Source organism: Muntiacus reevesi, chromosome 2 (assembly GCF_963930625.1).
Source record: "Muntiacus reevesi chromosome 2, mMunRee1.1, whole genome shotgun sequence".
Taxonomy (NCBI): domain Eukaryota; kingdom Metazoa; phylum Chordata; class Mammalia; order Artiodactyla; family Cervidae; genus Muntiacus; species Muntiacus reevesi.
In genome coordinates this window covers 266,883,952-266,996,729 of record NC_089250.1, presented here as the reverse complement: position 1 = coordinate 266,996,729, position 112,778 = coordinate 266,883,952, and the positions used below count along the sequence as shown (strand labels likewise).

General features: G+C 48.9%; 6 protein-coding genes and 1 non-coding gene across 20 annotated transcripts; 3 read left to right on the top strand and 4 right to left on the bottom strand.

Moving 5' to 3' along the window:
* Nucleotides 1–2,163: 2,163 nt before the first annotated feature.
* LOC136158854 (zinc finger protein 16-like) lies at nt 2,164–10,728 on the bottom strand. Of its 4 annotated transcripts, none has more exons than XM_065920688.1 (4): nt 10,630–10,728; nt 6,692–6,903; nt 5,202–5,600; nt 2,164–4,206 (listed from the first exon to the last, which is right to left on the bottom strand). In XM_065920688.1, the coding sequence occupies exons 2-4, from the start codon at nt 6,797–6,799 to the stop codon at nt 3,505–3,507; spliced, it is 1,209 nt and encodes a 402-aa protein (XP_065776760.1). In that variant the 5' UTR covers nt 6,800–6,903; nt 10,630–10,728; the 3' UTR covers nt 2,164–3,504. The 4 variants fall into 4 exon arrangements, with proteins under 4 accessions (XP_065776760.1, XP_065776762.1, XP_065776759.1 ...); XM_065920690.1 differs by lacking the exon at nt 10,630–10,728 and adding an exon at nt 10,603–10,613; XM_065920687.1 differs by lacking the exon at nt 10,630–10,728 and adding an exon at nt 8,092–8,154.
* A 3,407-nt stretch (nt 10,729–14,135) lies between these two features.
* TRNAE-UUC (transfer RNA glutamic acid (anticodon UUC)) lies at nt 14,136–14,209 on the bottom strand. The gene has a single exon. It is a non-coding gene; the product is annotated as a tRNA-Glu (tRNA).
* Nucleotides 14,210–14,691: 482 nt separating this feature from the next.
* On the bottom strand, nt 14,692–37,729 carry ZSWIM9 (zinc finger SWIM-type containing 9). 3 transcript variants are annotated; one of them, XM_065926411.1, is made up of 4 exons: nt 37,600–37,729; nt 36,201–36,476; nt 28,080–28,392; nt 14,692–17,644 (listed from the first exon to the last, which is right to left on the bottom strand). In XM_065926411.1, the coding sequence occupies exons 2-4, from the start codon at nt 36,464–36,466 to the stop codon at nt 15,458–15,460; spliced, it is 2,766 nt and encodes a 921-aa protein (XP_065782483.1). In that variant the 5' UTR covers nt 36,467–36,476; nt 37,600–37,729; the 3' UTR covers nt 14,692–15,457. The 3 variants fall into 3 exon arrangements, with proteins under 3 accessions (XP_065782483.1, XP_065782484.1, XP_065782485.1); XM_065926412.1 differs by having other exon boundaries at nt 37,596–37,637; XM_065926413.1 differs by lacking the exon at nt 37,600–37,729 and adding an exon at nt 37,017–37,066.
* A 194-nt stretch (nt 37,730–37,923) lies between these two features.
* Nucleotides 37,924–64,416, top strand: LIG1 (DNA ligase 1). Of its 4 annotated transcripts, none has more exons than XM_065926417.1 (28): nt 37,924–38,043; nt 40,819–40,886; nt 41,946–42,035; nt 43,259–43,397; nt 44,729–44,855; nt 45,851–45,946; nt 47,406–47,513; nt 47,944–48,057; nt 48,275–48,350; nt 50,822–50,902; nt 51,203–51,259; nt 52,011–52,183; nt 52,830–52,996; nt 53,360–53,436; nt 54,165–54,256; nt 54,446–54,545; nt 55,156–55,241; nt 55,910–56,025; nt 57,009–57,104; nt 59,285–59,395; nt 59,914–59,985; nt 60,376–60,520; nt 60,682–60,764; nt 61,487–61,639; nt 61,749–61,802; nt 62,344–62,487; nt 63,950–64,042; nt 64,183–64,416. In XM_065926417.1, exons 2-28 carry the CDS (start codon nt 40,870–40,872, stop codon nt 64,264–64,266), a joined length of 2,751 nt encoding a protein of 916 aa, XP_065782489.1. In that variant the 5' UTR covers nt 37,924–38,043; nt 40,819–40,869; the 3' UTR covers nt 64,267–64,416. The 4 variants fall into 4 exon arrangements, with proteins under 4 accessions (XP_065782489.1, XP_065782486.1, XP_065782487.1 ...); XM_065926414.1 differs by having other exon boundaries at nt 47,941–48,057; XM_065926415.1 differs by having other exon boundaries at nt 37,933–38,122; nt 47,941–48,057.
* A 3,545-nt stretch (nt 64,417–67,961) lies between these two features.
* On the top strand, nt 67,962–75,685 carry CABP5 (calcium binding protein 5). The gene is made up of 6 exons (XM_065920686.1): nt 67,962–68,024; nt 69,738–69,768; nt 70,335–70,478; nt 71,345–71,454; nt 73,368–73,515; nt 75,660–75,685. Exons 1-6 carry the CDS (start codon nt 67,962–67,964, stop codon nt 75,683–75,685), a joined length of 522 nt encoding a protein of 173 aa, XP_065776758.1.
* A 4,419-nt stretch (nt 75,686–80,104) lies between these two features.
* On the bottom strand, nt 80,105–102,564 carry ELSPBP1 (epididymal sperm binding protein 1). 5 transcript variants are annotated; one of them, XM_065920682.1, is made up of 8 exons: nt 102,418–102,564; nt 92,350–92,530; nt 91,855–91,944; nt 87,273–87,410; nt 84,938–85,084; nt 83,740–83,898; nt 82,423–82,587; nt 80,105–80,492 (listed from the first exon to the last, which is right to left on the bottom strand). In XM_065920682.1, exons 2-7 carry the CDS (start codon nt 92,417–92,419, stop codon nt 82,430–82,432), a joined length of 762 nt encoding a protein of 253 aa, XP_065776754.1. In that variant the 5' UTR covers nt 92,420–92,530; nt 102,418–102,564; the 3' UTR covers nt 80,105–80,492; nt 82,423–82,429. The 5 variants fall into 5 exon arrangements, with proteins under 5 accessions (XP_065776754.1, XP_065776753.1, XP_065776756.1 ...); XM_065920681.1 differs by having other exon boundaries at nt 92,350–92,443; XM_065920684.1 differs by lacking the exon at nt 91,855–91,944.
* A 772-nt stretch (nt 102,565–103,336) lies between these two features.
* Nucleotides 103,337–111,753, top strand: BSPH1 (binder of sperm protein homolog 1). Of its 2 annotated transcripts, none has more exons than XM_065920680.1 (5): nt 103,337–103,414; nt 108,685–108,751; nt 109,754–109,783; nt 110,687–110,818; nt 111,200–111,753. In XM_065920680.1, exons 2-5 carry the CDS (start codon nt 108,700–108,702, stop codon nt 111,340–111,342), a joined length of 357 nt encoding a protein of 118 aa, XP_065776752.1. In that variant the 5' UTR covers nt 103,337–103,414; nt 108,685–108,699; the 3' UTR covers nt 111,343–111,753. The 2 variants fall into 2 exon arrangements, with proteins under 2 accessions (XP_065776752.1, XP_065776751.1); XM_065920679.1 differs by lacking the exon at nt 103,337–103,414 and adding an exon at nt 103,457–103,651 and having other exon boundaries at nt 108,731–108,751.
* Nucleotides 111,754–112,778: the final 1,025 nt, after the last annotated feature.

Genomic DNA, 112,778 nt, shown 5'->3' with positions numbered 1-112,778 from the left:
TTGGGTTCACGGGGAACTCATTGCTTTTCATCTTTTGTGTGTTTATCTTCTTAGATAAAAATCACCTGAAAAAACCCATAGATTTGATCTGTCTACATCTGACCTCGGTCAATGCTTTGACCATCTTGTTCAAGTTGATACCAGACATTGTGTCATCCTTCGGAGTAAAACATTTTCTGGATGATGTTGGTTGTAAGGCAACTTTGTACATACATAGAGTTACCCGGGGTCTTTCCATATGTACCACGGCTCTCCTGAGTGGGTACCAAGCCATTACTATCAGTCCTGTTCATTCTAGGTGGGTATGGCTTAGATCTAAACTCTCTATGTGCATTTACTCCTCTTTCCTTTTCTTCTGGATCACCAACATGCTCATCTATATCTACATCATTGAAACTGTAGAAGCCGATCACAATTTCACAATTGTTGGTTTGAAGTATTCTACGCTACACTGCCAAACGAATCAGTTGAGACAGAATCACTCGGCTGCATTTGGAAGTGTTGTAATAATTCGAGATCTCCTCTTTGTGATCCTTGTGATGTGGTCCAGCCTCTACACCGTGAATCTCCTCTACAAACACCGCCAAAGGGCCCAGCACATTCACAGCCCCAGGCTCTCTCCCCAGTCATCTCCTGAAATCAAAGCCACCCACACTATTCTTTTGCTGGTAAGTTGTTTTGTTTTCTTCCATTGCTCAAACAACTTCATTGTCTTTTATTTGTTCCATAAACCTGAGAAAAATTCAAGACTGAAGAGAATTACTGGGATATTTTCATCCTGCTACCCAACCATCTGCCCTTTCGTGCTGCTGAAAAACAGTAAGATTACTTCCAAATTGACTTCTTCCCTTTTGAAGCTGAGAATCATCTTTTCTTGAAAGATATTCAATAGATGGTCTCATACCCACAACTTTCTGTGACAACCAAAGAGTCTCCATAATTTATAGAAGGGAAAAAAAAAAATGCTGTGTGGCTCTTGAATTCTGAAATGGAGCTGAGTATGAACTGAGACAAGTTCTCCATTAAAAAATACATACAGATTGGAAGTCTTATAGTGAAAAAGAGCACATCAATATGAAATTAATAATTTCCATACTACTTGTTTACAATATTTTGAGTTAAAATACATTATACAATGTGATTATAAAACTAATTTTATCTGCTTGATTTTGCTCTATTAAAAATGTGGCTGCTACCTCGCTCAATCAACTCTGGGAATACAGTAAGTCCCCTACATACGAACCTGCAGGTTGTGAACTCTCAAAGATGTGAACGTGCGCTGGCAATCACGTCCAATCACATAAGTTAGTTCACATAGCTGGAGTACATTGTCTTCTGCACGCATCCTCTATAAGTGGTTGTGTTTTGCGTCCTTTACTGGACAGTACTATGTAGAGTGCTACGGCACCGTACCTTTATTTCAAGCCAGATCTACAAGAGGATGACTTCTTTGAACTCCCTGGTGTGCAACGAGGAGCTTACTAATGAAACTGATGAAGACCTGATGGAATCAGAAGCCCAGAGAAAGGACGTCGAGAGACAAGAGGAAGAAGAACTAACAGAAGAACCGAAGAGATTCACGATGCAGGAAAGGGCAAGGGGATTTTCTTCATTCCAGGAGGCACTGTTCGCGTTTTGAAGCACAGGACCTGACCGTAGAATGGTGCAGGGAGGTTGCTGCAGCCATTCAGAATGCAATCCAGTACTACCGAGTTGTCTACAAGGAGGAAAAAAAAAAGAGCTACGAACCAGACATCACCGGATCATTTTTTCAAGGGAGTAGATAAAATTGAATCCAGCAAGGAACCAGAATCTGTGCCATCAACGTCAGGAGTGGGTGAATTTGTGGCTTGCCCTCTGTCTCCTGTTGCTGATGATGCTTCTGCCATCCCCCGCCACGTCTCCCTCGTCTAGTCAGTAACTCTTCTCTCCTGTTCACTCGGTGCCAGCCCCTGTATGCCAGCTACTATACTGCACTACTGTACTTTTCAAGGTTCTCTAACATTAAAAATAGTTTCTTTATTTTTAGTGTCTGTTTTTTTATGTATTATTTGTGTGAAAAGTATTACAGATCTATTATGGCACAGTACTATATAGCCAATTGCATTGTCGACTTAAAAAAAAAAACAGTCACAGCCTAAAAGTTGACAGTTATGTTTTATTCGGTGGGAATTTTTAGGACTTCAAGCCTGGGAGGCAGCATCTCAAATGACCCTGAGAGAACTGCTCTGAGGAGGCAAGGGAAAGAGCCAGGTCATCTAGAGGTTTTGCAACAAAGGGCAGGTAGTCAGAACATCAAATGATTATTGTTAATTAAGGAAAACCAGATATTCCAAATGAAGGAATTCAGCGCTTTTTTATGTATGGGAAGACACAAGATGACCACATGACCCCATTACCACGTTAATGTTTTAGTTATGAGGAATGCCGAAACAGCCAAAGGGTCACCTAACAGGCTACACCCGGAAGCAGCTGTGATTTGATCAAAGCTATTACCATGTACATTTACACCACATAATACCAGTGTGTTGGGTTTGAATGTGTGTACTTTCTGCCCTGGAATGAGATTTATAAACTTTCCTCTTGGCTTTTAAAGGGAAAAAAAAAAGGTTTTGTTAAAGGTCCTCTGCAAAGTCCTTCTCAAGAATAGTAAGCGGCTCACATGGGCGTGTGCAGCAATTCTTCAAATGTCACAGCCACTGCCGGGCACCCCTCATGCCTTCAAGCCTTAGACTTGCACTGTGCAGGATGGCAGCAACTAGATAACAGTGGCTGTTTAAAGGAAAATTGATTCAAATTCAGTGAGCTTAAATAGTCACTTACGTTTTGACAAACTCTGAATAAGATCTGTACCTGAGTTAACAGGATCTTATGGGAATCGATTTCCTGGTTATTGACAGTATGCTGGGGCTTCCCAGGTGGCTCAGTGGTAAAAAACAAAAAACACGCCTGCCAATGCAGGAGACGCGGGTTCAATCTCTGGGTCGGGAAGATCCCCTGGAGAAGGAAATGGAAACCCACCCCAGAATTCTTGCCTGGGACACCCTATGGACAGAGGAGCCTGCCTGGTGGGCTACAGTCCATGGGGTCGCAAAGAATCGGACAGGACTGAGCACGCACGCGGGCACACGGTGCCAGGAAGACTATCTAAGATGGTATCCATGGTGGGGAGCTGGGTGAAGGGCACATGGGAAAGCTCTGTGCTAATTTTTGCAACTTCTTGTGAGTGTTAAAGGACGGCAAACTAAAAAGTTACACCCCTCAAAAAAAAAAAAAAAAAAAAAATCACGTCCACAGGGGCACTAACCAAGTTTCAAACGCTCAAAGGAACCACAGGTGCCTGGTCGCTAAGACACTGGACGGCCTAGATGCAGAGTGTTTCTGCAGAGATGCTATTGGACCGCACTGTCTGAAACCGGGCGTCCATTGGACCCGGTTCCCTCCCGTTCCAGCTCTGGGGACACGGAGCTCTCATTGGCCTCCTCGCGGCCCCACACCCCACCCTCACCCATCCGGATGCACGCTCTGATGCTGCAGCAAGTTGCTGGGATGCGCGAAGCCCTTGCCACAGAGACTACACTTGTAGGGCGTGTCTCCCGTGTGCAGCCTCTCGTGGACCGCGAGGTAGTTCAAGTCCTTGAAGTGCTTGGGGCAGAAGCGACAGGTGTGGGGGCGCATGGGGCTATGCACCCGGCGATGCTGCAGAAGCAGCGAGGGCCTGGAGAAGGCTTTGCCGCAGGCATCGCAGGGATAGGGCCGCTCGCCCGTGTGCGTGCGCTGGTGGATGGCCAGGTAGGACGATTGCTTGAAAGCCTTGCCGCACGTGGCGCACCGGTAGGGCCGCTCCCCCGAATGCACGCGACGGTGAGAGGCCAGCGCATTGGACTGCTTGAAGGCCTTGGCGCACAGCGGGCACACGAAGGGCCGATCGCCCGTGTGCACGCGCTCGTGCACCCGCAGGCTGTGACTGTGGGTGAAGCGCTTGCCGCACACCCCGCACGCGTGCGGCTTGTCCACGCAGTGCTGCCGCCGGTGGAGAAGCAGGGCCGGCCCGGCCGAGAAGGCCTTGCCACAGTCCGGGCAGGGGAAGGGCCGCGAGGGGGCGTGCAGCGGCTCGTGGCGGTGCAGCTCGTAGGGGGTCTTGAAGCGCTTTGGGCAGGACTGGCAGGGGAAGGGACGCTCGCCCGTGTGGATGCGACGGTGCTCCTGCGGACAGGGACAGCATAGGGGGTGAGGACACTCATCTCTGCACGACACGCCTCTCCAGACAGATTCACCCCTAGTCCTCGCAGGTCTCCAGGAAAGAGACCAGGTCAAAGTATACATTTGTTGTGGTTTAGTCGCTGAGTCACGCTCAACTCTTTTGCGACCCCATGGACTGTAGCCTGCACGCTCCTCTGTCCATGGGATTTCCCAGGCAAGAATACTGGAGTGGGCTGCCATTCCCTTCTCCAGGGGCTCTTCCCAACCGAACCGAACTCGCACCTCCTGTTTGGCAGGTGAATTCTTTACCACTGAGCCATCAGGGAAGCCCATGAAAGTACACTTACCAATTGTTTAAGCATTTTTAAAATTACAAATCAAGCTATCAAATAAAATAAGTTCTTCCTTCTCCCTTAACAAATAGACCTTCACCATAATCTAGAAGCCTAGGTTCAAATTCACAATTTTTGGAATCCTCAGAATTGCACACTAGAACTTGGTGGCCCAGGTCACCTGGCACCTTGCTGCCAGCTGGTCGGGGCTTTCCAGGCCTCAGGGGATATTGCACCCACAGTTGGACAGCCTTGCCCAGATGCCCAAGCCTCCCTGCCTCCCTTCCAGGCTAGAGGGTTATGCCTGCTAGAAGGAGCAAAGTGCACCCTTTGGGATGGTAGATCTGGAGAGAGTCCTGGAAGCAGTCTTAGGGCTTTTTGGACAAAGAATTCCAGGGTCCCTGGACCCAATGGACGTTAAGTTTGAGCAAACTCCGGAAGATAGTGAAGGACGGGGAAGCCTGGCGTGCTGCAGTCCATGGAGTCGCAGTCAGCGACAGAGCAGCTGAACATCCGGTCCAACGCCCTGCCCCGCCCCTTTCCCGCAGACCACGCCCCTCCTACAGGCCCCGCCCACATCTGACCCAGCCCCGGCTCCGCCCTACTCCTTTTCTGCAGGCCCCGCCTCTCTTGGCTCCATCCCAGGCCCCGCCCCACGGACCGCACCTGTAGGTTGCTGGCTCGCTTGAAGCGCTTGCCGCAGGCGTCGCAGCCGTGCGGCCGCTCGTCACTATGCACCAGCCGGTGACTCTTGCAGTCCGAGTGGCGTTTGAAGGCGGCCGTGCACAGGCCACAGCGGAAGGGCCGCGCGGCCGTGTGCACCACCTCGTGGCTCAGCAGCTCCCACGCGCGCTTGAAGGCCTTCCCGCAGGCGGCGCAGCTGAACCGCCAGGGCCGCGCCAGACCCTCCCGGCCCTCAGAGCTGGCGCGGAGCAAGCCTGGCCCCCGCTTCTCGGAGCGCTCCTCCGCCGAACCGCCGGGCACCAGGCGCGCGGTCGAGTACGCCCCATGCTCGTCGATGAGCTGCACCAGGGTCCCCGCCTCCGCCTCGGCTCCTCCGGGTGCCTGGAAGAGGTGGAGAGAGGGCACAGTCCTCAAGTCATCTGCCGCCGCCCTCCCCCCCCGCCCCGCCCCACTCCACCGCTGACCAGGCGTGACCGTGGCTTGGAACTGCAGCTGTCTCATCTGCAAAATGGGCAGATAACGGGACCTCCCTGTTGGAGCGGCTACGATGCGGATCAAGTGGATTAAGATTGAAATCCTGTCCCCTCACTCCACGCCTGCCCCATCTGATACCTTCATCTGAGGAAAAGGCAGCGTCTTTCCTTCCAAGTGCTCGGGGCAAAAACCTGACACCTCTTTCTCACACACCTTCATCTAATCCCTTATTAAGCCTGTTGGCGCCAACTTGAAAATACATCCAGAATCGGACCACATCTCAACACCTCCACAGACAGCACCCTCTTATGATCATCTCTTGCCCGTGCGGCGTGCTCAGTCGTGTCCGACTCTTTGTGACCCTATGGGCCGTAGCCCGCCAGGCTTCTCTGTCCATGGGATTCTCTTGGCAAGAATACTGGAGTGGGTTGCTGTGCCCTCCTCCAGGGGATCTTCCCGACCCAGGGATCGAACTCGCGCCTCTTATGTCTTCTGCACTCGCAGGCGGGTTCTTTACAGCTGGTGCCACCTGGGAAGCCCCTGCAACTGTCTGCTCTCCTGGGTTCCCTACCTCAGACCCCGATCCCCAGGTCTGTTCCCCACGCGGCCGCCAGAGGGCGCCTGTTAACACCTACGTGAGCTCACGTCGGTTCTCCGCTCAGTGCCCTCCCCCGGCTCCCCTCTAACTAAGAGAAGAGCCCGAGTCCTCACCAAGACCCAGGAGGCCCTGCATGACCCGCCTGCGTTCCCCCTTTGACGTCATCTCTCGTCGTCTCCCGTAGGCTCACTAGGCTCTGGCCACACCCAAAGCCTCCTCAAGGGAGTTGGTGCCTGGAACCCTCTTCCCCTCCCTCACCTTGATCGGGTCTTTTGGTCAAAGGTCACTTTCCTTCTCATCAAGCCAGGAGGTGATAGACCTGGAGATCAAACTCACAGCTGCTTGAACCTCTATGCAGACTGAGACCCAGCTCCTGGGGTGGTGGGGGGTGGGGTCTCACCTCTTCTGGGTCCTCAGCATCCTCAGGGTGTGTCCTCAAGGGAGACGGATCGAACCCCAGACGGTCTGGGGGTTCTCCGGGATCCACTTCTCCATCTCCCGGCTTCATGAGATGGAGTCTGTCCTTGATCAGCTCTTGGGCTCTGGATGCTGAAGTGAGGGTGAGGCAGGGCTGCTACAGGTCAACTCCTTGTGGTGAGGAGGCAAAGGAGACTGTGGAAGAAAGAAGGGAAGTGGCAGGGAGGGTTTTCCATGCCGCTGGTGTTGAAAGAGAGAACTCCTCCGAGTTCTCATCTGCCCTAGGAGGGTGGGGTGGGTGGGGGAGGTGGGGGGGTTGGGGTGGGGGAGCAGGGAAGGCCATCTCTCTCCAAGACCCTCCTCGGAACAATGGCAGACATTCCCATGGCCTCCGCCACCAACTATACACTATACTCTCCCTCGCTATAGCCCTGAAACCGGTTCATGTGTGTCTTCGCCCAGCCTCTTCTCGGGCCTCCCTGACTCCAGTCTGTCCTCTCCAGTCCATCTCACACACGGCCCCAGGCTGGTCTTTCTACACCTAGAGTTGATCTTGCCCCTCTGCGGCTCACAACCCGCCCGTGGCTCCCCAGTACCGCGGGACAGCGTCAGGCCCCTCAGCCTGGCCGTCCAGGCCCCGCTGATATGTCCCCTGCATCCTCTCCAGCATCACTCTCGTTATGTTTGCCCGCGGACCTTACATTCCAACAGGCAGACCCTCCTGCAAGTAGGTCCTTAACTGTTCCGTCAGTGGGGCGTTTGCACCTGTTGTTCACCCACATCTCAGAGCCTCTGTTCTCTGTCAGAATCCAGCTCCTGCCTAAGGCACAATTCAAACCGGTTACCTGCTCATCCATTCACCCTGACCCTCCCCATTCAAACGCGCAGAGGTCATTCCCAAACATTGCCCAAATGTCTCCAAACAATGGTCTCTCCCAACCATTCACCCCCCCCCCTCAGTCGGACACACAATGAACTCGCCCACCCCCACCTTCGCACCCAATGAACTCGCCCACCCAGAGGCCCCGCCTGCTTTTTTTGACAAAGGTCTTCCAGGCCCCGCCCCCTTGACACTGTCTCCTGAAGGCCTCCCCGCTCCTCCTCTGTATGGACCCCCTTTCCCCCCTCCCCTCATTTTTTCTTGACCTCCGAGACAAGGGTCTCGTCTGCTGAGTGGTCCCTGTCTACTACCGCCACCCCTCTGCTGGAAACTTGGTATGTCCTGGAGTGGTGGAAGAGAACCGGAATCGGGCGAGACCATTACCCGAGCGGGGCGGGGTGCGAAGTATAAAGGGAGGCCCTTCAACTAGGACTGAGCGGACCTCTGGCTCCCCCAGTGCCTTTCAGACTCGACCCGTATCTTCCCAAACTTCGTCGCCTCACCTCTCGGTTCAGGTATATTGCGGATTCACAGGAGTCTGCATGCACAATAGGAATGGAGGCCGCGGCCCATCACCCACCCGAATGCGCATGCGTACTGCATTTCTGGTACAGTGGCTGGTTTTTAGCAGATTGACGAGGGGTTTTCTCTGTCCCTCTGTAACTTCACTAATCTCCACTTAGCGTCAAACCACTGCTTCAATCTCTCAAAAAGAGACGGAGAAGGCTGATATATAGTAGTAACCAATTACTGATGTGCTTAACATGTGCCGAATATAAGCACAGTATTCTCAATTTTCAAAACAGCCTTGGTGCATTACTATTATCCCCATTTTCCACATGAAGAAACTGAGGCTCAGATAGAAGTAGCCTCAACAAATGCGTGACAGCCATTCCGTTCAGACATTCTTTGCTAAAATGAGAGCCAGTGGAAGTGCAGGGGTGGAGATTGAGCGGGGAACTACCCTCTGCTGTGTGTCCTTAGGAAAGTCGCTGAACCTCTCTGATTTAATTTTTTCCCCACCTGGAAAACTGTCACGATACCCACTTCCTTGAGTGTTTGGGATGATCCTGTAGGTAAACCACCTGGCATAATGTAGTAGAGGGCTAATTAAATACCGGCCTGGGCGCAGGCATAGGATTTTGATGAGGGAAGAAGGCCAATTATGAAGAGAGTTCTGTACTATCTACACAAAGAGTTACTGCTACCGTTTACTACAAAGAACACAGGCCTACAGTCTCCAATGGCCTTCTTCAGCAGACTGGGTTTCAAACCATATTTTTCGAACCCTAGGGTTCTTCCCAGGTTCATGAGACTAAACTTGGGGGTGGGGCAAGGGGGCAGGACCCTGTGTATACCAACTCCTGCTTTAACTTCAATAATAATTTTGATGATGACAGGCAGTCTTCCAAACATATTGCATGTATTATTCCTTAGTTATTCTTCAAACTTATGAGATGGATACTACTATTATTTCCATTTTACAGATGAGGAGACTGAGGCACTGGGCATTTAATAATCCTGCAAATAGCAATGAGTTCCACTGAACATCCCAAGTCCTCCTCTTCCAGCCCCACATTTATGTGTCTTTTTGTTTGTTTGCTTTGTTCATACATTTTCTTTTAAAAGTTTTTTATTTTTACTTTTTAATTGGAGCACACATTCATTTTCTAATGTAACACTTATGTCCCAATTCCTTTTTTATCACTTGAATTCCTGGTATTAGTTCCTCTTCTATGTCCCCTGACTCTACTATGATTCTAACACTCCTAATCTCCCCTGTAACACCACAGCTCTCAAATTCTGAATCGCCTCCATTCGTTTAATCAACAAAATTTATGACGTGTCCCCTCTGTGCCAGGCACTCTTCTGGGCACTGGAGTTTTTCATGGTAAACAGCACAAGACCTCCCCCTAGTGGGGAAGATGAGCAATGAAAAGATAAATGATGAACAATATACTTTTTTAGATTCTGATGAAGTTTCTGAAAGAAATAAGACAGGAGATGGGATAGTTGCTCCTGGTGGGAAGAGGGTAGTGGCTACTTTAAATAGGGCTGTCCAGGGCATCCTCTCCTGGGAGGCCTGAAAGGCAAAGAGTTGGATGAGCAATCCAGGTAGAGGAACTGGAAGGGGCAAACAATGAATTAAGCTGGTCCTGTTTTTGGAAAGGGATGGAGCCCGCTGTAGGTGAAGCAGCATGGCAAGCGATCAGAGATACGTCTGGAAGTTAGGAGTCAGGAAACTCCAGTTCCCTTTAGCATCCCAATTCAGCGCTGTATCAGCACTGGCCAACAGAACTTTCTCTGATAATGGAAATGTTCTATATCATCAGTGTCCAATACAGTATTTGCAATGGAGTGACTGTGACTGAAGAACTGAATTTTTAATTATATTTCACTGTAAGTTAGCCACATGCGGCTACCTGCTACGGTATTGGACAACATAGCGGTACGGTGTGAGCTGCTCAGTCATGTCGAACTCTGTGATCCCATGGACTGTCGCCTGCCAGGTTCCTCTGTCCATGGAATTCTCCAGGCAAGAATACTGGAGTGGGTAGCCATTCTCTTCTCCAGGGGATCTTCCCGACCCGGGAAGGGGATCCAACCCGGGTCTCCTACACTGCAGGCAGATTCTTCACCGTTTGAGCCACCAGTGAAGCCCATACAACTTCTGATTACACCTCAACATCAAACTCTTCCTGTAACTCCCCCACTAACTCCAAACATTCCAATGCTTCCTACAAAGCCTCCACTCGTCTCTGTAAGAATCCTGTAACAACCGCACAAACAACCCTCTTCTTGTTCCTGTTCTTTTTACACATGAATTTGCTAAAACACCCCCACTGCCCTAGGATCTCATAACGCCCCCCAATTTCACACCCGATTCCCCCATCACACTCTCCTGGGCACAGTGTGTACAGAGCACCTGCGTAAGATGCTCCTCCGAGCATCGCAGTTCCTCGGGCTGTTATTCTATTTTCTCCCATGACAACCCTTAAATCCCTTCATCTCACCCCCATCCTCGTCTGCCCCAGGGTTACCATGGCAACGCCCGTCTCTGATCTCTCTCTGCGCGCAGTCCCCCGCAGCAATCCTCTGCGCACCTAGCCAGGCTCATCACTATGGAAACCGGAGCAGTTTCCTCCACCCACCTCACGGTGAGTTGTTCTGAGACCCAGACCCTTTAGACCCGAGAGAGCCAAAAGAAACTGGGGGGCCCCACAATGCTCAGCGAGCAAAGGGCCCCCGCCCCCTCCCCCACCCCCTCCATTCTTCTGCTCCCATCCTACCCAGCGCCCTGCGCCCAGCACCACTCTAGTGAACCTCCGGGCTGCAGATTCTACTGCGCAGGCGCCATGCTTAGCTGCAGGCGCTCAGCTTGCCGGGAGTTGTAGTTTTCTGGCTGCTACAGCGGAGATACCGGTGGCCAATGGGTGAGCCGGATAAAAACAGTTATTGAAGCTGAGACTCGTCTGGCAGGCTCCAATGTCACCATAGCAACAATGAGGCATGATGAAGCACTAGCCCTACAAGCCAGTCTGCCATTTTTATTCTTTCATCTTTCTTGTTCAGTGCTCACTTTGCACTGGACACTGTTCTAAGCACTGGAGATACAGTGGGAAACAAAATAAGAGTTTATACTTTGACGGGGAAAGATGGACTATTAATAACAATGAACACATTCTTAGAGCAAATCGCTAGAGCAAACGGTGTATTAATAGGTAACTGAGATGCTTTGGGAGAAGAGGGAATGCAGATCATGTGAGAACATCCGCACACACCCTAGTTCATCTATCTCACAAAGCCCTGTGACAGAGGGTGTGTCCCCAATCTGTAACAAACAGAGTAAGCTACAGAAACAGAGCCTAAGCAACGAAGGGCACATGGCAAGGAGTGGAGCTGGGATTGAACCAAAGTGCTGACCTGGTAGGGATGTGTGGTGTGATTGCAGGCAGTGATAGTGCTTGTGAAAAATAAAGCAGAGAAAGGGGATGGGATGGCTCTTTAAATGGACAGTTTAGGGATGGCTTTTAGAAGAAAGTGTCATTTGAGCAGAGGCTTGAAGGCATTGTGCTGGGCATGTAGACGATGTAGAGGTCCAAGGGTCACTGAACTTTAGAGTTTTCTCTTGCCTTCCCCAAGGGCAAACTATTACAGGCGATGTTCCCTCTGCTGAGAATGCACTTCCCCATTCTTACCCTGTCAAATGCATCCTTCAAGATCGTTCTCTGTAGAAACTTCTGCTCTGTCCTGTTTTGCTGACCATAAACCTCTTCTTCCTCTGCACGCACATCTGATCCCTTTGTCACAAGAAAGCTGCCAGGGGTGATTTTATTTCTGTACATCCAACCAAGCCAGGGGTGTATGTGTCTTTCACTCAGTCGTGTCCGATTCTTTGCGACCCCATGGACTGTAGCCTGCCAGGCTGCTCCGTCCATGGAATTCTCCAGGCAAGAATACTGGAGTGGGATTGCCATTCCCTTCTCCGAGGGGATTTTCCCAACCCAGGGATCGAACCTGGATCTTCTGCATTGAAGGCGTATTCTTTAGTGTCTGAACCACCAGGGGGGAGCCCCATCAAGCCATGCCCTTGTGTAAAAAAAACTTTTTTGTAAGATTTTACCCCATCTCTTTTTAAAAAATTGATTTATTTTGCTGCATCAGGTCTTAGTTGCTGCACAAGGGATCTTCCTTGTGTCACGTGGGCTCTTTCACTGCAGGGCACCCACTCTTTAGTTGTGGCATCTGGGCTTCTGTAGCTGTGGTATGTGGGCTTAGCTGCTTCTCAGCATGTGGGATCTTAGTTCCCCCAACAGGGATGGAACCCATATCCCTGCATTGCAAAGCAGATTCTTAGTAACTGGACCGCCAGGGAGCCCCACTCCCCTCACCCCACATGAAAAACTGAATGGCTTCCCACTGCTCCCACGATACTCATCTCCTCCTGTTCCTCCTGATGTCATTATCTCTCCCTTTCTCATACCCTGACCCCCTTCTACTAGCCCTTCTTCAATTTACAGTATGGCCGAGATCTTTCCCTCCTAGGACTCTCCCTAACCCACATCCAAGAATCTAAGTATAAAACAGTTAAGTGGGGAGGTTTGGGACATTGACGTGCACTGGACTGCAGTGGGGTTTGCCTGCTCAGAATTCCTCCTGCTTCCTTTCTTGAACAACTCTCCCTCTCTGGAACTTCCCTGGTGGTTCAGTGGCTAAGACTCCATGCTCCCAATGCAGGGGACCTGGGCTCAATCCCTGGTCAGAGAACTAGATCCCACATGCTGCAATGAAGACCCAGTGCAGCCAAATACATAATAAATATTTAAAAAAACACCCAAACTCCTCACTCTCTGTGATCCTGTACATTGTCTGGCCTGTCTTCCTTTTATAGGAATAGGCAGATGTGCAGGCTGACTGATCAGAGCAGTGATTCTCTGAGCATGGTCTTTAAACCAGATGCATCAGCATCATGAGACATGCAAATTCTCAGGCCTACCACAGATCTACTCAATCAGAAATTCAGGGTGATGTCTATGTCTTAACAAGGTCTCTGGGTGATCAATTTCCTGAGGCTTGCTCAAGTTTGAGCAACACATAAACAAGAGACAATGAAAGACAGAAAAAAAAAAATCTGCTTATTGTTAAATAGCTTTGAAGTGTCATGGTTGTTACACAGCATTAATGTAACCATAGATAACTGATACCAATACACTTAGTACATCCAATCAGTTTCTTCTTTGAGACTTGATACAGGGATGCTGATGGAAAGATCTGTGGGGATCAAAATCTAAGGATATGAGATTAGGGCTCCAAGTCACTATCTTTCTCAGTCAAGGGAGATAGCCTTCTTTTAAAAGAAACCATACACAAAAGGCAGAAGCACAAGGGACAAACCTGACATTATTTGAGCTCCTGGATTCAGCTGCACTTGAAGCCTCTGATTTCCCAGTGATGTGAATGGCTGGACCACCTTTTATATCAGGCTCCTTTGTTGCTACTCAAAGTGTGCTCCACAGTCCAGCAGCAACTGCATCATTGGAGAAACTTATACAATCTTGGGGGCTTCCCTGGTGGCTCAGCAGTAAAGATTCTGCCTGCCAATGCAGGAGATGCCAGTTCCTTCCCTGGGTTGGGGAGATCCCCTGGAGAAGGAAATGGCAACCCACTCCAGTATTCTTCCCTGGGAAATCCTACGGACAGAGGAGCCTGGCCGGCTACAGTCCATAGGATGTTGAAAGAGTCAGACATGACTTAGCGACTAAACGACAACAATAATAAAATATTGGCCCCATTTCAGACTGACTGGTGATTCATTCATTCATAAATTTTGAAGAGTGCTGAGCTATTTCTGCTTGGATTTTTATCACCTGCAGGAGAATTCAGTCCCCCACACCACCTACAATAACAGAAACCCCAACTCCAACTGCCATTAAGTATTACCTTATCTTTATCTTACTTAGGAAGCTCCCCAGTAGGCAGACTCCAGATACAGGTGTTTTCTTTCTTTCTTTCTTTCCTTTTGGCCATGCAGTTTACAGGATTTTAGATCCCTGACCAGGGATTGAACCTGGGCCCTCAGTAGTGAAAGTGCAGAGTCCTAACCACTGGACTACCAGGGGATTCTCCAGATTTTCTTCCTCTCTTAGCTCTGTCGTCCTCAATGACATCCTTCATTCTCACATTTTATTAGGAGGCTTGCAAGCAGCTCTAGGCCTAACTATTGCATTCTGGGGCTTCTCCTTAGGATTGAGAGAACTTTTAGAAGTCTCCTGCCCTAAGCAGACCCACTGGCCTGGATCAGGCCACATGCCCCATCTTAAACCAATCACTGGCAATGGCTGAGATTGGCATGGACTAGTCATTGGAGCAAAGCATCCACAGATGGCAAGCTGTCCCCACGGCCTACTGGTCCAGGCAAGGGAGGATGGGGCCTGAGCTGCCATGGAGATGGATTCATTTTGGGTCCCCACATTCCGTCAAGCCCCTGTAGGACCCATTGATAGAAAAAAAAAAAAAAAAAAAATCGAGGAATGCTGAACCTTTTCAACTGTGTCTGGGCCTGGGCCTCCCACCCACCCCCAACAAGTCAAGAACTCAGCACGAAAACCAAAATAGTACTGTTTTATTCCAATTCCAATCTTGAAGCGCGAGAGTTCAGACGGTTCCCCTGCCCCGCTGGAGAGCCCCCAGCCCATCCCATCAGACCCCCAGGGCCCCCCTCTTATTCTGTCTCTTCCTGGAATGACCAACCAGTAGGGGAAGGCGATCCAAGACTCCAGGCCTCAGAGAAATCCCCAAATCAACCCCCTCTCGTTTCTTTTTTCCCCTTCCTTTCTTTTGCCGGCTCCTTTCCCCTTCCCTCTGCTTCATCCGCATCTCCTCCGCCCCTCCCCCACCCTCCTCCTGCTTGTCTCCATTTCTTCCTCCTTTCTGCCTCTTTCCTTGTCCTCGCTCCTCCGTGTCTGTGTCTCCTTTGTCCTGCCTCCCCTCCCCTCTCCTTCATTCCCCTTTGCTTTTCTCCCTCCTCCTGCCAGACTCTTCCCACATCCTGGTGTCCTCCCCTCCCCCAGCTCTATCCCCTTCCTTCTCCTGTCCCGACCTGACCCTGTCTACACTCACCCCGACTTTCCTCTCCGAAGGAGAATCCCTTGGCCACCACCATCTGCCACGGGGGGACCTCAGAGACCACACTGTCGGCTCCCCCTCGGATCCAGAGAGGCCAGCTGCCAAGATGGGGTCCCTGGGTACCCCAGGAGGTGGCTGGGGACAGAACGGGGTGGCCCTCTTGGCCGCAGCCCTGTTATCTTTGGGATCGAAGCGTGCCCTCCCGCCCCCACCGTGGAGGGTCACGGGCAGGGGCCGGCGGGCTCAGGGCTCGGGGGCCCTCCCCCAACAATCCCTGAGCAGGTCCATGTGGAATAAGGCTGCCCCGGTGAGGAGGCGCGCAGCGAACACGTGGCGGCAGGGCAGGCGGCGCGCGGCGTGGATGGAGCAGGTGCAGCGCGTCAGCGCTCCGTCCAGGAAGAAGTCCGAGGTGCCGTCCTGCAGGGCAAAGCCAGCCCCGGTCCAGTGGAAACCGCGGGTCCCGTGCTGCCGGGCAAAGGCCAGCTCTTCGGCCACCAGCTCCGCCAGTTCTGGCCCGCAGGCTGCTCGGAACTTGGCCAGCGGCTCCCAGTCCACCTCCTCGTCCCCTGAGGGGCAGCACGGCCTCTTTGGTTCCCTTGGGCCTTCTCCTCCACTTCCTTCCTGCAAGCTCTCCCCATGGGCCAGGTACCTCCTCCTTCTCGCTGCCCGCTCTGGGTCACCCTCCGACATGGTCCCCCCTGGGGTGCTGCACGTGACTCCATCCCCCAGTCCTAAACAGCCCCCTCCTGGGTCCCCACACTCCCTGCCCTGCCCCCCTCTGCTCTTGGGGCTCCCAGCCTGGGTACCCCCTCCCTCTCCATTCTCCAGGCCCACCACCCTTGGGTCCCCCAGCTGGATCAGAACTACATCCTCCAGGCCCCTTCTTCTTTTGACACCCAACCTCGCTCCTCCCTCTTCTCTAGTCTCTGGCCCTCTCTGCCTCCCATCTCCCCACTGGGGCCCCCTGGGGTCTCCATTCTCGGGGACCAGTTCCAGGGCCTTCTCCACAGGGACCCCCCTCCAGTTTCTGACCTCCAGCCCCCTCTCCTTCTCGGCTTCCAAATGCAGCCCCTTCCAGTCCCTGGTTTTCAGGCCACTTACCCGCTCATCGTGCAACTTGGGCCCCCTCCAGGAGCTCCCATCATGACTCCTGGCCCTCTCGCAGTCAAACTGGGTCCCCCTCCCGTCTGCGGTCTCCAGCACCCTAACCCTTCGATCCTCCAGCTGCGCCAGCCTCCAGGTATATCCTTCCAGTCCCCTCAACCTCTGGTCCTCCACCTGGGCCCCCCTCCAGATATAACCTTCCAGTCCCCAATCTTTCTCACCCTCCAACGGGCCCCCCCTCCAGTCTCTGATCTCGGGCGCTCTCAAGCGCTCCTTCTCCAACTGGGACCCTCTCCAGACACTCCCCTCTAGCGCTCTCACCTGGTTTTCCAACTGGACCCCTCTCCAGTCTCGGATTTGCAACCCTCTCCCCTTCTCACTTTCCACCTGAGCCCCTCCCCGGTCTCTGGTCTCCAGCCCTCGGGCCCACTCCTTCTCCACCTGGGCTTCTCTCCAAAAACTTCCCTCCTTCCGCGCCCCTCCCCAGTCTCCTGTTTCTAGGCCCTTCAACCTCTGGTTCTCCACCTGGGCTCCCCTCCCTGGCTCCCCCTCCAGCCATGGGCCCCCGTCATCGGAGACGTCGGGCGCCGCCTCCCCAGCGGCGTCGGCCCACTGCATGGCCACTAGATCGCGCAGGCACTGCGCCACGCTGCGCGAGGGGCTCAAGCGGCGCAGCAAACGCCGGCGGTGGCCACGCACCAGGGCGCACGCGTCCAGGTCGCGGGCCGCTTCGAAGGCGCGGAAGCGCACCCACATGTCCCGGCGTGGCGCCCAGTTGCGCTCAAAGTAATCGACGAAGGCGGCCGGGCCGTGGGCGCGCAGCTCGGCCAGGGCCTCGGCGTAGGCGGCAGGGGACGACGCGCCCGCCAGGCGACACAGGCGGGGCCACAGGCCCGGGTCCTCGCGGCCGGCGCCGCCCAGCTCCTGCGCCTTGCTGAAGAGCGTCTCCAGGCCCTGCGCCCTGCAGATCTGGACGCGCGCGCCGGGCAGCAGCTGGCGCACGGCGGGCAGCTGCGCCGCCACCTCGGGCCCGGCAGTCAGGCAGCGCACGCGGCCCTTGACGTCGGGCGCGCTCTGCAGCAGCGAGGCCAGCGCGAAGCGCAGCAGGCTCGGAGTGCCCGGGCGCGCCACGCAGCAGGCGGCCTGACGCGCTCGGCCCGCGCCATCCACGCACAGCACCGCCAGCAGATCCAGCGCGCCCTGCAGCCCCGGCAACCGGTCCACCAGAAGCATGCGTGGGAAGCGCCGCAGCAGCGCCCGGGTGCGTGACGTCAGGAAGAATACGGTCTCCACCACCGCCTGGTCCTCCACGAACACCAGCTTCACCTGCGGGCGGGAGCGGAGAGGCAGGGAGAGCTGTAAAGAGGCGCAGGGATCGTCGCCCTGGCCACCGTTTCCCCCTCGGAGGGAACTGGGACTCTATTCATTAATTCATTGTTGCTGTTCTTGTTCAGTGGCCAAGTCGTGTCCCATTCTTTGCGACCCCATGGACTGTAGCACTCCAGGCTTCCCTGTCCTTCACTATTTCCCGGAGTTTGCTCAAATTCATGTCCATTGAGCTTGTGATATTATCCAACCATTCATTCATTAGTGCCTGCATTTATCCATTTGACCAGCAGGAGGCAGTGCAAGGGAATGATTTAAAACCCAGACTCCAGATTGTCCGGGGCCTTCCCAGGTGGAGCCGTGGTAAAGAATCCGCCTGCCAGTGCAAGAAACGCAAGAGATGGGGGTTCATTCCCTGGATGGGGAAGAGGCCCTGGAGTAGGAAATGACAAGCCACTCCAGCATTCTTGCCTGGAAAATTCCATGGACAGAGGAGCCTGGCGGGCTACAGTCCATGGGGTCACACAGAACAGGACACAATTGAGACACTGAATTCGCAGGCCAGATTGCCTGGATTTGCGATGCTGGCATTACCATCTAAGAGCTGTGTGGTTTTTGCCCACTAGACAGCATCTCTGAACCTTAGTTCCCCCTACTAGAAAGTGGGTAGTCATTCCTTCCTACACTCAAAGGCAGTCTAGGGTAGTGGTTCTCAAAGTGTTAAGTCCTAGACCAGCAGCATCAGCATCACCTATTGGTTCCTTGACAGAAATGCATATTCTCAGGCCCTCTGCAGCCCTGCTGAGTCAGAAGTTCAGGGGGAGGGGCCCAGCAATCTGCCTTGACAAGCTCTCCCAGGGTTCCCCAGGGCTTCCCTGGTGGTTCAGTGGTATAAGAATCTGCCTGCAAGGCAGGACACATGGGTTGGATCCCTGGGTTGAGAAGATCCCCTGGAGGAGGGCATGGCAACCCACTCCAGTATTCTTGCCTAGAGAATTCCGTGGACAGAGGAGCTTGGTGGGCTACAGTCCATGGGGTCACAAAGAGTCGGACAGGAAGAAGCGACTGAGCACGCATGCACCTGGGGTTCCCAGCCATGCTCAAGTCTGAGAGCCACTGGTCTAGAACTCAAGGGCATAGACTGTGGAGCCAGTTTGCCTGGCTTTGAGTCCCTGCACCACCACTTTCTAACCTTGTCACTTAGGCTCTCTGTGCCTCAGCTTCCTCCTTAACCTCCTTGTTTCCCAATTCCCCCTTCTGGGAAATGAAGAGTCATTCCTTCATGCATGGATAGTCAGGTTTAGCATAGCATCTGGAGCTAGATGGCCTGAGCTGAGACCCTAGAGCCCCCACTTCCTGGCTGTGTGTTGCTTCTGACCACTTCCCTGACTGCTATCAGTTGCAAATGATGATGATGAGAGTATGCTTGGGCAGATGAAATGAATGGAAGTATTTAGAACATTGCAGGGCACAAACGGGTTCCCCTGGTGGCTCAGTGGTAAAGAATCCTCCTGCCAATGCAGGAGACCTGGGTTCAATCCCTGAGTCAGGAAGATCCACTGGAGAAGGAAATGGCAACTCATTCCAGTATTCTTTCCTGGGAAATCCCATGGATAGAGGAGACCAGCCAGTAGTCCATGGGGTCAAAAAGTGTCGGAAAGTGTCGGACATGACTTAGCGACTGAGCATGCACGCATGCAGCACTGACAAATAACATCACTATTATTCAACAATACTCACTCAATAACCAGTAAGTGCTCTTGAAGTGTTTGTTATTATCACAACTATCATCCATGCTTAACGACCAGGTGCTCACAAAGGTCTTCTCTGACGACCCCATGTAAGCAAACACCTTCTCTCTCTAGCCACTTATAGCCATGGCACTTACCCCCCTGAAGCGTGTTACATTTTTATTTGCTGTTTCTCTTATTGCCTGTTTGTCCTCCCTAGGATGTCAGCCTCAAAAGGATACGGCTTCATTTCACTTTTGCAGTCCTTGGTGCTTTGAATGGCACCTGGCCTGAGCCACAGCTCAATACACCCCTAGTGAGTGAGGGAATGAACGCATGAGTGTGTAGAGATTGCCACTGGCCACATCTCTGGAATGGAAGTTCAGGGAATGCTGGTTTTGAATCCTAGTTTCGAATCCACGTCCACTTTATAGCTTAGTCCCCAGCACTCTAGACTGACTCAGCTCCTCTGTTTCTTCACCCTCCAGATGCAATTCATCCCCTGGGGACTTCCCTAGGGGCCCAGTGGCTAAGACTCCTCACTCCCAATGCAGGGGCCACGGGTCCAATCCCTGGTCAGGGAACTAGATTCCACATCCTGCAACTAAGAGTTCATATGATGCAACTAAAAATTCTTCTGCATGCTGCAACTAAGACCTGAAGCAGGCAAATAAATATATTTTAAAAAATTCGACCCATCCCCAAATTCTAGCAGCAGCCTTCAAAATGAGTCCAGAATCTGACCCCTTTTCCCCATTCCTGTGGCCACTGGTCAGAGCCATCACCATCTCTCACCTGGATTGTTGTAGCCATTTCCACCTGGGCTCCCTGTCTCTCCCAGTCTCCCACAGAGCTGCCAGGGGGCATTTTCAAGATCAGATCACCCCCTCCCATGATTGAAAACCTTTCCCAGAAATTCCGATCACACCTGGTCTTTAAGCATGTATGATAGTCAAATCCAGAGTTCAGCCCACAGCTCTCTGGCTGAATGATTGGGTCCTTGGACCTCATCTCCTGTCCCTCTCATCTGCCTTGGCCTCAGCCATTCTGGCCTCATTATTTTTGCATGAAAGTCACTTAATGGGGTAGGCAGATTAGTGGCAATGAGCTTAGGTCCCTTCTACCAAGCAGGCAGCTAGGCTGTTTCGGCCAGGCCCTGCAGAGCTGACCCATAGCTGAAGAACCAGGATTGGAATATAGTTTAAGCACAGATCTCTCCACAAACTATTCTGCCATAATCTGACCTCATCCCTCAAAATGGGTTAAAAAGCAATGCACAGTTCTCCACATTCAAAGGAAAAGAAAAAAACAAACACCAAAACAATAACAACAACAAAAATTTCAAGTAAAAAAAAGCCTAGTGGAGTCCAAAAAGAACACAGAAATTGTCTTCTCCACCCTAAAATTATACATTCAGCATCTTAAGGAGCAGAGGCATTCGATACATTTTATGGAAAAGCCTAGTCAGCTTACCACTGAACCAGTTACAGCACCACAATCACTTTTTCAACCACCATTAATTTTTATATCTACAATTACTTTATGATTTAATTTATCTTAGCAGATGTTTCCATCTAGGACAGCTCTGTTCAATACAGTAGCAATTTACATTTAAATGAAGATTTAAAAAGATGTAAAAATTCACTTGCTCAGTCACACCGGTCATATTTCACTGCTTAACGGCCATGTGAGGTTAATGTCTACTCTGTGGGTCAGGGCAGACAGGACATTTCCATCAACACAGAAAATCCTATTTGATGGAGCTGGTGTAGAAACCAATGTAAAGATAAAAGTCGTCGGATGCTAACTAGACTTACTGAGGCGATCATTTCACAATATATACAAATATCAAAACCCTTATGGGGACTTCCCTGGTGGTCCAGGGGTTAAGAACCCACCTTGCAGTGCAGGGGATGTGGGTTCGATCCCTGATTGGGGAACTAAGATCCCACATGTCGTGGAGCAAATAAGCCCCAGCGCCACAACTTCTGAGCCCAACACACCCTGGAGTCTGGGCACCACAGCTAGAGAATCATTGTTCCCAACGGAAGATCTTGCATGCCACAGCTAAGACCAGACACAGCCAAGTAAATAAATAAAAATAAGCAAAGATTAAAAAAATCCCTTATGTTGTACACCTGAAACTAACAGAATGTTATATGTCAAATTACGTCTCAAAAAAAGGAAAAGAAAGGATAAACAACAAGGTCCTACTGTATAGCACGGGCTTCCTGGATGGCTCAGATGGTCAAGAATCCTCCTGTAATGCAGGAGACCTGGGTTGGATCCCTGGGTTGGGAAGATCCCCTGGAGGAGGGCATGGCAACCCACTCCAGTATTCTTGTCTGGAGAATCCCCATGGACAGAGGAGCCTGGTGGGCTACAGTCCATGGGGTTGTAAAGAGTCAGACACGACTGAGTGACTAAGCATAGCACCGTATAGCAACAGGAAACTATATTCAATATCCTGTGACAAACCAGAATGGAAAATAATGGAAAAAAGAATGTACATGCGTGTACAACTGAATCACACTGCCAATCAACTATACTTCGATTACAAAACAGAAATGAAAAGAGAATATTACTAGATACAATGGGTTAAAAGAAACCCAGAACAACCTTACATGTTTCCCTTGTATTAAGTAAGTTCTTATCTTTTTCTCCTTGGGAAAAAGAATAAGAGAATAGCAAATGGTGCAAAGGGCTTCCCATGTGGCGCTCGTGGTAAAGAACTGCATGCCAATGCCAGAGATGTAAGAAACATCAGTTTGATCACCGGGTTGAGAAGATGCCCCGGAGGAGTCCACGGCAACCCACTTCAGTGTTCTTGCCTGGAGAATCCCATGGACAGTGAAGCCTGGTGGGCCACAGTCCATGGGGTGGCAAAGAGTCGGATGCAACTGAAGAGAGGCGATTTAGCACACGTGCAAAATGCCGGGAAGAACTAACCCCACAGTTCTGAGAAATTAACTTTTTCAACCGCCACAACAATCCTGAAGAACAGGACCCATTATTCCCATCCTGTTTTTCACATGGGGAAACTGAGGCACAGAGTGGTTCAGTTGCTTGTCTGGGGTCACACAGGTAGTAAGCAGCAGAGCTGGGATTTGAACTCAGGCACTTTGGGCCTGGGTCCGTGCTTCTGACCATTAGACCCTTCGCAAAAGTGATCGGCCCTGCCTCCTAGGCTTCCAGGGTGAGGTGCACAGTGGATGGTAGGGCACGAGCGGGGGTGGAGTGGCCGGTGGAGGAGCAGCTGGGAGGGTGAGAATGAGCGTGGGTACTGTCTCAGACACACAGATCGGTGGCCCTGGGATGCAGCATCCATAGACCAGATTCCTCATCAGAGTGTGATGTGAATATCGGAAACTGTGCCACCTAACACTCCCCACCCACACATCTTCCTATATTCAGGCACACAGCCTCCTTTTTCACATGTATAGAATAGCAGAACACCATGAGGACAGTGTCCAGACTGTCTCCCCCAAAATGAAAGAATACAAATAATAGCTAAATAGCCAAATCATATAGAGTTTCCAACTTTCTGGGCTCTGTTCCTTACACACACACACACACACACACAACTACAAAAACAACAACCCTAAACCCTATGAAAGTGTTAGTCGCTCACTCATGTCCGACTCTTTGCGACCCCATGGGCTGTAGCCCGCCAGGCTCCTCTGTCCAAGGAATTCTCCAGGCAAGAACACTGGAGTGGGCAGCCATTCCCTTCTCCAGGGGAATCTTCCTGACCCAGGGATTGAACCCAGCTCTCCCACATTGCAGGCAGATTCTTTATGGTCTGAGCCACCAGACTCTAAACCAAGCCCCCAAACCCTATGAAATAGTATCTTTGATTATCTCCATTCTACAGATGAACAAACCAAGGCCCAAAGAGGTTATGTATTAATAAGTTATGTTCACAACTTACTGGATGTTCCCCAGCCAGGAAATGGTACAGTTAGAATGTATATCACGTTTTTAGTGTACGTCCACATAAATAAAAGCAAATTTCTAGCTGTTACTATATCACCCCCAAATGACTATCCTGATGTAAAAAACAGGACACAGAGAAGATTCGCTTTGGGAGCCAACAAGAGGCAGAAAGGCTGAGACTGAGCTGTGAGAGATCAGGGTAACCTCAGACCAGGGGGTGCATGAGCCCCAGACTCAGATAGGGCTCTGGGACACCCTCAGTGAAACGGCTCTATGTGCTTGTCTTTTTTTACCCGCCAGCCAGCCAAGTGGTTGGAGTTTTCTCAGGGGGATTTGAGCGGCCCCAGAGGAAGAACAAAAGATGCTAGCCTCTGGCAGGTCCCAGCATACAGAGCAAGATGCAGGAAAGTGGGTGTGATGTGCTGCCTTGCTGGGGGAGGGGGTGAGGGGAAAGAAGATTAAAAATAAACACATGCAAATGTTATCTGTGCAGAGAGCTGTGCCGTTCCGTTCTGTGCAGAAGGCACTAGCCACATGGGGCTACTGAAATTTCTGTTCACGTAATTCAATGAAGAATTCAAGGGACTTCCCTGGCAGCCCAGAGGTTAAAACTCCACACTTTCACTCCAGTGGGGCATGGGTTGGTTCCTTGGTGGGGGAACTAAGGTCCTGTAAGTCACAACTTAAAAATCTGGCACAGCACAGCCAAATAAAATAAAAGACTTCAGTTCCTCAGTCAGACTGGCCATATTTCCATATTTCAAGCACTCAATAGCCACATAAGCTAGCCTACTGGACAACAAGACACAAATCATTTGTAGCATCACAGAAAGTTCTGCTGGACAGCACTGGGCTATAAAGCAGAAAGACACAAATGATGGATAAGCCACTGAATACTCCAGCAGCCTCTGAAGAGCCCTGAGGGACAGGATATGAGAAGGGGACTTGTCACTACATACCCTTCGTACCTTTTGAATTTAGGACCATGTGAACGTCTTACATATTCAAAACACCAGTATTTAAATTTTTATTTTAAAAGGAAGAGCCCTTTCACTAGTCCGTGTCTTGGTTTTCTAGAACTTCTTCATTTCTTTCAAAAGTATTAAGGCAAGTCGACATATAATCCTACAATCCCACTCCTGGGCATATATCCAAAGAAAACTATTAATTTGAAGACATACATGCACCCTCATGATCACAGCAGCATTATTCACAAGAGCCAAGACATGGAAGCAACCTAAATGTCCATGGACAGAAGATCAATGGATAAAGAAGATGTGGTGGGTGTGTATATTTACATATATATGTGTGTGTGTATATATATATATATATATTTACATATATATATAAAATGGGTTTCCTAGGTGGCATTAGTGGTAAAGAACCTGCCTGCCAATGTAAGTAGACATAATATACCCAGGTTCAATCCCTGGGTTGGGAAGATCCCCTGGAGGATGGCACAGCAACCCATTCCAGTATTCTTGCCTAGAGAATTCCATGGACAGAGGAGCCTGATGGGCTACAGTCCATAGGGTGGGAAAGAGTCAGAGATGACAAAGTGACTTAGCGTACACACACACACACACACACACACACACGTGCGTGCACAATGGAATATTACTCAGCTATGAAAAAGAAGGAGGTAATGCCATTTGTAGCATCACAGATGGACCTAGAGATTATCATCCTAAGTGAAGTAAGCCAGACAGAGAAAGACAAACATCATATGATAATGCTTATATGTGGAATCTGAAAAAAGCATACAAACGAACTTATTCACAAAACAGACATAAACTCAAAGACTTAGAAACAGAAAGGCTTATAGTTACCAAAGGGGAAAGGCAGGGGGAGGGATAAACTAAGAGTTTGGATGAACATACACACACCGTGCTGTACTCTGCTTAGTCGCTCGGTCGTGTCCGACTCTGTGCGACACCATGGACGGTAGCCCGCCAGGCTCCTCTGTCCATGGGATTCTCCAGGTAAGAATACTGGAGTGGGTTGCCATGCTGTCCTCCAGAAACATACACATTACTATATATAAAAGAGATAAGCACCAAAGTTGAGTATAGCACAGGGAACTAAACTCAACATTTTGTAATAACCTATAAGGAAAAAGAATAGCTATATGTATATGCATAACAGAATCACTTTGCTGCACACCTGAAACTAACACAACACTGTCAATCAACTACACTTCAATTGAAAAAATTAAGGCAGGGCAAGTCACAGACCCGGGACCAATCTCAGTTTAGGCTGGATTTCATGACAGCCTCCAAACTGGGAGCTAAAAGGATGACCCTCTGACTCTGAACTCTTTCCAATATGAATATGCTGCTTCTTGCAGGCGTGACCCTACACAGGGTGTTTCCAGGCAAGAGCTGGAACTGACAAGGAAGGGCGGGAACCTCAGTTCCAAACTGAGGGATATACAGAGTGGTAAAGAGTATGTCCTTGGATCCAGACTGTGGGTCTGAAGTCCAGCTCTGTCACTAAGTAGCTGTGTGACTTCTGGCCAATTATTTGCCCCCTCTGTGCCTCAGTTTCCTCATTTGCAAAATGAAAATGAGGATGGTGAACTCCTTCCTTGTCGTATGCTGCTGAGATTTTAAACAAATTACAATTTATAAAGCACTTAGGGTAGTGCCCGGCACATAGTAAGTCCCTGATAAACGTTAGTGAAATTATCAATATTACGTGTGGACAGAGGGCCGGGTGTGAAAGAGGGCTTGTTACTGGGCATGAGGTGGGGATGGGAAGAGTGCTTGGACTTGATTCTAGAGAGTGGGTTTATTACTGGGAAGGGTTAATTTTGACTCCTTTCTGTTTCGGCTTTAACCCTCGGTATTGTTTTTTCTTTTCTTTGCTGTTTTTGTTGTTTGTTATAATCATACATGATGGCCTGCCTCAGAGAACCCTGTCTCCTTGGTCTGACCCTTAAGCTAAAGTGTCTTTGTTTAGCTCACAGGGAGATAACCTGCCCCTACCTACCTATGAATGACTGTAAAGAAAAACTAACACATTCTCTTGCCTGAGACTTGCCATTCTAGGAGGTATTTTCAAGAATTAAATGGTCTTTTAAACTTGTTTCCTCGCCTCCCTCCATCTCCTATCCATAAAAGAACATCCAGGCCCTGAGAATGTTACCGAGTCCAAGCTCACTCTGCTTGCTGCACAATAGGCCAATGAATCCGAGAGATAAGGTGAGGTGTTGAGGCAAGGAAGAGACTTTAATCGGGGAGCCGGAAGACGGAGAAGATGGCAGGCTAGCACCTCAAAATAACCATCTTATTGGGGTCTGGACGCCAGGTTGTTTTACAGATCAGAGAGAAAGAGGCAACGAGGAACTAAAGTCAAAAGGCAGAAGAGAGAGGGAGATGCAGTGGGGGAGTAAAGTGAAAGGGTCTTCAGTCTTGCAAAACATCTCCAAGGGAATGTCCAACCTTCAGAAGAGGTGTGTTAATCTCTTCTATTCACAGGTGGGCAGGGACAAACTATCTCTCCAGGAGCTGAACAAAGGCACTTTAGAGTCAAGCAGAGGGGCAGGGTCCTCCAGGCAAGCCATTGAGTATGATTATAATAATAAAAGCAAGTCAAAGAAACAGTTTCCAACATGGAGTCAGAACTGGCTTCCTCCTGGTAACTAAGAAGATGGTTATTTTGAGACATTAGTCTGCCTTCTTCTCGGTCAGTTGGCTTTCGGCATAAAGTCATAGTCCTTCCTTCAACACCTCGTCCCCTGGATTCATTGGCCTCTCGTGCAGTAAGCAGAGTGAGCTTGGATTTGGTAACAGGTTCACAGCTCATCTTTATCCTGAGTTGGGACCTCTTCCATGCATGAAAGAAAAGCACAGTCAGAAGGAGAAAGAAGAAACCAATCTTCTTTCCTCCCTCCTTCTCTCCCTTCCTTCCTCCTTTCCCTTCAAGTCCTCCCTGGCTTTGAAGGCGGATCAAAGCAGCAGAGAGATTCCTCACTGAGGAGCAGTATTCTCACCCTTCCTCCAGCACCTGGATCTCCCCCAGCATCAGAGCCTCTGCAACGACTGTTCCCTCTGCCTGGAACCTGCTTCCTTCTGAAGACAGAATGGTGGTGGGGGTGGGGGTCCCCTCCCTCCAGTCTGTCTCCTCAGCTTCACCATAATGTCCTCATAGAGGTCTTCCGTGACCACTCACATTAAAATAGCCCCCTTACAATGGTCCCTGTCCACATCCTTGCCCTATTCTCCTTTACGATTCTCCCCCAACCCCCGCAACCCCCATTCATCTTGTTAGGTAGTTAGAATAGGGAAAAGGAGTCCAAAATGGCGGTGGCTAAAAGACAAGGAAGGGGAAAGCCCGCGAAAATAAAACAGAGGAAGGTCAAAGGAAGGTCCAAGGACCGGAGTGAGGACTTTAGGTAGAACAGCTCCTGCCCAAGCCCAATTGGCATAGAGAAGGTCCAGGGGGAAGAAAAAAATATATAAAAAGAGGAGCCAAAGGGCTCTCTCTCTCTCCCCCATGTGTGCGTAGGTTCTTTCTCTTTCTGTCTCTCTCTCCACAGCCCCCCAAAGTTCTACTGCAGGGCGCGATCCTAGAGGATGAGTTCTCTGGGGGACTGTGTGTGTCTTGCTGGCGGCCGCCTCTCACCCCCAATGCATGCCTCCATAAGTGCTGAATGAATGCGGAAAGGAATGAATGGGAGGATGGATGGATGGATGAATAAATGAAAGACCCGTGAGACTTGGGCGTGGCTCTACCCCGCCCGCCGCCTGCCTCTCGCGAGACCCCACCTTGGCCTCTGGGTCGGTGCGGAAGAGCCCTTCGAGCACGTGCAGGGCGTCCAGGACGCCGTGGTCGCGGCCTTTGCAGTAGGAGAGCAGGCGGCGCACGTCGGCCGGGGCCACGAACTGCTTGGAGATCTTGTTGGTGGTGCGCACGGGCAGGCAGGCGTTGGCCAGCAGGTGGCCCGGGCGGAAGTAGTAGGCGAACTCGAGCGGGCAGGCCGGGTGCGAGTGGGTCAGCTGGCACTCCGTCACCACGAGGCGGTCCCGCAGCGGGCTCAGCTTGACGATGATGAAGGCCGGGCAGCCAGGCTGGGGGGGCCTGCGGAAGAAGGATCACGGCGCCAGTCACATCACCCCGCTGCCCGCCCTCTTCTGCCTTCTCTCTTTCTCCTTTATTCTTAGTTTTTAACAGTAAGAATTGTTTCAAGGTGTGGGACGGATCCATTCATTATGAGTTCCGGATTAAAACATACACAGTACTAAAATAAATACACTACTATATATAAACTAGATAACCAACAAGGACCTACCTTATAGTGCGGGGACCTATACTCAATACCCTGTCATAACCCACAATGGAAAAGAATCTTAAAAAAAAAAAGAATATATGTCTTAACTGAATCTCTTTGCTACACACATGAAACTGACACAACACTTAATCAACTATCTTTCAATAAAATTGTTTTAAAAAGAATTGTTTTGAGCATAGAGAAGCGTAGAGGGCCTTAAGAGTATGCCGGCTGTGTGACCTTGGGCAGGTTGCCGCAGGTCTCCCGGCCTGTTTCCTCTTAAAAGGGAGGTAACAATCATCATACATTTCTTATAGGGTTGTTGTGAGGATTAAGAGTTGCTACCTGGAAAGTACTGGAAAAAAGTGTCTGGAACATGGGGGAGGGCTGTATGTTTGCTAGAATTCTGTATCCACCACCCCCCAGCTCTATTAAAAGTGAATGCATGGTTTATTTTACTTACCTTAATCAATTTGAAGAAATACAACATTTCATATACTCCTGTATCCGCTTCTGACTTAGCAATAACAACATGCAAGCTGAGGCCTTCTGTGAACTCTGTCCCAACAAAATCCCCTCCATCCTTCTGTCCCCAGAGGTAGCCACTCCCCAAAGGGGGATACTGAGCATTCCCACATGTGATTTTATGTATTCATAAGCAATGGAAAGTGTGTTACTAGGTTTTAAAACTCTGTATACATGAAAAGGTACTCAAACTGATTAGGTATCAAAGGAACACAAAACCTGACGATGAGACATCTATATTATATATAGATATAGATACAGATATGGTGGACTATTACTCAGCCATAAAAATAAAATAATGCCATTTGCAGCAATATGAATGCACTTAGAGACTACTATACTGACGTTAAGTCAAAGACAAATATACGACACTGCTTATATGTGGAACCGAAAAAAATGACACAAGCTTATTCACAAAACAGACTCAAACAAACTTATGGTTACCAAAGGGGAAGTGGGAAGGGGGTGGGGTAACTTAGAAGTTTGGGATTAAAGTATACACACGACTATATATAACATAGGCTCCCTGTTGGCTCAGTGGTAAAGAGTCTGTCTGCAATGCAGGACACACAGGTTTGATCCCTGGGTCGGGAAGATCCCCTGGAGAAGGAAATGGCAACCCACTCCAGTATTCTTGCTTGGGAAATTCCATGGACAGAGGAGCCTGGTGGGCTGTGGTCCATAGGGTTGCAAAGAGTCAGACACAACTGAAGCAACTTTGCACGCACACGTGCCCACAAGGATAGTCACATCTTAGTCGAAGGAGCTGTGCAAATGTTATTGTATAGGGCAAACAGACTTTGCAAGTATGATTAAATTCGGATTTGAGATGAGGACATGATACTAGGTTATGCAGACAGGCCCAGTGGAATCACAAGGGTCCTTAAATAAGGGGGAAAAGGAAAGAGGAGCATCAAAGTCAGAGAACGATTGGAAGATGCTATGCTGTTGGCTTTGAAAAGGGAGGAAGAGGCTGCAAACCAAGGAATGGGGGTGGGCTCTAGAAGCTGGAAAAGGCAACGAGACAGATTCTCCCCTGCAGGCTCCCGAAGAAACACAACCCTGCAGACAACTTGATTTAGCCCACTGAGACCCGTGTTGGACTTCTGACCTTCAGCAGTGTAAGATCACACATCTGTATGATGTGTGTGGTAAGCCACTATGCTTGTGGTAATTTGTTACAGCAGCAACTAGAAACTAGTACAAGCATCACACTCTGTATAACCTTTCGTAGCTTTCTCACTCATTAGCTCTCCATGACTTTTCTCTTTCATTATTTGCTGCCTAATATTCCACTCTACAACTATGCCAACTGTTAGGTTATCCCCAGTTCTCCCTTCTTACAGACAACACGTGAGCTAACACTCCCTTACACATCTCTATGTGCCTAAGCAGAAACCCATCTTAGACAGAAGTTTTCAAACTGCAGGGCATGGCCCATCCTGGCACCTGGCAACAACTTAGGCAATACCATCCGGCACGGTGAAAAACAGAAGAGAATAAGGGAAAAGAAAATCAGAGTACAAAAAAAAAAAAAAAAAAAGAAAGAAAAAGAAAATCAGAGTGCATTTCTCTGATAATATTTAAATTGACATCTGTTGTCCAAAAGTGGGGGCCGTGTTTCTCCATGGGGAGGTGAGACTGGCATTTTTGGTAGATTTCATGTTTATAGAGCAGGGGTCAGCAAACGTACAGGTCCTGTTGTTGTACCATAGACACAGCCATGGATGATATGTAACTGAATGGGTGTGTCTGTGTGTCAGTAAAACTTTATTTACAAGGATGAGGTGCAGGTTGCATTTGGCCCCAGGGCTCCTAGTCTGCCAACCCTTCTAACATGGACCATCTGGGGTCTGGTAGAGTTAAGAAGGCTCCTGGGTGGTAAATGCCAGTAGCACACCCCAACCCCTAAATGTTCCCACATTCTTTCTAAACAGTCCTTGAGCTGGGTGATCCTTCTCAGGGATCAACCTGAGAAACCTCCAGTCTAAATACTTGGAATTGTCTCTGTTAAATCAGAGACAATTCTTTTTTTCCCTCTATGCACAAAGTAGAACCCAAGAGTCTAAGAGATTTTAAAAATCCACAAAAAGCATTTGAGACTTTTTGCCTAACAAAGTAACAGAAAGAACGCAAATTTAGAAAAATCTTCAGGGTACAAATCATTCTAAATAAAATATAAATGTGAAGTCACCCTGATGGGCTTCCCTGGTGGCTCAGATGGTGAAGAATCTGCCTGCAATGTGGGAGACCTGGGTTTGATCCCTGGGTTGCAAAGATCCTCTGCAGAAGGGCATGGCAACCCATCCCAGTGTTCTTGCCTGGAGAATCCCCATGGACAGAGGAGGCTGGTGGGCTACAGGCCACAGGGTCACAAAGAGTCAGACACGACTGAGCGACTAAGCACAGCACAGTGGAGCCACCATGGTGGTAACCGATGAAACTCAAAGAATTTCCAACATGCAGCCATTTCTAATCTAAACAAATGACAAGTTCATGGGGTTCTACCCAGTACATTTGCCTAGGAAAACTCATGGGCTTTCTCTCTGGTCTGACCTCTTTGGGCCTGGGTGTTTCAGCCCCTAGAACAAGCCCCAACTCCGGGGGAAGCCATGCACCCAGAATAATGGATGTACCAGAAAAGGGCACATGCCCTCTATGGGGTCCCATTATGTCACACAATGGTCTATGGCAGCCTCAGCGTGCCACTTTTCTCCATCTAACTGGGGGAATAATATCATGAGCCCCTCTCACTGTCAGCTCCACATGGGCAGGAAATTTAGTCTGTTTTGTCTACTGCTGGATCCTCAATATCTAGAACAGCTCTGGCCCCTGGGAGGTGGTCAGTAATATATGAGTGAATGACTGTATGCCACTGTTTGAACCCCAGGTACACCACTGATTACTCATCCCACCAAAATCACCCACCACCAAGTCCTGCCTATCACACCTTCTAAACTCTCCAAACCATTCATCCCCGCCCCCCATTTCCATTGCAAACAACCTACCATAAGTTCTTTCCCTCTTCATGTAACATCCTTCTCCCTTCTTTTCATCTAGATAACTCCTACTCATCCTTCACAACTCAGAGTCAGCATCACTTCCTACAGGAAGCCCTCCCTGACCATCCCTGGGCAGATTCCATCACAATATTGGCATGATGATTTGATTGATGCGCATCTGTAATGAATGCTCCCCACTGAAATCACAGCACCTAAAACACATACACTCTGCATATAGTAGATGCTCAAAACAAAACTCGATGAAATGAACAAATGCAAGATGCTTAGGACCAAAATATCCTTAGGGTGTCAGCACATTCAACTCTCACATTAATGATCCATGATTGAAATAAAGATGAGAGGAAAAAGAGGGAGATAGGATGGTAATTAAAAGCCTGGGTTTTGTGGTCAAATTGTGTGGGCCTAAATTTTGGTTTTCCCTCTTAGCAGCTGTGTTATTTTGGGAAAGTCTTTTAACCTCTCCATGCCTCAGTTTTCTCATCTGGAAATAGAGGCTAATAATCATACTGACCTTGCAGGGTCATTGAGGATTCAGTGAGATGATTAAAATATATGGTGAGAAAGGGGGCTGACATCTAATGAACAGTTAATTAAAAAGTAGCTACTATTTTCAAACATCTTTTTTTCTTCTAAAAGTACCCTTCCTAGGACTTCCCTGGTGGTTCAGTGGTTAGGACTCTGCACTTTTGCTGCCCAGGGTGCAGGTTCCATCCCTGGCTGGGAAACTAAGATCCTGCAAGTCTTGCCGTCAAAAAAAGTACCGCTGCTGTGTTCTGCATTCCACTCACACAGTTCTTCTGGATATTTCAGGTTCTCAAGATCTTTGTGTTTGCAAAGGCTGGTGTGTGTTGGGAAAGGTTGGGAGTTCTGTTCTAAAGAGGGGAGTGCTGTGAGAGCTGGGGGAGATACACCAATAGTAATTTGGGGGTCACTGTGCAACCTCCAGGAAAATATGGGCTGGAAAGATGGCCCTTCCATGTGTTTCCTGGACTCTCAGCCCCAGCTGCCTCTCTGGCCTCTGGTTTCCCACCTATTAGGTTTCCCACCTATAGGTTCATTTCCTATTAGGCCCCAGAGGGTCTTCCTACCCCCAGAGCTGACCCCTGCTCACAGCCCCATGGAGCACCAGGATGAAGTCCCAGCTCTTAGACTCAGCCCTGCAGGTCTGGGCCTGACACCATTCCAGCCATGTCTCCGGACCTTTCTCATGAACTAAATCCCCAGACACTGTCCTCGGTCCCTGGACACTGGAGAGGCCCTGCCTGAGCAGCTGGAGGGAATACAGGGGCTCAGAAGTGATGGGCCCCCATGTCCTCAGCCACTTCATCAACCACCTCCATTCCCAGGCTCTTCATCCTGGGACCATCCCACTGTCCTCCCAGTCACCAGGCCCAGGCCCAAGGCACGGTCCTTGCTCCCTTGCTGCTCTGTCACTCCCTCCCATCCCTCCTGCCCCCTGGGTCCCTCTGAAATGTGTAGAGGGACAGTGCCTGCATGTAGTATGTGCCATGTGTTTGTTAAGTCACAAACATACATAACACAAACATACAGAGAAAATACCACCTACTGGTCACCTCTTTCAGGAAGCTTTCCGGATCTACCCTGAGAGCTCTCGGTAGAGCTGATCATTTCTCTTTTATCCTCCTCCATCTTTCTCTTTTTTTTGTTGTTGTTGTTGTTTTGTTTGGTCACTAAGGTGTGTCCAACTCTTTTACGATCCCATGGACTATAGCCCCCCAGGCTCCTATGTCCATGGGATTCTCCAGGCAAGAATACTAGAGTGGGTTGCCATTTCCTTCCCCAGGGGGTTTTCCTGATCCAGGGATGGAAACTGCGTCTCTGCATTGGCAGGCAGATTTTTCACCACTCAGCCACTAGGGAAGCCCATCTTTCTCATTACTTTGGGCCATTTCTTGGGGGTGGTGGCCTTTGTCTCCTCCATTAGATTCCTGAGCTGCTCAAGGGCAGACATCAGCTCTCTGGGTTCCACATGCCCTGTGAAGAGCATGAATACGGTAGGGGCTCAGTGTCTGTTGCTTTGAATTGGGTTCTATTAACGAAGAGAAAAAACAAAAACAAGGAGCGATTCCAGATTGGGCCTGAGCTCCCAACAAGCTCTCATGTTCTAGGTGTCCGGGTGATAATGAGTGTTTGATGCTGTTCTGCTTCTAGCTCTCCAAGTCTGTTTCTAGAATAAGCAGTGGGTAAGCTACTGAAAAGACCCTGATGCTGGGAAAGATTGAGGGCAGGAGAAGGGGACGACAGAGGATGGCATCGCCGACACAATGGACATGGGTTTGGGTGGACTCCGGGAGTTGGTGATGGACAGGGAGGCCTGGCGTGCTGCGATTCATGGGGTCGCAAAGAGTCAGATACGACTGAGCGACTGAACTGAACTGAAGCTTCTGAGAATTGTAATCCTCACAATAAAAGCTTAATAAACTCTGAATGAGAACTGTAGTTACTAAGCAATCACCTGGGCTGAATGATCTCAATCTATTTGCTCACTGAATCCTCACAAAACCTATTGATCAATACTAGCATGTGTGTATGCGTGCCAAGTTGCTTCAGTCATCTTCGACTCTTTGTGACCCTATGGACTCTAGCCCTCCAGGCTCCTCTGTCCATGGGATTCTCCAGGCAAGAATACTGGAGTGGGCTGCCCTGCTTTCTTCCAGGGCATCTTCCTGACCCAGGGATCAAACCAGCGTCTCCTGTATCTCTTGCATTGCAGGTGGATTCTTTACCACTGAGTCAACTGGGAAGCCCATTAATATATTACTTCTCCCATTTTCCCAGGGAGGTAACTGAGGCCCAGAAAGGGGATGTCACAAGCTCAACATCATGGGCTGATGAGCAGTGGAGCCGTGGGGGGCCCCAGGCTGCCGGCTTCCGGCTCTGTGCATGTGACTGCTATAACAGTTCTTATGTGTTGAGCTGCCCCGTGTTCCAGGCACTGGAAAGCCGCCCTCCTGTTCACAGTAACCTTACAACAGCCCTCTCCATAGATGAGAAAACTGAGGCTTGGAGATGTCAAGTTCGAGGCCCAAAGAGACCCACCCAGGAAGTGGTAGAGCCGGTCTCAATCAGCCTACAGGCAGAGCCTGTGTTCTTAATTGAACCCCTCTGTCCCTGGCTCCCCATCCAAGGGTCTCCAACTCATACACGGGCAGGGGCCAGACAGACGAAGGAAGTGGCAGTGGAGGAGGTGGCAGAGAGTGGTGGGGTCTGGGGCAAACCTGAGTGCCAGAGCCCCGTCTGATTGGGGTGGCTGTCTGCCACACGGGAACAAGGTCTCAGCCTCCTCCCGAGTCACAAGGGAAGGTGGAAACCCAAGACTGTATGGGGAATGTGCAGGGTTTAAAATTAGGGTCAGTTAAAATACCCCTGGCCACTTGGTTGTGCCTCCTAGACCTCTTGGATTCCTCAAGCCCTCTGAATCATTACAGTTAGAGGGAACTATTATCCGTGAGCTCGTTCATATCATGTCAGTCTTCTCTCCCTTTTGAAAGCAGAAGGGCTGGGAATTTGTCTGTCTTGCTAAACTCCCCACCTCCCACAAGTGAAATATCCCTACCTCCTGGCAGGGGACCTGGCCCTGCATTTACTGAATGCATGGATTTTTTTTTTTTTTTTTGGCTATTTTTGTCCTGTGGCTTTCTCTGCAGCTAGCCTCTTCGTAGGTGTCCTAAATCTGGCTCTCATCTGTTTTTCTGGCTGGCTGGTATCTCTGGCGCCATGTCTCCATGTTTTTGGAATTTTCTTTTTTAATGTCTCTTGGATGTGTGTGTCTGTCTCGCTCTGTGCCTCTCTACGGGTCTCTAATAAAATCTCTAAGTGGAGGCCACACTTTGCAAGTGGCTCTCCATCCCTCTAGCAAACTGCCTCCGTCTCAGGAAACTTCCCTCCTTAACCCTCTTAATCTCTCTTCAAGGTGTATTTAGCGGTTTCAGTTGACATCTCTCCCCTCCCGGTCTCCCGGGTGCGGGCTCGCTGCTTCCCCCTCCCCCAGGACGCACACCACCCCCGCCCCCCCCCCCCCCCGCCAGCCCCCAGCCCGGCTCACGCACCCCACGGCGGGCCGGCTGGGCGCGCGCACGTCCTTGCACACCAGCCGCACGTAGCTGTACTTGAGCACGTCGATGAGCGTGTAGAGCGGGGGCGCGCTGGCCCAGCGGCAGCGCGCCAGGTGCATGGAGCTTTTGACGAAGAAGAGTGCCAGCCGCTGCTGGCACCACGCGTCGAAGAAGCGACTGAACTCGGCCCACGAGAAGAAGGCCCTCTCCCGCAGCTCCTGCTCCTCCTGCCCCGCCGCTGTGCCGGGTGGAGGCTCCATCCTGGGGCGCCTGGGTGGGAGAGGTGGGGAGGACACCTGGATATCAGATCCATCCTCTCCCGAGGAGGTCTCCCGCTTGCTCCAGACTCCGCCTGCCTCTTCAGAGCTGACGCCTCTCTCCAGGTGGGACCGGGGGCGGGGGCGGGGAGCGGGGTGTACCCGTTAATCTCCAGCCCATCTTTGGCCTCCTCCCACGCCCAGCTATATTCCTGGGACAGTTGGAACCTGCCAGGCTGATCTTTTAACTCCAGTTCTGGTCTCCTCCTTCATAGACGTACGTGATCCCTAGTACAGTTGCGGTCCCTCTCCCAAAATATGACTCTTAAAACTCAGTTGTGGACCCCTTCCCGAATGTGTTCCCAGCTTCCAAGTAGGATTTCCTCCCCTTCCGGATGTGCCTTCTGCACTTAGCGGTAACCTCTAGAGCCTCCGTTCATCTAGAACGCCCACTTTCATGTGCCTATACGGGGGCTGTAACCCACATCCAGCTGCCAGCACAGCCACCCCCCCGCCCATCTAAAGTTGCTCGATCTCCGGATGTGCTCCGCACCTCCAGTGATGGATCGCTTATCCCCAGTCTTATTCTTCATGCACCTGTGGCTCTCTCCTCCCCAGATGTGTCTCAGATACTAGGCGGCTGTTGCCCCTCTCCCAGATGGGGCCCCCATGGGTTGCCACATGCAGCTGTGCCCCTACTACCAAGAGATGCTCTCGTATCCAGACGTCCTCCCCACATCGAGTATGGCCCCTTCGCATACAGGTGTGTGCCCCTTTCACTTATGGCCAATTCTCAAAAGTGTCACCAATATTCATCTGCGGTCCCCATCTGCCCAGATGCACTGCGCGGTCCAGCTGTGGCCCCCTCCTCCCACGTCCAGCTATTATCCTCCCCCAGATTCGCGTCCTCGCCCTAGACGTGGCCCGTTGTCGTTAGACGGGCTGCATCGCCCCAGATGCTCCCCCACGTCCAGCTGCGCCTCCCCCCCTCTTGGAGCCACTCCCAGCCGGCTCCAGGCTCCACAACCCCTCCCAGCCCTGCCAGCCGCGGCACCTCCCATCCCGGCTGTCCCACCCAGCTGTGCCTCTCCCCTCCCCCAGATGTGCACCCTTCCCGCCCCTCCCCACTCACCTACCCGCCCCGGAGCGGCGTCCACCTCCCACAATGCCCCGCGCCGCGGCCCGGCCCGGCCCTTGCTCCCGGGATGCCCCGCGCGGCCTCCCGCCTCTCTTCCCGCCGTGCCTCGCGCGGCGGCTCCCACCGAGTCTCCGTTTTCCCGCTGGTCACTCCTCAATCCAGAGCAACAGTGGCTCGGGGCTGTTTCCCAGCGTGCTCTGCGGGAGGGCTCGCCCCATTTCATTCCCTTTCCAGGGAGTCTCACGTCCGGGAGACTACAACTCCCAGCGTCCTCCTCGCGACGGCGGCGCGGACGTCGCCCGGCCCCGCCCCTCGACTCGGCCCCGCCCCCGCCCGCTGAAGTCTGCGCGCGAAGTCGGTGGCGCGAATTTGGGACTGCGGGGTCGCGCCGGGAGGTTCCGGGCGAGACGCTCAGGACAGCGGCGAGCGGGCCTGGTGCGAGGCAAGTGGCACCAGCCTTGCGGGGCTTCAGGGCTGTTGAACAGCGCGCGTCGGCAACTCGGGGCTCCAGCTTTCGCTGAGTAGGTCGGCTGCAAAGGAGAGGACAGGGGGGCACGCTGAGGTGGCTGGGAGCGCGCTGCGGAGGGGAGTGCGCGGGCTGCGGACCGCCGGAGGGGGCGGGAGGCGTCCGTCAGAGGTTCAGGATCAGGTAGAAGGTAGACGAAGACCGAAAACTCGGCACGGGACAGGATCTGAAGGGAGGCCTGGATGGACGGGACTACCTGAAAGAGGCGTGGTTATATAGTGATGAGGGGGCGGGGAAAGGCTGTAGGTGGGCGGGGTCATCCGGAAGTTGGAAGGGCCGGGGAGGCGGGCCCACCTGGAAGGGGGTGGGTCTAGGGAAAAGTTTAATAGTGGGCGGGGCCGGGGAAAAGGTTGAAGGAGAAGGGTCAGCTTTAAGGGGAGAGTCCAGGGAGAAGGAGGTGGGTCGGGGGGTGGGGCAAGTCAGTGGTAAGATCTAGACCTAAAGCAAAGGCCTTTTGAGGGGGCGGAGTTAAGGGAAGAGACGTGAAGGGGTGGGTTCCAGGGGAGGGGAGCTGAAAGGTCTGGGCTTATTGTGGGCTTCTCAGGTGGCGCTAGTGGTAAAGATCCTGCCTGTCAATGCAGGGGACTTGAAAGACAGCTTCGATCCCTGGGTCTGGAGGATCCATCTCCTGTTGGAGGGCATAGCAATCCACTCCAGTATTCTTGCCAGGAAAATCCCTAAGGTCTATAGGGTCGCAAAACTCTGAAACGACTTAGCACACACAACACTGCGCTTGTTATTGCCAAGGATGGTGGAGGGAGGGCTTGAGGAGGGAAGAGAGAAGGATCTTGAGCTGGTTTTATTGGGTCTGAGATATTGGTTAGATATCCAGATGGAGATATCAGCATAGAAAACTAGAAATATGAGTCATTGAATTTTTTTTTTTTTAATATTTATTTACGGACACCAAAGTGAGGGTGTGATATGAAGAAAGAATTTCAATGGAGCAAGGAGTCAGATGTTTTTAATCCTGCTGATGGGCCAAGATGAGGAACAGGAGGTGACTTCCGGAATTAGCAACCCAGAGATCCTCTATCACCTTGAGCAGGGCCAGCTGAGGGATGTGGAGAAACTTGAAGGTTCAAGCAGGGATGGGAGGAGAGAGACTGGAGATGATGCCTTGGGACAGTTCTTCTATGACGTCTCTGAAAAGGGGAGGAGAGATGCAGTGATAGCTGCTGGAACATGTAGGCTCAAGAGAAGGGATTTTGTTTGATTTTTAAGATGGGCCAAATCACCGCAGATTTGTAAATCGATAGGCATGGTCTAATAGAGAAAAGTGATCTAAAGGAGAGAAAGGAGGGGTTACTGGAGCATAGGGTTTGAGGAGGTGAGAGGGCATGAGATCTGGTGCGCAGGTCAAGGGTCTTATCTCAGATGAGAGCACAGCTGGGTGGTCGAAGTACCTACAGCTGGGTGGTCAAAGTACCTACAGCTGGGATTCGGAGTGGTGCGCAGGCGCAGCAGGAGGTAGATAAGGCGGTGGGAAATTGCCTTTCTTGAGTTGGCTTGCATTTTCTCAGCGGCGGAGGGTGGAGTCGGTGTTGGCGGCTGAAGAAGCCGCTTTGAAGTGTAGCCTGAGAGAGCTGGAGAATTGAATGGTCTGGGGAAATGGAGAGGCTCGGACCGCAACCCGAAGGACTCCTGGCGACCAGTCCCGCTCTCCTCTGCGGGTGCAGGAACAGGGTGGGTGTGGAAAGTTGGCTTCAGTCAGCAGCTTCGGGGTTTTGCCCGGTGAGACGAGGGCAGGAGGCAGGGCCCAGAGAGCGATGAAAGGTGTACCGGAGTCTGCCAGAGTTAAGTAAGGAAGGGAGGACATGATGGGGAAGGACAGTGAAAAGAGGGAGCATTGACTGGCTTAGAGACTTAGGGAAGGACTGGGGAACATTTGAAGTTGGAATAGAAATAATATTATAGGAATGGAAAAAGAGTTTTATTTGAGCCAAATGGAGGATTCTAGCCCAGGAGAAAGCCTTTCAGTTCTGAGGAACTGCTCCAGTGAAGTGTGGTTTTCAGCAGATTTATATCTTGTTAGAACAAAGAGTGGGCCTCCATGGTAAAGAATCTACCTGCAGTGCAGGAGATGCTGGTTGATCCCTGAGCTAGGAAGATTCCTTGGAGAAGGAAATGGCAACCCACTCCAGTATTCTTGCCTGGGAAATCCCATGAACAGAGGAACCTGGGGGCTGCAGCCCATGGGGTTGCAAAAGAGTCAGACACATTTTAGTGACTAAACAACAGAGCGAAGAATGTATATCAGATGTGACCAGGAACACATTCTTTCAAGGTTTCAAAAAGAAGAAAAAGATTAACATATACATACAGTCATTATGGCCTGGGAAATGGAACCTTGTCTTTGAAGAGCTGCTAGTCTGGGTTCATAGGAAGGAAGGCTTTTAGCCCTGTCTTCAGAGTAGACTTTTTATTTCTGGCAAATGCATTCTCTTCTTTAGTTGGTTAAAGCAGCTGCATATTATGTTTGATAGCCCGTATGTCAGGTCTGTCAGTGTGAAGTTGGAGCCAAATGATGTAGATTTCAGGGTGATTTCTCCAAATCTCAATTCATGAAGGTTTCTCCTCTCCCATCAGAGGTGTGTGTGTTCCGATCTCCACACAATCAGTGTGTTTTGTGCTTGGATCTCTGCACGAAAATGAGTATTTTCATCAAGTATTTTTGGATGTTCTTTTCAGAAACTGGTGACCAGAGAAGAGGAGGAGGGGGGAGAGAATTCTGATACCATCATGCAGCGAAGTATCATGTAAGGACCCCCACCCCACTCACCAGCAGCTTCCATTCTCCAAGTTCTCTGCTCCTGTCTCTACCTCTACCCTTATCTTAGAAGAACTTGGATTAGTCTTCATGTAGGAATTTCCAGGAGTTGAGCAGTATGGAGAGTGGGGAGGGGGATTGGAAAACCAGGTGGTGTAGTAACTGAGAATTTTAGTTGCTGCAAGGTTCAGAGACCCTAGCCCTGTGGTTCTCAATCTGAGGCAGTTTCCAACCCCCGCCCCCAGCAGGGAATATCAGACATTCTTGGTTGTCACCACTTGGAGGGAGAGGGGGCTTCCCTTAGCATCTGGTGGGTAAAAGCAGGAAACTGTTAATATCTTACAGTGCCCCAGGTAGCCCCCCACAACAAAGTATGATCTAGCATAAAGGGCCAGTAATGCCTGGGTGGAAGGGAGGGCCCATTACTTTACCTTTTCCAGAGCACATAACACCTCCACAAACATTTCATATTAGCTACTGGCTTCCCTGGTGACTCAAACAATAAAGAATCTGCCTGCAATGTGGGAGACCCAGATCCTGGGTTGGGAAGTTCCCCTGGAGAAGGAAATGGCAACCCACTCCAGTATTCTTGCCTGAAGACTCCCCGTGGACAAAGAAGCCTGGTGGGCTACAGTCCACGGGGTTGCAAAGAGCTGGACACAACTAAGCAATGAACACATTACTTAATGTCTACCTACTCCTGGAGCATCAGCCCTTTGAGGGCAGGGACTTTATGTGTCTGGGCTGCTCCTGTGCCCCTGGGTTCCCAGGACAGGCCCTGCCGCATAGTAAGTGCACAGTTAATACTTGTAGAATGGAAATTGGGATGTGTCCTAGGTCTCATGTGAGACGTTAGCTGAGGCAGAAAAGTACATAGTGCTGCCTCCTCTGTCCGAGCCTCAGTTTCCTCATCCATGTAAGGGGCTTGTTCAAAGTCTTCTGTGGTGTGCCAGAAATGGGGACAGACCTCGGAAGCTGTGGGATGTAGCATGTGTTGGAGGGGTATTGGTACTATTATCATTCACTTCCCCCTCTTCTGCTCCTCCAGGTCATTTTTCCAGCCCAAGAAAGAGGGCAAAGTGAAGAAGCCAGAGAAGGAGACATCCAACAGCATCAGAGAAATGGAGTCCTCTCCGAAGTATGTTCTGGGGCTGGGAGGTCGTGAATCTGTTCCTTTCATCAGTCAGGACTTTCTTGGCTGCAAGTGTTAACCAACTCGACTCAGAATGTCTCAGGCCTCCATGGGGAAATTTTTGATTCTTGTAACCTGAAAGGCTAAAGGTAGTGTCAGCTTCAGGTATAGTTGGATCCAGGACCTCCGAGTTGTCTTCAGGACTCTGGCCCAGTGTCTTGACTTCATCTGGAGCAGACTTCCTTCACAAAGCAGGGACCCTGCCACTGGCTGCTTCTGAAGAGAACAGAACAGTGTTCTCTCCGCCACGATTCTTGTCATAAGTTCTTGGGAAGACTGTGTCCCTGGACCATTCAAGGTAGATTTAGCTCACCTTCCCAGTTTGGGACCCTGGGAGAGTAACTTCACTTCCTGCGCCTAGTTTCCTCCTGGGTAACGGGATATCATGATCTGTATCAGGCTTTCAGTGTGGACTTGATGCATTAACACACTAACAACTTACAGAACAGGGCCTGATTCATAAAAGATGCTCAGCAAGTGATAAAGATCAGGTCATGATTTATCAACATTTCTGACTTTGAGATCCACCCTTTTTGTTTTTATGTTGCTGGGAAGTGTAGTCCCTACCTAGAGGATCAGAGTCTTACATGACTGACTGAAAGAAAGTCTCCAAAGGAATACTGGAGGCCATCGTCTGCCCTCGGTAGGGACTTCATGTGTTCCTCCAGCATCGCCCACCACAGGGTGGGCACACAGGAGCCCTCCAGAGAAGTGGGACAGGGGGATGGGTATTTCAGAGTATATGCTGAAGGCTTCCCTGGCAGCTCAGTGGTGAAGAATCTGCCTGCCAATGCAGGAGACACAGGTTCAATCCTTGGTTCAGAGAGATCCCACATGCTACAGAGCAACTGAGCCCATGTGCCATAATTACTGAGCCTGAGCAGTATAGAGGCTGGAAGCCATAACTATTAAGTTTGACCACCCTAGATCCCATGCTCTGCAACAAGAGAAGTCATTGCAATGAGAAACCCATGCACCACAAGTAGAGAAAAGCAACAAAGACCCAACATAGCCTAAAAAAATATATATGCCAAGGAGGCTTCTCGAAAATGTTCATTGCATGCTTGAAAGGCAAGGAAGGGAATGAAACATAATGAAATTGCTGGAGAGTCTGGGGGCAGCGTCTCCACTCTGTCTGCTGGAAAAACCTCCATTTTTTCACTTTCCAGGGTGGCGCTGAAGGAGCGGAATAGAGTGGTGTCCGAGGGCGACTCTCCAGTGAAGAGGCCGGGGAGGAAGGCGACCCGGGTCCTGGGCAGTGAGGGCGAGGAGGAGGAGGAGGAAGCCCCCACCACCCCAAGAAGCCAGGTGGGGCCCCAGCAGCCTGCCCCCATTTGCCAGATGCGTCATTCCCTTTGGCCTTGGAGCTGAGTGCAGCAGCTACTCAGGAAAATTCTGGAACTGATGCCCCAGAGGGCAGAGGAGTTCAGTGGTTGTGCCTGGTTTCTATGCTCCTAACCCTGCCTCTGCCCTGGGGCCTGGTGTGGCTTCTTGCCCTGGTGATGCCTTGGCAGGCAGCGTCAGATGGCTCCAGCAGCTCTGGGTAGCTTCCCCCATCACAGGTGGCCATGGAGGTGCTGTGAGTTGATTTACACAGTGATGGGAGAGAATGCCTGCTGTGGAGGAAGGCTTTCCATCTTTCCCAAGTGCATCGGTTCACTTGCTCCCCTCATTTAGGTCATTTCTTGCCTGTTGGCTGCTCTCAAGATAACATCCGAAGTGCAGCACTTCTCAGTCTGTCAATGGTGAATGGACATCCTGTCTCCCCCACTGCTCACCCCACTTCCGTCTTCAGCTCTCCCCTCCCCCCAAACCTGGGGTTGCCAGCTCAGGACAAAGACAGTCCTGATGAAGCCTCCAAGGCACCTTGTGAGCCGCCTCTTGTCATCTCTGTCTTTTCCTCGACTCAGTCTGCCCCAAGGTGCTTCTGTATTGTTGCTCACCATCCTTAGATGAAGTCATCCAAGTGAATGCCCACCTTCAGCCAGTGGGAAGAGCAGGGCACTCCACTTGCATTTACGTGAATGTTATTTGAACCACTTGCCCTTACATTGCTCGGGTAGACCTGGGGCTTCTGACCTAGCTGCAAGGGAGTCTGGGAAGTATAGTCCTCAGGCTCCTGACCACACCTACCTGCAAGGGAGTCTGGGAAGTTTTTGGTTGGGCCCTATTATGTGCTGTGCTGTGCTTAGTCGCTCAGTCGTGTCTGGCTCTTTGCGACCCTGTGGACAGTAGCCCACCAGGCTCCTCTGTCCACAGGGTTTCTCCAGGCAAGAATACTGGAGTGGGTTGCCATGCCCTCCTCCAGGGGATCTTCCCGACCCGGGGACCTGCAAAGTCTCCCGCATTGCAGGCAAATTCTTTACCATCTGAGCCACCACTTTTTGGTTGGGCCATATTATGCTTAGCTAAAAATCAAAGATCTTGTTACTTTAGGGGAAAAAAAGAATTGTTACCGTGGTCCATAATAGGGACAGTCTGGGACCATGAAACTACATAGGATAGTGGAGTGATGGCCCAGGTAAGAGGCCAGAGCTGGGGCTGAATCACTCTGTTCTCTCAAGTTTTTGGAAACTGATAGCTGGGTGCTGCCTCCTTCCTCCTCCAACTCAGGAGTTGCTCTTTCTCTTTCTTTCCAGAAGCCTGCTTCAGACTCTCCACAGGCCTCACCTCTCAGTCCTGTCATACTGCCTGAGAGCAGCCCTTCCCGCTCCAACCCCTCTCCAGCGGTTGTCTCCCCATCAGGGATCCCGAAGCGTCGCACAGGTAAGGACCCCCGGGCCACGCTGTTTCAGCTGCCTGTCTTTGTCCACCTGTGGATTTCTCCACCATTGAGCCATCCTCCTGACAGCTCTGGTCTTAGCATTGTGGTTAAGAGCTCCACCAACCCCTGACTGTGTGACCTTGGGCAAATGACCTCCCTTCTCTGGGCTTTCTCACCGGTAGATTGTATGAAATCTAAACACATCAAGTATTTCTGATGAAAATTCAGTGCCCAGTTGAGATGTGCTTATAAGTGCATCAGATATTGAAGACCTAGCATAGGAAAAAGAATGATACTGATTTTAAATATTTGAAACATGTTGGAATCATCATATTTTGGTTATGCTGGGTTAAGTGAACAAGATTACCCAAACTTAAATTCACCTGGTTCTTTTTCCTTTCCTCAGTGTAGTCACTGGAAAGTTTAAGATGACACGTGTGGCTCAGTGTGTGTCACTGACGGTGCTGCTATAAGGAATGACGAGCCTGCACGGGAGTAGCTGCGGATTGAGGCAGGGCCCAGGGGAGGGGCAGTCTGGCCTGAGTCTTGGATCAGGGTCTTGGTCGGGTCGGTTCTGTTGAGAAAGGGTGACAGGGAAATGTCGCTGCCAAGAAAAGCACATGTGAAGGCCTGGGGGTGGGATCAGCACAGCAGGTGGGGGAATCCCACACACCTGGGAGTCTCTGAATGAGATGTGATGTGGGGAGCAGGGAGGGCTTGAGGATGGCGTGTGGCGAGAGGTGAGGCAGAGAGGAGGGTGGGTGCTGGCTCCCAAGATGAAGGAACCTACCTGCCACGGTCACACAGCCAGGAAGCAGAAGCCTGAAGGATGAGGCCTGCACCAGGGCGGTGGCTGGGGGGGAGGGGAGGGGGGGGCAGGCGGAAAAGGGCAGGGCCCCAGAGCCTTCTCAGGGGCCATCACCACGGGGGTCTGAGCCCACTGTGGCGGGTCCGGTGGGCCAGCAAGGAGGCCACACTGAGCCCTTTGTCTTTCCAGCCCGGAAGCAGCTTCCCAAACGGACATTTCGAGATGTGCTGAAAGAGCAGGATGAGGACGAGGACCCAGAAACTAAGAAGAAGAAGGAGGAAGAAGGTGAGACCCTGGTCGGGAGGGAGGAAGCAGTGGAGAGGCTAACTCTGTGTGTCTGTGTGTGTGGGATCTGGAAAGGTGGGGGCCTGTCTGGGAGGACAGGGTGTGGGGACCCCACTTGATTTGACACTTTGACCGGGAATCCACACGTGTCCGTCAATCCCACACCACCGCCCAGGGAATTTTGTCATGAAAGCATTCTGGAATACATTAGTTTGGCCATCTTAATTCATACAGTTTCCTATTTTTCTCTTTTTATTTCTCGTTTGGAAAATATTTTCCTCTAAATGATTTGTCTTTAAGTTTTGCCAAAAAGCAGAGAAGTGTACAAACTTCTAGGGCCCATAGTGTCTTAGTAACTGCCTCATTGCCCCAAGGCCTTTACTGTTCAGTGTGTCGAGTTATGTCCAAACAACTATTTATTTATGTTCTAGCAGCTTGGGCATTTGAGAAAATAATATACATAGCATTGAAAGGAAAGAAAATAATGTTTCACTCCTAAATAGTCACAGTTGCTTTCTAACAGGATGTCTCCTGGGCACTGCACAGTTGCTCAGACCTTGGAGTCCAGTTGAAAACTGCTGTCCGTGTTTTCTGTTCATGTTGATTTTCATGTAATACTTGGTTTTTACCACACCGCCCATGAGTACCCAGCTTTGCAGAAAGCTATGTCATGAATTACCAAGAATGTGATCTAATAATGACAAGTGAAATGCCCTGAGCTAGTAGGTCACACAGTGTCCAACCCATTTGCCTTGAAAATGTGAAATATCTTACCTGGGAAATACATCCATAAACATCTGATCCACAGATCATTTGGGGCCTTTACAAGTTTATAATAATCAGTCTTTGTCAGCGTCATTTGTTTTAATAAGAGGTCCTTATTGGGTTTGTCCTTTCCAGGTAAGGTCTGAATTTGGTGGAGATCTGATTTCTGGTTGGCAGTTTTTAGTCAGTAACAAACTGTAAATCATGCAGTTTTAGCCCTTATCTGTGTCCAGGGGTTTTGGGGGCCAGGTCAGAGGATGACTTCTTTCTGCTGAGACAGATTATTCCCAAGTCAGTTGATGCAGTTATTTTTATTACCCTGGAGGTGGGGATTTTTTATTTTTTCAGTCAGCTTAAAAAAGCTTTATTTTTATCACTAACAAGTTATCATTGGCATTTTGAACCCTTTCCAGTTCTATTTCACCATGAATAATTCAAAAATTCAATAATCCAAAAATTATAAAAGCCTGGCCCTCCCCGTTTCTCAGCTATACAAGGAAGCATTGGGGTTGGCTTCCCTCAAGGTCCCCATGTGGCCCAGGGGTGACCAACCCTCACACCTCCCATCACTTCACACATTTGTGGTTAGCACAGCAAAGAAAAAATGGGGCAGAGTGTCTTGGGAATTCAAATGCCCTTGGGGAGGGGTTCACAGTGACACTTTTTGCTATCTGCTTTTTTTGTCTGTCATCAGAAGCAGAGATACCAACAGAAAGCCTCCCAGAGCCTGAAGGGGGCAACAAGGAGGAAGCGGAAGGCGGGGACCAGCCCACGATGCCCCTTGAGCCCCAGAAGACCGCCAGTGAGTGTCTGACCATCTTCCTCCCTGGCGCCCCCTCTCTCTGGTTTTTTTTGGGGAGGTCACATGTCTTTGGAGGGCAGTTAATGTAAATAAGGCTTAGATAAGACTTCAATAAGATTCTCCAATGTCTTGTCTGAAAGCAAATTCTAGGAGAAACTTTAGGTTTTGTTACTATTGTTATTTTTATTGTTGTTTTTCTCCACACATGTGGGGGGGAAAGAGCTGGTCATCCTCCAACAAGTTATCTTTCAGAAATCATAGGCAACGGGGACTTCCCTGGGGGGGGTCTAGTGGCTGGGACTCTGTGCTCCCAATGCAGGGGGCCTGGGTTCCATCCTTGGTCAGGGAACTAGGTCCCACATACCTTGTGGCCAAAAAAGACATTTTTTTAAAGTTTGCATCACCATTTGACCTCTCTCACTTTCAGCAGAGTCCTCGCCAGAAAGCGTTTCAGAGCCCGAGGTGACGGTGAAGCAGAAGCCACAGGAGGACGGCCAGGCTCAGCTGCCCCCCAAAGCGCCAAAGACCCTCAGCAGTTTCTTCTGTGAGTGTCTGACCCGCACTTCGCAGGGCCGTGCAGGGAAGAGGCGGGTGGGTCTTGCTGCAAGGAGCTCGGCCTCCCTGTGGGTGAGAAGGCCTAACTCGCCCCTCCTGCCGTGTTCCCGCCCCAAGCATGGGGCGAATGCCACCTGGAGAGTTCTTGGGAGGTGGGGGCTGTGGGAAGGAGAAAGGGTCCACTGTTCCCCTGCTTCATTCCCCAGCCCCCCGGAAGCCAGCTGTCAAAAAAGAAGCGAAAGAAGAAGGACCTGGTGCTCTGAGAAAGGAGGAGACCAAGGGGTGAGTCAGGATCCATTAAGAGAACAGCAGAGGAAACAAAGTAAGCCAGTGAGTCCCAGGTCTCACCGGTCTGATTGTAGGTGGGCCTCCAAAACGGAGACCAGTAATCACCTAGTATCCTTTCAGTGTTAGAATTTTGTGATTCAGGTTTAATTTCTAATAAAAAATTTGGGGTTCTTAATGACAACTTTGTACCCCAGTCGGAACCTTATTAGTGAGATTACATGGCCTCATTTCAGCAACGTGACTGCGCTGTAGGAACGGTCAGCTCCTTTTCTTGAGCCTCCTCTGTATGAAATCACATCCGAAAGGTTTCTTTTGTGCCTTTTTACTTCGTCTCTGCAGGCCTGTGCAGAAGCTGGTGTTTTAGCCGTTTCACAGGCATGGAAACCAGCAGCCCAGAGCAGCTAGGTCGTCTTCCCTGGAACACACAGGGAGGGTGGGGGTAAGGCCAGGCCTGAAAGCCGAGTTCCCCTGATTCCTAAGCTGGGCCTCTTTTCTGCACCACTCTTGTGCCTCTGGGCATGCATCCGTGCTTATATTACTTGTAAGTTTCTCTCACCAACTTGGCGTCTGACATGAAGTTCCATGTCCTGATTTTTACTTCTTGGGATACTGTGATCGTTTTTCTTACACCGTTCTCAGCCTGATCACTGATGGCTGCCTCCAGGAGACAGACAAACTGTCAGGACCTCCAATTTCCTCACCTTTAATATGAAGACTTGTTAATGGTAGAAAGCACACCGTTTTATCCACTGTAAACGGTGTGCCCATCACCAGACACTGTGCCCTCCATATCCTGATGGCACTGAAGCCTCACAGCAACCCTGTGCATCGATTCTGTTGGGACTCCCATTTCACAGATGGGAAAAGTGAGGCGTGGAGGCAGGAGAGTGCTCTGGAGTGCTTGGAAATCCCAGCTCCACCTTTGTCAGCTGTGTGACCTTGGCTAAGTGACTTAGCCTTTCTGGGCCAGTTTCCTCCTGAGGGTTTGCAGACTAACGTCTGGCGATGCCCACACTTGGCAAGTAGTAGCTGTTGTTGTTATTAATTTTGATTGCCTTGCTTAGACCACAGACGAGTGGCATAGTTGGGATTTGAGCCAGGCAGCATGGCTGCAGAATTTCTTACACCTCAGCTCTGCCGTTTCTCCTTGTAATATAATAGGAAGAGCCAGGAGGGTGACCCCTTCTCAAATACTGAGGCCATACAACTCACTGTGTGTGCTCCGTCCAGCTCAGCCATCCTCAGCCCTGTCTGCACAGAATCAGCTGAAGAGCTATAAATAGTCGGCAGTCTTCTCCCTCACCCCACGTTTGGCAGAGACATAGGTCTGAGGCTGGGGAGTCAGTGTTGTAAAACTGCTCCCCACAAAGCACAGGGAACTCTCCTCCTAATTTCTTCCTTAACCTCAGGACGCGTCAGGGCAGGGACTCCGGGTAGCTCCATCATACGGTTGGTTCAGAGGGAAATTGCTTCCTCAATAGGACACAGCTGGTCACTGATAGAGCAGCGATTTTAACCCAAATGAGTGTGACTGCAGAGTCTGGACTGCAGTGGCTCTAAGGGGGTGGGTGTGAGGCATTTCCCGAGGCACGTATGATGTAGAGGGTTAGAACAGTCTCAGAACTGTGCCGCTTACTAGCTGCGTGACCTCGGGTGAGCTACTTAACCACTCTGTGCCCAGTTTCCTTATGTGACTTGGTGGGGTAGATGAGTCCCTGCCTGCAGGACTGATTTGCTAGCAGATGGAGTGCCCTTAGCACAGTGCCTGGCTCCTTGGGGCATCCAGGGACTGCACCTTCCTCCTGTTCCAGCCAGAGTGAGGGCGGGTCTGACTCAGAGGTGCTGGGGGTTCCTTGCCTCTCAGAGTGGACTCTGAACAACATGGGCTTCCCAGGTGGCTCAGTGGTAAATAATTCATCTGCCAGTATAGGAGATACGGGTTCAACCCCTGGGTCGGGAAGATCCCCCAGAGGAGGAAATGGCAACCCACTCCAGTATTCTTGCCTGGGAAACCCCATGGACAGAGGAGCCTGGCGGGCTACAGTCCACGAGATCGTAAAGAGTCAGACACAACTGAGCGACTAAACTGAACAATATTTGGGTCACACTGCTCCACTTCAACCACACTGACCCCTTTCCTGTTCCTCCAACATGCCAGGCGTGTCCCTACCTCAGGGCCTTCGCACTTGCAGCTCCCCTCCCGGAATACTCTTCTCCCTGGTCCCCACTCTGCTAACTCCTCACATCATTCTGCCTGGGTGTCTCCTCTGGCCTTCCCCAACTGTCCTCTGAAGCAGCATCTGCCTTTCTGATTTCTCCCCCTACTTGGTTTTTGTCTTAAAAATGTTTTAAAACCTAAAATGATTTATTCTCTTCTGCTTTTTGGTCTTGTTTGTTTTTCACCCCCGACTCTCACACTCCTCGACCCAGGCATCTACCCTGCAGCCTCCCCTTTCCCTCCACAGACACCTGGACCCACCGAGCTACAATCCTGCCAAGAACAACTACCACCCCATCGAAGATGCCTGCTGGAAGGCAGGCCAGAGGTGAGGCGTGGCCCTCCCCAGAACCCTTCCTCTGGTCCCTGGCACTGCAGGAGGCCCTGTCCCCAGAGGCTTCAATGAGAGACTTGCCAGTCCTTCCCCCCACACAACCCTCAGACTTTTTGGGAGACCATTGGCCGCTCTGAAGGGGATGGAGAGAGAGAACCCCAGGCAGGGGTCAGGCAGGATGTGTGCCAGCACCTGGGGGTCAGCAGGTCTTTCACCGGGAGGCGTGTGGGGGCAGGGGGTGGGCGGGGGCAGTGTGGGTGTGCACATGCTCCTGTTTTCCTTCTCCTCCCCCAGGGTCCCTTATCTGGCTGTGGCCCGGGCATTCGAGAAGATTGAGGAGGTCTCTGCTCGGTAATTAACCAGACCGCCTGGCCGGGGCCGGGGGGGCCTCTCCTGGTTCTGTCCCAGTGGCGCTAGCTGTGCCTCCAGCTGTTTAATCCTCTTAACCCCCTCCTGGCTCAGCTGCACCCTCACACACGAGACCACAGTCCTGGCCACAAGAGCGGCCACAGGCCGCTGTTTCTGCCTGGTTTGTTGGTCAGAGCAAGACAGGAGGGTGACCCGTGATCCCTGGCGTGGGGAGACAGGCCTGGCGGCAGGAACTGGATACTAAGCTCAAGTAACCAAGAGTACCTGCAGCCTGGCTGATACTCCCGATCCTCAGTGTTAGAGAGAACCCATGTCTTGTTTGTAGCGAGAACCTATCTCAACCCGATACTCACTAGCTCTGTGACCTTGGCAAGTTACATAGTCTTTTGTGCCTCAGTTTTTTCACCTGTAAAATGAAATAATGTCTAGCTCAGGGCAGCTGTGAGAATTTAGGGAGTCAGAGAGCACTTTGAAGGTTTAATACCAATGCCTGGCACCCGGAAAACAGTCCATACGCATCAGCTGTTACTTCCTGGAGGTGATCGTCCCCTTCCTCCTTGTCAGATGGGGTCCTCTCTCACCAGCAGCCTGTGACGGCCCCTGTGGCTCGGGTCACACGCCAGGTGCTGGCCGGGAGCCCTCTCCTCGTCTCTTCCTGCATTTATCACCACGCTCCCTTACCCCATCGTGACCCTGAAATCTCAGGTGGTCTCGCCCCCATCCCCTCCTCCAGGCTCCGGATGGTGGAAACGCTGAGCAACCTGCTGCGCTCCGTGGTGGCCCTGTCACCTGCCGACCTCCTGCCCGTCCTCTACCTGAGCCTCAACCGCCTGGGGCCGCCCCAGCAGGGCCTGGAGCTCGGCATCGGAGAGGGCATCCTCCTCAAGGCGGTGGCCCAGGCCACGGGTGAGGCGCAGGTGGTGGACACCCCGGCCGGGTGGGAGGGGCTTCCAGGGAGGACGTGGAGAGGCCAGGAGATGATGGGGAGGGACTGGGAGGGGGGCCACTGACGGGCTGAGAGCGGAGGGGCCAGATGGCCGGGGTGGGGGGGGGTGGAGATCAGGACCAGCTCTGTACCCAGACCAGGTGGGAGAGGGGGAGGCTGCAGGCACAGAGCAAGGCTGAGGGTCGGGGCTCATGGAGGTTGCAGAGGTCCTTAAGGGCTTTGACCAGCAGAGCCACGAGGGGAGCTGCGGACAGAGTGCAGTTGTGGGCGGGCCCAGCAGTGCCCAGGAGAGGCTGACCGAGTGGGCGGGGCCTGCCTGCCCAGGGCCTGGGGTGCTCCATCTTTACTGTGAGGGCGTCGGGGAACCGTGGAAAGGTCCCAGGCAGGGTCAGTTTTGGACCCGCGTGGAGGATGGACAGGAAACCAGGAGGCCAGGGAGGAAGTCGGGGCTGAGATCCAGGGCTTTAAATCCCATCTCCATACTGACGATGCCACCCCAGACGACCCCTCTAGTGTAGATGGGCTCATCATCCCGGCTTCTGGAGAAGGGAGCCTGGCAGCCACACCCCTCCTGGTGCTCAGTCCCCGCTCCCTCTCCCCCACAAGGTCGGCAGCTGGAGTCCGTCCGGGCCGAGGTGGCCGAGAAGGGTGATGTGGGGCTGGTGGCCGAGAGCAGCCGCAGCACCCAGAGGCTCGTGCTGCCCCCGCCCGCACTCACCGCCGCCGGCGTCTTCGCCAAGTTCCGGGACATCGCGCAGCTGGCAGGCAGCGCTGTGAGTGGGCAGGCAGCTGGCCCTCCCCAGACCCTCTCCTCCTGGGGACCCGGAAGGCTCTGGTTCGATCGCTCAGGGCTGGGTCGCCTCGGTCGTACTTTTAGGATTAGAGCTTCTCTCCTCCAGAGACCATAGCCCCGATGTAGTGCGGGCTGTGGGGCTCTGTGAACACCTGCTGAGCAGAGCCGGGGTGGGAGGCCAGAAGGAGGGCCAGCTTCTAACTGTTCTCTGTGCTCCGGGTGGTGGGACTGGGGAGCAGGGGTGGGAGGCGGGCAGGTCTCCAAGGGTGGCAGCTCCCCAGGCAGTGAGGATGGCCCCCCTCCCTTCAGCCCCTTACTGACCACCCTGCCCCCTTCTCTCCAGTCCACAACCAAGAAGATAGATGTCATCAAAGGCCTCTTTGTGGCCTGCCGTCACTCAGAGGCGCGTTTCATTGCCAGGTGAGGGTGTGGGCCTGTGAGGTGGGAAGGAGGGCTGGCAGGCGCATCACTGCTGGTGCCCTGACCGCCCTCGGATGGGAGCACCATGAGCTGGGCACGGAGCCCAGGCGCTCCTCTTCTCAGCAGTGCTGGCTGGAGAAGGCTGGGCTCGGTGAAGCGTGCTGCGGTCGATTAGTGATGTCTGCCCTGGCCTGCGTGGGGGCCTTTGCCTGCCACCATCACTGGGGTGTTTCTTGGGTGCCCTGGCCTGTGCCTTGCGCTTTCTGCCATGAGCTCCTCCCTGCAGCTCCGGGGGGCTGTGAGCCTCACCCCCGTTTAGAGAAGGGGAGGTGGAGGCACAGGAGGTGCACCCTCCTGCCAGAGGTCGCTGGCTCGAGCAGGGCCCGTGTGGGGACAGGTTCTTGGCCATCATACCTGGCACCCAGGGGCAGGCTGTTCCAGGCCCGGCCGTGCTCCGGCTGCACCATCTCCGCTTTGTCAGAAGGCAGCTGAGGAGAGAGACGGAAACCTTGCCAGGCCCCTAGTTCTGCCTGTAGGCACTGCCCGTGTCGTGACGCTTCATGGCCAGCCTCAGTTTCCTCCTCTGTCAAGTGGGGCTGTGTGATCGCGGGTCCCTTCCAGCTCTGGTGGCTGCTCTGGTTTAGAGGAGAGGGTCGCGGTGGGGAGACTGGAGGAGGGAGGAGCAAAGGGCTCAACAGGCCCATCCCCATTACCCGCTGTCCCCCCAGAGCCCTGAGCGGACGACTGCGCCTCGGGCTGGCCGAGCAGTCGGTGCTGGCGGCCCTCGCCCAGGCTGTGAGCCTCACGCCCCCCAGTCAAGGTGAGCCCCGATGGCCGGCCCCACACCCACCACTTGCGTTAACTTGGCCAACTGACGCCCACCCGGTTCCCTCTGCCCCTCCAGGCCCCTTTCCCTGAGAAACCTCTCACCAGCACCCACTGTGGACCTGGGGGTGGCTGAGGGGGGTCGGGCCCATCCCAAAGCCCCTTCCTCTGGGGTTCATCCTAGAATGCCCCCCCGCCTTGGTGGATGCCGGGAAGGGCAAGACGGCAGAAGCCAGAAAGACGTGGCTGGAGGAGCAAGGCATGATCCTGAAGCAGACCTTCTGGTGAGACCTGGGGGCCCGGTGGGGGAGCCCGGGGGGCGTGGGTGACTTGGGAGGGGCCAGCGGCCAGCAAGCATCGATAACCCTCATGGGGCTGGTGACAGAGCCCTGGGTGGGGATCCAGATGGTACGGGTTCTGGGCATGGGGAGGTGACAAAGATCAGGAAGGCGGCCAACAGCGGGGAGTCGGGGACACAGGGACGGGGAGAGGCGGAGATCCTGACAGCCAAGGAGAGAAGCATGCAGAGGCTTCTGAGTTCCAGGCAGGACTGTGCATGTGGAAAGGCCATGAGAAGCCCAGACGGGGCCTGGTGATGGGCAGACCGTGAGGGTTGTGACACAAGGTCATGGAGAGGACTCTGCCCCTGCGTGGAGACCTGCAGACTGTTGCTCTCAGGCTGGCCCCAGACCAGTTAAACTGGAGTCTTGGGAGGTGGAGGCTGACCTGGAAGAAACATGAAGGACCACGACAGATGGGTCGATGAGGGGAGTCGAGGGAGGCAGGAGCCGACCCGGGGAAGGGGTGACAGGCAGGCAGTGGTGGATCTCGCAGCCAGCGAGCTGGGTTCTAGAAGGATACCCCCACCTGCCTTGTTCTTGCTCCCTGCCCCAGTGAGGTGCCTGACCTGGACCGGATCGTCCCCGTGCTGCTGGAACACGGCCTGGAGCGGCTCCCGGAGCACTGTAGACTGAGCCCAGGTACTGGCCTCTGCGAGAGCCCTCCTGCCCCCTGCCATCCATCCACAGCCTCGCCCCAGGCTGGCTGCCATCAGGCTCCCCTCCCTCCATCCTCTGGGGTGGCCAGCACAGGGCCCCCTGCTCAGAGAGCACCCCGTGTCCCCTGAAGTCAGCCCTGTCCCCTGAGCAGTGCCTTGTCTCCATGGAGTCCCCGCTTCTGTGTTGGAGCTCTGTACCGAGATACCGAGAGGCGTGCGGCAGGCGACAGCATCTTGTTCTGCTGTATACGGAAGGGCCCGGAGGGGGGCAGGCGGCAGGCAGACAGCTTCCTGTTCTTCTGTATATGGAAGGGCCCGGAGCGGGGCAGGCGGCAGGCAGACAGCTTCTTGTTCTGTATACGGGAGGGCCCGGAGGGGGGCAGGCGGCAGGGGAAGGGCCGCACCGTGCTCCAGGGCTCATCCACCCAAGTTCCTTCTCTCTGCACTTCGTCATCCTAAGGCTGTTGCTCTAGACTGCTGGCATTTCTGTTTTAGTTTTCGAGAAGGGGGCGGCCAGACTCTGTGATGACAGAACCCAGGTGTTGCTTGCATCGCTTCTGAGTGCGATTAGCAGTCTTTACCCTGCCTCCTCGAATTCACCGCCCACCCCCAGTAAATTCTATCTGAATTCACTCTCTCCTCCCCTCCCAGGGGTTCCCCTGAAACCAATGTTGGCCCACCCCACCCGGGGTGTCAGCGAGGTCCTGAAGCGCTTTGAGGAGGCAGCTTTCACCTGCGAGTACAAATACGATGGGCAGAGGGCACAGGTGAGGGGGTCCCTCAGACCCGAGCTCGGGGCCGGCTGGGCTCGCCATGGCTCCTCATCTGGTCTCGCACGGCCCTTGGGGCGTTAGTTCCCACCTCCAGGCAGTGGTGTGATAATAGCCACCTGACTGGCTCCTCTGAAAACAGATCTCACTAGGTAACGTCATCAGAGTCCAGACCCACGGTAGTGGGAGCTCAAGCGTGGGCTGCCGGTGGGCGTGTTCATGTGATAGGTGCCCTGCGTCCCCCTCAGGTTACCTGGACGGTGTCCCGGCTCCCAGGGTCGGAGACGGCCTTGGTCTGGGCTATGAGGATACTTGTGGGGCTCTTCTGTCCTGGGGGGAGTGGAGGCGCTCCCTGATCTCACCTGGGGACAGGTAAGCGAGCTGGGTGGGCGCCACCCTGTGGTACAGGCTGCGCGCAATAGATTCGATAGACTCAGCGTAGATGGATCTTCGACATACAGCGCTGAGCAGAAAACCAGTAAGGTGACTCAAGACAGCGATAGTGACTTACACACATATATATTTGAAGTCATATGTAATACACACATACACTACTATTTCTTGGGGTAATATACACGTTGCTGCTGCCATAGCTCTGCTCAAGGACTGTGATCCAGACATATTAAAATGAATACATTTAAATCATAAAAACCAGAATGTTATTTACAGCACCACAACATCCAGACAAATCAGCGTGTGTGCGCGCACACACACAGACAGACACACACACACACACACACACACACACACAGCAAAGCACCTTTGCTAGCCGGGAGAGGAGGGTGTGGACTGGAGATGAAGATGAGGTGGCAGGGGCTCCACAGACAGGCCTTGGAGGTGCTCTCTGAACCCAGGAGAGGATTCACTCAGGTCTCTGCATCAGTTCCTCCTGCCCATGGAAGTGGGGTCAAGAAGAGAAAGTCGGGGCTCTCTGGGGTGGGCCCGTCTCTGAGTCCCTCTCCCCTCCCCCACGGTGGCAGATCCACGTTCTGGAAGGCGGGGAAGTGAAGATCTTCAGCAGGAATCAGGAGGACAATACCGGAAGGTACCCCGACATCATCAGCCGCATCCCCAAGGTGAGCTCCTGCTGCCGGCTCCACCTGGGGGGTCTGTGGGGGTGCTAGTAGGAGAGCAGGGAACGGAGGGCCAGCCAGGCCGGCCTGGTGCAGCGGGAGTGATTGGAAGGAGATTGCGGTGTGTTGGGTTATAGATAACAGAACGCCTGCAGATTTTTTTTTTCCCCATTAAATCTGAAGGTGGGTGGCCGTGGGCTGGCTCAGCTGAGGGCCAAGGTCTTCCCGAACCCAGCTGGGTCTGCTGTCCTCTGCTTGTTGCCTTTTCATCCCAATGCCTGGCCCCTTGGTCTCCAGGTAGCCGCCACACTTCTAGACAGAAAAACAGATGGGAAAGGGGTTCCAGCTGCTGTCTCCTCCCATGAGGAAAGTTAGCACTTTTCCGGGCACCTCCCATCACCCCCGGCTGACTCAGGCTTGGGGGTACCCGTGCAGCACCGGGTCATGGGCACTGGTGCAGCCGAGGCTGGGAAAGGCAGAATCACGCTCTGATGGGGGGAGGGTTTGGGATGAAACCTGCACGCTGGCCGCACAGTCTGTAAATAGGGCTGGATCTCTAGGGCCCTGGAGCCAGCTGTCTCTGCTCCCAAGGGCTGTTTGGACCTACTTTAGGAGATCTCAGTCAAAGAGGACTTTGTTATTGTTCAGTTGCTAAGTCATGTCCAACTCTTTGTGACCCCATAGACGGTAGCCTGCCAGGCCCTTCCGTCCATGGGATTTCCAGACTAAAAGACTGGAGTGGGTTGCCATTTCCTTCTCCAAGAGATCTTCTGACACAGGGATCGAACCCTAGTCCAGGCAGATTCTTTACCACTGAGCCACCAGGGAAGCCCGCAGAGGAGTAGCCTTCCATAATTAATGAGGACATTTGTTCCTTCCTAGAGCAGTGAGGACAGGGACAGTGCAGCGCAAGCGTTAATTGAGCTCCTGTGATGTGCTAAGTGCTGTTTATTTTTGAAACCAACTTAAGGTGTAGTTTCCATTAAAGGTTCTGACTTTACGTATAGAGTTTGAAGAGTTTGGATAAGGTCACCCAGCCACGTAATCAACATATAAAACATTTCCATGTTTTTATCACTCCAGAGAGTTTGCTTATGCCCCATGCCAGGCAGGCCCCTCTCCCCACCCCCACCATCCATCTCCTGCGGCAACAACCACTGATCTGCTTTTTTCGTTGGTATAAATTTGTCTTGCCTGTGCTAGAGCTTCATGTAAGCGGTCACAGTACAGGGTTGGTGAGATCTGGCTTCTGTCACCCATTCATTCAAGTATTTACTGGGTGTCTGCTCTGTGCTGAGCCCTGTGCTGGAGGCAGCAACTTTAACCCAGATGGCAGAGCAGGCAGGTCTTCATCAGAGCCCTGCTGTTGCCTCTGAGTACACTCAGAGATCAGTCTCTGAAGAAAAGGTCCAGCGTCCTCTGAGCCTTTAACAGAATAAGTCCTAGCCTTGGTGTCAGGAAGATGGGGCCGTCACGAAACACAGCCCAGGATAGTGTGGATGGCCCTGGGAGCCATGCAGATTCTCAAGTCCAGAGCATGTGCAAAGGCCCTGTGGTTGGAGGGGCACAGTCCATTCCAGAACCAGAAAGGCTTGTGTGTGGGGCTGCAGAGAGTGAGTCTGAGGGGCTAGGTGAGGTGAAGGGGTGCGGGGGCTGGCCAAGGAGAGGTTCCAAAGCTCTGGGGAGCCGTGTGTTTTCAGCAGGGGTGAGCACCGAGCTGATGTGAGGTTTGCTGAGAGCAGCCTGGCTGCTGTGAGGAGAGTATATTGGACAGAGTCAGTGCAGGAGCAGGGGGACTGGCAGGATGCTGTGGCTTAGGCTGGACTGGGCTTGGCGAGGTGGTGGCAAATGGACGACTTAGAGGTTTCAGAGAGAAAATGGAGGAGAGAAAATGGACAAGTTCACGGCTGAATTGAATGTAAAGTGGGCAGAAGAGGAAGATAACAAAGGCTCCTGGGTTTCCAGCTTGTGGGACCACATAGTAAGTCCTCAGAAAACCTAGTTTTTTCCCCTCTCAGTGGGGAACGGAAGGGGTCTGTGTTCACACGTGTCTCTAAGGCTGGCAGCAGTTTGTCATTGGATCTTCTCCATGTAGAAGAGAAAGAAACTGGTTTCTCTCCATCTGTCTTTGGCCTCATCCACCACCTCTCATGAGCTCTGGGTTTTCCCCTTTCACCTTTCAGATTAAACTCCCATCTGTCACATCCTTCATCCTGGACACAGAAGCTGTAGCTTGGGACCGGGAAAAGAAGCAGATCCAACCATTCCAAGTGCTCACCACCCGCAAACGCAAGGTAGCCTCTGCCCCACTCCAGCACCTGCCATCATCTTCCACCCAATCCTGCCCTGTCCCAGACAGACAGAGCTGTCAATTGGAATGTAGTTCTTTCAGCCTTTTACAACGCGGCTGCCACAGCTCCAGCCATCACGTTCTTATCCCAGCATGCCAAGTAGGAAGGAGGGAAGGGTTCTTTTCTTATTATGAAAAATCTGTTCCAGGAGCTCCCTCAACCTGCACCCCAGAAAACTTCTTTACTTTCATTGGTCAGAATTGTCATGTCACCCCACTAGTTGTGAGGGAGGCTGGGCAAGCAAATAACTTGCAGAGAGGAATGAGATGGTTGCTATAATAATTCAGTGCCAGCGGCTGGCATCACCGCTGTGTTTATAGACATGCAACCTTTTAGCTGGGAGAAGGGGAGAGTGGCAGGTGACTGGGTGTCTGCCTCGGGTGTGATGGGAGGGGACCCACCCAGCCCCATCTCACCTTTCCCCACCCCCAACTCCGGGTTTCCATCCCGCCCCAACACAGGAGGTGGATGCGGCAGAGATCCAAGTGCAGGTGTGTCTGTATGCTTTCGATCTCATCTACCTCAACGGAGAGGTGAGTTCCGGCATTGTGTCTCGGGTGGTCGGGGGAGGAAGGGGGTGTGTAAACCTGGGAACCAGCGGGCTGAGCTGGGAGGCCACGCTTGGGCAGCGGCTCTCAAAGTGTGGCCCCTGAGGCCTCCCCTTTCCACCTCCCCGTCTGTGTGCCTGTCCTGCAACCAGAACAACCTACTGCAGCCTGAGGGCGGGAGCAGGTGTGAGAATCCAGCCTCTATTAAGCCAGACACTAGAGCATTGCCTAAAATGTAAACTGACGCCCCGTTTCACACTCATCTCCATCAGCCACAGGGTGACCTGTGACCCACCTGCTTCCTGCTTCGCCCGAAGTTGGGCTTTTCCTCTTTATTTTCATGGTGACGTCCTTCTCTCTCATCCTGCCCTGCAGTCCCTGGTACGTGAGCCCCTCTCCCGACGCCGGCAGCTGCTCCGGGAGAACTTCGTGGAGACAGAGGGCGAGTTCGTCTTTGCCACCTCCCTGGACACCAAGGACATGGAGCAGATTGCCGAGTTCCTGGAGCAGTCGGTGAAAGGTGAGGGTGTCCTGCGAGGTCTGTGCCCCTCCACACTGTCCCTCCCCGCTCCGTGATCTGCACCCACCCCGCCCCACCTTAGACAACTGGACCAGAGTCCCGCCCACGGCTGCGGCGAGGCTGTGAGCCGGGGCTTCACGTGGCCCTCCTGTGGTCCTTAGACTCCTGCGAGGGGCTGATGGTGAAGACCCTGGATGTGGACGCCACCTACGAGATTGCCAAGAGGTCGCACAACTGGCTCAAGGTGCCACCCACCCCCTTACCCCACCTACCCGCTGAGCTTGGGCCCAGAAGCCTGTCCCTGCTGGGTGGTCTGCGTCCCATCCCCACCTCGCCCCATTCGAGCTCTGGAGCCCTTGGCTCTTTTCTTTCCCTCCCACCTGCCGCAGCAGCTGCCTTGGCCCTGCAACCCTCACTGCTCCCCGTGAGCAAATTCACCAAGGGCTGGTGGAGAACCGCCTGTCTGGGTGTCCCAGATGGCGAGATGAGGGAGCCTGGGGAGCTCTCTGTTCTTGCCTTCTGCCAGGAGGTCAACCAGGATGCAGATGGGATAGAGATGGGGAGTAACGAGCAGGGTAAAGTCGGGGGCAGGGCCACAGCAAGTGCAAAGGCCCTGGGGTAGGAACAAGCTCCTGCCTGGCACACAGTTGGCACTTAATTTAGTTTATGGAATGAGTGGATAAATGTTTTCCCTGTGAAGCAGTGGAGTGTCCCTCCATACTGAAGGAAGGGGGTATCTGGGGTGACCCCCCCGAAGTCTCCCCATCTGACCCATCCCCTCCATCTCCCCTCCTCCTCTCATCAGAGTGGCCCCTTGCTCATCAGCCTTTTAGCCGAGAAACCTGTTCCTCATCCGCTCTCCTCCCAGTGTCTGTCCTGGGTCTTCTCACCCAGCCCGCCCCCCACACCAGTAGTGGGGTCCACACCTGACTCCCCACCCTCATCTCCGGCCCTCCCTCCCCCTAGCTGAAGAAGGACTACCTCGAGGGTGTGGGCGACACCCTGGACCTTGTAGTGATTGGTGCCTACCTGGGCAAGGGGAAACGGGCCGGCCGGTACGGGGGCTTCCTGCTGGCCTCGTACGATGAGGAGAGCGAGGAGTTCCAGGCCATCTGCAAGGTGCCGGGTGGACCTCGGAGGCGGGGGGCAGGGAGGAGCAGACCCGGCTCATCCTGTGCCCACGGGAGCTGGGGGGAAGCAGAGCTACTGACCCCTGTCCTCCTCGCAGCTCGGAACTGGCTTCAGTGACGAGGAGCTGGAAGAGCACCACCAGAGGCTCCAGGTGAGCCCTCCCCACCTGCTCGGGGTCCTCGCCCTCCGGGAGGCTTGGCCAGGGGAGTCAGCACGTCCAAGTTCAAGTCCCAGCTCCGGGCAGAGACGCCATCAGGGAGCCCTGTCTGCCGCACTCAGGGCCGGGCGTGTTGCTGGCTCCCCCGGTCTGCCCTCAGAATGCCAGTGCAGCCCCTCGTCCTGGGGTGTCCGCCATCCTGGTGCCAGGCGTCTGGGGCACGCTCCGGCTTCCTGCGTGTTTGTGTCTCTGATTCCCGTCTTGGCTCTGTCTCTCTTGGCCTCTGACTACTGTCTCTGGGTCTCTGCTCCTCTCTCTCTCTCTGCCTTTAATTTCTTGTCTCGGCTCCCAGGGTCTCCATTTCTTCCTCCTCCTGTTTCTTTCATCACCCCTCGCCCCTGCCAGTGTTTTAATTTGAGGGGTGTCTGTGTCTCCCCTTCCCCATCTTCTCCCTCTTTCCTCACTGCCCTCCCTCCCCCAGCCTCATCCTTGACTTAGAGCCAAGACCCTCTCCCCTTTCTCGCACCGGCTGCAGGCCTTAGTGCTGCCCACCCCGCGCTCCTACGTCCGGGCCGACGGCGCAGTGGCCCCGGACCACTGGCTGGACCCCAGCGACGTGTGGGAGGTGAAGTGCGCGGACCTCTCCCTGTCCCCCATCTACCCTGCGGCCCGGGGCCTGGTGAGTAACTGGGGGACCCTGAGGAGACCCTCCAAGAGAACCCTAGCTGACTGAGTGGCAGGAGAGCAGCGGGAGGGGATTCTGGGCCCATGTCTGTGCTTCCGGGGTGATGCTTCGGAAGACCGGAGCTGACATTTTATTTTGGTTTCAGACAATGAGATCAGTCTCATTAAAAAAAAAAAAAAAATTCCCCAGGAGTAGAAAACAATGAAATTGATTTCTGACTTTCAAATTTTTACATTTTCTGTCTTTAATTTTATGTTCTTATTGGAGTATAGTTGATTTACAAAGTTCTGTTAGTTTCAGGTGTAGGGCAGAGTGATTCAATTAGTTTTGTTTAGTCACTAATCGTATCCGACTCTGCGGCCCCATGGACTGCAGCGTGCCAGGCTCCTCTGTCCATGGAGTGGAACCTGTCTCCTGCCCTGCAGGTGGATTCTTCACCTGCTCAGCCATCGGGGAAGCCCACATTTGTATCACTTTTTTTTTTGAAATCACTTTCTTAAATATCAGTCTCACATTCAGCTCTTAAGTAATTTTTAAAAACAGTTCTTTTCAGTAAAAACTTAGGATACTTTCTGCTGACCATTTACGAGAAAAAGAAACTACTCTGTTTCTTGATCAACGGTAATTCATTTTCACATTCCAAGTTTTAATGTTCCTTGGCTAACTTCTCTCACTAGTGATTCCATTCTCCACGCCTGCCAAAGGGTCTGTGTCCTGGGGGACCCCCACTCCCTGCCACTGACCAGCACTAGGGCAGCTCTTAGCATCTTCCTTCCAAAGGACAGGAAATATATTTTTTTAATATTGAAGTCTAGTTAACTGAAGAACAGGAAACTTTAAAAGTATACTCCCTTTGGGATTTCTTCTGATCCTTCAAAATCTGGCATACGCATTTCTGCTTAGCAGCAGACTTCCACATAAAGGCAAAGCTTGTATACTTGTTACCTCGTTTCCTTCTTGAAATTTCTCACTCCTTCACCTGGGGCAGTCAGGGTTCCCTGGTAACAAGCAATGGGAGCAGCATTTATCACGCACCCAAGTGAAGCAGGCACAGCACTTGTTCACACTCATCCTCAGAAAAACACCGACCTTCCCATTTAATAGATGGGAAAAGCGAGTCCCAGGGTGCCTAATGCCCAGGTTCACTTGGCTTCTGAGTTGGGAGCTGGGATTTGAACCCGGAAGTCTGGTTTTAGAGTCCACCTCTGGCTCTGTGCCCTCTGGCATTTCAGCCCTAATAATAATGGCAACCGAAGCCACAGCAGCCCCCTGTTCTTCTGCCGCTTGGTGCAGCCCCAAACACTCGATTTACCTGATGTGATTTTTACAATGACCCATCACTTAGCCCCATTGTATGGATCAGGAGACTGAGGCTCAGAGGCACAGGAGCAGGGAGGAGACCTTGGATGGGGAATTCTGCCTGCTCTCTTTACCACTTCCCCCGCGCCTCCCCCAGGTGGACAGTGAGAAGGGGATCTCCCTCCGCTTCCCTCGATTTATTCGTGTCCGTGAGGACAAGAAGCCGGAGCAGGCCACTACCAGTGCCCAGGTGAGGCCCGAGGTAGAGGGGTGGGCTCACCTCACCAGGCCAGCCTCTGGGAGAGCATGGGCTGTGGGCCAATTTGGCTGGGAAGAAGGTGGGGCTGCGCCAGGGCTTCTGACTCCACCACCACTGCCCTCTCACCTCAGGTGGCCGGTCTGTACAAGAAGCAAAGTCAGATTCAGAACCAGCAGGGTGCTGAGCCAGACTCCGAGCAGGAAGAGTTCTACTAGGGTTCCTGCTGGCCCGGGGGGCTGGGGGCGCCGAGGTCGGGGGTGTGGCTGCTCGTGCTCTGCGCGGCTGGTGTTGCCCTGCGCACGTGGGATTTGAAAGTCAGGTGTGTGTGAGGGGATGGTTTCAGTGGGGGTCGGGGTTCGGTCATTTTTTTCAATAAATAATTATTGAACACCTGCTCTGTGTCCTTGCTGGGCTCGGGGGGTATGGCCTTAACAGTTCACATTTTGGTAGTGTGTGACAGTGTTGCTCCCCTGGTGGCTTAGCAGTAACAGTCCACTCGCCGGTGCCGGAGAACTTGGATTTGATCCTTGAAGGCCCCCTGGAGAAGGAAATGGCAACCCACTCCAATCGTCTTGCCTGGAGAATCCCATGGACAGAGGAGCCTGGTGGGCTACAGTCCATAGCGTTGCAAAGGGTCGGACACGACTCAGCAACTGAGCACACATGCAACTGTGGGTATGATGGCTGGAGCAGGGGCCACCACCTTGTGATCATGAGGAACAAGCCAGGAGAGTCAGAGAGAAAGTCGCCCTGATAACCGTTAACCAGTGAACCAAGGGCAGCAGCTGCCTAACTGGACTTCTTGTCATGGGGGTGGGGTGGGAGTGGAAGAACAAAATAAATTCCCTTGTGATCACACCACTGTACAAATGGGGTTTGTTTCTCATAGTTAAGAGTTCTACCTTAAAACGTTGGCAGGTTAATGTGCATCCATATTTATCACGTTCAAGTAACATATTAAGTGTTAAATATTGTATGTCTGGGGATCCCAGTGACCAGCTCTGCAGAATCCTGAGGTTCTCTTAGGCATGGAACAGGGTCTTCCTGAGGAAACTGGAACCAAGGACACTTCCCCCCCCCCACACCCCTGCAGGGCCCGTGCGAGCACACTCCTCAAGCACCCATGACTGCCCAGGTCGCTCTGCCAGGGTTGGGCAGGGATCTCACTCACTAGTGACCCTCATGACACCCCTGCTAGGGAGATGCTTTCATTATCCCCATTAAGCAGATGAGAACCCTGAGGCACAGGATGTGAGTTATTTTCCCCAGATCTACCATCGAGGGAATGGAGGGCCAGGGTTTGGTCTGGGCAGTCTGCACTCAGCCCCCAACTGTAGTGCCTGGCGGTGAGCCCCACGTGCTGCTACAGGGTGTGGAACCTTATCTCACCGGCAGAGAAGGGACCGGTAAGGTCTGGAGTGAAAAAATCATGTTGGAGTACACGGACCCTGAAGAGATGAGCCTGGAGCTGAGGGGAGTGGTGGAGACCATGTTTTGGTGACATCGATTTCCTCTCAAAAATAGCTGGAATCCATCGGGAGAAGATGCTTAGAGCTGCGCTCTGGGGAGAGTCGGCGGGAGGGCAGTCAGGTTTGCAGGAACAAAAACTCATAGTCGCATATAAGTTGGAATGTGTCATTTTGATTTGCTACATTACTGGTGACCTTCATTTTAACTATTTAAGAAAGTATCTATGGGGTCTCCCCACTATAAAGTGACTCTTTTGAAAATAGTATTTTGTACATGTGTGTGTGTAAGTCGCTTCAGTCACATCTGACTCTTTGCTACACTAATGGACTCTAGCCCACCAGGCTCCTCTGCCCATGGGGATTCTCCAGGCAAGAATACTGGAGTGGGTTGCCATTTCCTTCTCCAGGGGACCTTCCTAACCCAGGGATCGAATCTGGGTCTCCAGCATTGGCAGGCAGTTTCTTTACCACTGAGCCACCAGGGAAGCCCCTCTGTTCTTCTGGCATGCCCTCAACTCTCTGGCACATTCTTGCTTTACAGCACAAGAAGACATAAATTTTAGGCTCATCCTGTAATACTTGTCCTGCTCCAGACCGGAAATCAGCCGTTGCTTCCAGGAGTCTTGGTTGCGGCTTGGTGAATGGTCAGGGTCTGGAAGCTAGAGGTGTTCATTAATACTAGGGTGCGTCCTTTTAGCTAGAGAATATATGTTCCTGAGTCCCTACACACACAGTGATGTCTGTGTTTATTTGTATGCGTTCGTGTGTGCTGAGTTGCTTCAGTCGTGTCTGACTCTGTGCGACCCCATAGATCGTAGCCCGCCAGGCTCCTCTGTCTGTGGAGATTCTCCAGGCAAGATTACCGGAGTGAGTTGCTGTGCCCTCCTCCCGGGGATCTTCCCGATCCAGGGATAGAACCTGAGTCTCTTACATCTTCTGCGTTGGAACGCAGGCACTTTTTACCCCTAGTGCCACCTGGGGAGCCTGTTTATTTGTGTATGCCTCCCTATATATTGAAGTCCACGAATGTATAACAGTGCCTCCAGTTCCAATCCAACACCACAGAGCTTGTTCTATCTTTTCCCCTTTCTGTATTAAAAGCTCCCTTTACCAGCAGTGAGAAACCCGATTCCCATTATCCTTAGTATAATCCCATGTGTAACCAATCTCCCTCTCCTTTGCCATCTGCTCCTGTGGGGACACCATTCTCGCCATGATCTGGCTTCAACACCCTACACCACACCACCTCCATGAGTGGATATCTTCACTCTCCTCACAGTGCTAACCCTTATCCTAGGTGATGTGATACCTGCGTGTAGATAAGCCTCGTCACCCAGCTCATGCTCCAGTATCCCATACCAGGCTGCTCTTCCATGGGTTCATCCTCACCTTCCCAGGCTCCACACTCTGGGCCATGCAGACAGCCTTATCGCCTCCCCACCCACCCACCTCTTTTTTTTTTTTTTTTTGTCTACACCACGTGGCACATGGGCTCTTAGTTCCCTAATCAAGGATTGAAACTGCACCCCATGCAGTGGAAGCCCAGGGTCTTAAATTCCCCCACCGGGGAAGTCTCTTCATTGCTTCACCATGGCCTTTGACTACCCCCATCGGCATGGATGCCTACCTTGCCCCTCCTGCCCTGAAATGTTCAGGAAGAAAGGAAGGGAGGAGATGAGCAGAGGAAGATCAAACACCACCCTCCTGACTCACTGGAAAAAGCCCTGGTGCTGGGGAAGGTTGAGGGCAGAAGGTGAAGAGGGCATCAGAGGATAAGATAATTGGATGGCATCACCGATTCAACAGACATGAACTTGGGCAAACTCTGGGAGATGGTGAGGGACAGGGAAGCCTGGTGCAGTCCATGGGGGTCGAGAAGAGTCGGACACGACTTGGCGACTGAACTAGTCACTATACATGCCTATTGCCAAAGTCAGGTTGTCACGTGATGTTCGGATCCTGCTCATTTACTCACGTTCCTGGCTTACTCCAGAGCTCCTGGAAGCCAGGGGCCGTGCCCTCTCCATCTTAACGTGCACAAAGGCCAGCAGAGGCCAGGCTTAGGCCGATCACACCACATGCCTGTTGGAACATTGTATGAATGGATGCTCTCCGCTCTAATCCTCATTTTTGAAACTATCCTTCCAATTCTATTCTGGGGATAAAAGGTCAGAGCCTGACACTGGCTCCCCGCCTCCCTCCGGTCTCCCTCAAGCCAGATGGGGAGGCAGGAACAACTGTGATCCCTCCCCAACTCGAGTAGAGATTTCCCACCCAGCTGTTACAGCCCCAAGGGAGCCAAGGTGACCGGGGGAGAGGCAGGCAGAGTTGGCTGAGGACTGGCAGAGAAGCAAAGGAGGCTGAGCCACCAAAGGGGGACCTGAAGTCGGGGGGCGGCGTCTTGAGATTGGAACCCAATGAGTTCCACCATGACACCTTCCATGCAGTTTCCCATGGGCCCTGCCTGCATCTTCCTAAGAAAAGGCATCGCGGAGAAACAGCGGGTGAGGCTGGGGGCAGTGGGGAAGGACGGTGGGAAGGGCAAAGGGGCCTGGGATGCGGGGAAGAGAAGGGCTATGACTGGTACAGAGGAAGAGGGGAGCGGGGTGGGGGGGAGAGCATGAACTGAGAAGGTTAGAGGGAGCACGGTGGGGACACGTGGGTCAGGGAGGGGAGGATGAAATCAGAAGTCAGGACCGAAAGGTGGAAGATGAAAGAGGAGACAAAGAGAAGGGGAACTGGGTTGACGTCACTGTTGACCAACATCATTCTTTTCTACGGACACCCATAGTGATGCCAGTGACGATGATGGTGGTGGGGATAACAGTAGCTGCCATTTATTATTTTTAAATTTGTGCTGGGTCTTGGTTGCTGCATGTAGGATCTAGTTCCCTGACCAGGGATCGAACCTGGCCCCCATGCATTAACAGCACAGAGTCTTAGCCACTGGATCACCAGGAAAGTCTGTAGCTGCCACTTAAGTCATTGCTGTGTGCCCAGACTTGTGCAAAGGGTTTTGCACTCTTGATATTATTTAATCCTCACAATCAATGACTCATGAGGTCCGTAATACCTTCATTCCCATTTTACAGATGTGGAAGGTAAGGCTGTGAGTTATGAAGTCCTTTGCTTTAAGCTTTGACAATTAGTGAATGGCAGGGCCAGAACCGTTTGATTCTAATGGGCATGCTTTTCACCGTTAGTCTTTAAGACAAACTGACTGGGGGGAAAGTGAAAGTGTTAGTCGCTCAGTCATGTTTGACTCTTTGTGACCCATGAACTGTGGCCCGCCAGACTCCTCTGTCCATGGAATTCTCCAAACAGGAATACTGGAGTGGGCTGCCATTCCCTTCTTCAGGGGATCTTCCTGACCCAGGGACTGAACCTGGGTCTACTGCATTGCAGACAGATTACCTTCTGAGCTGCCAGGGAAGACCCAACTGGAGGGGGGAATGGGATACTGAAAAAGAGAAGGTGGGGAAGTCTCCAAGGATAAAAGGAGGTATGGGGGGGGGGGGTGAAAGAGGCCAGGAGTTGATGGAATTTCCCTGGGGATGTGATATGTGCTCAAGCCTGACCCCTCAGGTATGTCCTGGCATGGCTAGTGGCAATATGAAAGGTTTCAGAAATTGATCATGCTGGCGGTGCTCATCCTGCCTGGCTGCCACTGAACACAGCTCTGACACCAAGGGATTCTCACCCAGCCACTTATGAGCTGTGTGACCTCAGACAGGTTCCTTAACCTCTCTGTTCCTCAGCTTTCTCTTAAGTAAGACGGGAATGGCATTTGGCTCTACCTCACAGTATGTTTCTGAAGTTTAAATGAAATGATTGTAGAAGCCCGGCACAGTTAGCACTCTGAATATGTTAACTGATTCTAAGTCTGACTTTCCTCATCTGGAGGAGGAGATTGGATTTCATGGCCTCCAGGATCGGTTTCGGCACAGTGGGATGAATGTCCACTGGGGAAAGGCAGGAGAAGAGAGACCAAGGTTCAAGGATGGGAGAGAGGAAATGAGAAGGGGCGAGGAGGAGTGGGAGGAGCACACAGCCAGGGAAGGGGAGTCAGGAGGTGGGAGAAGGAAGGTGAGAAGGGTAGAGGGGAGGGAGAAGGGAAAAGAACCAGTAAAGGATGAGGATGAGACGTGTTTGGAGAAGTGAATGTGGATCTGATTCTCTTTCCAAATCCTGCCCCCACCCCCTACATTCCTTCCTAGGAAAGACCACTGGGACCAGATGAGATTGAAGGTAACGCTTTCTCCCCCAAACATCCCCGTACCACCATCCGCCCATTCACCTGCACTCTGTTCCTTTGTGCATTTCAGTATAAATCCCTCGACACAAAAAGTTTACATCACTCTCTCTTCCCACTCAACTGTGATTTTGTGGCAGTTTAAGTACTTCCCAAAGTGTTCAGAAGCCATCCTGACCCCCAAGTGTCTCGGAGACCCATGAATGATGACTGAGTTTTAAGGATGAGTCCAGAATTGTTCTTTTTTGTCTCTTGGTGATTTTGAAGTTTCTCATTACTTCACTCAACGATGTGAAGGACTTCAGTGCTATCATTTAGTAGTCTTGGGAATTATTCCTCTTGCTAACACACTTCATATATCCCTCCTACTGGACATTTTAAAATGTATTCTTTTACATTTAATTAAATTAATTTAATTTAATACATTTAAAATGTATTCTTATTAAATGTATTCTCTTTTGAGGAGTCTTGAGTTGGTGCCTCATTGACAGTTTCAAGGGATGCTCCATTTCCCCAATGACTGTTTCAAGTTACCCCAAAGTTCTTGTCTCTTAACTTTCAGAGCTTCGGGAGGCATTTCTTGAGTTTGACAAGGACCGAGATGGGTTCATCTCTTGTAAGGACTTGGGGAATCTCATGAGGACAATGGGTTACATGCCCACGGAGATGGAACTGATTGAACTGGGCCAGCAAATCCGGATGAACTGTGAGGCTTGGGAGTGGGAGGAATGATGGGGCTTTGGGGGAGGGTTAAAAGTGAAGTTAGGAAGGATATGGAGGTTGAGAGTAGAGTTGGAGATGGGGAGGAGGGAAGCAGGGCTAGAAGTCTGAAAGGAAACAGCTCAGACTGTACTTAGGGAGGCAGCGTTTGAAGTGGCTAAAAGGGTGATTTTTAAGATAGATTTGGGTTCAAGTCCCAGGTCTGTTGTTTACTAATTGCAGTCATTATGAGAAGCAGAGTTAACCCCACTCTTGAATCTCAGTGAAGATGTTATCACTCCTTACTTAGTGAGATTGTAGAAAGGAAGGGATAAAGACATTAATACAGGTAAAGGCTTAGCCTCCAGTAAATGCTTATTAAATATAGGTCATTGCTACCACCACTAAGATTCATCAGTGGAGTGCGGGATTTGATGCTGAAAACATACTTGGAGCCTAATTGTTGCCGAATAATGTAACAAAAAAGATGGGTCTTTAGATGGAGACTAGAGTTGATTTTGTGATTGATAAGATTGCTCATGGATTTGCATCTGAGCATGTTCCTAGTAAACAACACTGAATTCAAGGAGATTCACCTCTGAAAGGGATTTGGTGCTCATTTAATTCATACTCTCTCTTCTCCAGATCTATAGATGAGGGAGCCTAGGTCTGAACCAATTAAGAGGTTTTTCCTAAGGTCACATCAACAGTTTGTTACTTCCACTGTACGTCCTGCTCCTGTTCAGATTAGAGGAGCAAGAGGGCTTGAGAGATTGGAGCAGATCTATTTCTTGAAAGAGTTGAAGGGTAAAGTGAGGGAATGGGAGGTGGGGGCGTATGAAGTCTCACCAGACCTGCCTCTTCTGTCCCCAGTGGGTGGCCGTGTAGACTTTGATGACTTTGTGGAGCTGATGACCCCCAAATTGCTTGCAGAAACGGCTGGGATGATTGGTGTCCAGGAGATGCGAGATGCCTTCAAGGAAGTAAGTTTCCTAATGTTGGAGGTGGTAGAAGGAGACCCCAGGGTTCAATGATTAGTCATTAATGGGGGACAAAACCCTAGTGGCTCAGCGGTTAAGAACCCAGCTGCCAATGAATAAGACTTGCAGTATGTCCATGTACATACAGATGATTGTATTTAATTTTGGTTACTTTCTATTAAATTCATTTCTATTTGCATTCAATGGAATATGATTTCAGTTCATTTAAATCTGAAAATGAATACTCAAAGCAGTTATTGGAAAACTTTGATTTGGAACAACTGGGTGTGCTAATCTACCTTCTCAACTATGTATTTTACCAAATTTAAACACAGATCAGGTATTTCTTATAACATTTATGTCTGAATTGAGGTGTGCTCTGAGTGTAAGATACACGCTGGATTAAGGTTTACTATTTTAGCTTGAGTGTCCTTGGAGGCTGGCTGTGTTAACTAGCCATGCTAAGGACATACTAAATAAGTACTCCAGTATGGTATTATACTAAGTCTTATGAAATACAGCACTGAAAGTATATAACAGCTTTTCAACGACTATGAAGCTGGGGAGATTCCAAATGGGAGAAAAACGTTTGATTTCATTGTCCTCCCAGCCCTTTCTTTGATCCGCCTCTGAAGCCCATCAATAAAATAGTTTAATCCCAGAAAAAAAACAAGAATGTAAAATAGCTCGTTAATGAATTTTAAAAGATGTATTATTTATTTATTTGGCCATTCTGTGGGGCGAGTGGGATCTTAGTTCCCAGCCAGGGATCAAACCCACGCCCCCTGCTGTGGAAGAGTGAAGTCCTAACCACGGGATCGCCAGGGAAGTCCCTGACCGGTGTTTTACATGAACTCGAATGTCAAATTCCGACGGGTAGAGAACAGATTATGTAGGACCGCAGCGGCAGCTGGAACCAGACAGGAGGCTGTCAGTCATGATCCAGGCAGGAGAGGATTGTGGTTTGAACCCGGTTAGCATCGGTGTAGCTGGAGGACAGTTGGCTCTCAGACACGTTTGGACGCAGAACTGACATTCTAAGACTTTCTAGTAGGTTAAAGGCATGCAGGGACTTCGCTGGTGGTCTGGCGGTTATTACTCCGCGCTTCCACTGCAGGCGGTGCACGTTCGATCTCTGGTCGGGGAACCCAAGTCCTGCAGGCAGGGCGGTGTAGTCAATTTTTTTTTTTTTTTAAAAAAAAGGTGTGCAGCATCCCAAGGGGTAAGCATGGAACAGGGAACAAGAGTCATTGAACCTGCCTTCAAGGAGCTGACATTTAGCAGATGATGTATCAAACCTCTTAACTGAGGGATTATTTGGGGCCATAAATTGAGGGATCTTAGTTCTTCCAGCAGGGATGAGCCCCAATCACCAAGTCCTAACCCCTGGAACCACCACTGAACGCCTCTCTCTCTCCCCACCTTTTTTTTTTTAAAACTTTTATTGCAGTATCATTGATTTACAACGTTGTGTTAGTTTCTGTAAACAGTCAAGTCATTCAGTTATAGTGTGTTAGTCGCTCAGTCATGTCCGAGTCTTTGCCGCCCCATGGACTGTAGCCCGCCAGGCTCCTCTGTCCATGGGATTTCCCAGGCAAGAATACTGGAGTGGGTTGCTATGCCCTTCTCCAGGGGATCTTCCCGCCCCAGGGGTCGAGCCCGGGTCTCCTGAACCACAGGTAGATTCTTTACCATCTGAGCCATCTTACATAAATACACACACACACACACACACACACATATATTCTTTTTAAAAGCATTCTCTTCCATTATAGGTTATTACAAGATATTGAGTATAGCTCCCTGTGCTTTTCAGTAGGTCCTCGCTGTTGAGCCGAGTCCTTGACTCACAGTAAGGGATCAGTACACACTGCATTATTATTGTGGTTAACATTGTTCCCTGTGCCCCGCTTCAGTTTGATGCCAACGGCGATGGGGCGATCACGCTGGGGGAGCTGCAGCAGGCCATGCAGAGGCTCCTGGGGGACAAGCTGACGTCCCAGGAGATCTCCGAGGTGGTCCAGGAGGCCGACGTTAATGGAGATGGCACCGTCGACTTTGAAGGTGACGCTCTGTGGGGACAGACACCCCTATCTCCCCAGGGTGATTGTTTTCCCAAGTTGGCCATTCCTTCTCATTCTTCCTCAGTTTGAAGTTGGAGGAGGCAGGGTTAGATTTTGGAACTGTGTGTTGCCTCCCTCTCTGCCCATGTCATTTCCTAAAGCTCATGCCTCTCACCTCTCCTTGTATTAATATCTGCACTTGGCCACTCCTTGGAACACCCTGTCCAGAAGCCGATTCCGACTCCACCTCTCCCATCACTTCCTTGTTCCCTGGGCACCTTTGTCATAGGAACAGAATGTCCCATCCGAAGGAGAGTGGACTAGTTAGTTGCTGGGACTCTGGGGTCAGGTTCATGAGGTTCAAGTTCAGGATCGTCTTTTACTAATGATGTGGTCTTATCCTAGTCACTTTCTGTCTTTCAGTGTCAGTTTTCACATCTGCAAAATGGGGATAAGGACACCTTACTCCCAAAGTTTTAGCGAAAAACTAAAAGAAATCATGCACTAGAGACTCCTCTGCTTGTGTGCTGTCTGGAGTAGCCTTCATCTTTTCACTGGTTAAGCCTCAGTTATGCCCCTGGATGGTGCCACCTCCCCATCTTTCTGGCCAGGCTCAGCATCCCTGAGCTCCCATAACACCCACACCCGCCTCTTCGGTGATGCTGACACATGACATCATGATAGCTTCCAGTCGTTGATGACCTGTTTCCTTCTGTGGCCACAGATGAAATGGTTCATCATTATACCCCCAGGTGCTGGCACAGAGTTCAACATGTGTATTGAGTGATTGGGCTTTCCAGGTGGCCCTAGTGATAAAGAACCCGCCTGCCAGTGCAGGAAACGCAGGAGACGCAGGTTCTATCCCTGGGTCAGGAAGATTCCTGGAGGAGGAAATGGCAACCTGCTCCAATATTCTTGCCTGGAAAATTCTTGCCAGAGGAGCCTGTTGGGCTAAAGTCCCTGGGGTCGAAAAAAGAGCCAGACACGACTGAGTGACGGAGGACACACACACATGGACTGATTGAATAAATGATAAAGGTTGGAGTCTTGAGAGGAAGGGATGGGGGTCTTTTCTGTGGGAGACCCAGATAGGGCATGTCTCGGTCTCATTGTGACATTCTCTGGTGCAAAAATTTCAGCATCTGACTGCTGTCTATAAGGCAAAAGTCTAAAATCGTTAGTTTGACATTCAAATGCATCCATGATGCCCCATAGTAGACATCAATGAAAATCTGGAAGAAGTAGAATTTTTGAGGAACTAGACCCTCGGGCCAACCACAGGCAAGAGAAGGACAGATGAGCCTTGAGACCTGGGTGGGACCAATAAGTTCACCTGACATTGAGTCACGGCAAAGTCAGGTACACCCAGGGTTCCTTCCAGGGTTCTGCATTCACCATCTACACGATCTCAGGCACATTGGTCAACCTCACTAGCCTCAGCTTGCTTATCTGTAAAATGGTATTTAACCCTCCTGGATTGGTTGAAAAGATGAAATCAGAGACTCACAATGACTAATTATTGAACTCTGTGTCTTCTAAGCATTATATGGTTAAACCATGTGAAAGATCTTATAAGGTAAATAGCAGAAATCGAGGTGTAGAGGGATCAAGTCATTAATTTCCCAAAGATCTTTAGTGGTTTCTGACATGTAGTAAGGGCTGAAAAAATTAATGACAGCTGCTCTTACAAACAGGTCCTCACTTGGTGGGGGAGGGATAAATTAGGAGCTTGGGATTAATACACACACTAGTATGTATAATATATATGAAAGAGATAAACAATAAGGACCTATTGTAGAGCACAGGGAACTCTATTCGGTATTCTATAATAACCTGTATGGGTAAAGAATCTGAAAAAGAAGAATACATCTATGTGTATAGCTGAATCACTTTGTTGTACACCGGAAACTACCACAACATTGTAAATCAACTGTGTGTGTGCATGCTAAGTCGCTTCACTCATGTCTGACTCTTTGTGACCCCATGGGCTGGAGCCCGCCAGGCTCCTCTGCCCACGGGGATTCTCCAGGGAAGAATACAGGAGAGGGTTGCCATGCCCCTCTCCATAAATCAACTATACTTCAATAATTTAAAAACACACACACAAATCCCTATTCTGCCTCACCAGAAATTTTGTTTCTGCAGAGTTTGTGAAGATGATGTCTCGTTGAGGAGGTCCTGGGACTCCCAGCCTCTCTCCACCTGCTCAGCGTGGATCAAGTCATGGTGGAGGGGAGGACCACGTGCCCCACGGGCCCTCCAGAGAGAGAGGGTGGGAGGGTGGGTGGAGACTGGTGTTGCAGAGCTATGGATTGAGGGTAGCCTAGAAACGATAGCTTTGGCCAGATGGGGTGGTGTTACATCCCTGGAACTAGATTAAGGAGGAAGAGATCTGTGTGAACAGTACTGGGGTCTCCTTGCCACTCCCCCAAATCCCAAAGAAAGACCAATGACATCTTTCAACTCGTAATCCTAAATCCTTCCAACTTGGCAGGGTGTCTTCCCCCACTTCCTCTGGGTGAAAATAGTCTTTTCTCCTGTTTGATTCAGAAAGTTCAACACAGTGTCTACCTTTCCCCCTTCTTGCTTCAACTGCCTTGAATCCCCTTAGTTTCTTCCTCTCGGTCGAAGAAGGCATGTCCATCATGAGGCTAGAAACAGGGTTCTTGATGAGACTGGGTTTAGAAAGGGTTAATTAAAGAGGCATCCAAGTGAACCTACCCCCCCCCCCAACTTGATTTCCCGGAAGCACAGTCTCTTTTCATCTCTCTAGCCCCCGACTTCCTCCTCCTTGTGTCAGATACTTTGGTCACCGAATTAAATCACAAATCTGGATTATCAAGGTTTAGAGCAAGCTGATCCCCCAGGGGATTAGCCCCCCTTGAAACGACATCATGCAAAGAGAGAGAGGATGGACACCTCCAAATCCTTGGCTCAGCCGGGTCACCACGAAGCCATTCCTGGAAGCCCCCTGCCTCCGTGTCGGGGGCCATACAGAGATAGTCCCTCTGTTAGACTGGAAGTCAGTTCTCTCCCTCATACCCTGACCCTGATCTGTGTTAGAAATTGGAAAGATATATTCCTCCTTACCTCTTTGGTAACCCCAAGGTCCTCCAAATAAAGAGTTCATTTGAAACCTTCTTCAATTATTTATTCTTAATTAATTGACTGAGCCAGGTCTTAGTTGCAGCACTAAAGAGCTTTAGTTGCAGCGTGTGGGATCTGGTTTCCTGACCAGGGATTGAACCTGGGCCCCCTGCACTGGGAGCATGGAGTCCTATCCTATGTGTGTGCGCTCAGTTGCTTCAGTCATGTCCAGCTCTTAGTGACCCAATGGATTGTAGCCTGCCAGGCTCCTCTGTTCATGGGATTTTACAGGTGAGAATACTGGAGTGGGTTGCCATTTCCTTCTCCAGGGGATCTTCCCAACTGAGGATTCGAACAGGAGTCTCCTGAATCTCCTGCATTGGGAGACAGATTTCTTTTTACCACTGAGCCACCTGGGACGCCCCCTTATCCACCTGGGAGGTCCCTCTTTTTCACCTTTAAAGTCCTAAGTATAGACCTGGAGAATGGCTCGCCTAGTTCAATAGCCTCCCTTTAAGAAAATTTTAATTTAAATTTTAAAAAGTGGAATGTTTTCTAACTACGCTGTGGCCATGCTGTTCACTATCCCAAGACTATTTTATGTTTTTTATTTTCTTCATTCCTTCCTTTCCTTCTTTCCCCCTTCTACCTGTAATTTACTCAGCAGCAACGTCTGAAGTGCCTGCTATGTGCCAGACATTTTTCCAAGCATGAGGAAAAATGAGGCTATAGCAGTCAATAAAATAGCCCCAAACTCTAGACTCAAGGAGCTTCCATTATAACGTGAGGAGATAGACATAGAACAAAATAAATGAGTAAATATAATCATATCTAGAATGTTAGAAGGTGATGAAATGTGGGGGGAAAAGGAGCAGAAATGGGTTGAAGAATGAGAAGGTTCTGGAGGTGGGGAGGGGTTGCATTCTCTGTAGGCACATCAGGGAGTTTATGGAGCCCTAGGGGCATGGGCATGTCTGGGAAAGGGAAATTCAGACTTGACAGAGTGCAAATGCAAAGGCCCTGAGGCAGAAATTGCACCTGGAGTTCTGGAGGAATTGTAAAGAGACCAGTGTGGGGGTAGATGGTTTGGGGTCTGAGTGGATCAGGAATCAACTCATGCAAGTATGCATTCTTAGAGGCTATTTTGAGGACCTTGGAGGGTACGGAACAGAGAAGTGTCCTAGTTCATATCCCATTTAACGGATGACTTCAACCTCCTATCTTACCCGTCACATCCCATCTCTACACTCATCGAGTCACCCATCCAATCATTCCTGCACCTGCTCAAACATAATATTTGCTGAGTCCCTGATATGTGCCTGGCACTGTTCCAAGTGATGGAAATAGAGCAAGGATAAGTTACTTGACCTCAAGAAGCTTGTAGTCTAGAGCCCCACAAGCCAATAGGATCTCCCAGTGATAATGGAAATGCTCTACAGTTGCTGCACCATCCAATTCGGTAGCCACCAGCTATGTGTCACTATTGAGTATTAGATGTGGGGAAGCTGAGAATATGGGTGTCATTTTATTTTTATTTCAGTAAGTTAATAACATTTTCTTAAGACATTATTGGTTTTATGAATTATTTGTTAAATTTAAATAGCCCCATGTGGCTGTGCTAAGTCAATTCAGTCGAGTCTGACTCTTCACAACCCTATGGATGGTAGCCCGCCAGGCTCCTCCATCCACAGGATTCTCCAGGCAAGAATACTGGAGGGAGGTAGCCTTTCCCTTCTCTAGGGGATCTTGCCGACCCAGGAATGAAACTGGGGTCTCCTGCATTGCAGGTGGACTCTTTACCAGCTGAGCTTCCAGGGAAGCCCCAGTGGACAGTGCATGTTTGTGCTATGAGCCTGGGATTATTCTAGGTCCTGGAGATAGTTAAGTGATAAAGTCTTTACTTTCTTGGAGCCTATGGTGTGATGTGAGAGGAGAAGACAAAAATGATCATTTAAGAGTTCAGACTGGGATGAATACTTTGAGGAAGTGGAGTGGTTATACCAAGAGAATTGAAGGGAAGGCACATATGCAAGTCCATATGAAATTTAATTTACTGAAAAGGTCAGGAGGGCACTTAGAGATGAGCTGTCTCCAGTTGGGTTCCAGGGTTTCTCCTTTGTCTGAGAGTGGAGGAGAGCATGAAGGAGGTTTATCAAACTGTATCCTTGGGATCGATACTTGGGAAGGAACTGGGATTGAGCAGAGGGAGAAGCTGAACAATGGTGCAAGCTCAACAATCTCAGCGGAGTCCACAGGCGCTCTTGACACAGCTCTTCCAACTTGTCTCATTTGGGTTGAAACGGCTGGGTCTTTAAATCTGCCTGTAGTTAATTCTTGCATATGGACTGTCCTGGGGAGGGCATAAGCTCAGGCAAGGGAGGGCTCTCTGAAGCGGAGGACATCCCTGATTCCGGCTTGACCGCTGAAGGCTGCCTGCAGACAGCACTCCCCAGAGGTGGGCGGCAAGTCTTCTGTAGACCTGGTGACACCCACCCCTCTCCATCATGGGGCATTTCAGCAGAGACTGAACAAGGTGAGGCGGAGAGCTACAGAAGCTCAAGAGGAGAAGAGAACTCCAGCACCAGCAAGGCAGAGGCTGGAGTTAGCTTGATGACTTCAAGGAACAGAGTAGTTTGAGTAGTGAGTGAGGAGGTGGGGGGGTGAGCAGAGGTAGAAAATGAGATGTAAGAAATCGCTAAACAAGGCACAGAGATGTGGGATCTGGGAACAGGACGATGACGCTTACTAGGGTGTTTTTATATGATTGAATGAAGATCTGTGCTCTGGCTATTAAACTAAAGTGAAAAAGACCGACCATTCAGTTTTCATGTGTCTCTCACATCAATGCGACATCACGTGAATGTGACGATCAGACTGGCAGTGAATGAGGCTGAATGGCTAAAATCTATTCCTAATGTCTGGCTGTGGTGAGGGACAATGGTAGTAGTTGTTCAGAGGGTTTTTCTGTTTTGTTTTTAAATATTCATTTTTGATGGCGATGGGTCTTCGCCGCTGTGTGTGGCCTTTCTCTAGCTGCGGTAAGTGGGGGCTACTCTGCATTGCGGTGCACGGGCTTCTCACTGCAGTGGCTTCTCTTGTTGCAGAGCACGGGCTCTGGAGCTTGGACTACAGTAGTTGGGGCAAAGGGGTTTAGTTGTTCTGTGGCATATGGGCTCTTTCTGGACCAGGGATCCAACCCGGGTCCCCTGCTTTGGCAGGCGGATTCTCATCCACTGCACCACTGGGGAAGTCCACTGAGAGGAATTTTATGAAGGAGAAGGAGGACAGGGAGGGAGAAGAGGAGGAGGAGAGGGAAGAGGAGAAGGAAGGAGAGAATGGAGAGGAAAAACATCAACAACATGAGGTTGCATCTGGGCTCACAGGAAACAGATTCTGTAATCGATTATTGATGTCTGTCACAGGCACCATAAAGGAATAGTTGAGGCCATCTTGCAATGAATTTTCTACCCTCCATTGATGTACTAATTTATTTATTAGTGATTTAATAAGTACCTACAAATGCTCCACCCAAGTCTGTAACTTCCCAGAAAGAGACAGCAGGCTGCAATTATTTCCTAGAGTCGCTGGGCTGAGACTCTGATCTCTGCACCATATGACTCACCAGTGCTTCCTTCCCCACACTTTTGGATCCCTCACCATATCTGTCATTCTAGGAAGTGGAAAAGGCAGCCCCAGAGTCAATGTGGGACTCCCTTTGGGTGGTTAGACCACATTTTCCCTCTGTTCTTCACAAAAGACCAAGTGATGAAGCTAGATGGTGAACAGGTTCTTTCTAAAGGCGATTATCTAAGCTTGAAAGATTCGATGAAAAAGACGAAGCAGGTTCCAGACTTAATATGTCAGCCTTCCACTGGAGATGTGTCTCCTTCCCTTGAAAATAAAATCAAAAGCCAGTGTTCAGGTAACGGGTACACACTGACTCAAATGTAACATGAATTAAGAAGTGACTTCATGTTGATTTTTAAGATTCAGTTGGGAATAAGATGATGCAACTGAGCCAAGAGCAGTTAGATGCCCCCTGCCCCTCACCTGGCTCATGGGATCCAGTCAGTGAATGATAAGCACCTCAACCTCACGTATGCTGTAATAGGTTCAGTAGGAGCAGGACTTGCAAGGAGATGGTTCTGCTCTTTTTGTTTGTTTATTTGTTTGCTTGTTTTTGCTTGCTTGTGGCACGGCATGTGGGGATCTTAGTTCTGCGAGCAGGGATCTAACCAGTGCCCCCTGTAGTGGAAGCATGGAGTTCTAACCACTGGATCGCCAGGGGAATCCCGAGATAGCTCTCTGATGGTTACAAATTTGAGACTGGAGACTAAAAATGTTCTTAGACGTAGCCACAGATTGAAGACCACTGTGGATTTTTGTTTTTTGTTTTTTGTTTTTTAGTATTCACCCTGTTAAGATGGGGGCTTCACAGGTGGTACGGTGGCAAAGAATCCACCTGCCAATGAAGGAGACACAGGAGACATAGGTTCCATCCCTGGGTTGGGAAGATCCCCTGGAGAAGGAAATGGCAACCCATTCCAGTATTCTTGCTGGGAAATCCCATGGACAGATGAACTTGGCAGGCTACAGTTCATGGGATCGCAAAGAGTTGGACACAACTTAGTGACTAAACAACACCACCAACAACTGTTAAGACGGCGCCTAGAGTCCCAAACCGACTTCTTTGCCTTTCCTCTGTACGTGGAAGATAATTTTCACCATCAAACTAAATTTCAGGAAGAGTCACCCATTTTGGTTCTATCAGACGGTAAAGTGTCTGCCTACAATGTGGGAGACCCGGGTTTGATCCCTGGGTCGGGAAGATCTCCTGGGGAAAGAAATGGCAACCCACTCCAGTATTCTTGCCTATAAAATCCCAAGGATGGAGGAGCCTGGTAGGCTACAGTCTATGGGGTCGCAAACAGTCGGACACGACTGAGCGACTTCATTCAAGCCACATGCAATCATAAGGATAAATACTGCTAGAATCACCAGCATGGTCACATATCTGATGAGAGGGCTTCTGTTTACTTTCAAATTCTAGAATTACAATGTGACAAGGTCAGTGCAGAAGGTCCAGAGAGAATTGTTATAGGCGTTAGAATATGGAAGCTGAAAAAGGAAGAAATGGAAAAAGAAAAAAGGAAGGATGAAATGGGTCCTGTGGAGACAGTTGATGTATGGGCTGAGGTTGGGGAGAGGGTGAGAGGTGAACCTAAGCTTTTCCTTGGTTAGCTACTCAGTGAAGCAGGTAAGGGATCAACAACAAGGTTTCTGGGGACGTGTGTGTGTACTCAGTCACGAAGTCATGTCTGACTCTTTGCGACCCCATGGAGCATAGTCCACCAGGCTCCTCTGTCCATGAGATTTCCCAGGCAAGCATACTGGAGTGGGTTGCCATTTCGTTCTCTGGGGGATCTTCCCAACCCAGGGATTGAACCTGCGCCTCCTGCATTGGCAGGCGGATTCTCTACTGCTGAGTCATCAGGGGGACCAGAGAGGTCTTAGTTATCTCCTTTCAAGTTTGTCCTTTCATTTAAAGTCTCAACTCAAGAAATTCCACTTTCTGAATTTTTCACACCCAAATCCTCCCAGACCTAAACTTTGGAGAGACACATTTCTGGTTCTGAAATCATTCGCTCGCCTCCTCACTCTGCTCCTCTGCTTTTCAGAGACATCCCGATTTCTTCTAGTCCTCTACTTTGGGAAGTTGTCCCAGCATCCCCCACCGTGGCTAAGTTCACCTTTTCTCTGAGAAATAGAACTTGTCTTGCTGGAAAACTCAGCAAATCATGCTGGAAGGAAAAGAGCTCACCTTTGCATCAGCAGTACACCCAGGTGTGGTCCCGGTCATAGTTGTAAGAGGTTGCACACCATAAAAGGTTCTCCTTTGATCCTTTAGTGGTGCAGTTAAAATAATTCTTGTTTTTGTAGTTGAACGGGAAGTGGCAAGGGAAGCCAGGCACCAATGAGGAAATTCCTAGGGAGGAAATGGAAATAAAACGGTGGTTACTCCCGTGTCTTTACACTACAGTGAGGCTTCATCCTTACTTAAGCTTGTGTTGTTTGAGCTCTGCTCAGAGGCTGCTGCTGAAGGGAGCATTGTTGTTGTTGTTGTTTAGTCGCTAAGTCATGTCAGACTCTTTTGCAACCGCATGGACTGTAGCCAGCCAGACTCTTCTGTCCATGGGATTCTCCAGGCAAGAATACTGGAGTGGGTTGCCATTTCCTCTTCCAGGGGACCTTCCTGTCCCAGGGATGGGATCTGAGTCTCCTGGGGCCCCTGCAATGGCAGGCGGATTCTTTACCACTGTGCCACCTGGGAAGCCCAATCTGCTCAAGAGAGAGTCCAGTCATCTCTATCTGGTAGACAAGATAAACCCAAAGGTTTGATTGCTTTTAGATGTTAATGGATCTTGTATCTAATTTAGCAATCTTGCTTCAGCTTGGCATTCTTTTCCTCACTGACTATGTACAATCAACCCTCAGTAGTCACAGGTTCTCTGAGGATTCAATATTCCACTTGAGGAATGCAATATCTGGTTGGTGAATCTGTGGATCCACAACCCACAAATATCGAGGTTGGGAAGATGACCTGGAAAAAGGATAGGCTACCCACTCCAGTATTCTTGCCTGGAGAATTTCATGGACAGAGGAGCCTGGCAGGCTACAGTCCATGTGGTCACAAAGAGTCAGACACAACTGAGCAGCTTTCACTTTCAACTCTTCTACACCATTTTATATAAAGGACTTGAGCATCCTTGGATGCTTCTTGTAAGTCCTTTGAATTGGCTTCACCATCTTTCCAGTTCCATTATTAACAGATTTTCCAAAAGCTTATCATATAGCATACTCATTATTTGTATGAGTGTTGGGTATTTAATATTTTGCAAATTTTATCCTTGCCCCTTTCTCTTGAATCTTAAGGAGACCACCTTTTTGCCTGTTGCATTATGGCATTCTTTATGCTATTTGTTCATCAGATCTCTGAGGGCAGGAATCTGCATATTCATCTTCATAGCCCCAGTGCTCGGCTCAGGGTCTGTTACACAGTAGGGCTGGAATAGATGTTTGTTGAGTGAATGAATGAAGGAATCCACCCTTGCCCACCCAATCCCCTTCCCCATAGTACTGGTGTCGGCACAAAGACTCCACTTCCCGTCCTTATCCATGTTCTCCGTGGTTGGACACCAGAGCTTGTTGTTTTCATCCTCAAGGCATTCAGAGACCACATTATTTCTGTACATGGCAGGGAAGATGCAGGGCTTGCTGAAAGAGTTTCCCCCGTACTCTGAAAATAATAATGGAAATGAACATAATTAGAACCTTATGTTCCCAGGTGGCGCTAGTGGTAAAAAAAGAAAAAAGAAAAAAACAACCCGCCTGCTAACACAGGAGACATAAGAGATTCAAATTCAGTCCCTGGGTTGGGAAGATCCCTTGGAGGAGAGCATGGCAGCCCACTCCAGTATTCTTGCCTGGAGAATCCCAGGGACAGAGGAGCCTGGCGGGCTACAGTCCATGGGGTTGCAGAGTCGGACAGGACTGAAGCAACTTAGCACACACACATGCAGAATCTTGCATAGGAAGAAGTGTACTCATAGATAGGTGCTTTGTATGCATTTTCATCTCTAGAGGCAACAGTGCTTAGTGAGAAGGAAAAAAGGCACAGGCTTTGGAGTCAAGTGGACTTGAATTCACATTTTAACTCTGACATCACCTTGGGCCATCGTTTTATTCGGACTATTTACTGAGTAGTGGGGGGGAAAAAATAGCATCTGGTAGAGCTTCCATGGGAAGATTCAGTGGGTTATTATATATAGAGCTTCTGGATCAGGGTCTAACACAGAGAAGGCATGAGAATGAATGGGGGGTTTCAGTTAAGAGGAAGCCTAGAAGTAAGAGTAAATGTTAAGATGCATTGAAATGCAGTTTGGGTGTGGCATTGGGTGAACCTAATTACTGTTGATTCTAGAAATAGAAATCCTTGAAAACCAGTGTCAGAACTACAGCCCATGGTTTTGGTCCTCAGCACAAGTGGTTTTTCACGCTGGCCTTGGGGACTTGTAATGCAGGAGACCCTGCATTGATCCCTGGGCTGGGAAGATCCCCTGGAGGAGGAAATGGCAACCCACTCCAGTATTCTTGCCTGGAGAATCCCATGGACAGAGGAGCCAGGCGGGCTATAGCTCACGAGGTCACAAGGAATGGGACACGCCTGGGCAACTGAGCACGCATGCTCACTGCCCTGCCCCATGCCCTCTTGAGAATCATTGCTGGCCACCAGCTCCACCTTCACCAAACACACCCTCCTTGTTGCAGAGCCTCACCGTTGGTTTCACAGTATTTCCACTGCTGCTTCTCATCAAAGCTGGAAGTGACTGAGCACCACTGCCTTCCAAAGAAACTGCCGTCCGTGATGCAGCCATTATGGGGCTTTCCTCGGTAGATGAAGGGAAAGACACACCGTGGGTAATCTGCACAGAGAGAAGTCCATGAGTGCGTTCACTTTTCTCTGGTCATTCATTTTTGGCTGCAAGATCTTAGTTCCCCAAGCAGGGATTGAACCTGTGCTCCCTGCATTGGAAGAGCAGAATCCTAACCATTCGACCACCAGGGAGGCCCCTGTGGACCTCTTTTCCAGCATTAAAAAATATATATATCTACTTCTAATTTTCTGATTCAGTTTCAACCAGCTGATCCCGATTTGTTTGAACTGCAGAGGACTTTGCAGCAGAGGCAGTGCAGGCTTTCCTTGTTTTCAGTCACTTTGTTTTAGTGTGCCTTGCAGAGATTGCATTTTTCACAGGATGGAGGGGTGTGGCAACCCTGCCTTGAACAAGTCTGTTGGAGCCGTTTTCCCAGTAGCATTGGCTCATTTTGTGTCTCTGTGTTACATTTTGGTAATTCTCCCAATATTCCACACTTTGAAATTATTATTGTATTTGTTATGGTGGATCAGTGATTTTTTTCCCCCTTTTTATTATATATGCTTAGTTGCTCTGAGGCAAATGGGATCTTCCAGGACCAGGGATCAAATCCATGTGTCCTGCATTAGCAGGCAGATTCTTCACCACTGAGCCACCAGGGAAACCCAATCAGTGATATTTGATGTGATGCATGTAATTGTTTTGAGGCACCATGAAATATGTAACCTATGGATAAGAAGTTGCTTCTAATGGACAAAAAAAGAAAGTGCTTTCCTGGGATGAAAACTACTCCTGGTGAAGACGCTGTGGAAAGTGTTGACATTACAACAAAAGATGCAGAATACTATATGAAGTTGATAAAGCATCGGCAGGGTTTGAGAGGACTGAAGGACGTTCTGCTGTAGATAAAATGCTATCAAACAGCACTGCAGGCTACAGAGAAATTGTTCATGAAAGGATGAGTTAATAGATACAGTAAACCTCTTTGTTGTCTTATTTTAAGAAATTGCCAGTCACCCAACCTTCAGCACCCATTACCCTGATCAGTCAGCAACCATCAACATCAAGGTAAGACCCTCCATCAGCAAAAGGATTACAACTCACTGAAGATTCAAAGGATGGCTAGCATTTTTGAGCAATGAGATAGTTTTTAAATTAAGGGTAGGTACTTTTTTTTTTTTTTTGCTTCTCATTCATTCTTTTAATTTTTTAATTTTTTTTTATTTTTCAGTGGGTTTTGTCATACATTGATATGAATCAGCCATAGAGTTACACGTATTCCCCATCCCGGTCCCCTCTCCCACCTCCCTCTCCACCCGATTCCTCTGGGTCTTCCCAGCCCACCAGTCCCGAGCACTTGACTCATGCCTCCCACCTGGGCTGGTGGTCTGTTTCACCACAGATAATATACATGCTGTTCTTTTGAAACATCCCACCCTCACCTTCTCCCACAGAGTTCAAAAGTCTGTTCTGTACTAAGGGTAGGTACTTTTTAAAAAACATATAATGCCATTGCACATTTAGGCTGCAGTACAGTGTGACATATCTTTTATATGCTCTGGGAAAGCAAAAAATTCACATGACTCACCTTATTGCAATATTTGCAGTGTTTCCCTTCTAGTAACTGTATGTTTGTTTTCTGTGTCTGTGAGTCTGTTTGTTTTATAAATAAGTCCATTTGTATCATTTTCTAGATGCCACTTATAAATGACACCATGAGATATTTGTCTTTCTCTGATTTACTTAGTGTGATAATCTCTAGGTCCATCCACATTGCTGCAAACGGCATTATTTCATTCCTTTTAATGACTGAGTAATATTCCAGTGTGTGTGTGTGTGTGTGTGTGTGTGTGTGTGTGTGCGTGCGCATGCGTGTATCTCACATCCTCTTTATCCATTCATTTGTCGATGGACATTTAGTTTGCTTCCATGTCTTGAAGAGCACTATTTTTAACACCATTATCCCTTTTTTTTTTTTGACCATGTCATATGGCTTGTGGAATCTTAGTTTCCTGACCAGGGGTTGAGCCCGGGCCCTCGGCAGTGAAAGTGCTGAGTCCTCAACACTAGACCGCTGGGAAACTCCTCACTCTCTGATCCTTAACATTATTACCCATTATTAACACTCAGTGTTTGGTCTGCCAAAATAAAGATCATATTATCGACGCCTACACATTCTCGTTTGTGATCCATGCTCTGAGGACCCCTGCTGACAGGACGAGATGGTACCACTCACCTTCCGTCATGCAGTGTTTCCACCGTCCGTCATACACGGCTCTGGTCGAACACCAAGGGAATAAGCTGTTGGTTCTGGTGCAAGAGAAGTAAGTAGAACCCTTGTAGGTGAAGGGAAAGATGCATGGATCTTTCTTATCTGAAGGACAGATGGACAAAGTAGGGGATTAGTCCCAAAGAAGGAGCCAAGGATGAGACTTGGTCTGCTTTATGTGACAGCCTGAAGTCTGCATGTATAGTCTTTGCATCTAACTTCCTAATGACATTTAAGAAAATTTCCAGCTTAAGTTTGGACCGAGAGTAGTAGGGATGAGTTCCATGAACTATGAAGGCAACCAAGATACATTATGTCTCCAAACCAGCATGGCTACCACAAATGTCATACAAGACACTTTTGGTTAGGGGGTTCCCTGGGAGTCCAGTGGATGTGACTTCACGTTCCAGTGCAGGGGATGTGGGTTCACTGGGGTAGGGGTTCAATTCTTGATTGAGAAGCTAAGATCCCACATGCCTGGCAGCCAAAAAAAAGATATATATATATATATATATATATATATATATATATATATATATATATATAAAAAACAGAGGCTATATTGTAACATAGTCAATAAAGACTTTTTAAAAAATGGTCCACGTCAAAAAATCTTTGAAAAAAATTTGGTAAATTACAAGATTCCATCTGGTCTTGAAAAGACACACATGAAATAATTTTGAATCACAGACTGAAAAACCATTTCATTTTTCAATGCTTTTTCAATCCTTCTGATGACATAAAAGAAAAAGCCTCAATTTAATGCTAGTATTTCACTACCATGTCTCTAATACTTAATAATCTCCCTTTTTAACAAAAAAAAAAAGAAAGAAAGAGCAGGACTCGGGCTCAAAACACTATTAGGATGATGGTATCTAGTAGAACTTAATAATAGGCTTTTGCTCTCATAGTATTTGTTTTTATTGGTACTTCCTATTTATGGCATGTAGTACTGTTTTTATAGATTACAGGGCTGATGCTAACAATTTGTTTAAAATAAACATATTCAGGAAGCGTAAGCACATTGAAAGAAAAATGTTGAGTACAGAATATTTCTGATGGCATGCAGGTGGTGGCAGGTATGGAGGGGGTGAACTTGAATGAGTAAAGTTTAGGAAACACAACTCTTGACCTTTCTGTCTTTCGGTACCAGGACAGGGACTTTATCTTTTACACCAGGTATCCTGAGAACCTAGAAGAGGGACTTGATCATAGCAGCTGCTCAAAAAATAACTGACAGAATAAAATAAGTTTGGGAAACACCATGTGAAATAGCGTTAAACAGGTTTCTTCAATGACGGATTCATCACAGAAGTCCCTTTGCAAATGAGGATTTAGTTAACAAGAGTGAAACAGAATATATTGAGTTGTCCTTTTTAATTTTTTTCCCCTTTACTCAATAGGGCAAGAGATGAGTCGTGTCCCTGAAACATATCTTAAGAAATGCTGTTCTGGGACTTCCCTGGTGTCCAGTGGTTAAGACTTCGCCTTCTGCCTCGGGGGGTGTGGGTTCCATCCCTGGTCAGGAAGTTAAGAGCCCACATGCCTTGAGGCCAAAAAAGGAAAAAGAAACATAAAGCAGAAACACTATTATAACAAATTCAATAAAGACTTTACAATGATCCACATCAAGAGAGAAAAAACACCTTAGAAAAATGAAATGAATGCTGTGCTAACCCAATTCTTCATTTCATGGAGAAGGAAGTGAAGACCCATACAAGGAGTGATTTAAAGTTAATACCTTTCTTTTCTTTTCTTTTTTTTTGAGCAGAACTAGTAGAGTGAGAGCTTCCCTGGTGGCTCAGTGGTAAGGAACCCACCTGTTAATGCAGGAGACATGGGTTTGATGCCTGCTCTGGTAAGATTCCCTGGAGAAGGAGATGGCAACCCACTCTAGTGGTCTAGTTTGGGAAATACCATGGACAGAGGAGCCTGGCAGGCTACAGTCCATGAGGTCACAAAGAGTTGGACACAACCTAGAGACTGAACAACAATTAGAATGAGGACTTGGATTTTTTTTTTAGCAGGATCTGAATGGCCCTTGCTTTCACTTTGCCGTCTCTTCCACATTCCTCTTTCCCTCCCTCAAAGATATAATGATGGGTTACTATGAGTAAGATGCTCTGATAGGTTATGTGTGTGCACACACATATGTGCATGCATGTGTGTGCATGTATGTACATGCCTGTCTTCCTGCATGTGTGTGCATGTGTGTTAGCTCATGTTACAAAGATGGTGAGGCAGAGCTTCCATATATTCGCCAAACCCAGCTTCCTTCTCTTTCTGAGCTCGTAGCCAGAATCCATTTTGCTGTCTCTCTCTCTTTAAAGATTTTTTGATGTGGACCATGTTTTTTAAAGTGTTTATTGAATTTGTTATTGTATTGCTTCTGTTTTATGTTTTGGTTTTTTGGCTGAAAAGCACGTGGGATCTTAGCACCCTGATCAGGGATCGAACCCACACCCGCTGCTCTGGAAGGCGAAGTCTTAACCACCGGACTGCTGGAGAAGGGTCTGCAGCTTCTCTTATAGTTAGGTGGGGCCGTGTACTAACTTATGACTCATAAGATGTGGGTCAAAATGATGTTATCATTTCCTGGCTCAAAAAAAATTTTCCAATCAACCCTCCACACTTCTTTGTTTCTCTGTCTGCCAGCTGGGCATAGAATGGTGGATCTCAATGGAGACGGGGCAATCATGACCTCCCCTCCTCCAGGGGACATTAGACAATGTTTGGAGACATTTCTGGTTGTTATAAGAGGGAGAGGGAGGAACTGGTAGCTGTGCTACTGATATCTACTGGGTAGAGGCCAAGGATATTGCTAAACGTCTCTTTTTAAAATGTACTACTGGCTGTGCTGTGTGTTTATTGCTATGCATGGACTTTCTCTAGTTGTGGCGAGTGGGGACCACTCTCTAGTTGTGGTGCACGGGCTTCTCATTATGGCGGCTTCTCTTGTTGCAGCGCATGGGCTCGAGGGTGCGAGGGGCTCAGTAGTTGTGGTGTAAATGGGCTTAGTTGGCCCTTGGCACCTGGAATCTTTCCGGACTAGGAATTGAACCTGTGTCCCCTGCACCGGTAGGTGGGTTCTTAAACACTGAACCACAGTTAGGATGTTGTTGTTGTTTAGTTCCTAAGTCTTGTCCGACTCTCTGCGACCCCATGGGCTGTAGCCCGCCAGGTTCCTCTGTCCATGGGATTTCCCAGGCAAGGATCCTGGAGTGGGTTGTCATTCCCTTCGCCAGGGGATCTTCCCGACCCAGGGATTGAACTCACGTCTCCTGCATGGTGGGCAGATACTACTCAACAAAAATTAACTGTCATCATCATCAATGATTGTCCGCACCCAGGAACACCCCTGAGTATATAGGATGCTGGTGGTGGTGGGGAGGGGGCAGGATGGTACCCCATGTACATAGAATTAAGTTTATCCTTGGGAGCTGTTAGCAAAAATCAACACTAATAGATACTATTAGCCATCTGTAAAGTAGTCCAGCAGATGGTCTAATCTTCTTAACTGGGTTAAAACCCTCCATAATCCGAGACTTGCTGACCTCTCTGTTCTCACTCTGCGATTAACATTCCCTTGACCTTCCTCCATGTTCTTTGTCTTTGGAGTTTTGCTCCTGTCCTTCATCCTGGCCACAATGACTTTGCTCTCTGCTACTCATTCATCAAGACCTAGTTCAGCCTGGATTAACACACTAGCTTGCTCTTAGACTCTGGGCCAATCTTTGTAAACGTAGTTACCATTTTAAAAAAACTTTTTATTTTATATTGGAATATATACAACTAACAATGTTGTGATAGATTCAGGTGGACGGCAAAGGAACTCAAACATACATATACACATATCCATTTTCCCCCAAACTCCCCTCCCATCTAGGCCACCCACATAACATTGGGCAGAATTCCCTGCACTTTGCAGCAGGTCCTTGATGGTGATCCATCTTAAATATAGCAGTGACATACTGTTTTTAAGATAATATTATCAGTTTATGTATCTCTCTCTTCCATTCATCATAAGCACTCTGAGTGTAGGGCATGAGTTTTATTCACTGTTATGTTTCTGGACCAAAGCAGAAATCCAGGCACTTAGGAGTCACTCAACATATATGTATTGAAAGGATTTCCCCGGTGGTCCAGTGGCTAAGACTCCATACTCCCAGTGCAAAGGGTCCAGGGTTCGATCCCTGCTGGGAAACTAGAATCCACATGTTGCAATTAAGAGTTCACTTGCTATAACTAAAAGATCCTGAGTGCTGTGACTAAGATCTGTCGCAGCCAAATAAGTAAACAAATATAAAAATGTGTATTGAATAAATTAATCTATAAACATGTGCATGTGGGGTCTTCCTGGACCAGGAATTGAACCTGTGTCTCTGGCATTGGCAGGCAGATGCTTTACCACTGAGCCAAAATGGAAGCCCCACAAGTTTCTTTTTTTTAATGAGTATAAAAGGAATGTCCAAGTAGGGGATTCTGAGCTTTCAGTGTACTGGAATTATAGAGCCCCCCCTTTATATGAAAATATTTATATCCCCCTTACCATGTGCTGATTCCCTTGGTGGCTTAGATGGTAAAGAGTCTGCCTGCAATGCCGGAGGCCCGGGTTTGATCCCTGGATCGGGAAGATCCCCTGAAGAAGGAAATGGCAACCCACTGCCGTATTCTTGCCTGGGAAATCCCATGGATGGAGGAGCCTGGTGGGCTACAGCCCATGGGGTCACAAAGAGTCGGACATGACTGAGCAACTTCACTGCCCTGTGCTGAATCTTTGAAAGAGGCTTGTGTCTGTTACTTTATCTAGGCTTCAACATCGTCCCAGGAGGTAAATGCCATTATTCCTCTTTCAAGGCTGAGGACTGACTTCAGAGAGGTTACAGGGCGCGACCAAGGGAAAAGTGGCAGATCCAGGGGCCACACCCCATGTCGGCCCGAGATTTCTACTAGGCTCTCTTCTCCCCACTTGGATCCAGTCATCTTTACTTCATTCATTCTTTCCAGGTCCCAAGCCCTCCCCATCGCTTCCCAGCATACTCACTTCCAGTTGTTTCATAGGAGTAGAGGAGGAAGGCCATCCACCCCACCAGGTAACTGGGCCATCCATTCATCTCGGCTGGCTTCTTCTTTCTGGACTGAAGGAAGACAAAAATTTGGTTCCCATGGGTTTCCTTCCTCTTCCACTAACTCCCAGGTTTGATGTCACGCAGGCTATTTTCTTTCTATCCCCAGGGGTAAGGAAAAAAATAGCTTATTCTTACAAACTGAAAAGTGAAAGGGTTAGTCATTCAGTCGTGTCCAACTCTTTTGATCCCACAAACTGTAGGCTCCTCTGTCCATGGGATTCTCCAGGCAAGAATACTGGAGTGGGTAGCCCTTCTCCAGGGGATCTTCCCGACCCAGGGATCGAACCCAGGTCTCGCACATTGCAGGGAGATATATACATATATATATTCTGTCGTTATGGAGGGAAGGGTGTGATGGAAAGGAAAAATGAAGCATTTGTTGACCACTTACTATATTCCAGGCTAGACGCTCAACATACTTGATGCCACTAGGTTCTCATGCACCACACCCATCTCCTCGGCTGGCTATTAAAAGTACCTTATCAATCAGCATTACTATCCTCGTCAATCATAATTTCTATTGGCTCTGGTTGCCTCTATGCCATTTCCTCAGTGACACATAAATATGCCATTCTTGGCAGAAACGACAATGCCGGTCTTAGCCTAGGTGGTCTGGGTTTCCTTAGAGGCCCAGCTACTATTGCCTTATCTACTACCGGCTCCCAGTTACTGAGTGCCTCTTGTCTGCTAGATGGTCTAGGATTTGTATCCACTTTACTCCTTCCAGAAGGCGGAGGAGCCGGCATGGTGATCATCTCCATTTTGCAGAAGGAAACTGGAATTTGGGAGGTTGCATAACTTATCCGAAGACCACAGATGGCAAGTGACAGATAGCAGGTTCAACTGCCATCAGTATTCTTCCCAGTCTCTTGAGTTACTCCCCCAAGAGTAAAGTTTTGCTCTTCCCGTCTCCTCCCTACATCCTATCAGTCATCAAACCCAGGTGATTCTACTTTTTGAATAGCTCCTGTATCCGCCCCCCTTCTCGGTCCCTACCGTTACTGATCAAAGTCCGGGTTTTACCGTCTCTCCCCTAAACGCTTCTTGTGTTCCCCTTGATGATACATCGGCCTCCAGTCTCTTCCGGTCTGGTGTACAAGGCTGTTGAAATAGAATTCCCCTGCTGACTTTACGATTAACTCCTCTATCCAAACTTTATTCCATTTTTTTTCCATTTTCCACCTCTGTACCCCCTCAGATTTGAGGAGTGACAAAAAAAGGGGGAGATTGAAACCGAGCAATCCCCAGACGGGCTTTTCTCTGGAGCAGACCCCTTCACATTCCCAAAGAACTGTTCAGTCTCCTGAACATCTCTTGAGTTTCAGAAAGTCTGGCTCGATGGTTCAGGATCAGAGGAATGAGAACGTGCAGTGACAAAGAACAGCAGTCAGGCGGGAGAACAGAGGCTGTGATAAAGGCTAACCGCGGCAAGGTTTTCGAGGTCGGTAAGTCTCTTCAGATAAAATGACATGTAAACTGAGACCCGGGGGAAGAGAAGAATGAGCAGACATGAGTGGAGCCAGGCTGTGTGTCTGCGGCTCATCTAGGCAGAGACAGCAGGATGTGTAAAAAGGCTTAAGATGGAAAATAGCTAGTAGTGTTCAAGGAACAAGATGAGCTGGAACTATATCACTCCAGTGGGATATAGTGGTGTCACTAGATACTACTCATATCTGGCGCTATGAATAATGCTTGAATGAGGCAAATAGAGTGGACCCTGCAAAGCCATCCTTGTTTTCTATATGCAAGTTTGGGACTTCTCTGGTGGCACAGTGGCTAAGACTCTACACTCCCAATGCAGAGGAGGGTCCAGGTTTGATCCCTGGTCAGGGAAGTAGATCCCATATGCCTCAATTAAGTGTTTTCTTGCGGCAGCTAAAGATGCCATGGGGCAACTAAGACCTAATACAGCCAAGTAAATATATATATATATATATATATTTTTTTTTTTTTAAATGCAACTGGAGGGCTTCCCTGTTGACTCAGTGGTAAAGAATCTGCCTGCCAATGAAGCAGAAACAAGTTTGATTCCTGGTCCGGGAAGCTCTCACGGGCCTTGGAGCAACTAAGCCCCTGTGCCACAACTATGAGCCTGTGCTCTAGATCCGGGGAAGCGCAGCTACTGAGCCCACATGCCCTGGAGCCCGTGTTCCGCAAGAAGAGAAGCCACTGCAATGAGAAGCCTGCGCCCCGCAACTAGAGAGTAGACCCTGCTCGCTGCAACCAGAGAGAGCCCACACAGCAACAAAGACCCAGCCAAAATGAAATAAATAAAACTATTTTTAAAATGCAACTGAAAGCCACTGGACGGATTAAAGTGGGGAGAAGTAGCATTCATCAATTCAGAATTCTCTACCACGTTTATCATAAAATTCACAGTCTATGCTAAGCCCTTCCCTCAAAGCTTATTCCTTATCTCTCGTCCCCTCCTTTGATCTGTTCAGACTATACTAATCTTTTTGCTGTTTCTTGCATAAACCGCTGAGCTTGCTTATGCTTCAGGGTCTTGCTCTTCTCTTCCCCTGGGTGCTCTGCCCCCAGCCCCCACTCAGACGAGACATTTGCATGGGACACCAGACATGTGTATCATAAAGGATTTTTGTGCAGACTCGAGGAGTTGATGTGGACTGCCATCCTGGAAGGTTAATGAGTCTACTTGGATCAAGTCGTGAATATTAATAGAAAATAAGTTGGGGGTGGTTCAAGGCAAGGAATGGGCTATAAAGTGAGTCTTAATAGCTGAACGTCTGGAACATTCAGGTTCGGACCAAGCGATTCCTCAAGCACTCGCACGTCCACACGCTTTGGAGGTCACTTTGTCCCGGGCCACGGGGTCATTGGGGCTGGCATCCTGCCGTTGTCACCACACTGTTGGCTGGTAGGCAAGCGAGCTGCTGGGGTCTTGGAGTCAACCCACAGTCCGGTGTGGGTGCAGTTTTCCCAGTCATCAAGTCAGGGAGAGTAAAACCCACCAAAGGGCCTTATGATAAGAGCCATAGATGTTGGAAAGTACTTTGCAAATGATGGAGGGTGTACAAGCAAGATAATAACTACCCTTTGTGAATAAGGGGGAGAGACAAATTTGAACCACTTCTTCTAAACTCTTTACCACCTACAATTTCATGCTTATATCTCTGCTTCACCATACTCTCCAATATCTATACCTTCATTAATTCATTCACCTCAAGTTTTCCTTCCAAACCCCCTTCCCAAGATTCAAATTTAATTAATCATCTTTGGCCTATATATTAAGATATCTTCAAAGGCAGAATTTGGAATGCTGTTAAAGGCCTGAACTTGGTTGGAAAGCTTTGCCTCTTAGAATCTTTACAACGTTAAGAAAGTTATTCATCGTGTTTATGCACCAGATCTTCTTCATCCAGTCGTCTGTCGGTGGACATTTAGGACATTTGCTTCTATTTCCTGGTTATTGTAAATACATATGGCTGATTCACTTCACCGTGCAGCAGAGCTAACACAACACTAGGAAGCAACTATACCCTAATCAATTAAAAAAGAAAGTTATTCAGGGCTCTTGGTCTCAGTTCTTCATCTGTAAAATGGAGACAATTATGGTAATTGCTGCTGCCTCCGAAAGTCAGGGTGAGATAGTTAGTAGATGCTAATACCCAGATTCTCATCATCACCAAAGATGTCCACGCCCTAATCCCCAGAACCCGTGAATATGTTGCAGTACACGGTGGGGATTTTGATTACATCAAGGATCTTCAGATGGGGAGATTACCCTGGATGATCTGGGTGGGCTCAGAGTAACCATAAGAGTCCTTATAAGAGAGGGGCATGGACCTCTCTGGTGGCGCAGGGGATAAGAATCTGCCTGCCAAGGCAGGGGACACGAGTTCAATCTCTGGTCCAGGAAGATTCCACGTGCCGTTGAGCAACTAAGCCTGGGCACCACAACTGCTGATCCCACACTCTAGAGTCAAGAGTACTGGCGTGGAGAGCTGCAACTGCTGAAGCCCACGTGTCTAGATCCCGTCCTCCAAAACGAGAGAAGCCACCGCAGTGAGAAGCCGACATACTGCAGCTAGAGAGGAGCCCCTGCTCACTGCAACTAGAGAAAGCCCTCATAGAGCAATGAAGACCCAGTGCAGCCAAAAATAAATAAATGCCTGCTTTTTTAAGGGAGGTAGGAGGAGGCAGGAAATCAGATGGGACAAGGGAAGCAGAGGTTCGAGTGATGTCAGGAAGGGGCCATGAGCTAAGGAATGCAGGTCATCTTTATGGAGTTTGGTACAACATCGCTTCTGTTTTATGTTTTGGTTTTTTGACCCCCAGTCATGTGCAATCTTGTTTTCCAAGTCAGAGATCAAACCTGCATCCCCTGCATTGGAAGGCAAGATTTTAACCACTGGACCACCAGGGAAGTCCTACAGAGGGGCAAGTCTTTAGAAGCTGGAAAATTTGGGAAATGGCTTCTCCCCTAGAACTTCCAGAAGGCACACAGCCCTGCCAACACCTTGATTGCAGCCCAGCAAGTCTTCTGACCTACAGAGTGTAAGAGACTAGATCTGCGTTGTTTTCAGCTGGATGAATTTTTTTTTTTTTTTACAGCAGCCACAGGGAACTAATACAGACCCAAAAGGCTTTGAACACCATAAAATGTGCTTGGTAAATATGAGTTGTTATCATTTTCGTCATCACTGTCCCCATCTGAGTCAGTCATCCTGGAAGATGTCCAGGAAAGATCATTTCCAACCCTAGTCCTCCTCATAAGCTGGCTTTGTGACTCTGAGCATTTCGCCTCTCATAATATCTGTTTTAACAACTGCTAAATATATTTATCATTGTGGCTTTGACAAAGGATGGTCCACATGTGAATTCCAGCTTATCCAGGGGATCTTGGACGTGATACAGGTAGTGATTGACTTTCAGGGTCTTGGTATATATATGGGACTACTGAAATTTACCCCGTTGGACTATTTTCAGAATGAGATGAGACCACCTAAGCAGAATTCTTATTACATGAGCTCAATAAATAAGCTCAATAAATAACAGAGGTCAATATGTACTGAGCACTTGTGTGCAAAGCATAACTTTGGGTGCTTTGTTTAATTAGCATTTAATTATCACAAAACCCTATGAGGTGGGACTTCCCTGGTGGTCCAGTGGTTAAGAATCCGCCTGCCATGTAGGGGGCACAGGTTTGATCCCTGGGCCAGGAAGATCCCACATCCCTTGGGTACCTAAAGCGGCGTACCACAGCTACTGAGCCCCGAGCTCTAGGGCCCGTGCTCGACAACAAGAGAAGCCACTGCAATGAGAAGCCCACAAACCGCAACGAAGAATAGCCCCCCGCTCACCGCAATTAGAGAAAGCCCGAGTGCAGCAACAAAGACCTAGGGCAGCCAAAAATAAATAAATAAAAATTAATTGTAAAAAACTCGATTAAAAACCCCAGGAGGCAGAACTATTATTAGTTTGTGTGATAGAAAAATAGGCATGGAAATATACAGTGATGACCTATAAAAGTAGACACATAACTCAAACCAGGCAACCCAAAGAGGCTATGTGCTTCATAGTCAAACCAAACTGGGGGTGCATTTCTACAGAGCCAAGTTTCTTCTTTTTTTTTTTCCTTTGGAAATTAGTTTATTAATTCATTATGGAGACAGAAACATGATCAATGCCTTGGCTTAATACTAAAGAATATTATAATCACAAGGAGAAAAAAATGCTGGGAAAATAAATAATACAGCAAAACTAAATACAAACAAATAAATGAGTAGGTACCAATGACATTTGTCATGCATCAGGAAAAGGTTTTTAAATGAGACCCTAAAACCCATAAGGCATCGACGGCAGATGACAAAGGGCCAGATGTTAAAGGCCAATGGACTCTTTTCTAATAAAAATACTGCTACAAAGACACAAACCTCACCCTTTCAAATTGCCCAGAGCTCAAATCATATATAATGCCAGTGAGTGATAACCACTTTATTATCAACTGAGTTATAAGTTTAATTACCAGCTTTATTACTTATCTCAGAGCCAAGTTTCATGAGAGGATTCAATGCAACTTCAGACTTTAAGACTCTCTTAGCTTTAAGATACCATAATTGTGACTGCTACTAACCACTCTGCCTGGAGCCCAGAAGGACTGCCCAGCTTTGACCAGAAGGGAAACAAGTCTGAGAATGGGATACCACCTTAGATTGGTTGAAGAATTAAGGATGCAAAGAGGTGCTCACCCTAACCATCATGACCCTCTCTGGGTCATGATACAGTTCATAAGTCTGCCTTCATACAGTTCAAAGTCTGCCTTCATACATACAGTTCAAAGTCTGCCTTCAAAGCTACTATTTCAATCACACATTGAACTGATTGTTCTTAATCTACATCTTGCTTCCTCTAACACCCTTTTATCATGACCTTATCAGCTGCCAAACCAACATACCTCAAACCTTTCAAAGATTGTCAGCTTCCCCAACCCTAACATCCCCCCAAAATCTCTTGTGAATCTGGCTCTCATTCCTCAAATAAGGGTCACATTTCATTAAGTTTGCTGGAGAAGCATCAATTACAGGAGACCATAATGTTCAAAAACACCTGAACTTTGTCTAATAGCAATGACCGGAAACAAGATGAATAGTGAACGTGGGAGAACTGGTACAGTGAGTTCTGATTTACCCACATGGGCCAACCCTGAGATACTTTTAAATAGAATGAATTGGATGTGTATATTCTGCTGAAAAAATACAGTATTAAGTGAAAAGTCCAAGTTCTAGACAATAGTGGACAGTGTGATTCCAAGTGTATGTAAAAATATCTATATCCACTTTTTGATTCACTCAGATATTCACTTACTCATTTGTTACACATTTGTTATGCATCCACTATATGGTGTTGTCACCTGGACAGGTGAAGATAAATTTTTTTTAAAGCCTAATATTTTACTGGGATGGGGGAGAGAGAAAAAAGGAATAGAGGTTCCATCTGGGATGATAAATAAATCCTAGAACAAAATGGGAGTCATGGTTGCACAATATTGGGAATGTACTTAATGCCACTGACTAGTCCATTTTAAAATGGTCCATTTTAGGGAATTCCCCGGATGTCCACGCCGAGTGGTTAGGACTCCACCTTTTCGCTCACAGCGCTGGGTTTGATCCCTGGTGGGGGAACTGAGATTCCCTCAAGTCATATGGTGCATCAAAAAAAAAAAAAAAAAAGTCCATTTTAGGTTATGTGCAGTTTACCACAATAAAAAAAATCATCAAAATCATTTCAGAATAAGTGCAATGAAGACAATAAACAGGGGGTTGTGGTAGATGGTGCCTGACAGGTGTCTGCTTTAGGCAATCAGGGAGGTCCCCTCGGAGCACGACCAAGGTGAGGCTGGAGTCACAACCGAGAGTCAGCTACACAGTCGTGGGGACGAGCATCCCAGGCAAGGGGACAGTAAGAGCAAAGACAGCAGAGAGGGCTCTCCTAGGGACCAGAAGGAGGTCCACGCGGCCAGGCCACGCTGAGGGCCAAGGGAGGGAAAGAGCATCAGCCACTGAGAGCCTTGTGGTTCTCCATGAGACACTGCAATTGTGTTTTGCGTGGGCTTGCACAGAAATTCTCCTGAGTGGGCATGCGAGAAAGCAGTTAATGTTGGTCACCTCTGAGAAGTGGAAATAAACAACCCAGGGCACATGTGAGACTTTTCCCATGTAAATTGTTACCTTAGATGTATATGGTCCATCTACCATATACATGGTTTTCTTAACTAAAAACAAAAATTGTACCTGTTGTATCTGCATGCATACATAATATGGTTATATACATGCACGCACACACATGTACACATAATCTATGCTGCTGGAGCTTGAGCTGCCTTGTCTGACTCTTTGCGATCCCATAAACTGTATAGCCCACCAGGCTCCTGTGTCCATAGGATTTCCCAGGCAAGAATATTGGAGTCGGCTGCCATGCTCTCCTCCAGGGGATCTTCCTGACCCAGGGATCAAACTCGCATCTCCCGTGTCTACTGCATTGCAGGTAGACACACGATAGATGTTTAAATACATATACACAAATATGTACATGCTGCATATACATATATACACAGACATGCAAATAATTAAGACTTGGAAAGAAAACATAGCAGAGCTTTGCAGAAAAACAAAACTACAAAATTATAAATTTAAAATGACAAAATCTCAAATCTACATAGATAGCTGGCTTAAGGGTGGATTAACTTTATAAAGTAGCTCTTAGGGACCAAATTTACGGAACATCTATAGGGCAAGGCAGAATACCTGAGTCTTCCTCAGAGCCAGCATTTCATAGCGATTAAGAGACCGTGTGGACACTTCACTGATCACTGGCAGAGTGACTCCAAGCAAGATCTGCTGCAATTAGTTAATTAAGAAAACTTACTTTGGGAATATTTTTAGATTTTCTTCTCTCTTTTCCTTTTTGTTATTTATTGTCTCCCAAACTTTTCAGAGAATGTTATTGTCTAGCAAATGCTTTCCCTGCTTAATGATATTCTGTATTCTTAATATCTGTTCACCTGTTTCCATTCATCTATTCATCCATTCATTCTTCCTTCAGTCCTTCTGTCCATCTATCCATCATCCATCCTTCCATCTATCTACCCATCCTTCCTCCCATCCATACATCTGTCCTTCAGTCCTTCCACCCATTTGTCCATTATCCATCCTTCCATCTCCCCATCTTTTCTTCATCCATCCTTTTATCTATTCATTCAACAACTATTACACAACCCTACTATTTATATTGTTTATTTGGCAACTACTAAAAGGAACTGTACACCATTTTTTACTTCAACAGTCAGATCTGAGACATCTGTATCTATCACCCAAGGTGGAAAACAAGAATAGCCACACCAGGTAGTATTAAGGTGCTGAGTGGGAGGCCAGGGAACAGCCTAGCCTACAGCCTCTGCTCTCTGGTTTTCTTAAGCCAAAAATATCACAGCAGAGCAATGAGAAAAGAGTGGCACCCAACCAATCAGGGTTCAGAGCCCACCTCTTCCATTTGTCTACTGGGTAGCCTTGGAAAGGTCATTTCACCTCTCTGACTTCCAATTTTCAATGTTCTCATCTGTCAAGTGGAAATAATAACCCAACTATGACACCTATTGTGAAGATTAAGGGAGCTTATGAGCATAAATCCACCAGAGTACAGAGTACCTTCAAAATACCGAGTTCTTTCGCTTCTCAGCAGCAAATAACTCCATGTCCGAAACAAAACCTCCACATAAGTCTTCCTCACAAACACACACACCCCTCTTCTATTATGGATTCAGGCTGCCTTTGGAGGGAGGAGAACAGGAGCTCGGGAAGAGCTCTCTGAATCTCAGCTTCCTCCCTCATCAAACAGAAAGAGTGAACCTTACCTTAGAAGAGTGAATGCAAAGATTCACAGAACCATGAAGCTATTCGTCCGCTAGCAGGAACTCAGCAGGCAATTTGTCTAGGCTAGTTTCCTTTTCTTCCGTCTCTTTCCCCCAAAGTCAGGATAAAGGCAGCATTCCTTAGCATGACATTGTTCACACAATGTGATTTCACCCACTCCTGACCTGCCCTCAAGGCTTCTTCCTCCGCTTTCTCTGGATTTTCATCTCCAGAGCTCGAGAGCTGCATATGGTGGCCACTTGTGGCCCATTAGCATTTGAAATGCAGCGAGTTCGAAACACCATAGGTTGTAAGTATAAAACACTGGACTCTGAAGATGCAGGGTGAAAAAAAATGTAAAGTATCTCATCAATATTATGTTGAGGACCTGTTAAGGTGATGTTTTAGATATCATGGTTCAACAAAATGTGTTATTTTTTAAATGGCACTGTTTCTTCTTATTTTTCTTATCAATGTGACCACCATGATATAAACACCTCACATCAGGTTTGTCCTAGTGGACAGAGCTGCTCTAGACCCCTCCCTTCCTTGCTGTGGGGGCCCCCAGGTTCCGATTTGCACACCGTCCCGGGTTTCTAGGTTGAGGTATACCTTTAAGAGAGTCGTTTTCCGCCCTAGCTCTCTCCGTGAGCCCTCTTTAAGGTTCTGCCTCCAAAATCGCTGGATTATCTGGGGACTGGCCTGATTGTTTTGGCTCCAACCCGTCTGTAGGATGAGACTGCAGTTCCCCCAAGGAGGGTTCTCTGTAAGTGGTTACAATCAGGGGCAGTTTGGGTGGGATAACCCCATGGTTAATGATGTCCCAAGGGGATCTCATGCATATCTATGAGGCTCATAAAATTCAACCATGGATATATTAATGGGGTCTTGCGGGGGCTGGGATCATAGACAAGAATGTTAATGAACAGAGGAGAAAGAGTTCCTGGATATTGAGCTACAAGGAAGTGGACAGGTTTCAGCTGGATAATGAAGCTCCTAGAGCCTGAGAATTTTCCAGAATGAAGGGAAGTGTGTGTGTGTGTGTGTGTGTGTGTGTGTGTGTGCGCGCGCGCACATGCGCTCAGTTGTGTCCAACTCTGCAACCCCATGGACTGTAGCCACCAGGCTCCTCTTTCCATGGAATTTTCCAGGCAAGAATACTGGAGTGGGTTGGTATTTCCTACGCATGGGGATCTTTCCGACCCAGGGATCAAACCCAAATGTTTTGCATCTCCTACATTGGCAGGCAGATTCTTTACCACTAGCGCTGCCAGTAGTTTGTTTGGTTTTTTTACGAACAAGAAGAGAAAGCAACAATTACTATAACCGAGTCAAGTTTGTACTGCTCACTGCATGACTGACCAGTTAACCTTACTTCTCAGAGTTGTGGGATGTAAGTGACCATAAATGGTGCATTACTCATTCCCAGAACTGCAGTCACCTGTAACTCATTAGCTAGATTATCAAGGGCCACGAGAGAACCTTGGCTTACACCGAAGGTTCACGGAGCATACACTGAGATGTTTGTATTCCTGAAACAAACCTGCTTCCCCAGGCAGCCTCTCTGGCATCCTGCAGGGGATTCTTCAGCCCTGGCTTTTGAAGACTGGTAAGGTCCAAGACTTGGATGAATCTCTGACTGCTCCCGTGATCCTTGTTGTCATGGAAACAACTGGAAATTCCTTGTGATGACTTCTAATCCTTGTCTTATTGAATGCCAGCTTATTATTGTGTGTGTCTTTGTGTGTGTATCTTCCTATGAAGAAGGAGGAGGTCTGGCTTTGGGGCCAAGAGAGAGAGAAGAGGAAGGTGAGGAAAGAGGAGGAGGTGAAGGTGGAGAAGGCAGGTGAGAAGAGGAAAGGGGAAGGAGGAGACTGGGGTTGATGGAAAACCAGAAGAAGGGGAAAAAGGAGGAGGGATGAAGGGGAGGGGACAGGGAGGAGACAGGGGTTGTGGCTATAAACTCCTGAGGGTCCGCCCCGGTGGACCACTGCTCCCTGGAGGGAGGAGCATGGCGCTGCCCGTGGGGCTTCTGTTGCTTTCAGTCTCCTGGCTCCACAGTGTGGCTGGTCACCAACATGGAGGTGAGAAGCGATGTGACAGTATCTAGGGCTGGACATTTGAAAACCTCTCCTGCCATATGTAATCAAATCAGAGACACCATGAAGGGTAAGGACCATCTTTATCTCATGGTCCCTCAGAAAGAAAAAGATACTCTGAATTTTTTTTATTTTTGAAAATGAAACAGACACAATCCACTGATGAACTTTTTTTTTTTTTAAATTTTTAGAAAATTCTTTTGGCATGTGGAATCTTAGTTCCCTGACCAGGGATTGAACCCATGACCTCTGCATTGGCAGCATGGAGTCTTAACCACTGGGCCACCAGGGAAGACCTAGGCTTTTTTTTTTTTTTAATAAGATGATTTGACAAAGAACAGGAATGTGAATTAGAAAATTTTGTTGACAGAAGTCATGTTCCTTGATGACCACGTGTCTCCTTTCATGCTAATATATTTTGTTTATGTACTTTTGTCTTGTTTTTTTTGGGGGGATGGGGGTTTTGGCTACACGGTGAGGCTTGTGAAATTTTAGTTCCCGGGGCCCTTGGCAGTGAAAACGGAGTTCTAATCACTGCTCCACCAGGGAATTCACATGCTAATATATTTTAAATGCCTTATGAAGATGTTTTGAAAATGGAACTAATTCTTGGAAAGACTGTTTAATTCTTTTTACCAAAATCATGTTGCCTTCAACTGCTATAAAGTGGCAATAAAAGAAGGGATTTCATTATGGGTGCATTTCTTACATGTCTGAAGAGACTTACATAGAGTTGTCAAAACAAATTTTTTATGGAATGGCAAAAAACTATGATCTTGCACAAACTACTTTCAAGTATTCTTCAGGTCATCTTTGCATGGAAAGATAAATCAAACATAGTATTGATTAAATTGTTTTTAAAAAAGGAAAAGATGCTTTTGGTATGACTAGTACTATCTTATCAGTTAGATTTTTTTTTTACACTTGTTGAAAAACAACACTTTTTCTTATACATAGGTTTTTAACAAGATGTCACTTTTGTACATTCATAAGAAGGAGATTATACGTGAAAGAAGCTAGTTAAGATGTTCCTAAAATTTCTCCGCTTGTTGTGTCTGGCCTTCTAAATTATTAAAGTCATATTTTTCCATATAACATTATCTTTTGGCTGCGCAAAATCTCAGTGAGGGCAGCATTTCCTGAAACAATGCATAAAACAATTAAAACTCATTGGTCCTGGGCAGTGAGTCAGTCTTAACAAGTAGGTAGTGGGTGATCTACTTTGAGTCTTTGAAACTGTTGCTTATTCACTGCCTCTCTCTCCTCTTTTAACCCAGAGGTTAAGAAAGCCTATTCTTGTCTCCAGGGGTTTCTCTTTTGAGCCACAGACATCCATACTACTCGTTTTGATGCTGACTTCTTGAATACTGTCATCTTCAGTGCACGAATAACCACCACGTCTCCATAGCAACCTGATCTGCAGATAATAAGATGCCAGCAGGTGTAAGGGGGCATTCTGATATTGGAAATGTTTGAACATGAAAAGCCAAGTATTTTAACATCTTAGGAGCGATGAGATAGTAGGTTTTGGATCCTGTATGGTAAAGAATCTGCCTGCAAAGCAGGAGACCCAGGTTCAATCCCTGGGTTGGGAAGATCCCGTGGAGAAAGGAATGGCAACCCACTCCAGTATTCTTGTCTGGAAAATTGCATAAACAGAGGAGCCTGGTGGGCTACCGTCCACGAAATCGCAGAGTCGGACACGACTGAGCAACTAACACTTTCCGTTTTTCAGGAGCACAGGAAGCAGAGATTAAATGACATGAGTACCTCCACTCCAGTACTTCACAGGCTAGAAGGAAGACTGTAAGCGATAAATCACCTGGGCTTCCTTGGTGGCTCATGATAAAGAATTCTTCTGCCAATGCAGGAAACATGAGTTCGACCCCTGGGTTGGGAAAATTCCCCTAGAGAAGGAAATGGCAACCCACTCCAGTATTCTTGCCTGGAGGACCCCATGGACGGAGGAGCCTGGCAGGCTACAGTCCATGGGGTCACAAAGAGTTGGACATGACTGACCTGGCCAGACTTCACAGAAGGCTTATCCGATTGATCTTGTTCCAGGGTGAGAAATGTGCCGTGCACAAAACGTAATTTCTCCACTAGAACAAGCTTCGAGGCATACTCAGGGATCCCATGACAGTGGGGTCACTTGTAGGAAGGACGGTCCAGGCGGGCAGACCCTGACATGCCATGTGGACCCAGAGTGTCATCTGTTGCCTCTTACCATTTCTGTCTCCTGTGGGGTTGGACCACCCACTGGCTAACACTAATAGTTAAACTTCAGCAAAGTGTTAGTCGCTCAGTCGTGTCTGACTCTTTGCAATCCCACGGACAATAGCCCACCAAGTTCCTCTTGCCTGGAATTTTCCAGACAAGAATACTAGAGTGGGCTGTCATTTCCATCTCCATGGTGGGTGTCTGCAGTCCATGGGGTCAGAAAAGAGTCGAACATAACTTAGCGAGTAAACCGCAGTGACAACATTCACAGAATGAGTTTGACTGGTTTAGACACTTCATATAAAGTGGAATCATGCAGTATTTTTCCCCCTAGGTCTGATTTATTTCTCTTGGCATAATATGCCCTCCAGATTCATCCATATCTTTGCCCATGGCCAGATTTCCTTCCTTTTAAGGCTGAAAAATATTCTGTTCTGTATATGAACCACATCTTTATCCATTCATCATCGATGGACATTTAGGTTGCTTTCATGTCTTGGTTACTGTAAATAGTGCTGCAATGATATGATATGCTAGTGCAGATCTCTTCAGGATCCTGGTTTCCATTTTTTCAGATAAATACCCAGATGTGGGGTTACTGGATCCTATGGCAATTCTATTTTGAATCTTTTGAGAAATTTCTTAGGGGCTGTACTATTTTACATTCCTACCACGAATGCTGCATAATTCTTTGCTGTTGTGATTAGGTCAGGATTCCTTTTAAAAATATTTAAAATCTTTGTGTCATGCAAACATTTCCACATACTCCAAAGAATTGTCTAATGCCCTCCCTTCTGTGTGAGTGGAAGAAAAAATTTCTAGCATTAAGCAGTGAGGCTCACATTATAATTTTATGTAGCACACAGGTAATACTGTGAAACAAGTATTGGGTTGGCCACAAAAGTCTGCTTGGGTTTTCCCATAAGATATTATGCAAAAATCTGAAATGAAATCTTTTGGCCAACCCAGTATCTTTCTTGTACATTGGCTTGAATCTTATTAATGATGACAGTTGTGATGAAATGATGGTGATGATGACGATGGTGATAGTATTTCAGTAGTTAGAACATTCTTGGTAACAATAGCAGCTACAGGCTATTAAGTTCTTTGTTTCAGACAGTATTCTAAGTACTTTATATATGTAATAATCTGTTCTTCCTAACAGTCCCTTGTTGTTCAGTCGCTCAGTCGTGTCCCATGCTTTGAGACCCCATGGACTGAAGTCCACCAGGCTCCCCTGTCCTTCACTATCTCCAGGAGTTTGCTCAGACTCATGTCTAGGGAATCAGTGATGCCATCCAACCATCTCATCCTCTGCCGCCCCCTTAACAGTCCCCTGGGGTAGGTAAAGTTTTGGTCCTCATTTTATAGAAGAAAATCTGAGGCACTGTGGTTGGAAACAGTGACTGACTTTATTTTTTGGGCTCCAAACTAACTGCAGATAATAATTGCAGCCATGAAATTAAAAGACACTTGCTCCTTGGAAGAAAAGCTATGACCAACCTAGACAGCATATTAAAAAGCAGAGACATAACTTTGCCGACAAAGTCCCTCTAGTCAAAACTATGGTTTTTCCAATAGTCATGTATGGATGTGAGAGTTGGACTATAAAGAAAGCTGAGCGCCAAAGAATTGATGTTTTCGAACTGTGGTGTTGGAGAAGGCTCTTGAGAATCCCTTGGACTGCAAGGAGATCAAATCAGTCAGTCCTAAAGGAAATCAACCCTAAAAGTTCTTTGGAAGGACTGATGCTGAAGCTGAAGCTCCAATACTTTGGCCACCTGATGCGAAGAACTGACTCTTTGGAAAAGGCCCTGATGCTGGGAAAGACTGAAGGCAGGAGAAGAGGACAACAGAGGATGAGATGGCTGGATGGCATCACCCAATGAATGGACATGAAAGCCTGGCCTGCTGCACTCCATGGGGTTGCAAAGCGTCAGACACGAATGAAGCGACTAAGCATATCACATCGCAAACTTGAATAAGTCTTACACTTGATAGTAGAAAATAATCAGAATTATTGTAATAAGAGAAAGCCTTATCATTGCAGTACAATTGCTATCATATTTGAAGTGCTTGCCAACTACTATCTGGGCAGTTAGCTCAAAACATATGTTTTTTATTTAATCTTCACAACAAACCTGTGAAATTAATGAAAAGATCCTTTTTTAATAGACACTAAAACTAATTGGACCTCATTTTAAGACAGTTAATTAAATGGTTGCTTCAAATTTTACTTTGCAGACCGTACTGAAAAGAAATAGAATAAAACAAAACAAGAAGTAACGGTGAAATGATAAAATACATTTTTCCTATTATTGTGTGATTTTTTTGTAGGGGAGGTGGGAAAAGTAAATCACTTACTTTTGCCTGCTGAATTTCTTTTTTTTTTTAAAAATAACTTTAATTGTGCCTTATTCACAATATTTGGAAAGTACAGTTAAAGCAAAAGGAAAAATTAGAAGTCACCACTGGAATAAACATTGAATTTTTACCTTTAAAATATTATTTTTACTAGAATAATTTGGTAAAGTGTTTTATTTTTATTTTTATTTTAAAGGCTAAATCTAGTGAAATGAAAATTTGTTTAAAATTGTGTCTTTCAGATAAATATTCACCAACTATGGGTGAGTTGAAAAGTCTTTTAAAATTTTGCAATAATATGTGAAGCAATTGAATACTATACTTCTTTTCCTGGTAAGAAATCATATTTTTCATGAAACTGCTATATTATGTCCTTGTATATAAGATAAAGGACATTCTATGTTAAAAAATAGTTAAGGAAAAAGAAGAGAGAAATCATAATTTTACTGTATGCTTTACTGATAATATTTTTAGGTCATCAAATATCTTCATTACATACAATTTTATAACGTGATTTTATTTTTCAAAAATAGCATCTTATAGAATGAAATGAAATAGAAAATGCCTTTTGTCATCTGAAAACAAAGTGTAAATGTTTCCATATCTATTTATATGCTTATCTTTTTTGATGCCTGTATGATGTTATAAAGCTATATTTTGTTTTAAAATTCCCTTAGTGATTGATATTTTTGAATTAGTTTCTCTTTTCTTTTACTGTTATTAACCATGCTGAAATGAACATCCTTAATCCTAATGTCATTCCAACTAAAACCAGGAAACCACTGAGGTGTCTATTGTAAATAGAACTGATGAAAATCATTGGAAGGAGGTGGTTCTAATGTATGTGCTATTTTCAAAAGGAAATAATCTGTAAGCCTGCAGAACATAACAGGCAAAATTATTGTATGGTTGTATACTTAAAGTCCTTAGGAAGACTAGTAGATGACTAGTTTTAGAAAGAGAATCAGGCTACATGACTGAATTGAAGATAGACATATCAATGCATTAATCAGTAGTTTTTCTCTATACTGGTAAGAACCAACTAGACACTGATAGAAAATGAAGTCATTCTATTTTATATCAATGTCACAAAATGTTTTGGGGTTACATCAGCAAGATATATGCAGGACTTATATAAAGTAAATGATATAATCATATTGAAGAACAGAAACCAAATTCCTAAAAAAGTAGAAGATCATGCCATGTTCTTGGATGAAAGACATGGGAATAATGAAACAAATGTCAACTTCAAATTTATTTTTCAGAAACTATAACTCATCTTCCAGAAGTCAAAGGTAAGTTGATCAGAAAACTTCTGCTAAAAAGCATGTTTTTTTAAAAAAAAATGTAAACATAGGGAAATCAGTGGGATATTTTCCTGGTTAAAAATATAATCTTTTTTCTCCTTTCATAAAATGTATATAGGGACTTCCCTGGTGGTCCACTGATTAAGAATCTGCCTTGCAACGCAGGTGACTGGGGTTCGATCCCTGGTCGGGGAACTTAGATTCCCACAAGGTGCAGCCAAGAAACAAAACAAACAAAAACAAGATGGAGAAACCACTCTGAAATTTCACTGGCACTGTCTGTTTCTGCTTTTTAATTTCTGCCAATCCAATAGAAAAATACCTGATTTTAAAGTTAATATAGAAAAAAAATGTCCAATAGTAATTAGGAGTATTATGAACAAAAACAGTGCTGGGGTTGAGAAATACCCCGTATTAATATTATCAGGTATGGAAATAAGCCACAAATACAATAGTATAAATAGCTGTGTGTGTACGTGCGTGTGTGTGTGTGAGGATGAGGGTGTATGATGGTGGAAGAGGATGAAGAAAAGAGATATGGCGGGAGGTGGTGGTAATCATTTAATAGATAGATGCCTACATTTATGTTTCTAAGCTTAAGGTATATTTCTGGAACTGGGGTCAAATGCTAAGCAAAATCTCAAGACTGTTGATGCCATAGAAAATAGTGGGATGGATGTAGGAGTATAAAACAAACAAACGAACAGAAAACCTTTGTTAATAGAGTTCTAACAGCTCCGCTATATTGTGTGACTCAATATTGTTCAATAAAATTGGGTCCTGATTCTGACTTCTGAGTACAAACCCCCTTCTAGCCCCCAGCAGGAAAGTAACATAACAACTCAATGAACAGTCCCAGAGAGGGATGACCCGAATCTTTGTTTTCTCTAGAGGGCAAGTGTTTCTTTCCATTCCACTATAGAGATGGAATCTTCTATGACTGTGTCCAGTTCAAGGTAAAACACAAGTGGTGTTCCTTGAATGAAACTTATGAAGGATATTGGAAGTACTGTTCTGAAGAAGGTGAGAGCCTTGACTCGGAATTCAAGGTGGTGATATTGGTCTTGGGGTGGAGGCACTGGGGGTGGGTGAGATCACAAGAGGGTTCTGCAAAGGGAATTCACAGTCAATCAAATTGTGAAATAAGGGATGAATGGGTCTCTGACAGTGAGAAAAATCACATTGCACCAAGCATCTGAGTGCTTCAACCACGTTACCTTGAAAAGAAACCTTTCAGCAGAACCTCAATCCCTTACCAATGCTGTTTGCATATGCATATGATGGAACAGAGCAGAGCAGATGGGAGTGGGAGCATGTGTGCATGCGTGTGTGTGTGTGTGATGACAGAGACAAGGTACAAAATGAAAAGTGTTCTTATTTTGATTGCTTCTCTCTTCTCTGTAGACTTTGCAAAATGTGTGTTTCCCTTCTGGTACAGACACCTCATTTACTGGGAATGTACCAAGGATGGGGATTCGTTTGGGAAAGCATGGTGTTCACTGACCCAGAATTATAACAAGGACAAGGTTTGGAAATACTGTGACTGATGGTGAGATTTATTTAGGGGAGGGCATGAAGATGTTCAGTTGTTCTCATGGGAAAGATTGTACAATTTTGGTTGGGAAAGGAGCATATAAGATTGTCATTAAAAGAATCTCATTCTGAGATAAGAATGGAAGGTGATTGGCTGTAAATAAATTGGGATTTTGATTACGGACTATAAAGTTTTGAGATTATATATATATATATATATATTCAAGCCTCAGCACTTTAACTTGCTGATTATGTAAAACTGAGCCCTTTTAAAAAAGTGTATTGACTCTGGGTGGTAATGATGTGTTAATGTGGGTTCATAGATCAGAACCGATGTTGGGGAATTTTGATTATGGAGAGGCTGTTCCTGTAACGGGGGTGCAGTTTATATGAGAAATCTCTGTATCTTCTGCTCAATTTTTCTATGCACCTAAAAAAATAAAATGTATTAAAATTCATTATTTTAATAATTTTTTTAAAAACAGAAAAAATAAGTGATAATTGAGATGGGACCAAAGGTAGAAACATGGGTGTTGACTAGGTGAAGTTCTGGAATGAGGCTCAGACTTCTCTGGCAGTCCAGTGGCTAACACCACTCAGCACTCCCAGGGCAGGGGGCCCAGGTTCCATCCCTGGTCAGAGAATTAGATCCCACATGTTGCAACTAAAGATTCTTCATGCTGCAACTAAGACTCAACATGGCCAAATAAATAAACATTAAAAAAAAAAAAAAAGAGAATGAGTTTGACTTCCCTGGTGGTGCAGTAGGTAAGAATCTTCCTGCCAATGCAGGGGACACTGGTTCGACCCCTGGTCCGGGAGGATTCCACATGCCACAGAGCAACTAAGCCCCTGCACCACAACCACTGAGTCTGTGCTCTAGAACCTGTGAGCCACAACTAGAGAAAGCCCGCGTGCAGCAACAAAGACCCAGAACATCCAAAAATAAATAAATGAAATTATTTTTTAAAAAATCAAAATGGAGTGACTATGGCTCAAGCATTCAAATAGAGCCAGGTGGCCACTGTAGGTGGATGTGGTTTCAGATACATTCCTCCATCACAGAGAACTTGAATTTTCAGACTCAAGAGAAACCGGATATAGAGGAAAGAATAGAGGACCCTAAAGTAGAGAGAGAGAAAGCCCACCACAGAGAAGGACCTGGTGGGTTTCCTTCACGTCACCTTCACCTGCACTTGTCAAGAACCAAACTTTCATTTCCTTCAGTTCTGAAGTTTTCACATATTTTGCAGTTCTCATGAGCCTCTCCTAATATAATTTGCACGAAGTTGCTTGTCTGTCTAAATTGCATCTCTGGTGGCTCAGATGGTAAAGAATCTGCCTGCAATGTGGGAGACCTGGGTTTGATCCCTGGGTTGGGAAGATACCCTGGAGGAGGGACAACCCACTCCAGTATTCTTGCCTGGAGAATCCCCATGGACAGAGGAGC

Bases quoted from the DNA above. Each gene is read 5' to 3' on its own strand.
- ZSWIM9 (XM_065926411.1), bottom strand. From the start codon at position 36,466: ATGGAGCCTCCACCCGGCACAGCGGCGGGGCAGGAGGAGCAGGAGCTG. The intron at 28,393-36,200 runs GTGCGTGAGCCG...CTTCTTCCGCAG, and splicing joins CCCAGCCGGCCCGCCGTGGG to GCCCCCCCAGCCTGGCTGCC. The intron at 17,645-28,079 runs GTGGGGTCTCGC...TCCCGCCCGCAG, and splicing joins GCACCGACCCAGAGGCCAAG to GTGAAGCTGGTGTTCGTGGA.
- ELSPBP1 (XM_065920682.1), bottom strand. From the start codon at position 92,419: ATGAATGGATGGCCCAGTTACCTGGTGGGGTGGATGGCCTTCCTCCTC. The intron at 87,411-91,854 runs GTAAGGGGGATA...TCTGTCCTTCAG, and splicing joins ACCAAGGGAATCAGCACATG to ATAAGAAAGATCCATGCATC. The intron at 82,588-83,739 runs GTACTATGGGGA...TTTCCTCCCTAG, and splicing joins GAGTCTTTGTGCCGACACCA to GAATTTCCTCATTGGTGCCT.
- LIG1 (XM_065926414.1), top strand. The intron at 42,036-43,258 runs GTATGTTCTGGG...TTCACTTTCCAG, and splicing joins GAAATGGAGTCCTCTCCGAA to GGTGGCGCTGAAGGAGCGGA. The intron at 64,043-64,182 runs GTGAGGCCCGAG...CTCTCACCTCAG, and splicing joins AGGCCACTACCAGTGCCCAG to GTGGCCGGTCTGTACAAGAA.
- BSPH1 (XM_065920679.1), top strand. From the start codon at position 103,564: ATGAAGAAGGAGGAGGTCTGGCTTTGGGGCCAAGAGAGAGAGAAGAGG. The intron at 109,784-110,686 runs GTAAGTTGATCA...TGTTTTCTCTAG, and splicing joins TCATCTTCCAGAAGTCAAAG to AGGGCAAGTGTTTCTTTCCA. The intron at 110,819-111,199 runs GTGAGAGCCTTG...TCTTCTCTGTAG, and splicing joins GAAGTACTGTTCTGAAGAAG to ACTTTGCAAAATGTGTGTTT.
- CABP5 (XM_065920686.1), top strand. From the start codon at position 67,962: ATGCAGTTTCCCATGGGCCCTGCCTGCATCTTCCTAAGAAAAGGCATC. The intron at 68,025-69,737 runs GTGAGGCTGGGG...ATTCCTTCCTAG, and splicing joins GCATCGCGGAGAAACAGCGG to GAAAGACCACTGGGACCAGA. The intron at 71,455-73,367 runs GTAAGTTTCCTA...GCCCCGCTTCAG, and splicing joins TGCGAGATGCCTTCAAGGAA to TTTGATGCCAACGGCGATGG.
- LOC136158854 (XM_065920688.1), bottom strand. From the start codon at position 6,799: ATGAAGCCGGGAGATGGAGAAGTGGATCCCGGAGAACCCCCAGACCGT. The intron at 5,601-6,691 runs GTGAGACCCCAC...CACCTCTTCCAG, and splicing joins ATGCTGAGGACCCAGAAGAG to GCACCCGGAGGAGCCGAGGC. The intron at 4,207-5,201 runs GTGCGGTCCGTG...CCCTGTCCGCAG, and splicing joins AGCGAGCCAGCAACCTACAG to GAGCACCGTCGCATCCACAC.